General features: G+C 41.5%; 14 protein-coding genes across 18 annotated transcripts in view; 5 read left to right on the top strand and 9 right to left on the bottom strand.

Moving 5' to 3' along the window:
* Positions 1 to 1,089: 1,089 nt before the first annotated feature.
* On the bottom strand, positions 1,090 to 2,121 carry gpr12 (G protein-coupled receptor 12). The gene has a single exon (XM_053342524.1). The coding sequence runs from the start codon at positions 2,116 to 2,118 to the stop codon at positions 1,090 to 1,092; it is 1,029 nt and encodes a 342-aa protein (XP_053198499.1). The 5' UTR covers positions 2,119 to 2,121.
* Positions 2,122 to 4,556: 2,435 nt separating this feature from the next.
* usp12a (ubiquitin specific peptidase 12a) lies at positions 4,557 to 10,266 on the bottom strand. Of its 2 annotated transcripts, XM_053342581.1 has the most exons (9): positions 10,147 to 10,266; positions 9,138 to 9,218; positions 8,826 to 9,039; positions 8,351 to 8,586; positions 7,919 to 7,995; positions 7,180 to 7,263; positions 6,877 to 7,074; positions 5,010 to 5,088; positions 4,557 to 4,905 (listed from the first exon to the last, which is right to left on the bottom strand). In XM_053342581.1, the coding sequence occupies exons 1-9, from the start codon at positions 10,192 to 10,194 to the stop codon at positions 4,804 to 4,806; spliced, it is 1,119 nt and encodes a 372-aa protein (XP_053198556.1). In that variant the 5' UTR covers positions 10,195 to 10,266; the 3' UTR covers positions 4,557 to 4,803. The 2 variants fall into 2 exon arrangements, with proteins under 2 accessions (XP_053198556.1, XP_053198557.1); XM_053342582.1 differs by lacking the exons at positions 4,557 to 4,905; positions 5,010 to 5,088 and adding an exon at positions 6,079 to 6,817 and having other exon boundaries at positions 6,869 to 7,074.
* Positions 10,267 to 11,224: 958 nt separating this feature from the next.
* Positions 11,225 to 13,994, top strand: rpl21 (ribosomal protein L21). Its single transcript, XM_053342246.1, has 6 exons — positions 11,225 to 11,278; positions 12,174 to 12,252; positions 12,375 to 12,436; positions 12,897 to 13,009; positions 13,299 to 13,449; positions 13,872 to 13,994. The coding sequence occupies exons 2-6, from the start codon at positions 12,186 to 12,188 to the stop codon at positions 13,959 to 13,961; spliced, it is 483 nt and encodes a 160-aa protein (XP_053198221.1). The 5' UTR covers positions 11,225 to 11,278; positions 12,174 to 12,185; the 3' UTR covers positions 13,962 to 13,994.
* A 6,061-nt stretch (positions 13,995 to 20,055) lies between these two features.
* On the top strand, positions 20,056 to 22,150 carry gtf3ab (general transcription factor IIIA, b). The gene is made up of 9 exons (XM_053342871.1): positions 20,056 to 20,169; positions 20,280 to 20,374; positions 20,460 to 20,556; positions 20,642 to 20,730; positions 20,817 to 20,890; positions 20,975 to 21,055; positions 21,138 to 21,370; positions 21,832 to 21,885; positions 21,995 to 22,150. Exons 1-9 carry the CDS (start codon positions 20,056 to 20,058, stop codon positions 22,148 to 22,150), a joined length of 993 nt encoding a protein of 330 aa, XP_053198846.1.
* A 250-nt stretch (positions 22,151 to 22,400) lies between these two features.
* Positions 22,401 to 35,435, bottom strand: lnx2a (ligand of numb-protein X 2a). 2 transcript variants are annotated; one of them, XM_053342291.1, is made up of 11 exons: positions 35,296 to 35,435; positions 31,613 to 32,171; positions 27,656 to 27,891; positions 27,387 to 27,524; positions 26,978 to 27,177; positions 25,817 to 26,230; positions 25,521 to 25,694; positions 24,298 to 24,475; positions 23,968 to 24,199; positions 23,648 to 23,806; positions 22,401 to 23,164 (listed from the first exon to the last, which is right to left on the bottom strand). In XM_053342291.1, the coding sequence occupies exons 2-11, from the start codon at positions 32,014 to 32,016 to the stop codon at positions 23,029 to 23,031; spliced, it is 2,271 nt and encodes a 756-aa protein (XP_053198266.1). In that variant the 5' UTR covers positions 32,017 to 32,171; positions 35,296 to 35,435; the 3' UTR covers positions 22,401 to 23,028. The 2 variants fall into 2 exon arrangements, with proteins under 2 accessions (XP_053198266.1, XP_053198267.1); XM_053342292.1 differs by lacking the exon at positions 35,296 to 35,435 and having other exon boundaries at positions 27,656 to 27,928; positions 31,613 to 31,749.
* A 1,470-nt stretch (positions 35,436 to 36,905) lies between these two features.
* si:ch211-140b10.6 (protein POLR1D-like) lies at positions 36,906 to 40,255 on the top strand. The gene is made up of 3 exons (XM_053342527.1): positions 36,906 to 37,040; positions 38,140 to 38,214; positions 39,017 to 40,255. Exons 1-3 carry the CDS (start codon positions 37,015 to 37,017, stop codon positions 39,342 to 39,344), a joined length of 429 nt encoding a protein of 142 aa, XP_053198502.1. The 5' UTR covers positions 36,906 to 37,014; the 3' UTR covers positions 39,345 to 40,255.
* Positions 40,256 to 41,485: 1,230 nt separating this feature from the next.
* pdx1 (pancreatic and duodenal homeobox 1) lies at positions 41,486 to 44,798 on the top strand. Its single transcript, XM_053342433.1, has 2 exons — positions 41,486 to 42,050; positions 44,170 to 44,798. Exons 1-2 carry the CDS (start codon positions 41,672 to 41,674, stop codon positions 44,538 to 44,540), a joined length of 750 nt encoding a protein of 249 aa, XP_053198408.1. The 5' UTR covers positions 41,486 to 41,671; the 3' UTR covers positions 44,541 to 44,798.
* Positions 44,799 to 44,932: 134 nt separating this feature from the next.
* urad (ureidoimidazoline (2-oxo-4-hydroxy-4-carboxy-5-) decarboxylase) lies at positions 44,933 to 45,933 on the bottom strand. Its single transcript, XM_053342432.1, has 2 exons — positions 45,712 to 45,933; positions 44,933 to 45,618 (listed from the first exon to the last, which is right to left on the bottom strand). Exons 1-2 carry the CDS (start codon positions 45,890 to 45,892, stop codon positions 45,269 to 45,271), a joined length of 531 nt encoding a protein of 176 aa, XP_053198407.1. The 5' UTR covers positions 45,893 to 45,933; the 3' UTR covers positions 44,933 to 45,268.
* Positions 45,934 to 46,674: 741 nt separating this feature from the next.
* On the bottom strand, positions 46,675 to 55,033 carry flt3 (fms related receptor tyrosine kinase 3). The gene is made up of 24 exons (XM_053342872.1): positions 55,006 to 55,033; positions 54,199 to 54,257; positions 52,752 to 52,903; positions 52,537 to 52,661; positions 52,249 to 52,360; positions 51,968 to 52,101; positions 51,618 to 51,799; positions 51,322 to 51,460; positions 51,072 to 51,240; positions 50,867 to 50,967; positions 50,669 to 50,774; positions 50,366 to 50,571; positions 50,148 to 50,260; positions 49,833 to 49,965; positions 49,586 to 49,690; positions 49,387 to 49,497; positions 49,049 to 49,205; positions 48,854 to 48,963; positions 48,606 to 48,727; positions 48,361 to 48,483; positions 48,148 to 48,259; positions 47,948 to 48,047; positions 47,539 to 47,644; positions 46,675 to 47,423 (listed from the first exon to the last, which is right to left on the bottom strand). The coding sequence occupies exons 1-24, from the start codon at positions 55,031 to 55,033 to the stop codon at positions 47,208 to 47,210; spliced, it is 3,021 nt and encodes a 1,006-aa protein (XP_053198847.1). The 3' UTR covers positions 46,675 to 47,207.
* Positions 55,034 to 55,739: 706 nt separating this feature from the next.
* On the top strand, positions 55,740 to 73,633 carry pan3 (poly(A) specific ribonuclease subunit PAN3). Its single transcript, XM_053342450.1, has 18 exons — positions 55,740 to 56,394; positions 57,283 to 57,404; positions 58,613 to 58,685; positions 58,787 to 58,857; positions 59,054 to 59,198; positions 59,487 to 59,704; positions 59,959 to 60,063; positions 60,151 to 60,208; positions 60,781 to 60,942; positions 62,097 to 62,213; positions 62,437 to 62,538; positions 63,458 to 63,623; positions 63,937 to 64,024; positions 64,167 to 64,306; positions 66,583 to 66,712; positions 69,520 to 69,584; positions 69,689 to 69,827; positions 71,072 to 73,633. Exons 1-18 carry the CDS (start codon positions 56,064 to 56,066, stop codon positions 71,210 to 71,212), a joined length of 2,373 nt encoding a protein of 790 aa, XP_053198425.1. The 5' UTR covers positions 55,740 to 56,063; the 3' UTR covers positions 71,213 to 73,633.
* A 1,838-nt stretch (positions 73,634 to 75,471) lies between these two features.
* flt1 (fms related receptor tyrosine kinase 1) lies at positions 75,472 to 106,239 on the bottom strand. The gene is made up of 30 exons (XM_053342457.1): positions 105,939 to 106,239; positions 103,180 to 103,276; positions 102,310 to 102,515; positions 99,665 to 99,789; positions 95,999 to 96,164; positions 95,757 to 95,893; positions 94,719 to 94,890; positions 94,447 to 94,564; positions 93,953 to 94,122; positions 93,689 to 93,836; positions 88,455 to 88,578; positions 87,921 to 88,029; positions 85,599 to 85,904; positions 82,798 to 82,944; positions 82,591 to 82,722; positions 81,485 to 81,591; positions 80,324 to 80,459; positions 79,760 to 79,864; positions 79,554 to 79,667; positions 79,337 to 79,425; positions 78,545 to 78,629; positions 78,353 to 78,450; positions 78,136 to 78,258; positions 77,410 to 77,521; positions 77,122 to 77,221; positions 76,766 to 76,871; positions 76,544 to 76,641; positions 76,218 to 76,287; positions 75,986 to 76,077; positions 75,472 to 75,644 (listed from the first exon to the last, which is right to left on the bottom strand). Exons 1-30 carry the CDS (start codon positions 105,988 to 105,990, stop codon positions 75,476 to 75,478), a joined length of 3,813 nt encoding a protein of 1,270 aa, XP_053198432.1. The 5' UTR covers positions 105,991 to 106,239; the 3' UTR covers positions 75,472 to 75,475.
* A 2,584-nt stretch (positions 106,240 to 108,823) lies between these two features.
* LOC128382413 (suppressor of tumorigenicity 14 protein) lies at positions 108,824 to 116,773 on the bottom strand. The gene is made up of 19 exons (XM_053342401.1): positions 116,654 to 116,773; positions 115,890 to 116,076; positions 115,629 to 115,753; positions 114,546 to 114,613; positions 113,691 to 113,884; positions 113,452 to 113,547; positions 112,627 to 112,846; positions 112,353 to 112,495; positions 112,073 to 112,170; positions 111,810 to 111,919; positions 111,595 to 111,728; positions 111,322 to 111,426; positions 110,704 to 110,814; positions 110,507 to 110,620; positions 110,303 to 110,422; positions 110,047 to 110,230; positions 109,687 to 109,958; positions 109,393 to 109,529; positions 108,824 to 108,991 (listed from the first exon to the last, which is right to left on the bottom strand). The coding sequence occupies exons 1-19, from the start codon at positions 116,732 to 116,734 to the stop codon at positions 108,824 to 108,826; spliced, it is 2,667 nt and encodes an 888-aa protein (XP_053198376.1). The 5' UTR covers positions 116,735 to 116,773.
* Positions 116,774 to 117,253: 480 nt separating this feature from the next.
* tmprss7 (transmembrane serine protease 7) lies at positions 117,254 to 123,125 on the bottom strand. The gene is made up of 16 exons (XM_053342400.1): positions 123,018 to 123,125; positions 122,865 to 122,932; positions 122,578 to 122,771; positions 122,457 to 122,492; positions 122,140 to 122,368; positions 121,916 to 122,040; positions 121,574 to 121,686; positions 121,346 to 121,452; positions 121,001 to 121,137; positions 120,714 to 120,821; positions 120,484 to 120,591; positions 120,275 to 120,391; positions 119,041 to 119,236; positions 118,148 to 118,416; positions 117,717 to 117,853; positions 117,254 to 117,577 (listed from the first exon to the last, which is right to left on the bottom strand). The coding sequence occupies exons 1-16, from the start codon at positions 123,108 to 123,110 to the stop codon at positions 117,416 to 117,418; spliced, it is 2,199 nt and encodes a 732-aa protein (XP_053198375.1). The 5' UTR covers positions 123,111 to 123,125; the 3' UTR covers positions 117,254 to 117,415.
* A 1,755-nt stretch (positions 123,126 to 124,880) lies between these two features.
* Positions 124,881 to 138,674, bottom strand: part of spata13 (spermatogenesis associated 13) — a 14,680-nt gene continuing 886 nt past the window's right edge. The window contains exons 2-13 of one of the 3 annotated variants that reach the window (XM_053342463.1): positions 132,291 to 133,886; positions 129,741 to 130,214; positions 129,444 to 129,588; positions 129,094 to 129,221; positions 128,614 to 128,793; positions 127,876 to 128,055; positions 127,427 to 127,606; positions 127,105 to 127,337; positions 126,405 to 126,534; positions 125,882 to 126,257; positions 125,666 to 125,740; positions 124,881 to 125,560 (exon numbers count right to left, since the gene is read on the bottom strand). In XM_053342463.1, coding sequence (XP_053198438.1) covers positions 125,382 to 125,560; positions 125,666 to 125,740; positions 125,882 to 126,257; positions 126,405 to 126,534; positions 127,105 to 127,337; positions 127,427 to 127,606; positions 127,876 to 128,055; positions 128,614 to 128,793; positions 129,094 to 129,221; positions 129,444 to 129,588; positions 129,741 to 130,214; positions 132,291 to 133,886 — 3,876 coding nt within the window. In that variant the 3' untranslated portion in view covers positions 124,881 to 125,381. Of the gene's footprint in view, positions 125,561 to 125,665; positions 125,741 to 125,881; positions 126,258 to 126,404; positions 126,535 to 127,104; positions 127,338 to 127,426; positions 127,607 to 127,875; positions 128,056 to 128,613; positions 128,794 to 129,093; positions 129,222 to 129,443; positions 129,589 to 129,740; positions 130,215 to 130,671; positions 131,178 to 132,290; positions 133,887 to 138,674 lie in introns of those variants that run through there. The other 2 variants (XM_053342464.1, XM_053342465.1) reach the window with 2 other exon arrangements.

A 138,674-nucleotide genomic window follows, 5' to 3' on the forward strand; every position in this document is an offset into this window, starting at 1 on the left:
ATTCATTCATATTTAGTAGATTCCAAGACAAAAAAGCACCCATACAATTCTGCTTTTTCTGTGGATTTAATCATAATCTTTTAGAGATAACACTAGAGTGTTAAAATAATATCCAATTCTCAAAGAAACATTAATAAAATTATGTATCATTCAAAAAGTCTGAAGCATTTTTTTTGAGAAAGTGAAAAAAGGAGGGATATAAGGTGGTTACATAATCAGATGGACTTATATTGGTTTGGTGTTTATTAAAAAAGAAATGGAGGAGGAGGTTAATGGTGGGGGTCTCCTGGGTTTTGTCTTGGACTGAACTAAACCGCATTCACGCACAATCCACAGAGAACAGAAAGACAGGGAGAAATGGGAGAGGCGAGGAGAAGAAGCGGCTTGATTTCTCTCTCTTGGCGTCTGTGGAGGACGCAGGGCGCGGATCAGAGAGCGCCGGGTCTATTTTTAGCTTTCCGCGGCTGTTTAGCTTTCGACTCACGTTCAGAGTGCAGTAGCAGAGCGACGGGATGCTGCTCCAGACGGGCTTTCACTGTGGAAAATAAATGCCTGCGTGTTCAGCCGCGGCCGCTCTCTCCCTCTCCTCCCCTCAACGCACCGCACACACTGCTTTGTTAAATCTGCCGCGCGCACTTACGCACGCTCGAGCGGGGGCGCACACTAATAATCCCTCCCTATGTGAAGAAAAACAAGCACGTGTCAACCAAAGCTCCCCGTGCTGTTAACTATATGCACAGTCTATATACAGCTGCTGCCTGTAACATGTGATGCGTTCAGGGCGCTCTGCAGAACAGAGGAAGGGCGTGGCACGCATTGAACGCAGGGGGCCTTTTAGTGGGGAAGACAGTGAGACATCTTGCCCTATGGGGAGTGTAACAAAGAAAAAAGAAAGCCATCCATCCATGTGGGCTGTGGATAAGCAAACAAACTGCCTCTGCCAGCAACACCTTCAGTGAGAACTGAAGCCACAGCCCTCTGCCACTTGCCCTGATCTCCCCTGCTGCTGCTCTCTGTGACACCGGACACATCCAGTGAGGAGCAGAGCTGACCCAGGGCGCCTCTCTCTTCCCACCTGGGTCTGCTTGGTCAGACATCGCTAGGGGTCCGCGCCCGCTGGGCCACACTGGCAGGCACGCAGCCACAGCACACCAGCCACAAGGCCTTCTGGATCTCCTGGTTCCTGAAGGCATATATGACCGGGTTGATGACGGAGTTGTAGGTGGCAGGCACCAGCGTTGCGTAGGTGTAGAGTGGAGGGTAGGTGTAGTCAGCGATGAGAGAGTAGACAGTGAATGGCATCCAGCAGGCAGCAAAGGTGCCTAGGATGATGGCCAACGTGGACACGCCCTTCCGTGTTGTGACGTAGTGGGGTGTGGCAGCCAGGAAGTGGTGCTGGAGGGCGATCTGGTGAGCGTGGCGCATCACAATCTTGCAGATCTGGACGTAGAGTTGCAGCATGAGGCCGAAGAGCAGCAGGAAGGAGACGGACAGCACGGCGATGTTGTTCTTGGTCAGAGGCCGCACCACGCTGCATGTGGCCTCCTCCGCCAAGCAGTTGACCCCTGTGACCGGCAGCAGGCCCAGACACAAAGACAGACCCCATAGCAGCACGAGCATGGTGTAAGTGAAGGCCGCTGTCCGCTCAGAGTTGTAGGTGAGGGCATAGTACAGCGACAGGTAGCGGTCAATAGTGATGGCCAGCAGGCTGAAGACAGAGGCGGAGAAAGAGGCTACCACCAGGCCCACAGTCAACAACTGGGCCGAGTCGGAGTGAAGCAAGTAGGCACAGGTGAAGTGAAGCACCAGGCCCAGGCCGGCCAGCAGGTCAGCCAGTGCCAGGCTTCCAATCAGCAGGAACATGGGGGCTCTGAGCGCCGGGTTCTGCCAGATCACCAGCACCACCAGGGCGTTCTCGCAAGCTATCAGAGTCCCAGATGAACAAAGCACAATGTCCCAGGGGTTGACCAGCAGCGGCAGCTGGCTGGGCGGGAGGGTGTCCTCCGATGGAAACATCCCCAGGCCGGTGCTGTTGTCCATTGGACCCCCGCCTCCACTGGCCCATGCTGTGGGGTCAGGGGTCAGCCAGCTGGGGGTGACCGCTGGCTCTTCACTCATTGTGCCCCCCGTCTGAAACACAAATGAAAACACACACAAACACTATAAAAATAGTTGAATTCATCCTTTTATTAAAGCCCTCATCCCAACCAAACAATGACAAGGAGGACAAGATTCAATTCTGTTACACCGTTTCTCTATTTTGTGTCTGAAAACATAGGGGGCCATTTCCCTCCAGCCACCACTCCACCTCTTTACACGCCACTGGATTTGTGTCACTTTAAAGACACCTGTGTTACACATTAAACATCATAAACATGAGCACAGTCAAGGTTATATTCTCAGTATAAATGCACATTATTCAGGAGCACACATTTATGGTACCATTGTACAGATAGGAACAGAAAGCCTCCGCTGCATTAGATAACTACAGTCTGACAGTCTCTGAATCTGAACATGTAAAAAGGAGACAGTTCACAGGTTATGTATATTCTCTTGGGCATTAAACCCAGCAGTTATTGTTAAAGCTTTTAAAGCCTGCGGGTTAAGCCACACACGTGAAGAGCTCTATTTACTAATGCATGGTCAGAGGAAACACGAGAGGATCATAGAAGAAAAAAAAAAGGCACACCAGGCTTTGCAGCAAATTTCAGGCCACATCTCTTATCGATAACCCTCCACCGGTGCCGGCAATAATTCACGCTGCTGACAGAGACCTAGTGCCGCTCCAGTCATGGAAATAAAGCCTCTATACCACCATCCATCTCTCATTAGTGGACATATGGTTCTGCTTTACCCCTCTGCACCTCGCATTACAGAGAAACACACTGGCTGCTCCACGTCAGCAAAAGGATGCAGGCTGCATTTTTTTTCTCCATGCATGTAAAAGGATGCTCAATAACCCCGCTGCAGCCTACCTTGACTCTGTGAGGTGAGGCTTCCCGTCTAGATGGAAGAAGCGCAGCCTCGTATATCCATGTTAATGATAAGGATGGTGCAGCAGCGGCGGCGGACAGACACGCAGCCCGTGAATGGGGATGCTCTTCTACTCTGCCTGGAAGCTGGAAACGATGGAAGAAGAGAAAAGAGCGCGGAGCGGCTCTGCCCTTAACGGCACATCGCCGTGGACTGCGGCTGTGCAGGAGGCAGCGAGCGGAGCAACGGCGGAAGAGAGGAGGAGGGGGAGGTGGTGGTGAGTGTTTGTTTGTGTGTGGAGGGGAGGAGGAGGAGGAGGTGGGGGACGATGATGAAGAAGGAGTCCCAAATGGACCAGACTCCCGAAGCTCCGGTAAAGAGCTCAATGTCTGGTCGGCGCTGTCTCAAGGGCGCAGACAGGTGCACGTGTGTGAAGTGGTCAGGTGGCTCTATTTTCACGCAGAAATGAACATATGTTTTAACGTGAATAACACATCGATACGCTCACATGCAGTACAAGACACTTTAGTGTTAGTTTCAATGCCTCTGGGACCCTGACTGGAGTCTCAGATGTGAGGATGCTGGATGGAGAGACTCGCTCTCCTCCTGCGACGCCTTGCTATTCTGGTCCTGTCTGTGCTATTAACAGCAACCCTGATGTGTGTCACCAACCTCCTCCTAGCCCTCCATTTTCTCTGTTTCATCACTCCATCCTTGCAGCACAGCCTCCAGGACACCTCCCGCATAGGTGAGGAGCTGATGTCTATAGGTTAATATGCCTCTATCTGACCACAGTGAGCTGAGCGAGCATCATGTCGGCAGTTTGTGTGGGATCTCTTTTTCCTCCACAGCACCTGCCTTTTGGGTCTGAATGAATTAAAAATAACTCCTGTTGCAGTGGAAAAGAGTTACCAGGTATCACCGCTAAGGGGCGATGTTGAGCTCTTATGAGTCATCAGTACGCACCTGTGGGACACAGAAAAGAGAGCACAGCACACCCTGCTTCAATCTTACTGGCTTTATTTCTTTTTCTTTAAAACAGAAAATGATCGCTTCACAACAGGCCTTTTCAAGCAAACCCTCACATTAAACTTGCCAACACCTACAAAACGGTATCAAAAGTGCACCATAGTGTTAATACATCTTTCTCAAGGTCTAACATGTTCCAATGATAATATTATCTTCTTGTAATATTTATACAAATACCATTCTGTACACTGTAGAAATACACAACCCGGTGCGCCCCCTAAGTGGGACGCTCACCCCCCACCCATCGGCGTTTACAGCCGCGATCAAAAACATGATCCACTCTACAAAAATCCCCAGTGAAGAATTAACAGTGTGGGGGGCGAGGACACCAGGCCAATATCACATCATATGAATTATTAAATACCCATTCACCCCACACCCAAGGCAAAACCTAGAACGCCACTCGTACGCCGGCCGACATCTGTACAACCCTCATTCAACGTCTTTAAAAACAATCTTGACACAGTTTTCATTCATTATCGTCTCATTGTCCCTGCAGCGGCAGCGTCCAACCAGAGTGAAGGGGATGAAAGAAGAGGAGGAGGAAGGGAGGGGAGGGGAGGGGGTGGGGTGGGGGGGCAGCAGGGACATGGAGCCCAGCTGGTACATGGTAGGTGGGGTAGGTGGGGTGGGGTAGGGGACTTCCATGGCTGAGCTGCAGCGCTGAGTGCGTAAAAAGCACAGGTATGAATAACAACTGTGCGGACAGGTGTAACACCAAGCAGGCTGCTGTGGTGTCTGGTCCACTGCTCCCCACACAGAGAAGGAACTGGTCTCTGTGCCGAAACGCCCGCTCTACATTTAGTCTCTGGACTGGTAAAAGAGGATGTAGCCCGACTCAGAGTTCTTGGAGATTTCAGAAGTGAGACCGTAGAATTCTTCTATGGCCTGGGCGTCTATTTTCTACAAGAACAGAGAAAAACAACAACACGACAGGGTTACAAAAAACGGGAACTCTGTAAAAACAAACGTACGTCCAATAAAAGATGCATCATAAACTCACTCACCTCCACAATATCATCATCGAACAGCAACCAGAAGTCGTGACTTTTCACAATGGCAATGTAGTGACCCCTGTTCGGACCACTGAGGAGAAATAAAACATGATATTAGCTCTATAGAGTCAACTTTAGTGTATGTAAACTAATAACACTCAGCTCTAACCCTCACATGTGTTTCCACTTATTTCATCTGATTAGACTTGTTGCCAGGATCGTGTATTTGCAACATGAACGTTTACTTGGAACACGAGAAAGCCTGTTATTCACATCAGTATCCAGATTTCCGAACATCTCAGCCTCTTATTTCATTATTTATAGTTTCTTTAACAGCTGAGATTGAACTCTGGCTCTCTACACTCAGCTGCCACATTTAGTGACATCCAATCACTGCTAATGGAAACAAGACATGACCTGTACTTCAGTATGATCAGTAACTTAACTATGTTTTCTGTTTAACTTAAGTTGGTGACACACCTGCAAGCATGGCAGATAATGATCATTGGATCAGGTGTTTACATGCTACAATATCCAGGATTTCAAATCAGAGGACTCCAGCTAGCATATCCCAGTTTCTGAAGCTAGGATCTGGTGTTTAAAAGCAAAATACCTAAATTCATAACCAGAATGCTCACAGTCTAAACACAGTCTTATTTTATTCTGACATCTCCTAATCCTCCTGTTAGTTTTGCTGCACCTTTATTATTTTGTATTTGTGAGGTTTAGAGACTTCCATGTAATTTCAGCACAGCTCCACTCAACATCTAATCATCAAACAAGTGCAAACACCTGTGTGGGTGTACAAAGACTGATTTTCAAACAGCGTTTTTGCTGGTTTCAACGTGTCAGAACGTAAAACAAATAAGATAAAAAAGGCATCACTTACTTTCACTGGAAGGCTCTCCCACTTCAATACACACCTACAAACCTTCAGCTAACTCTTTCACATGTGTCAAACCAATCAGCCAACACAAAAAGTGTCTTTAACTTCAGATTAAACACCATCATACTAAGTAACCTGTTGTGATTGTATCTTAACTATTCCTAAAAAAAAGCTACACTTGGCCAGACACTGAAAAATCTGGGTTTTAAATGTGCTAATAACACAGTGGTTCTAATTTTAAAATTAGCAAACACATTTTTAAAAAGTTGACAAGTTCTAATTTTGCATGAGTATTGTAAAAGTAGAATATTCCAAATCCTGCTTCTGGATACATATGGTCATGTGGTCTGAGTATATGTTGAATGTCAAAATGAGTCATCATTTTTTAAATTTTAGCAAGTTTAAGCCCATAAATACGACATAATGTGTAATTTAAGTAATATCATGACATTATGAGAACATCATTTATAGCCTTGTAACATATAGATGTAGAGTGGAGGGTAGGTGTGGTCAGCCCTGGAAATGTGGAGTTTAGGTGGGAGTTAAGCTTAAAAGGGAGGAAAGGAGACTGGGACTGATTAGCTCCAGATAAATTTGGCCTTTTGATTTATTTTCTTTACTAGATTATTTGTAATCCCCAGACATGGAGAGCTAAAATCTGTTCCAGCATTATCCAGCAGTTATGTTAAAGGCAGGGAAACACCCTGAACAAACACTGACAGACTCACTCCCACTCATCCCAGTACAGCCCAGCTGAATGATAGACGAGGTCTCTGCATTCTGTCCTGTGAGATGTGATTTACATTCTAACGCACCTTTATTCTTGTGCCAATATGCTCAAATCCATTTTATTATTAGCACCACGATCTGTCTGCGTGTCTCCGGTTGCTGTGGAGACGGTTAAAAAGGTGTTGTGTTCTGGCTGTGTGTTCACCTTGCTATATATGTGTGTCCAATATAATGCTAAAGTGATGATAAGCACAACCTACACACCTCCCACAATGCACCACCACGGCGACCAGGTCATAGAGCCTCTCAGGATTGGTGGCGTCCCCAGAGGTGTTGAAGAGGCGGAGCTCCAGAGGGAAGACGACGCGATAGGACAACTTGGTGTAGCGCTGCAGCTGCTCCATGTACTTAAAGCGCTTCAGGTGCAGAGCCAGGATCATTGGCAGCTTCTTTACACGCATCCTACATCACAAATATCAGTGTCAGACAACCAACACACAGCACAGAAATGCATTTTTTTTTAAAAAGCTAAGAATCATACCATAAGATAAGAAACTGTATACTGACCTCTTGTGTGCCTCCTGCTTGCTTCTACATTCTTCACAGTAGTATTTGTACTCACTGCACAGTGTCTCTGTGTTACTGAAACCTCTGAGGTGAGCCAAAAAGAGAAGATTAGTCAATACACAATCTGAAGCTCACATCTTTGATTTCAAGCTGCATTCTCCTTGTGTAGGACGGTGAAGGACACAGCACAATGGGTCTGGCTCACATAGATCCTTTTAAAACAGTTGCCTCAACCAAACCGCCCCTGATATGAACACTTTAGGCCATTTTATTTAAATCTAAATAAACTTTACATTCTGGTTGATTGCAATGTCTTAAAATGTTACTACTTTGTGTGATACATGCTCAAAATAAGTAAAACCCTCAGTGACCAGTACTGCAATGCTAGTTAATATTTTGTATTATGTTAAGAAGCAGGCTTTAACATTTTGGGAGTAAATTCTTAACTGAGGCTGCAATAACTTTTTATTTTCAGAATTCATCATTTGATCGTTAAAACATCTGAGAATAGTTTTAAAAAAATGGGTATTTAAGATATTCAGTTCATTATGAGGCAGGACAGAAAAAGGCAGGAAATCCTCACATTTGAGGAGCTGAAACCATCAAATGTGTATAATTTTTGCTTTAAAAAGGAATGACTAAAGATTTAACAACCTATCAAAATATTTGCCAATTCATTATCTGTCAATCAACTTCTATTCCTGCTTTCTCGTTGCCTGATGCAGCCCTGTTGCTTCACCTGAGGCAGTGTGTGATGGAGGTATTCTGTTCTACATCCACAGAAAGGTCAAGAAAGTCCTCATCTTTGCTGCTTATCTGCAAAATAAAAATAAACACACATCAAAATGAGATAAAAACAATCCCAAATACTAGACAGGTTTGACGTCTCAATACTCCACAATGAGAGTTGTTGACATTTGGTGATAAAAATCCTACTGTATGCGATTTTATTCTGTTTACTGACAACACTGTTTGCTCACATACTGACAGAACTTGCCACAAACAGCCTAAGCTGCGCTCTAACTGTTCATTAAGACACTTCATCATGCAGTAATCCCTGAAATCTGCAGCAGGACCATCTGGCTTGAGTGAAAATTAGTTTAAAGAGGAAGCGCTTGCCGTAAGCCACTTAAACGCCTCCGTGTACGCAGACAGCAGCAGGGCGTCTTACCGTTTCACAGGTGAGGCAGCGTGTCTCATTGGTCAGAGTGCCTTGGAAGATCTCATGGACCCAGGTCGGAGCGGGCGTGGCATTGCTGTTGTTGTTCTGGGAGTCCAACGTGCCGTTGGCAAGGCGGCCGTTAGTCTTGTCCTGCTTCCTCTCCTCCTGAAGCAGGTCTGCAATGGTGTTCAGCAGGTAGTTCAGGAACTCATGGGCATCCTGCTGCATGTAGTTATCAAACAGTTCTGAGGAGAAAAAGCAAAGAAAGAGAGAGTTTATTGTCACAAATTACCTATTCTTCAGGTTTCACAGGTACTTCAGTGTCTTCTGGCTGTTCTGCTGTTTACATGCTCTGCAGGAGTCACACATCCCACAAAGAAAACTAGAGGATGAAACTATTTTTAGCAGCTGTTAAAGTGATAACTTGACACCTTACAAAAAATACTAAACTCCCTAAAATATCACTCTGCCTTTCTCATCTCACCATTCTCCTTGCGAAGCCGCGTGATGAACTTCTTGGGCGGTATGACGCCCACTTTCCTCTTTTGGTTGGCAATACTGTGGAACAGGTCAGCCAGGCAGGTGAGCAGGTTCTCCTTCCGTCGAGGCTGACTGCGGTACGCCAAGATCTTCTCCCGGAACGGCCGGCAGAAGTAGAGAGCCTGCAGCACCGAGTTGCAGTAACAGGTGTTCCCAAACTAAAAATGAGCACCAAATATGAGCTTACAATAGAATCCAAGAGCACATAGGGGTCAGATGGAAACGTAAAGCAAACACAGAATAACATTTTGCTTACATTGACCAGGCCAAAGTAGTGCTCATTGACCGGAAACTGCTCAGATCCAATCTCTTTCTCCAGAGCAGAGGCATTGGCGCCCTGTGCAAACATTTTAATATTATCATGACACAACAGATAGATTAAGGCATTGATAAAGAAAGTGTAATGACTAAAAAACCTAATAACACCTATCCCTAAATCAGACAGTAGTTTGGCATTTTCAAGGTCATTTGTTGTTGGGATAAAACCGACAACTAATTTTAAACCCCTACCACCCTCTCCCAACCATTTGTCAAAGAGAGATGTCAAAAATATGTCAGAACAGAAAGTAATCAAGCGCAGAGGAGTTTTTTTATTGTTAGGTTAACACTCTGGGTTTGTTCGAGGCGTGCACATCCTGTTAAGCGTGATTTAGTGAGACGGGTTAATGTGAAACTGCTCGATTATGCAGACAGCAACAAACTGTATAGACACGGAGCCGGAGTGAAGCTAATGTTAAACCATGTCGTCATCGCCTGCGTTCAATAATATCTGATAGCTTGTCAAAGGCCAACACGGCATTTGTCTAATGCGCACGGTTTCTCCACAAATACCGCAGATGAGTCTTCTATCGGTGTAAAGTAATCCATTATCCAGCTGTGTGCCAGTTGTTATGAAAGATCTGACACTGGTTTAGCTTCAGTTACCTTGACGTTAGCCAGCTAGCCGTGAATCCCGAGCTGCAGCAGGTGCGCCGACACTGCGCTCAAATAAGCCGTATTAGATATATTATATAACACATTAGCCGAATAAGTCGTCAAGGTGCGAGTTTAAAGAAGCAGTGGGCACACAGGAGTGTCTGTTTGGAAAGCAAAGCCGAGAAGACGTTTGGGTGGCTGATCGGAAAACTGCTTGGCTAGCAGACACGGGATTGTTAGTGCCTTTTATTTATGATTCAGCGGGTTTAAGAGCAGATAACAGCGCGGCCGCGGTTCCCCTCTCAGCCCGCAGCCCGTATGACGCCAGTATGAGCCGCCGTGCCACTCACCATGGTACAAAAAGAGGCTAATTTGGAGACTGTCATTAGGATTTCCATCCGGCTCGCGCCATCTTCCACCAGGCAGCCGCGCGCTGACAGGACTGCTGCTCTCCCCGCGTGAGCACTCTGCTGAGCTCGCAACGGAAGGTCCAACCGCCGAAGAACCCGAGAGCGCAAGAGTGTTCACTGCACGTTACTTCCGGCTTCGCTTCAGATTGTTCAGAGTTTACTACCAAGCCCATTTCCTCTAATGTGATGAAAAATAATCACATCATCAAATAATGAGACACTTTCTCAAAATAATGACTTAGTATCTCAAAATAATGAGAAACTTTCTCAAAATGACTTAGTATCTCAAAATAATGAGAAACTTTCTCAAAATGACTTAGTATCTCAAAATAATGAGAAACTTTCCAAATAATGAGAAACTATCTCAAAATAATGATTTAGTATCTCAAGATAATGAGTTAGTAACTCAAAATAATGAGATACTAATAAGTCATAGGATACGTCATTATTTTTGAGATACTGAATCAATATTTTGAGTGTTTTTCATTATTTTGAGCTAGTATCTCACTATAATGACTTACTGTTTTTTCATCACATTGACGGAAATGGGCTTCCATGCTTTTCTTATTCCTCTGAGATATGCCCATTGGTGCAAGTCACACCAATACAGGGTTATCTGGTTGTCATCAACGAAATCAAAGGTTTCGCGCATGCGTGTCATCGCTTTGGCTGTGAGTTACGTATTGCACCAATGTACAAATAACAAAAAAAACTCGTCGCAATATTAAAACTGTGAAAAAATGTTACAAGAATTTTTATACCTGATATTAAAACAGCCGCTTATTTAATATATTGTTCACTTCTTTGTCCCGTATGCTCATAAACAGTCAACAAAAATCACAGAAACGTTATCGGTCAGATCTGATCTTAAATCAGTTAGTGTGCAAGGGCGTTCATTTCGGTTTCCTCGACAACGAGGTAAAAGAGCTGACTCTGGATCTGCCCTTATCGCCACCGTGTTCTTTTCTATTCAGGCAGTATCGCAGCCAGCCTCTGTTGTATTTCACTAGGCGGAGTTTGGGGACTCTCGTTCTCTCTTTCCGCCGTACCCGCCATCTTGTAGAGACCGGGGGTAAGATGTTCTCCGTCAAAATCACATTTTTCTTCTTTATTCTGCGTTCTTTCGTATTTAATTTGACCCACATATACACCGAAGCTCTTCCCTTACACCTATCAGTGGGTTGCTGTCGTATGAAGTCACGTTTCTCAGTGATATTTTCGGTGTAATGTGAGCAGGAGCAGCAGCGTGGCTCTCCATGCGGGCCTGACTGGCAACAAGACTGCCTTTCCTCTTAAACACGTTGTAATATAAGTTAGCACTGTATGTATTTAATAATAGTTAGTTTTCTCAACAAGTCTGCTTTAAATAACTTGACTCTTAGCCGGTTTTGGTTGGTATTTTTTTGTTAACGTGCTATGTTTCCGCACAGGTTTAATGAGTCGTGTTGCATTAAATCTCCAATGCATGACTTACCCCGCGGAGAGACAAGTCTGACAGTTTTTTGTCTCCATGCACTTCATAAACTGTTTAAAATAAAGTGACCTACTCTTTATCGGTGTGTAAGGAGTTGTTTGCAATTTTATCGCGTTTCTGTTCAAAGAATATTGATTAAAGTATTAGTAAAATGTCAATCTAGAGCTATATCATTCGTGCTGAAATATTACAAACCATACAGAAGCTTATTTGTGATTTTAACCTCTAATGACCTGAAAACGAGATCCCCAAGTAGCACCGTCCTGTAGCGACTCCTTTTTATGCTTTAAAACTAACAATTTGAATTAGAATAAACTTGATAGGCACCCCATTTTTGTGCACAGCCCTGAAAATGCACTCAAAGTATGGTCAACTAGATAACAATCATAACACCTTCTATAACCAAGCCAGAAATACTATAAGTGATTGTTAAAAATGATGCCACTAATAGGGATAAGCTCTGTCATCACTAACTTTATGTGTTTTCTCTCAGTAATCAGGCATCATGACGAACACCAGAGGCAAGAGGAGGGGGACGAGGTATATGTTCAGCAGGCCCTTCCGCAAGCATGGTGAGTGCAATTTTATAAGTGTATCTTTTAGTATCAGTCCACAGTTTAAGCTTTTTTTTTTTTATTAATGTTGAAGGGTAATCAAATCTGTATGGAGCTAATTGGCTGCATTTACTTCACAGGCCCAATTCCCCTGTCCACTTACATGCGTATCTACAAGAAGGGAGATATTGTTGACATCAAGGTAAGACATTTACATTTTATCATTTGGCAAATGTTTTTGTCCTAATTGATTTGCAAGTAAGACAATCAAGTGTTAGTGGAAGTGCAAATCATCTGTGGTACAAACTGTTAAGTAGCCAATGAAGTAGCACAATGAGAAAGTGCCAGGTAGGTTTTTAATTAAAGATATAAATTAAGAAAACTGAAAGTAGACAAGTGTGTAAGAAAGACCTTAAGGAAAGTGCAACAATCAAAGTACTAAAGGTTAAGGGTCTCTAGTGTTGGAAGTGTTCAAGAAGAGCTGAGTTTTGAGGTGATAAAGATGCATCAGATATATTGACAAATGTTTGTTTAGGTGATCAAGTTAAAGTTTAGTTGGAATTTGAATTAAAATATTGTTTCTGTGCTGTGGTGACAAGGGTATAATGTTTTATTTTGTTGTTGCTCATCATTCTTACAATACTGTATGTGATCTCTTTCAGGGCACAGGTACCGTTCAGAAAGGTATGCCTCATAAGTGCTACCATGGCAAGACAGGACGTGTCTACAATGTAACCCAACATGCTGTCGGCATCATTGTCAACAAGCAGGTCAAGTAAGTAGGAAATTATATTTATTTTTGTGTACACTTAATCCAAGATGATGGATGGTAACCCCATCATCACTTTGCCACAAGGATCATTTATGTCCTCTGTGGTCATTCACGTGGGGAAAAGTATTGCATCCTTAAGCATCCCAGCCAAGCTACTGTTTGAACTGGGTTGTATTGAGGAGACAGCCAAGAGCTGCAGATATTTCAGCAGCGTTGAACGTTGAATTAAAGTATTCCTCAAATGATTTGACTCATGCGTTGGATGTAAATGTATTCATGATTTCTCTCACAGGGGTAAGATCCTGGCCAAGAGGATCAACGTGCGTATTGAGCATGTTAAGCACTCAAAGAGCAGGGACAGCTTCCTGCAGCGCGTCAAAGAGAACGAGGCCAGGAAGATGGAGGCCAAGCAGAAGGGCAGCTGGGTGGAACTGAAGCGTCAGGTATGAACACAACTATCTCTACTCACTTTTTAGCAACTTTTAGTGATTTTGCTGTGAAAAAATAAAAGGAATACCTTCCAGATATCTGTGTTAAGAAATACAATTTACTATAAATAAAACTTTCACTTACACTGAAAACTTGGTGATATTACCTAGATACCATTTTATTATAAATAAAAACAAAACCAATCAAATTATTAAATTAGAAAAATGTGTGTCTGCAATTTTTAAGACATGGAAAACATGGAAATCCTGATAACATTGTTTGGAGAACATTGTGAATGAATTGGTCTTCATGGTGTGTAAATTTTAAGCCAACAGAAACAATTGTAACTATTTGTTCGGTTTACTTTATTTGTAAACATAGTTATGTTTTTTTTTCACTTGTAAATTGACCTAAAATTGCGTCTTTTTCTCCACAGCCCGCTCCACCTAGAGATGCTCACTTTGTCAGCACCAAGAAGAACCAGCCACAGCTGCTGGAGCCCATCCCCTATGAGTTCATGGCATAAAGTGCTCAACAAAATAAAGATATTTGTACACACGCTCCTTGTCATGTTGTCTGTTGAAATGTCTGAATGGTAAAGTGCTGTGATGTGCCGTGTTGTCGCTCAGTGATGATTGTCCTCCATTGAGTGATCAATGAAATAAAACGCTATTTTTTATTTCACCGGCGATCTGAGAGCGACTGGCACATGTCACAAGCACTCCACATCTGCACCAACACCTGTCAGGTGTTACAGGTTCATCCCATTTTCACCATCAGTAATCTAACAAATAGGGACCTCAGTCAATAGGCTCAGTGACTGAAAACAATTAAAAGCTCACTTGTGTACATTTTAATGGTCTTAATTAAACCTTGTGGATGCAAACAAGTGAGCCCTGTTGCATATGCTAAATTGGACATCTTTCATCTTAAATATTAGTGATTGTACATTTTAATGCCATGACAAAGTTTCTCAAGTTAATATATTGCTGTTTAGCAGCACTTTATACCTTTCTGGTTTGAGTTCAGTGTGGCCATGTTAAAAATTGAGCATTTGCATCATGATTATTTTCATTCTCAGTGGTGTATTGAAATTGACCATTTCCAAATAACTGCCCAATTTATGGGTGATCAACTGTCACTCAGAATACATGGGTTTGCCGTAAACATGAAATTTCCCAGTTTAAACTACTTCGGACAGCAGAGATGGTAGTAGTTTGAGGTCAACTCTGTCATTACAACGTCATGTGCTGCAAAGACTGACTCAAACTTCACCATCTATGGCATGCAGAGGTTTAGAGAATTATGTGTAATGTGACACTGGATGTCTAGAATAGGTTCGTTTATAAAATGCTGCAGCCATAAAACACAAGAAGCCATTGTTAATCTAGCATCAATGAACAAGCAAATATAGAAAATGTTCATGGTGCAATTAGACCGGTCAGAGTAAGATCATTTTCTAATTTAAAGGGGGGCAAAAGCAACAAAACTGGATGTTTGGGGTTGACCAACATTTGGATGGGAGGCGGTCAGTTGTATTTTGGATTAGTAGATATCCTTGCTCCACAAACCCACTCAGGCATGTTAGTGAAGGGAGACATAAGTGGGACATTTTCAGTCTCATTCTGCAGTAGTAGGTCTGGTGGATGCCACAGATATAGTTCCAACCAGTGCAGTAGGTGGCAGTGTGCACCAGGACATTGTGCTGAGCTCCAAATCAGTGTAAGGTCTCAGTTGTAGAACACAATTTTCACTATGACCGTTAATAAATAGTGTTGATCTATATTATAATTCTATTTATTTAACACTGTACTTCAACTGGGCACTACTATATCCACAGATATGGTTCACCTTTTGTCAAAAGTGTGGTTGATATACACTCATTGGCCTCTTACACCTGCCGTCTAATGCAATCCAATACAACAGCTCTGCCATAAATTCTACTTTTACAACGCTTATATATTTTCAGTTTTTGTTGACGTTGTCAGATAGGTGATAATTCTGCTTTATGTCCGTTATTGAGGTCGTAGTGAGTGGTGGTGTACTAGGGAGCATTATATTGAACAGTGTTCCTAATATTTGGCCACTGCATTAACAGTCATTATAGTCAAATTATGTAAAAATAATAATACGTTGTCGAGCAGGATTGAATCTCACTGAGATTTCAATATAAAATGTATCAGTGACGGAGTAGCTATACTGAAGTATGGGGTTCTTAAATACATCATTATTTTTTGTGCAACACTTTTTAAACAAGGAGCATGACGTGCTTTCCAGTGCAAGCTAAAATTAAATGAAAAAAAAGTATTGGATACTGTAAAAATGGGTATAAAAAGCATAAATCAAATTTAAAACAAGCAATAAGGTGATCAGTCAACACATTTCTCTATATCCACAATTCACATTTCGTTATTCAAAGTGATCAATTGTATTTTTCAGTAATTCTCTGAAATAGTCAAAGTGCACATGAAAATACATACTCCACCTTTTACCAGTTAAAATACAACTGACATGCCATATATATTTATATTATAATAATACATGTATATATGACCGGTATCAATAGCTGCAATTAAACATTTAAAGCTGCCAGTAAACTTCCCGTGACAACACTTTCTCATTTCTGTTCATCATTCAGCAGGAATTCATTTATTTTTGAAGTAAATATTCTTTTTGTATTTTGCTCTAGATAAAATAAAAGAATGCATTTGTCATACCTCTGTTTGTGTGTGTGTGTGCGCGTGTATGTGAGTTGATTGTCCTGCACTGTGTGTGTGTGTGTGTAATACTTGTCCTGCACTGTGTGTGTGTGTGTGTGTGGACCACTTGATGTGTGCTGTTTAATCAGTGGAGGCTGAATGGCTGGCCGGTTATGTGACAAATAGGTTATCTCATCCCACCTCAGTACTTTATCCAATATTTACACGAATTAGGACCAGTTTACAGAGATAGGGCCAGCAGCTGACAGGATGAAGTGTGTGTGTGTGGGAGAGAGAGAGAGAGAGAGAGAGAGAGACCAAGCCAACGGTGAACACTTGAATTTCCTTGAATGACAAGAGATGTCGAAAGAAGATTCATAAATACAGAAGATTAATTATTCCATAGTGAATTAAGTCCCTTTTTATTAATTTAAAGAGGCATAGAACAACTGTTGTAATCTTAGAGTGGACAATGGTGCGCACCTTTCAGAGATAAACCAGCTCAGGTTGTCTTCACCCTCATAACCTTTCAGGCCTGAGGTCAGGGAATTCAGACACAGGTCTTATCAGGATAGAGTAATAAGTATCCAACAACCCGAAGAGATAAAACCAGGAAAAACAGATGGAAAAATAAAATGCAATCAATCAATGAGCGAGTTGACAGCCAAAGCCCTTGGTATTGATCGGCAATGTCTGGATTTAGCTTGTACTGTTTAGATAAGGGAAAAGTTGCCTAGATATAATTTTATATTCCCACAGCTTTGAGAAACACATGAAACATAACTGAATAGAGTTTACCTACATTTCTGTTATTTTTTAATTAACCAAAGATGAAATACTCAATACACAATATCTCATCTGAAACACCACACACAACAGTATTGGAGGCGTGTGCCATATAGCATAATATGATATTCACCCTGCCTATATATATCTACAGTAGGTCCTTTGTATGTGTGTGTGTGTTCTCACAAATACACCCGAGCGTCATGTGTGACACTGACTCATGGAAGTTACTGATTGAAGGAACAAAAAGTAAACAGAAGAGGAGAGAGAAAGCAAGTGAGAGGGAGGAGGGCAGAAAAAAGGGGGTGGAGGGGCAGTTGTGAGGTTTGTGGATAAAAGCTGTGGAGCACTATGAACTCCTTAATCACACACGTTTGACACACACAGATTGAGTCTGTCAGCTCGGCCAGCAGCTCAGAGCAGCTGTATCGACCTGGAGGGTTATATATTAACCACACACACACATACACACACATGGTAGGTCTCTTTAGGGGACATTACATAGACTTACATTCATTTCCTGGAGACTTACCCCAACCACTGACCCCAAAATCAGCTTTTTCCCCAATTAGGGACACAGCTTTTGTCCCCAATTGGACAAGCTGTCCCCAATTAACTGGTCTTTAGTCTGAAATTCCCAAAAGTAGGCTATGACACAGACACACACACAAACAGTAGATAATTGGATATGGACACAGATAGGCTTCCACCACTGATGCAAGTTGTGTGTGTGTGTGTGTGTGTGGTAAATCTGCATAGCATGGTACACAGATACGAAATTTCACAATTACCTTCCTTCATATCTTGTCTGATCGCATTTCATTTATTTGCAGGCGATTTCATTCAAATGACAGAAGAACAGCATGTTTCTAATTTACAACACCTCTGATACAGTGAGATGTTTGGTTTTACATGTCGAGGTTGTGAGAAATCTGTCTCTGAGATCTCTGCCTCCGTCTGAGCACTGTGGACACGATGATTAGGATTCAAACTGTTTTCAACTAGAAACAAAAATCTTCCAGTGGCTCTGGATAATTCACAGTCTGTTAACTTTCTTTGAAGCTACTGAAGAAATGGTCCCTGTGAAAAATGTTAAGAGAATTTTGAATCCTTTAATGATGTGACAGTTGTTTTTTGTTGAAGTATTCCTGAATAAAAGTATATATACCACAGTATAAAAATACACCATCTATTTTAAACTATTAAAAATAAAAGTACACATTATGAAGGACAGACTTTGTATATGCCATATTATTGGTTGCAGCAGTATTTTAAATTAATATAATTTTGGGTAGGCCTACTTTAATCTGTAACAGTCATCACCTATATTTGGTAGGTTGATTTCTATATGAAATCCTAAACTAACTATATTGTCAGATAAATATAGTGAAATAAGAGTACAACATTCAAAATGAAAAATTACAAATACTTAATATGTAAAGAAGTAAATGTACTGAATGGAATATAATACAATCTGTGGTGGAAAAACACAGAAACCAAACTACCAAATTACCCTCAAATAGCTAAAAACCATTTAAGTTAAGTGAGAAAATATTCTTTATTTGTAATGTGGGTAAACTTGTGATTTGAGTTTTGTCCTTTTCCCCTCCGAGGCCTCACGATCCCTCACACACCTTTGCTTCTTGACTATGAGGCAAGTGAGGGTGTGACAGCGTATGTCCACATGACCTGTATGTGTGTGTGTGTGTGTGTGTGTGTGTGTGTGTGTGTGTGTGTGTGTGTTTGGGATCGGTCTTAAGATTTGACAAAAGCACAAGGAAATCCCACTACAGGCCAAACAGAGTGCAGGCTGTATCTCTGTGTGTGATAGGTGGGGTGACAGAGTCTGTGTCGCTCGGCCGGTGGTTATCAGACGGAGGAGGGGGGGGATGGAGGGGAGGGCATGGTCATATATGTGAATATTGGGCCAGCTGTATTGATCCTGACCCTGACAGCAGCAGTGGGTGAGGGAGGGGGGGACCGGATGAGACTGATAACCATGTCAACTGACCCAGGCATGCTCACCTGAAGCGTGGGAGGGCACTGAGGTAACGCCCAACAGGCTCTCAATAGGCCTCATTCACAGGAGTCAGTCAAAGGTTTCACATGAGAGCATGGCATGGGCGCAGAGGGTGATCTCTAATGTTTAGACAAGCAGATAGTGTTATTGAATTGTCTCTGACTTTGTGTTTAAAGCCTTAAAATACATCTTTGTTTGGTAATACCTTTAATATTTGAATTCCTGCTTGAAATGAATGGTCATTTTAGCACTTACATTGACTTTAAGTGACAATATGTAACTTTTAAAAGATTTCACCAGCAATAAAACGCACCTTTGCTCAATTCAATATAGGACTCAGGACTTTTGCCGCTACGGCCCTATTTGGTCTGGTTTGACCAGTAGCTTATGGTGGCTAATGAGAGCAAACTTTTAATAGATATTAGCTGTGTTATTGAGTCAGTTTGCTTTTTTTATGACTCTTCTCTGTGCTACTTTAAACATTTACTATTATCTTACAATTGTCACTTCTTACCTCTCAGCTAAAACTACAAACAGATTCAGTTTCAGGTTTGTGGGTTACAAAGGAACTCACTGAAGACTAATTTCTGACAACAATAAATCATAGCTATCAGAAAACAATATTGGAGGGTTGATAAGATTAGGATTACAGCAGTAAATTCGGTGTGTGTGTGTGTGATTAATGGAGACAGACAGTCGCCTCTCTCCCACTTGCACTCAACACACACAAGCGCATGGACACACACACACAAAAACACACACAGCAGATCAGCCGATAGGGACGCGTACTGTAAGGAGCCTGGCTGACATTTTTAAAGCCTGAATCAATCAACGTGGAGGAAGGAGTCACGGACATTTATAATGTTTGAGTATCAATGAGATCACTATCAAATTTAGGGGCCTAAATCATTGCATCTTGCATGTTGAATCACTTTTAGTGCAATCCTGTACAGCTGAATGTAGGTTGTGTACCCCCCTTTCTTCCTCCAGTTGGTACGATCCAATAAGATAAATCAAGCACAGGTGAGCTGCTGGTTGTAGGTCAGTAAGTATCCTGCCCCCTTTTACAACTAGTTGACTGTGACCAAAACACCACATCTGACATCTCATTAAAGATGGGGGAGAGGTTGCAAAGCCAAAAAAGCTACGTTTGCTCTTTTTTTGATTGTAAAGCTAAGTTCAGTAAGTCATGGAAGCTAGAGGCTCATCTTTGCAAACACACAGGATTGGTAAGTGGCTGTGAAGTTGTAGAGGCCAAAGCTGAATGGTTGACATGGCAAACATCAAGTGACTAACTATTTAATGTCTGATAAGTGTTGAACATTTCTTCCCCCATCAGAAACCATTCTCCTGTGAAAAATGTGACAAGAGCTTTGCCACTCGCTATCAGCTCACCAGACATGAGCTCAGTCACAGTGGGGAAAAACCTCACAAGTAAGCCACTGTGTCCTTTTTTTCTTTTCTAAACCAGGAAATTTAAAATCTATTTGATGTTACTAAAGCTACATTTGATCTCCAGATGTCGGACTGAAGGATGCTCCGAAGCCTTTGTTACCAAGGCCAGCATGAAGAACCACATGGCTCGAGTTCACCAGCACCAGGAGAATCAATATCGAGTACAGTAATCCTTAAACTTTCTTTTAATCTTCCTTCTTATGAGTTTGCATTGCTTGATTCAGCTGTTGCTGCTTTATTTTGCAGTGTGATCATAAAGGTTGCAAAAAGGACTTCAATAAGCGGTACCAACTGATTGCCCATAAGGGTGAGCACCAACGGATTCTGCCATTTCAGTAAGTGACTACTTGAGTGGTGCAAGAATAACTGGAATTTTTGTATCATTGACCATCTCAAATCTAAACTCTCTATTTTAATCTAGTTGTGCTTTCGAAGGCTGTTCAAGAGAATTTCCCTCTCGTGGAAAACTGAAACACCATGAGAGAGTACATGCAGGTTTGGTGATTTTTTTTTTTCTTCACTCAATCCCAACATGTGAATTTGTCTTTAACCAGAAGCCCCTCTGTCTCTCTGCTGCAGGTTACCCTTGTGACGATGAAGCATGCCCTTTCCTGGGGAAGACGTGGACGGAATATCAAAAGCACAGAAAGGAGCATAGAGGTAGGAATGGATGTTTCATTGTTACTGATAAACCTGTAGTGTAGCACGCCACTGAATAAAAACACAACTTCTGTTTTCTCAGTCAAGCTGCCATGTGGAGAGTGCAAAAAGCAGTTTAACAATGCGTGGTTCTTACGCCAGCATTCGCTGCATGTCCACTCTGGGGAGAGGAAGATGTTGCTGTGCCCCAGACAAGGGTGTGGCAAAAAGTTCACTCGTCGCTTCAACTTGGAGAATCACGTACTGGGAGAACATGAGGGCAAGAAACCCTTCAGCTGTGCATATGCTGGCTGTGGAAAGAGCTTTGCCATGAAGGTAAACCTGCAATCTGAGCTTCACTTCATCTAAATTGAAACATTTCCTCAAACATGTTTGGGGTTTGAGAGATCCACTTTGACATTGTGCTGCTACACCACTACAATGGAGGCAAATTGACATTTGTTTACATTGTAACAATAAAATATTACATGGTGTCTTGGTTACTAAGAATAATGCATCTTTCTAATGTAACGTGTTAAAAGTTAAGGACTGTCTACAGTGGGATCTTTATTATCCTGATTGACAAATTTAGTTTTCTGTACTTAATAATGTAATGTACTTTCAGTGTCTTGAGCAGCACAAACAATTGAATTAGGTCACTGTACTTTTCTGGAAAGTCCGGGTATTGCACAAAGCACGTTGAACTGAAACTATGAAGATCTGGGTTAATTCACCCTTAGCTTGCTAAAACTATGTGGTTGGTATGACAGTTGGTAACTGGTTTTATTGTATGATAGGAAAGTCTGTGGCGACATGGAGTGGCGCATGACCCAGGAAAGAAAAAGCTCAAGGTAATGTTTGGGTTTTTTTTGGCTTCCCTTTTTTTTTTTTTTTTTGTTTTAAGGAGCTTTTACCCCCCATCTTGTCCTTGTTCATATGTGGTTTTGTTTCCTTTTCCAGAAGCTGCATCCTAAAAAGAATCTGCCCTGGCGTCTTGCACTGCAGGTCAAACTGGCAGCTGCAGCCAATCAAGCGGAGACCCACAAGCTTGCTGCAGAGACCCACAAGCTTGCTGCAAAGCTGCGCAACACGCGTTTAGACGATACCAAATCTTGAGGCTGCATTATATCTCTGCTGGAATATGTATGTTAATGGTGAAACAAATCACTTAATGTTTCTGTTTATTTAATTTGGGAAATAAAGCCTCATTATTACAGCACTATGCTAGCAGTCTCAAAGCCTGTTTTCTAAGTAACCCTGTGTGTAGTTGCTAATAAACTGCTTCCAACTGTAAATCCTCCACGTGCAAAGTGGAAAAGCATGCTGTGGAGCCACGAATCCTTTGAAGGAAATGTTTATTAAACAAACAGTACACACATTCACACACATGTATAAAACTCCAGCTGATGGGACAGCTGGTTGTCATGGTGATGAGGCCTAAGGGCAGTTGAGCCCCCAGGGGTGCGGCAGGTTTCTAATAAGGCCTCAGGCTTATTCAGCTGGATACAGCGCTGGTGTTGCAGAAAATCTTGATTAAAGGTCATTATCCTAGATGACAGAGGATCACAGGCTACTTTTTATTTTTATTTTTTTAATATTCTATCTCTACCTGCAACGATGCATCCACCTGAATATAGCCCTGGATTCTACAACTGCCTAGTGAGGTGAATACAGCACAGATCGCCTGTTAACAGTTGCAGTATCATTCTCCCAGTGGGAGTGAAGACAACATGACCATATGAACACAGCAGTGTGTTTGTGAGTGCAGTCTGTCGAGTGACATGGCACGATCTGGATCAGTTCCCACCTGGTCAGGACAGGCTTGGTCCTGCTGGGTTCTACTACAGCTCTGAATGCTTTTGGTCCTGGATTAAGCCTGGTATGGAGCGATGTACAGTAGCGTGTACCAGTTCACTTTGGCCAAGGTTGTTCCCAATATAGAACATTCTGGGTGGACTCGGTGTGGCGCGCAACCTGCTTATGATCTGGCCCGGCTATACCAGGCTGCCAGGCCAGGAGACTACAGTAAGCGCCACCCGGCTGCGCTGCTCCTTCAGCATAGGCACCAGAGCTGAGTGGCTCATTCCTGCTGTTGACAGGCCGTTGACTGCCACGATCATGTCACCACACCTAGAATGACAAAGACTCAAGTCAGTACAGATTGTAAACAGGACCTGACAGGATGGTGTAATGTGCCTTCAAATAGCACTACAATATGGAGACAAGTATTAGATTTGACATTTGAATGGGAGTGGCTTACATAGCGAGAGACAAGATACAGTTAAAGAATAGGGCTGGAGATATTATACATTTTTATATTTGTCAATAACATAAGCTTTTGGCCATCTGTCGGTATTTTCCCTGTCTGGCACTCAAACACAAGCCTATTCATTCCTATTGAAGATGTGAATTTTCAAAAATGGGTCATGAAGAAATATACTTTATTTATTTTTTTTAAACGGATAAAATAATTCCAACAGCTAGAAATAGTTCCACAATATTTACCAACACATCTAAGTTAACAGCCGGAGGTCACAGTTTATCTACAACTATTACTCACTGCTGTGGCGCTGCTAACATAAGCCACAGATAGTCATGTGAAGAGCAACTCACTTGAGGCGTCCATCGTAGTACGCAGGTGTGCCGAGGACGATGGTCTTGATGAAGAACGCCTGGTTGCCGTGGGTTTCTTCGTAGCCTCCAACGATGCTGAAGCCCCAACTGCCAGGGTGGCTCCTACGCAGTACAATCTCATGACTACTGTGTAGGTAGCTGCAAGAAAAGACCAGAGTGCAAGGTGAAGGAGGGCTGAACAGACAGATAGATTAAATAATAATAATAATTATGATATTCACTAATCACAAAAACACTAATATTTAATATAGTACACGTGTTTGTGCCTCTGCCACCTTTCCTCTCCTCGGTTTGCTCACCTGGGCAGACCCAGCCACATGACCCACGAAGGGGACCAGTTGGCGTCAAAGTCACTGTCATGAGTGTGAGACAGCAGCTGGTCGTGGTCATGGTCGTGCTCCTCCACCATGCTGACCTCCAGCACCCGCAGCTGCACTGAGGGTGAGGCAGCACTGGCCTTCAGGGTGCCCACAGCCTCACCGTGGCTCAGGTACGTCAAGTCCTGCCCGTTGATACTCAACAGGACGTCACCTGAAAGAGGGAGGGAGGGAGTCAGCAAGAACATGATGTCATGTTTTTGATCTGGCTGAATCCATCTATGTTATCATCATTTCTGAGCAAGCGTTCACCTCTTTTGATTCGTCCGTCCCTCGACAAGCAGCCGTGAGGTTGGACGCTGGTCACAAAGATGGGCAGCTCCCCGCTCTTGCTGCCCCGCCCTCCTGCCACAGTCATGCCAAGTGACTCCAGAGGTTCCTTCTTCACTGTGATGTGTTTCTCCTTACAGGTCACACACTGGGACAGATCCTGAACAATCAAAGGAAACACAGGCTCAATCTCAACAACAGGTCGATGTTCTTGAGTCTGCTCACTCTTTGCACATCATTTTCAGTTTTTTTCCCGATATTCACCAGAAATATACACAGATTATTAAACTGTCTGAAAGAGAACCAGATAAAGGTCCTGGTCAGAGATAATTTTGTGACTCAAAAATTAAAATTTACATAAAGGTTTCTCAGGGTCAAAATGAATACTGGGGAAAAAAATCATTATCGTTGGACTTTCATTTTTCATATTGTCAAGAGATTAATAATTACATAATGAAAGTAATTGGAATAGAAGTTGATTGCTCTTTTGTTACATTATATCTGGGAAAAATCCCAGATAAACTTGTGGCAAAGGATGAATATCTCTTCAAAACACTTTTTACTGGGGATCACCATGGTAACCAGTGCTGCTAGGCTAACCTGCTGTGGAGCAGGTTAACTTTGGAGGATCAGAGCAATAGATATTTTTATAGTTGAAGGATATGACTTTTTCATTTCATTTTGTTTCATTTCTATTTCCACTCTGATTTTAAAGCAGAATTTCTAACCAATGAGTGAATATTATATTTTTTACCAAACTCATACTGATGATTATAGCTGCATTTTAAATGTGTTTCTTTCATTTCCGTCAGGATATTCTTACACTCTCATCCCATCACTGCAGCTCAGAATAACATAAGTCGACTTTGTGATGATAATTGGAAATAAAAACTAAACCCACTAGAAAAATAATCCACACTGTTAATTAGCTGCCGTGATAAATGATAATCCCCATCAGGCATTAACTACTTTTCTTCTCTTGCTTTGGCAGAAAAAAACTTCTATTCTTTAAGATGTACTGTAATAATACTTCCCACATTTATTTATAGTCTCAGTCTTACTTTTGATATTTGGAAACTGTCTCTACAGCACCTTATTCTATTCTAATTATTATACTGTATCACACTCACACATACACACACACACACACACACACACACACACACACACACACACATATATGCATATATAAGAAGTATCCTCACTCTATGGGTGCTGGTGCGGGAGAGGTGTATGGGCACAGGACTTGGGGTAGAGCTATGGTTAGGCAGGAAGTGATCAAGGCAGTAAAGGTCTCTGGTGGAGCTTGATTTTGGCGGCGGTGGTGGAGTTGGCTTAGTGGGCCGTCCAATCAGCAGGTGGACTCGCTCTCCGCTGGCCTAGAAAGACAGAGTCATTGCTTTTAGGGGCAACTCCAATTATTTGCTTATTTCCTCACAAAAGTTCTGATATTTACAAAATAAAACATGAATGACTCATGTGCACCTAAATGCATCCTCACCTGTATAATCTGTGCAGCTTGCTCCGGGGTGCCGTGGCGAAGGTCCTGGTCGTTGACGGCCAGAACGCGGTCATTACTGCGTAGCCTGCCATCCTTCGCTGCCAGGCCTCCCTCCAATAGGTCCAAAACAAACACTCCTGACTCATCCGTTCGCCGCACCAGCTTGATGCCGAGCTGCTCCGTTGAGTCCCGCTTATTCAGGGTGATTCTCAGTGTGGCAGGGCTAGACGGGGTGCCCTCAGGGGTGGAGCAGGGTGCATGTGGCACGGCCGGGGTGGAGGAGGAGGATGAGGGAGGTGCCCGGGAGGCACAGCGACGCTCCCTGAGCACAGTCAGCTGCAGAGTGGTGCAGGGTCGTGCAAGGGTAGAGCGGGCAAAACTGTGGGGCACATTACTGATGTCCACATTGTTCACCTTGGGAGAGAGACAGGTCAAATGAAATTAAGAGAAATTAATTTTTAAATCTGTATTCATACATTTTTTACTACTACTTGGGGGCATCACAACAAGCTATAAACACAACACTAACATATTATCAGCTTATTAAATTGCCTCTTTGCACATCCAGAAACATTTGCATTCATTTGTAGTGACGTTTCTGGCCAGTTGATGAAAATAAGTTTAATATTTACTCTTATTATAGCTCTGTTTTGGCCTCCATTAATTCTCGAGAAAAACATTAGTCTCTTAAGCAGCTAAATGTTACACTATGTAAGTAACTAATGTAACTTTTTGTTGTGTGCCAGTTTCTCACTGAAAACACTGCCTGCTGGAAAGTGCTCCATACCCTCCATTCCCTGTGGATTTGTCATTATGAAGAACACTTTTTACATTACAAGTAGTATTGTAATCAATTGTTAATATAAAAATATTGATTAAAGCAGCTTTAAATAGATACAACAACAGAAAGTAGACAAGATGTTTTTCAAGGCTTTGGAAAGAATAATTAAAAATATCAAGAAAGGATTCAGATGAGGTAAGATGACTATACTCAAAACATCTGTAACATCTATGTCAACATTAATCTTGAGCAGAACAAATGTGGCAAAAATGATTGTTTGAAAGCTCAATTTTTGTATGAAAATGGGGCAGAATATGAGATAAACTCAAACACTTGTTTTTTTTTTAACAAAATTATAATAGGTCTCTGAAATCTCTCACCTGTAGTATCTGATCCCCAGCCAGCAGCCTCCCATCTCGTGCAATGACACCATCTCGGTACACTTCCTGAATCACAATGTTAATGAGAGGTGTCTCGTTTCCCCCGACGATGCTGATGCCCAGCTCCACATACGGGTTAGCCCGGTGGACCTCTATGGCGGTAATCTCTCCTTCAGGAAGGGAGGGCAACTTCACACAGCCTAATGGACACACAAATCAGTTTACACAGCAGCATTTCACAATTCAATGTCCAGATCTTCCTACATTTTTAGCATAATGTTGCCTGAATGTGATTATCCAGCCGTCTAAGATTACAGCTCTTACAATTGCAAGGAAGACAAGATCACATATTTTATATCTCATATCACTTCTATTCAGGGAAGACAGGATGGAAGAGGAGATGTTGTACCTTCTTCAGCAGAGAGAGGTGGGGACTCGGGGCAGTCCCAGCCAGAGGAGGTGGAGCTGACAGACCGGAGGAGGTGGATGCAGGGATTACTGAGGGGTCGCTTCACCCTGGGGACAACACACTCCAACCCGACCACACCTAAGGCAAAGGAAGAAGAAGGAGACAAATAGAGTCTGAGAGGACGAGAAGATTAACTCCCTTAATACGGTGAGTCAATCTAAACTTTATTGACTTCACTGGCAATCTAAATTTGCAGTGGATCGACTCACTGTCTTCCTCAGTGCTTTCCTCAAAGGCGGGGTTGTCAAGGCCAGCATCTTCTGTCCACGTGGACCCGTTGCTGCAGGCGTTGTTAGGTCCAGAGGGCGGCGACGGGGTGGCATCCCTCAGGTCTGTCTGCGGGGAGCGGGGTGATCTGGGAGGACTGGTCACCATCGCTCGCTCATCCCCACTCTCACATCGTGGGCCGTCCACACTCGTCTGCTGAGACTGCGTCCCGGGACACCTTTCACCAAGCAACAGGCGTCAGTTTGTTAGTCCATCTGACGTGTAAAGAAAATCAAGTTCTGCATCAGTTAACTTCACATCAGGGACTTTCTCGTTATGCTCGCCCCCTCCACAGGATAGGTCAGAGTGTAGGTTTCACACGTAGCTGGGAGGGATTCAGTGGATACAGAGTTATTTTTGTAGGAAGGATCCCAGCTGAATTAAGATACAGCCACATCAAGCTGTCACTGACCACAGAGAAAAAGACCTCACATGTCTCATATTTATATCTCATTTAGACTGACATGGGCTCCTTTTGGTTATTTTTTTAATATCATAAAATAGTGAAAAATGTCCATCCCATTTCGCAGAGCCCAAAATGACAGTTTTGTCTGACCAGCAGCAAAAAAAACCTTACAATTATATTTAATTAATGATGATATACAACATAGAAAAGCAGAAAAATCAGATCTGAGGAGCGGGAACCAGCTGTAGGGACAGTGTTGCTGGCCTGTGAGTCAGTTTCAACCCAGACTGAAACATCTCGGCAACTATTTAATAGATTACCATAACATTTTCTCCAGATATTCATGGTCTCCAGATGATGCATCCTAATAACTTTCATGATCCCCTGCTGTCTTGTCTTGTGCCACCATGAGATTCCCATTTATGAACTGTAATTGTTTGATGGATTGCCATGATACACACATTCATGCCACATTCATTCAGTGTAATCACCACTTTCCAATTAGAACCAATATCAGATTAATACTTTGATTTATGACCAAATAACTGCAAAACTAATATTGCATCTGCCTCAACTGCACTTTGTGTTGGATGTTAGCAAATGTAAGTATGCTATAACCATGTCAAACTAAGATGGTAAACGTGATAGATATGTCTTCTCAAAAGCCCTGCACATGCCCACAGGTATGTTGGGTTATTATGGCAGATTAAACCTCTACCAGAACCAGTGAATCACCTGTGTGTGTTAATCATATGTGTGCAGGAACTCTACCATCAGCATGTTGGCACTCTCACTGTGAGCACGTTAGATAAGAGCAGCCTCACTGAGCTGCTAGTATGGCTGTAGACTCTTAATCTTGTTGACTGATAAATGCTGATTAATCGATTATCGAATGTCTTTATTGCACAACTCAACTAATCCTGTTAGTGTGGTTTTAATGCAAGAAACAACACCTTGATTCTATTTCCATCGAAACCAGAAAAGGATGCTTAAGTCCTGCCCCGCAAATTGATACTCTTTGGAAAATAATTAAAAATAGATGGACAGACTCAAGGGATCAATGTGGTCTCACTATTAATGGACTGAAGTATTTACTATAAGTGGCAGCTATAAGCTGGTTGAATAATTTAAGTGCTTCTGTTCTTCCTTTCCTACTCCCTAAGAAAACCTGGACCATCTCTGACAGCGGGAAAGCAAATATTGCTCTCCAACAATTTTCTTGCTTATGCAATATTTAAAATATGAAACACTCAATAACTGGTAGCGTTATGTAATGGATTTCTGTCTTTGACACGACATTTCCATCAAGACCGAAGGGAAATGGTTTAGAGGGGAAACATGTTCACTATTTGGATCTAGTAAATGTCTTGATCAGACAAGAACAGTGAATACATCAGTCTCACTATCATTTAGTTTTCCTGCTCACACAGAGGAGACACACCAGCATTTAACCTGCTAACACATACACACCACCAGTAATAAGATCAGCTGCCGCACCTTTACCACCAAAGAACACTGTGGCCTGACACTTTCATCTTTTAATCTAATGTCCAGGGTCTGATCCTTGACCTTCGACATAAACAGTGTTGACTGACAGTCACACAGCAACAGCAGACTCTTGGCTCCTGTTACTATCTTAGACCTAAGTCTGCTGGACAGAGGAGCGGCGAGCCCACGTGGGCCAGAGGTTTAATCTTTAGTAAAGAATGTCACGTTAGTCCTCACAGTGAACTTGTGTGATATGTCTTAAGCCATCTTTCCTTGTCTACTCGTCACAACATGAAGTGTGCAACCTTTGCTGAGATGTTCTCGTCTGCTGATGTGACTGATTTAGGAGTTAGACTTTAAAATACTGAGTTTTAGTTCTGGATAAGTACAACCAAATAATTCAATTATTGTCTATCTTTGCTTGTTGTTCTGCTATTTTCAATCTTGGACACACCTAAAACCAGAGTGTCCAGATTTGTCCTCTCACAAATGAAAGGTTGATTTTATAAGCATTAAAACACACCTTTATGATTTGGCTGCTATATCCTTATTTGTACTGTTATGGACTGTTATGGTTATCTTATCTAGATATCTCTGTGTACCTGACATTGTTGAGTCAGCTTGCTAACTTTATAACTCTTCTCTACTCGTGCCTCTGTTATGTAACATTTTACCATCCTGTAATTGTCACTCATGGGCACTGCTTTACAGTAATTCAGCAGCAGAATGTACACAGTCTTGCTTTGAAGATATGAAGTTGAGACACTGTGGCGGTGGTTACCTGTAAAAACAGCTGACTCAGAAAAGCTTTTAACAGCTCATTAGTGATAATTTGTTAGTGTGAGCTTGTTAAGGAAAATCTCCTCAATTTAACGAAGGTGTTTGGTGGTCAGCGGATAACCAGTCAATAAGTAAGCATTGAAAACACCAATGGATGGTTTCTTAGCAACAGACAGTCTTAAGAAATGTACTCCTTGATCAATAAAGCAGCTTATTATCTTGTTCTCATCAGCTGTATCTTAGTTTTTACACATTTACAACCAAAACACTTGAGCCAAGCACAGTAAAGTCTCTATATTATGCAGTATAAATGTTCCAAATGGACATGTATTGTGGTATACTGTCACATGCAGATTTAACACTACTTAAGTCCATAACAACCACAGCAACCTCTACCAATTCCTCCAATGGTAACCTGCAATGCATAGACTTACATACTATCCTATGTTTGTGTGCCAGACAGCCAGATGGGATAGACAAAAGGAAATGAAAGAAACAGCCACATAGAAAGTGAATGCAGAAGCAGCTAGAGGAATAGAAACAATGATGAAGATGCCCAAGTTGCGCTGACCACACGTAACGCTGTGTTCGACTCACCACAGGCCAGGGTTACCCTTAGCTGTCTCGCAGAAGAAATGGTTGAAAAGATCTCTGGTGTTGAAGTTGCTCAGCATGATTGTAGAATGAGAACATGGAGCTTCTCAGCCAACCCATGACTGTGGTAGGGAACCACTAATCCCCCGTCACATGACCTACAGCCCAGTAATCCCCTCAGGGTCTCACAGCACCTGGTCCAAATGGGCCAAAAGCCAAACGTGTGGATGGACAGAGACCTTTAAGGTTGAAGGTTGTGGGTAAGACTAATCATTATGGACTATGACCTAGATCGCCAAATGTTCCTAACCAGAAACCTTCTAGTCGTGACTACTGACAAGTTTTGAATACATGTCACTGAAATGTATAGTTTTTAAAACCTTTTTTGAGAAAAATACTATATAAAAGGTACATCAAACTAAAGAACGGACATCTTTGCTTATGATCTGATTGACTCCAATACAACTGCAATTAAGATGCATTACCTGTGTGAGGCATATCAGTCAGAAACGTGTGTGAATTAATCAAACCAAAAAACCCACCTGTTATGCATGCATATTCTTTAATATGTCATTATGTTTGTTCACAGCTTGCACACTTTTATAGTATGTCTGTATGCAAGTGTGGTTACCTGTGTTTGAGGTGTGCCTCCAAGTCACATCGTGGCATGTTTAGGGAGCAGACTGGGGTCAAAGGGCAGGACACGGACAGCTTGTCTAGCAGCTTGTGAACCAGTATGCTGGATCTGCGGCATGCTTGCAGCTGCAGCCGCGTCCTATCCAGTGGGCAGAAGTCCCTCTCCTGGAGGAAGCTACGCAGGCAACGGGCACAGAAGGTGTGGCCGCAAGGTGTGTCGAGCGGCTGAACCAGCGGCTGCAGGCAGATGTGGCACACAAGGTCATCGTCTACTTCCAGGCGGTAGTTGTAGAGGTGGTTCTCCCAGCTGCGGTGGATCTGGCCACACTCAGAACATAGAGCCTCCAGTGTTGGCTCCACTGGCCCAGTAAGACCCACTTCGCAGCCTGGGCTGCCCATCTCTGCTCCTTTAACAAAACTCGGCTTTGGCACAAATGACTCCAGTGGGACTGCAGTGTTGGGAAGGGGCACGCACACTCCTATCCCATAAGCTTCACAGGATGAACTGGTTGCAGAGAGGACAGATGCCCCCCAGCGGCTGATGGCACATCACCCTGTGGGTCAGAGGGCAAAGCAAGAGGGTTAAACAGCTGTTTCAGAAAAACAACAAGTGTCTGATTATGTGCTCGTGCATTTATTCATGTGGCAAATACTTTGTGCACGTGTCTACATGGGTGTGTGAGTCTGCATTGGATCGGGAAAGGCACAGTGTCTATGTGTGTGTGTATGTGTGTGTGTGTGTGTGTGTGTGTGTGTGTGTGTGTGAGTGAGTGTGCTGAGATTATGTATTGCTGCTCCTGTCCACTAATCTGACAGTATAATCTCTCTTTTGCTCTCGCCTGCTGCAATCTTCCAATTCCACAGAGAGGGAATTATCTGGGATTGAGGCAGAGAGAGGACACAGATCAGAGGAAGTGGGATTGGGAAAGCAATGGAAAGGGAAAATAGTGCCTGCGAGAGGTAGAAAGGGGCATAGAGAGAGAGAAAAAGTGCAGAGAAGAGGATAGAAAGATGAGCAGGGGGGCATGAAAGAGATTAGTGGGATGTAAAGATCTGAAAGAGATAGTAAAAGAACATAAGAAAACGAGAAAGAAGAGAGAAGGGATAGGAGGAAGCAGCAGCTCTGAAAGGGCACCAGAGATAAGAACATAAAAGACAAAAATAGCAGGAATTCTTTAAACATCCCCCAAAGCAGAATTGATATTTTCTCTTTTGGCTCAGGCAGATGCACTCAGTCTCCTCTGCAACAGAAAGAGAACATGCCTGAAGCAAAGTCTTGAAATATAGCACTCCACCGAGCAGAGTGTGTCCCCAGAGCTGATGCACTGTACACGCTGATCACTTCCACAGTGGTTCACATCCACAGCCACTCAGACCTGCAGCCGGTCTATTAGCCGAGCCCCTCTGGGCCATGATGCTATCAGTGGACAGCAGAGGGCGTGCCTCAGCACACAGCAGGCTAGCCAAGCCACAGTGACTACCTGCCTCTGTTCCAATGAGGGTCTGCTCCTGTCTCCATGACGACCTGGAGCCTGTTCTGTTCAGTGGGGCTTGACATTCAGAGTGTAGCCGGAGAAGGATGCAGAGGAGTCACACAACAGATGCACTTCTCTCAGCAGGATGCTCTGCTCCTCCCTGGTACAGCCTGAAAGCTTGTCAGACAGTGCAGATGATGATGAGAGCCCCCTTGGTTCATTTTTTACTGCTTTTTTCATCTTGTCTCCATGGCTACCCATTTCTGTGACAACCTGTCTCTCCTGTCTCCTTGGCTACCGGTCCGGTAGTTACTTATTTCAGCCTCCTTTAAGTACGTGCTCCTGTCTGTGTGTGACTGGCTGCTTCTGTCTCTATCCCGCAGCTGGACATGAATTAATCATGAGGACACAAGGCTTCTCTGTTCCTATAACAAAGCTGTGACATCACCACATCACACACACACGCACACACACAAATTCACACACACGCACAAAGTAGTAGACATACAAGTATAAGTCCACACAAGCAGAGGCAAACGCACACACAGGACGCACAGCATGCGCAAGAGCTTTTTGGGTGCCAGATCCTGCAAATAGTCTATCAATAAGTAAAGTCTTCAGCTTTTCACTGTGGCAGCAGTTTAGAGCCCTCGCTATGAAAAGCACTTAAATCTATTTTAAAACATCGCTGGACTCTGTAGCAACAGATTCCTATACACAAGTCATATGAAGACTGGCAAATGCTTGTGAAATATCTCTCTTTTAATCCCTGTGTGTGTGTGTGTGTGTGTGTGTGTGTGTGTGTGTGTATGTATGTATGTATGTGTGTCTGTGTGAGAGTCCAAGGCCATGCTGTTATTGTCATTGCACTGCTTTCTATATTAATAAATAACAGTCTTGGCCCTGCACCTGTCTCATGCTCATTTTTCATTATTTTCAAAGATGACAAATCTAATCTTACAATCCAGGACAAACCGTGAGCTGTACCTCGCATGCAAGGATGACATTTGCAAATAAGATGAGATGATGTTTTGGCCACAGATTTAAAATCTCACGTCTTGTAGGCTTAACCTACATTTTTATAAACCCCTCTTGTCATTTTTCATATTGTATGACAGTATGGACCATCTACAATCAGACACCTAACATCCTTATAGAATCAGACACTGAAAGTAATGGACGTAAAGCCTGTCTGGTGGCGTCACTGTGACACACTGAAATGATACAGTCTGCTTAGCTTTGAGAGCATTAGTCATTTTTGTTAAATTAGTTTTTAAATGTATGAGTCTAGCCCCAGAGCCTCTTTCTTTCCAGATATATCCAAAGACAAGACAGTGACGGAGTAACTAGGAGCATGGTGAATGACAACTGTAAAATACCACATCGTAAATCTAAATTTGGACCATCAGCTTCCTCCATAAAGAGTTGAGAACTTTGTTACACATTACCGACTGAAACTAAATTCCTGATATATAATCAATTACAACAAAGGTTAAGTGCTGGCTAAAAGCAAACCAGAGCTGAACCCATTTTCATCTGATAGTACTCTAAATGACTGCAGTCTTCTTCTTTTAAATGTGTATGTGTATGTTATTATACCTCCATATCTGTGGTGTATTGTGATTATATGATAATCAAAGCTGTGTATGTGAAGCACAAAGTACGGACAAGAGTTCAACATTTGCAGCTATAGCTATAAACTCTGTGCAGCACATCAGTGTTTCATGCTCTCATGCTAAATTATCAATACAATTTAAATAAAATAATCTCTTATCTTTAAAAAAAAAAAAAAGAATTCAGAGAGGCTTTTGGCCACCTGCAAGAACAGGCCTGCTGCTGCTATTTTGCAATGTCTGTAGCAAAAAGGGCTGCTTTTATCACAACAATCAGACAGACAATGATAACAACAAAACACTGATTTAATTGGAAATTCATTTTTTCCTCACTGTCATAGTCCTAACTAACCATGGCAACGCAACAACTGCAGTGTCATGATCTGCTACCCGTTGAACACATTTGATCAGACAAGAGCTTTTTTAAAAAAAATCATTGCCCCCATCTGTCTGACTCCATCCCACCCTCTACAAGCGGAGGGGGAAAAGAGCTAGGACAGATGAAGCGACAATGGCAATATCAATGCAAACCAGCCACACAGTGACACCGTGGACGTTCAGGCAGGATAGATATGCAGATGTCTTGTTACCTGATCCGGCTGCTCCTCCGCGCCGCGCACTCCGGCCCCGAAAAGGGGACGATTATTAGCTGCCGGACCTCAATCACGCATTCACCGCAACGGACCGTTCCGCAAACCCGCACGAAAACGCCCCCGTGCCTCTGGCGGCGCTGGCCCCGCCCATCGCTGTCCGTCACTGGGGTGGGCGGGGCCAGTGGCTGTCAATCCAGAGCAGAGCCGCCTGCACAAAAAACAAAACAAAAAAAAACACCCCAAATAATTTTTATTTTATTCTTTTTTGATTCATCATGAGTTTATAGTTTTGTCATTTAATTTTCATCCTCCAAACATGTTCGTAAAAATGTAACCCATTCAAATTACGGCATCCTCTCCTTTATTTCGAGAAACTTCCCCTCACTTCTTGTCACCTTTTTTGTGGCACCTTTTATAGAAGTCTTTCAAGTGATAATAACTGTATGTCTTTACATTAATTGGAAGTTATTCATAAAGAGCAGCAGTTTGGGAAAATATATTCTTTTGGTAAGTTATTCATAATAATATGAATGATAATAAACTGCTATCCTCCATGTCAATAACAACAAGTGCCTGATAATGTGCTTTATTATTGTTACTAGTTACTCTGTAGATGAAGATTTAACTACTCAAATAGTACAACATAGTTAAATTTAACACCAATTCCAACAACTGCAACATTAAAATACTGCTAACACATTCATGTATCTTAATAATGATGGGTCGATGAGTAGTGCATTACAAGTACTTGAATACTGAGTGTTTGTGTTTTGTGGTATTGCTACTGCTATTTGTTAAATGTTAAATGATCTGACTACTCATACAATGAAGCCTCAAAGTGTTCATTAGGACACAAGTGGCATGAAACAAAAGTATCATTGGTAAAATGCCATCATGATACAATAAAAGTAGACTTTTGAAAAAGTAATACTGTCTGAAACTTTGTTATTATGAAAATAAAAATAAAATAAAGTTGTTGTTTTTTAGTGATTTCGTAACTCATGTCTTTTTACTTATTCAGAGTTAGGGTTAGGGTTAGGGTTACTTATAGCCTATACTCAGGGTTGGGGAGGTTACTTTAGAAACGTAATAGATTATAGATTACTAGTTACCCTATTTAAAATGTAATAAGTCATGTAACTATTTCAATTATTTCAAGTCGTGTAAATTATTACATTTGATTACTTTTTGAGTACTTTTCTAATTAATGTTTTAACTGTTAGGGTAAGTGCATACCCATTAAGCCCACCAAAATCTAAGTTCAGGTGTTTTTCATGGATACTGACATGATGTATGAGGGAAATCATTTCTTATAAAGTAAGATGTATCTCTCATTTGAAAATGTCTTCATTAGTTCATGTAGATTTTGGAATATAAAATAAAGATAAAGGCCTATATGTATTCAACAATAATAATATATATATTCTTTTAAATGAGCAAAATCTTATTTCAAGAATGTATCTTATTTGAGATCTATAAAAAAGATAAAATTATATGTATATAAATGCAAGGATGGTGTGACAGGTTGAAAAAATGAAAGAAAAAGACTTTTGTGATCAGGCATAATCGCGGACAAAAACCTCAGGGTCCTCACAGTTGAAGGACCTCTCAGAGTAGTAAACAAAAAAGACGCTACTTAAAAAAAATTTAATTAAAAAACAGCCATTGACTTTAATTAAAACAGCTTTATTATAAGTTGTCGTTGATCACAACGCGATGGCAGACGACAGTGAACTGGAGAGGTGAGTTTCTGCTTTTCTGCTCATTGTCCATTAAAGGCTGCCTGAGCACACACTTGTAGCTGCTTTCCCTCTTTAATCTTAACACCGCTCTCTCCATGTGAGGGAGGATATTTGCGGTATACAGCTGTTGTGGTCGTTGTGTTGTGGGAGTTCAGTGGCTCAGGCTGTGCTGTGCGGTTAAAGGTCTCCTCCACTGTGCTGATTCAGCAGCTCGGGTTCAAACCGGGACACTAAAACTAATAATGCTAATGATTCACTTTCTCCTCCATAGCATGCATCACTCTGTCTGTTTTCTCTCACTTAATTAAATGACTCATTCTAACACTTTTTTTGTCCTTGAGTCATTTCCTAAATATTACTCCTTTCAAACTTTGCATTGCCAATTTCCAATGGCAACGTAAGTACATTTTCATTCAATTAAAGTCAGAAAAAAAACAGCATATGAATCAAAATGAACATGTATTTTATTTCAAAGTTATATACAAGTGCCTGCAAAACATTTAAAAATCAGTAGTTTTTTAGATTAACGCAAACCAGTGGTCACCAACCCTGCTCCTGGAGATCTACTGCCCTGCATGTTTATTAAGTATCTCCCTACTCTAACAAGCCTGATTCTAATTATTAGCTCGTTATAAAACATGTGAAGCTTGTTAAGGGCTAGATAACTAATTAATTATAAGGATCAGCTGTGTTAGAGTGGGAAGGTACCTAAAATATGCAGGGCTGTAGCTCTCCAGGAGCAGGGTTGGTGACCATGGATGTTAACCATTTTCACGAATCAGCCCCTAAATATAATCACCCATCATCATATCTGGTGACTCATATGTTGTTTATTCTGACTGTAGGCCTACGTGAATGAAAATGTTCAAATTAGCCTGTTTCCAATTAGAAATGGGTAATTATCCAGATATCACTGTCCTGGTGACAAAAGCAAAGTTTGAAGTGTATACCCAGGAATAGAAAACAACTAAAAATGTCTCCCCTTGGCTTGGCTCCCCCATGAAGTTTTGTATCATATTTGTCTTCAACCCATTTTCTCCCCTTCACTTGATTTATTTTTTTAGGCCAAATTATTAATTTTCTTTATGTATCCGTCCAGGCGTGCAGTGGAGGAGCTCCTCAAGGAAACGGACAGGGCTCGGGTGAGAGCTGAAACCATGGGCCCTGCAGGATGGTAAACACTCTTATGTGTCTTTTGAGTGTGTAGTTGACTTATGGCATGTTTAGGTTCATGCTACTAAGGCATATTCTCAACTAATTAAACTAATGTCAGCACTGCGTGAGCTCTTGTGCTGCCTTCTGTGTATGATTAATACTCATTTTTACTAAATGACAGAGTTTTTAAGCTTCTAGAAGACCTGAAACAACTAATTGATGGATCATCTGCAGTTCTGTGCAAATGTGTTAGGCTCTAAAGGTAAAGTGAGGATGCCATGAATAGTTTGAATTTGTCAACTGATGTCATGCAAAGTGTAGTTGACAGAAAAATTCAAATGCTACAACCTTTTAAAATGGCAGAAGTTCTCCTCGTACAGCTGCATAGTTTTTCCAAGCATCTTGGAGAAGTGACATGGATAAGGCAGAAGAACAGCTTAACTATGAGTCATGAGGATTTAATGCACGTCATGAATTCCTGTTGCTCATCATCGAACAGTGAAGTTAATGTGACTGTATGTGATTAGACAACACTTCATAGACCATCACAGTTACTTCATGCATTATCTCATATACCACCAAATAGTAAAGGAAGGCAGAACAGTACTCATGGGATATAGAAATTATGTAGAAGTCCAATTATTTGATCTCTATACATTGTCTTTAGTTGAATAAAAGTCGGACAGTCAGTAATTTATTCCACATACGGAATCTGTCTACTAAAATACACATCTGCTTTATTAAATTTCAGTTTCCTCATCATGTGTTGGTGTGTTCATTTGAATCCAATGTATTTAATGTTCTTATTGCTCTTCTGTCAGGTTGAAATGCCCACTGCGGAGCACCAACAAGCGCTTCCTCCTCAACACCCTGCGCTCTACCGGCATGCAACAGCGCACCGGTGAACCCGCAGCAAGAAGAGGTCGGCCGAGGAGCGAGTCCCCGAACAGAAGCCGCAGCCGCAGCAGAACGCCTCCCAGAGATCACAGGAATAATGGAGGCCACGCACACCATAAACATCACAGGAGCAGCCGCAGTCACAAAGATAAGAAGCAGGATAGAGACATAGAAAGGAGCCACAAGCAAAAAGACAACAGAGACCGGAGACACGGGAAGGACGGTCCGAGCACAGACAAAGACAGACGCTGACTTCGTGCATGAAAGGACGTCTGTGCAGGTCAGGAACACTGCTTTTCCAGAAGCCACTCCCTGTCCAGGAAACACAAGAGGTGGACTCTCCTCTGACCGGCCAGCATGCTCTACAGACCTGCCAGTGGGCTGATAGGACATGGCTGGCATGTTGCAAATGGAGGGAAGAGACAGAAAAGACAATAATTTGACTCCCTGCAGATGAAGGACTATTTTTTTTTTTTAAATTACTGTTTCACTTTTGAGGGTGTTTAGGTTTATTTCAGATTTCTCATACAGCCTGAAGCCGAGTTCAAATCTTTATGTAATATTTCCACAGAAAAAAAATATGAAGTGGCCGTTCTAGTCCAGATAACTTTCAACAAAGGTGTTTGACATTTGAATCTGGAGCTTTTTGTTTGTTGTTTATTGAATTTCTTTCCTCACACGGACTCGTGGTTTGGTGTCATTCTGTTTCACCTCCAGTCCAGCGGGTTGGATTTCAATTATAATATGATTACCATTCTTCTGCCATTATTCACTGCTCATAATGTTTACATAAGCCATGCTGCTGTCGCCACTGGGTAAACTTTTTTAACATACATATAACAGCTATCAGAAACGGTTTTGTTTGTCAAAGGAGAAAAAAATCTTGTTTTCCTGACACTCCTACAGGTGCCCAAGCCCTCTTGAATAAGTGATCTCAAGCACTCGGTAATTTATTAACTATACTATCAACTATAATAATAACAATAATAATAATAATAATAATATGATAGAGTATTTAAATACAGTATTTCCATGTGTTTTAGTGGGTTCAGAGGAGTTTCAGGATAACAGATGGACATTTACTGAAGCGTTGAAAGGTTGTAATGCTGTTTATATCCGTCTTGTCCATTTGGCCTGTCTCCATGTGTTTAAGCATAGTCTTTTTTTTTTATTGTTCTACCTACAGAGAGCTTTATAAAACGCAGCAGTCTCTTTGGTTTGGAACTCCACGTGATTACCCATATAGCAAAGTGGAGCTACATCACTCCTCGCTTAAGCCATTATGTAAAATGACGTGTCCGGAAAACTCAGTGAAATTGCGTTTTTACGCTCCTCACGCTTCATAAATCACGTTGTCCGTCTCCACTGTAGTGGAGAATAGCGTCGCTTAACTGTTTCCTTCCTGTTTGAAACAATGATCAAATATAAACACCATTAAGCCATAGTGAGGTTGGTGATTTGTATAGAATTGGTTTACTTGAACTTTATTGCATCGCTGAGTGCCCCATTAAGATACCGTGGAAAGTGCCATAATCGCTTTTGAAGAACTCAGTGCAAATAGCCTATAGATACACACACACTGTTATGGTGAAAGCACATTGTTCCTCTAAGGTTTACCTGGAAAAATAGAAAATCACTCCCGACTGTGGCTCAAAATGTGGGTACAAATGTGGCACAAACCGCACAGGCTAGCTCGCTGCTTGTGTGGGGGACACGCATCACGCACAAGCCTGTTAATTGAGTTCTGTTGCTCACTCCAACCTAATTGGTTTACCACGAGAGCGGTTGTTTAATGGGGCGAACACGCACATACACTCAGCCGCTGAAGGCTAATGGCCAGCAAACACGGTGAGAGTGGAGCGACGAGCAGCTTCTCCGTGTTTGTTATCGCCGAGGCCCCCGTAGTGCGGGGACTGTAAGCCCGGGCCCGCTAAATGGTGTTAAATGATGCATTTACAGACATGTAATGGGAACATTTTAAAAGTCACCAAGTCAGGAAGGTGCAAGACAGATGAAAAAAGGTCTGAGGAAATAGGCTATTGTGTTTGAGCTTTTCATTCAAGTTTCCAAGACAACCGTGCTTCTATCAAAGGCTCTTATCTTATGGGTCAACCAATGTCTGAGCGCATACCTATCGATTGATCAGTCCAGAAATATATCCATATAAATATATCGATGGCTTTAGGCTGAATCAGATTAATACAGATCTGTGTGGAGGCAGGGTCCCACGGATTCACCTGGACAAACACAGGTGGATGCAGGTAAACGCTGCGGTATTTACAGAGTGGCATTGATTTACACGCTGACAGACGCTCTGTTCAATTTGCTGAAAAATCCCACAAGCTGCAGAATATCCTGGTAACTGAGGGCTATAGCAAGGCCTGACGTTTTGAGCAAACAGTGAAACCAATGGTGTGGTCGCTGCAGAGTCACATGGTGACCGAGTGACACACCTGTGTGGAGCAGTGAGGGCCTCGCAGTTGTGCCAGGAGCAGGTGGAGCAAAAGGTGCACGCCGAGGCTGCAGGGCACAGGTACGGTACATGTGCGCGCAAACACAGCCTCGGGTCCTCGGCAGCCATGAATCGGGAAGATCATTACTACCCTTCGCAGGTTTTTAAAGACTCCTGTGCCTACCAGAGATCACAGGGCGAGGACTACAGCCACAGCCCGCCGCCCTGCCTCTACATGAGCAGGCAGGTCCATTCCGTCTACACACCGCCGTCCATGGGAGCCTTGGAGCCGGCCAGCCTTCCTGACATTGCCCCTGCGTACAGTCTACCTATGCGGGAGGATCCAGGTGTTCCTCAGCTCCACCACCCGCAGGGGCTCCAGCAGCAGCCTCTCCAGCCTACAGCAGGTTATGGAGACACGGGGGAACAGAACAGATATCATCTCCCTTTCCCCTGGATGAAAACCACAAAATCCCACTCACACACCTGGAAGGGACAGTGGGCAGGTAATTCTCCACACCCCTGTAAATCAGTATTTGGTTGTAAGACAATCACTGAGTGGGCCTCACCAAACTTCAAATTGAAATACATGGAAGGTTGTGTTTACAACATTTCTCTGTAGTCATGGCACTAACAACTGAGATGACTATTTCTGAGGCCCAAATGACATCATACTCAAAACAATATTATCCTGGGTGTTTCAGTTTACCCTGTCAGTCAAATTTGTAAAAGGCCCGGAAGTTCTCTGCTTGCTTTTATCAGGTCTTATCGTCACAAAAATGTGGCTTTCGTATATTAACGTAACGTAAACCATATTTGGTCTGTAAAGCACCCAAATTTATTATATATGGTTTTATCACATAATAGAAATTGTACATCAACAATGATTGTTAGTCTGTACACTTTGCGTCTAACCAAACCCTCCACATTAAGTTTAATTATTAAATAAATGTATTTATTATTTTTCTGTCAGTGAAGGACATTTTGATTTAATGAAGCTTCAGTTATAGGCCTACAAATGGAAGTATAGTTTTCTAATGAGCGGGTTCGCTCAAGGACGCACCAGACCAAACACTTCCCTCACCTTAAATAGGCCAGTCTAACGAAGTTTTCTGACATTTTTTCAAGTCAGACTAAATTTAAGAAACCTTTTTTCCCCTCTTCACTTATATGATGTAATACATATTGTATCGATTATTGACCAAAAGTCGATAAAGGCTTACAGATTGCTCTTCTGTGACATCGTAGCCTGTATATTTGCGCACCCCTTTTTTTGAAATGTAAATTATTGTTGGAAAGGATAATTACAGCACATTATGGATATTTTAACCAATTTATTGGTGTATTTTTTTCAGTAGGTTTAGAAATGAGATATTCCATTACATCATTAAAATGATTTTTTTTCTCATTTCAAAGAGACAGTCAGGGGGAAGTTTCTGGAAAAAAGAAAGGACGTCAAGAGTCAAATCTGCCATTATCATTACGTTATTACTACTTTATCAGTACTTACAGATTGTCTCATTTTATTAAATTGCCTCATTTTGTTCACCAAATAGCGCAAATATGTCCTATTTGGGCTTAAAACTGTGTCTCAATTTGTATCCTCACAAAAACAGCAAAAATGTTTTCACGTCACGTAGTGTCCTAACAGAATTTGAATGAATAAAATAGGCCTAGACGAGGGATTTATTTGTTTAGTTGAAGTTTGTGCAGGTTACAAATGTAGACCAAATTTACATTGATATGTGCTAGCCTATCACTAGCTATGTAAAAAAAATGTAAATAATATTTATACATTTATTCTTGTTGCGATTGAAATATTTTGAGTGTTTATTGTTATTTTTGTTTTTTAGGAAAGAGAAACGGTCCCACTCGGGTTATAGATTCACTGGATTCTGAATAGACGATCAATATAATAAATAGTTTGGTGTTAATAGTATATAAAAGTCGATTGTTCCGCTTTTAAATACATAGCAATACAGCATTTCAGAGGTTAAAAAAACATTTGCGTACAAATCTGACAAAACCACATCACAGGGACTGTGTTTGTGCTCTCAGATATCATAAACCGCAATATTTTATCAATTATAAACTGCGCTTTTGTGGCTATTTCGCTTTTGATTGTAATAATTGGTAAGTGGGATTCATTTTAGATGTGGATGCACAGGTGGTGCGACAAAGGCATATTATTTTGTTTTAACTTTTTTTTTTTTATAATCTTCACTTCAGAGATCTGTATACAAAAACTAAATTTGAGGTTTAGCTTTTACATCATATTTCCGCGTAGTAATGCTGCAGCTGGCTGTGTCACCTGTTTCCAAATTTAATCTGGGAGAAAGCCTCTTTGCGCTGAAACATTACACCTGTAGGCTAATTTATTACTGTTGGTTAATCCTCAAGTACCCGACTTTATTGTTAATACCGCAACATAAGGGGATTATATTTATCCTGGCTGTCATGAAACACACTGTGACTCCTAATGGTCATAATAATAATTTTCACTCAAAATAAATGAGTAACTTTCTGATAATTAATCAAATACATATACTAATTTCATTGCTTTTTAAAATATAAGCTTTATCTTATATTTCTTGTAGTTTCTTACCCCTCTGGTTGTCTCTATAGGACCTTATGTGATGGCGGAGACTGAGGAAAACAAACGCACGAGGACAGCTTACACGCGCGCCCAGCTGCTGGAGCTCGAGAAGGAGTTCCTGTTCAACCGCTACATCTCGAGGCCGCGCCGCGTGGAGCTGGCACTGACCCTGAGCCTCACCGAGCGCCACATCAAGATCTGGTTTCAGAACCGGCGCATGAAATGGAAGAAGGAAGAGGACCGGAGGAGGGCGAGGGGCGTCGATCCGGACCAGGACTCCTCCATCACCTCTGGAGACCAAGCGGAGGCTGCGGGCGGGGTCCCTCACATCACTACGCCCCCTGTTTCCCCGCTACACGGCCACACTCTGTCCGCCACTGGCTCCAGAGAGCCCGCGTAGACCCACAGCAGGCGCTTATTCTCAAGACTGGCAACTAAACTCATATTGCACGACGGAAAACCAACAGAAATAGACCAGCACAAGACCTACATTTGATAGACCCCCATCTGAGTGGATATTTTAGGAAGCTTTAGGGTGGAAAAAGTGAAACCGCTTTATCCCAGAATTAGGATGTGAAATGGCATTTAACTAAAATTCTCATTTTTCCAGGGACCCCTTTAACCTCCCTTAAGGATCATCGCAGCCACTTTTTATTGGATACCATTAACTGTCATTTACTGGACAGAGGGGACACTTCTTCATCTCCCTTACATGCTTTGAGACTCTTTGGACACCAGATGGCATGCTGAGACAATCTTTTAGAGGCAGCAGAAAGATGGACTCGCACGAACTGTGGTTGCAAGAGTTTTTAAGTGCCTTCTTTTTCATCTGAGACATGTCAGTAGTGTACAATGAGCTTTATGAATGTACATATGCGTACATTACTGCTAAAAATTGTTATATTAGGTTATTGATGTTCACTTGTGTATATATAAGCCTATAGGTTATATAATGTCTTATTGTTAAATTAGAATAACTGATCCACATGTTTGAATAATTCATTGTACAGTATGATGAATGAATAATGCATAATACATTTGGAATAAACCAAATATCACAGCCTATAAAGACATGTCAGCAGCATCAGTCTTTACATCGAAGTGGTAAATCTGGCACAACGTCCAATATCATAATTTATTCTGTGCGTCAATGAGCACGAGACCTTGGAGACGCAGACGGCATATCTTCTTCACCTCCTCTATGCCACGCGCCCTCTCCATCGCGCGCTCGTTCCTGAGCCGCTCGGACAGCTGCTGTAAGATGGTCGCCTTGTCATTCATCCTGGCGCAGATGACAAATGGGAATCCAAAGCGCACCTTGTACTCCTCGTTGAGCCGAGCCATGCGTAAAAGCTCCGTGGAGTCCAGCCCATCCATTCCGGCTCCTGCCTGCTCCTCGCGTGACTCCGGTGTCAAGGTGCCACTCTGGAGGTCCCTGCCAGCGAGGTCCGGGTGACACCTGAGGATCCCCTCTTTACCTACACACATACGGGGACTGATTAGAGCCATTACGCGCAGAATTAACCTATAGGCCTATTCTAAAACGCTAAATATGACAAAGTGTAGCTCACCTGATTCTGGCAGAGCATCAATGAACTCACTGATAGCAGCCTCTAAAGAACTCATGTTCACAAAGGGACGCCTTGACCACACAGCGGCTGTTATAATGGGGCATTTCTCCACCACATTGCCGAAAATATTCACAAAATCCTCATAAGGAAGACCGTTTACTGTGGCGATTTCCATGTTCATGCGCGGACACTGTTTAGTATCTAGACGCACGGGCAGTGTGTGGCGACCTTTGGACATGACCGTGCAAACCCCTCGCTACAAGGTTAACGCACTGTTGGACACACAGAACAAGCCCCCTTCGCCTGGCTGGGGTTAATATTTTATTTGTCAGATCAACATCCAAAAATCTAACGTTGAAAAAAAAAGATTTATTTATTAAAGAGTTTAAATTACCTATATTTTAGGCCCCATCTGCATCTGGTATTAAGTTGTGATCTGTAGACTTGGATAGGCAACATCATCTGGATAATGCCATCCAATCAATTGGTCTTTGCATTTACACCTGATATTAAGAAGTGTCATCGTTTTCTCAGCTGTGCTTAAATTGTGATCAGATCTCAACATGCAAATTGGATAGGTGGAGCTGGAAGAATTATAAACAACTATGAAGTGTGTTGAGTGCATTTACACCTGCATTAAGGTGTTTTATCTAGACCCACTCCCTATGTTAATGTCAGGTGTAAATGGTGTGGTACATTGAGATTGGCTCCTCCATCATGGGCTATCGGTCTCTTAGTGCATTGATAAAGTAACTGGCAGTTCCCAGCTGAACCCTGAGGGAGAGCCAAAACACATCTTTTGATTCAACATTTCTTCAATCTTGCTCTTTTTGTAAAACAGTGAATTGTTACTCCTCTAAATCAATAGCCTATTTGAAACTAAAATCCAATAACGATAACCTTTGTAGAGTGATGCATAGTGGACATGACAGAGGTACACCATTGGAAACCATTGTGATAACCAGTTTTTCGTTTAATATAGTACATTTTATTGCAGGTATAATGCTTAAACATGATACGGTACTGTAAAAAGATCCATGAAAATATTTCAAATCATACATTTCCCAGCCTAAAAATATATTAAAGCAAAAAGTTCCCATATGTGAATTAACAATGTGATATATAATACATATTTGTTTTAAAAAAAAGTTCATCAGTTGCTACAGTGTAAAGGCCTAAAAAGTCCTGAGAATATTTATAATTTCATGAAACCTGATTTTAATTTTTAGCTGCACAAAATAACCCCCTAAAAATACAAAAATATGGTATTTACAACATATTTTCCTAGTGAGAATATAACATAAGTAAAAATCTATGGTCTGCAGTTTGTGAAAAAACAATTGTAAAATATATGCTACATATGTTTTATGCATTCAGATAATAGCTTACAAAGGAATTGCATTGTATTGTAACTGTATTTCAATGAGAAATATGTACCCTGCTTTAAAATATTTACAAAATTGTTTGAATGTCAGATGACAAAGATTGATAAGTGATCACTCCGTACCAGATGTCTTCAGAAATTCTTCTTCAGCTTCCACAGTGTCTGAGTCGCAAACTTCTACTTTGCTTTCTTCAGTCGCGTGAGCCTTACAGTAGACATTAACTGACTGCGTCTTGTTCTCGTTCTGTTTTGTCAAGGCGGAAATGTCCAAAGTGAATGATGCGTTCTGGTAGTCGCAGGAGTAGTCGTTGAGCATGTTATGGTAGAGCTGAAAGACAAAGGAGCTTTTTATTAGGCAAGGAGATGAGAATGAAGCTGCTAATGTTCAGTCTGAGTCAGATTTAAACTGTCTCCAGTAATGGCTCTGTGCTCTACAGGCCTACCTTTTCCTCTCTGTCTGTCAGCATGCCAGACATGAAAGACACAATTTTGGAGAAGGAAGGGCGTTGGCAGGCATCCAGGGCCCAACACTTACACATAATCTCATACCTGGAGAGGAGAGACATACACAAACATGATGAAGCTTTCACAGGTATATGCAAAGTTCATGTATCTAGAAAGACTTCTTTAAGCATTCTCAGTTATCAAGTATATATTGAGGTTGAGGAAAATAGTTGGTGACACTGCCCACCATGATTTAAATCATTCATACAGTCTCATACTGTTTTTTTGCTGTTGTCATTATTGTACAAGTGATTAAAATATCAACTTTGTCAAGACTGAAACTGGTCAGTGTCATAAATTAATTTACAAGAGACCCATGTGGGTTGCATACAGACTGAAGACACTTACACAGACTGGTTGGCATAATATGGACACTCCATTTTAAATCCTTTCTCGATCATTGAGTAGAACACGTGATCCACCTTCATGTCTGGGTAAGGAGTGACACCTAAACAACAGTTTACAGAGACAGAGTTTGTGTTAATCGTGGTGTAGGATTGATTGTGTGCTTCTATTTCAAATGTACTGCTCATTAAAATAGGGTATACCTAGTGAGAAGATTTCCCAGAGCAGGATGCCATAAGCCCACACATCACTCTTCATGGTGTACATCCCCTGAAAGATGCTCTCCGGTGCCATCCATTTCACTGGCAAACGCACCTGCACAGCAAAGCCACATTAGTTCACATTGAAAACAAAAAACACAGACAGGGCAACAAAAGAATGATGTAAAACAAGTGTGGCGGGATCATTTGACGTACATTTCCTCTCACAACATAATTGGAGTCGTTGTCGATGTCCCGGGCCAGTCCAAAGTCACCAATTTTCACCATCCTGCCCTTTGTCACTAACACGTTTCGAGCTGCCAGGTCCCGATGGATACACTGCAGACAGACAGGACCAGTGAAGTAGGTATTTACTTGATGTGTATGTATGTGTATGTATGTGTGTGTGGAGTTGACATATGTTATGGGGAGTTTCCACAGTGTGGCTCTTTGTCCCATACATTTTTCCCACAGAGGAAATCCATGCCTTTTGCCACTTGGTAGGCAAAGCTCAGCAGGTCATCAAAGGTCAGGGCCTCCAGATCTTCTGTCTGATCATCTAGGTTTTCAAAGATCGCTGGGTCTGCAGATAAACTGGGATCAGTTAGGATCAACACAACTCTGCTCAAACAGATTCCATGTGAACTTTAATTAGCTCTACATGTTTATAATCTAGTTTGTCGGAGTAGAAATGTTCATGTTCTCTGACCTTCAAAGCTGTCCATGTTACTGTTGATGGTGAGGAGGGCGATGTCCTCCTGCCCTCTAGTGGTAGAACTATACATGGGCACGTAGTTGTCCACAGTTGTTTGTTTCTCACTGAGAAAATACACATGATTATAAATGTAATGTAATTGCTAAACAATATTGTTCCTCCTTCCCCGATATTTGGTTTTATTCCTACCTGGAGATTTTTCTTGGCTGCAGGTTGTGGTAAAGGCTCCTGAAACGGTCCTTGTTGAAAGCGTCAGTCACAGACTTGTGGTAGCGCTTACTGTTGTTCTTCAGGTAGTTCAGCAAATCACCATGACAGCAGTACTGGAAGATCAGATATATGGGTCCTGTATGGGGAACACAGTAAAAATAACAGTAATACTCAGGATCAAATAAAATAAAGTTACTAACTTTGATTTAAGACTGTACATTGTAATTTAATTGTTAGCTCTGAAATCTCATATGTGATTAGCTGGTGGTATTGGTTGAACAAAGGTGCGATTAGCTGATAGGCAGTGTTAAATGTACCTGTGTCTGTGCATGCCCCAAGCAGGTTAACAATGTTGGCATGGTGACCAATGTGAGTCAGCATCTTGAGCTCTGACATCAGAGCCTCTTTCTCCACAGTCTGGTGTTTATCTGCAAGGTAAAATACCAGATCAGATGTCAAAATGACTTCCATAACATTTTACATTTCCATCACAGATCAAATATGTGAAATACTGACCTTTAAGCATCTTGACAGCCACCTGCTGAGAGACTCCTGGCTTGTTAATGCCATAAGCTGTAGCCTGGACCACCATTCCAAAAGCCCCAGAGCCCAGTGCTTTACCTGAGGAGGACACCAGTACTGTCTCAGATATATATAGACCTTGCAGGCACCATGTGTAACTCCATTTGCACATTGTTAGGAACAATAACAAGAAAACAAGAAAAAAAGTCTGGTGTATGCCAGGTATTAATAGCATTCATACCTAATTCCAGGTTCTCCCTTGGAAACTCCCATTTTGAGTCATACTCAAAGTCCTTGAAGTTGATGTAAATGTAATCATTGTCATTGGGCCCAACCATCTGGAGCATCTGAAGCTGGGGCTGATACTGGGGTTTCTGTTGGCAGCAAAAAAAGGTTTGCGTCATGTCTTCATCTGTGTCTGTGTTTGTACGTGTGAACATATGCACTATATATATACATTTATACGCTTCCACCTATGTACTATAAATGCATATGTACGTGTGGACACATGTACTACTTATACATATGTACGTGTGCAGATATCTACTATATATACCTTCTTTTTGACAAAGTACGTGAGCACCATGCTGACACCAATCAAAGCCGACAGCAGGCCAAAACAGACTGTTCTCAGCACCGTCGAGTTGTCGTTCACAGGAGGAGAAGAACCTAAAAAACAGCAATGTTTCAACAACAGTCTATAAAGACATAAAAAAATAAAATAACTAGACCATTTAATTTAATAATTTTGACAGATGAAATAAATCTCATTACCAATGGACTGTTGAGGTGAAGGCCATTTATATACTGGGAATATTTTGCACTCAGAGCCAACCAAGGTAGTAATGCAAAACTTTATCTGGTCTTCTCCATCCACCTTCTGTCTGCTGACTGAGCTCTTGATTGTCTTGTTACAGGAGACTTCTGAGTCTGTTTGAGCAGTGCCGTTGACCTCCTTCCAGTCAAAGTCGGTTTCACAGCTGCAATAAAAAACAAAGAGCAGGGACTTGAATCTGAGTGTCTGTCCATCGCGGATACAGTGTCCTCTAACCTGTGCAGCTCTGACAGTAATCATACCTGACATTGGTGGAACAAGACATCCAAGAATAATTTGCTGGCACATGGCTCCAGGTCTCAATGGTAAAGTTATTATCAACCGTTTTAAAATTGAACTTTGGTTTGTCTGAAACAAAGTCAGTGGGAAATCAAGCTTTGTGCTAACTAAAATATACTGAAAAAGATGCTGTAATAATGATAAAATGGAGTCTTTCTTACCTATAACACACACAGATACAGTCTTTGTTTCTTTTTGTCCTCCAGCCTCTAAGTGCAACTTATATTCTCCAGATTTGAGATGATTACATAGCGTCACATTCCTAAGAAGACAGGGTCATACATCATATTTTTGATATGATATCTAGCCTTTTTTGAGTTCCTGCTACTGTTGAGCTCAGAGGTTTGATTGATTGCATGCAGCTACCTGTGCATTGTTACCCATTCTTCCCTGGTGCATTTAGTCCTAATTTTATCAGGATCCTCCCAGGTACAGCGCTGCAGTATCGGTTGGTAGGATACATTAGCTTGCAAGCAGGAGTTGGATGCTTGTACAATTCTTCTGTCATCCAGCTTAACAGAGAGGAAATCTTTGGCTGAGGCAAGAAAAGAAAGTCACTGATTATTGACAGTTGAAATTAGAGAAAGAATAATGTCATGAGGTAAATTCTACCAACCTTGGACAGAAATATTAACAGACTTTGTTTTGTTGACTTGATTCCTGCAGGTATATATGCCAGTGTGGTTCACACTGACTGATTCGATTAACAGGTAGGCCATCTGACTGGTTGAATGTCCATCCTTTTCAATGCAAATCTGGGGAAAAAAGACATGCTTGTTAAAATTTCAATGGGAATTTGTGATTTGTGTTTTAGGCTAAGTTAAAACAAGCATCAACAGAAATACTTCACTTTTTTTTTACAAGAAAAAACAATTTGTAGTAGGGATGGTGAATCTTTAAGAATTGCAATACCTCCTCTTTGTTTTTAGAAAGGCATCCTGATGTCTTGGGATCTATGCTTGTGGTGCCTTTCTCCCACATTAACGAAGAATACGTAAATGGCTTACGATGTTGTCGGCAGCGAAGTAGTAAAGACTGACCAGGAGTCAGGGTCACGTTAGAAACCTTATTTCCCATGGTGTTAATATCTAGGTCTGAAACATACAGCAAGGCCTCAGGTCAGAAAAACAAGCTTTATCATCAGGTAATAGTTTGTGACATGTGTTGTGCATTTGTGTAGATGCAACTTTACGCAATTATTTACTGGATTTGGACTAATCTTTTGCAGGATTGATATAATTAACTTGTTATTATTTAATTACCATACAGTTGGGAGCATTCTTGTCCTTCAGGGTTAGTAGCACAACACATCACTCCTCTATTAATATAGTCAACAGACGTTATTGTGCTCTCTGCAGTTTCAATGTTTCCACCAAAATTTGTCCCATCAACGTTTCTGCTCAAAAGGAAGAGACCCATAATTATTCACACAATTATACAATGACAAGATGTTATTTTAATAAAGCTGGAGTCAGTGGACTACATTATTATGAATTACACATACTCTTCAGTGTACATCCAGATGTAATATATAAAATCTTACTTAAACCATTTGAGGGTGGGCTTTGGGGAGCCTGTAGATTTGCACTTAAATAAAGGGGATTTCTTATCGTTCTCTGTATCGGTTAGTATCAGCTGTGGTTTTGTGGGACGTGCTAGAAAAAATATAAAATAAATTGTTAACATCATTGCATAACTATTGGGTAACAAGGCTAGTTTTGCATAACCGAAACATTAATCAACATCATTCAAGTGTTTGTTGGCTGTGTTGGGTGGTGTCTGGATATGATGTGCTATTGTAGTAGAGGTGTCAAAGAGAGCTGCTACTCACTCATCACTACATGCAGAGCAACAGACAGTGAGAATCTGGTCCCATTGCCGGCCTCACAGCTCAGCGTGTATTCCCCAGAATCTGTCCCAGACAGAGGTGGTAGGATGATGGAGTCACTGAAACTCCTGTTGAGGTTTGAAGAAAAGTGTCACTTTAAACCTTTACATATTAAAAAAAGTGAACAGACCTAAACATAAAAACAGACATTAACTCACATTGCTTTTACTGCGTCAGTTCCTCGGATCCATTGGCAGTCAGAGTATTCATAGAGGCCCTTCAGAGAGATACTGAGTTTCTTACCAGCACGCACCTCTACGCTGACAAGACGAGATGCATTCAAATACTCAGCTGGTAGAAAACATGCCACCTGAAAGATGAAACTCAGTATTTAAGTACTTTGTATGTAATGTAGCAGAATGATGGGTCAATCCTGTTTTCACTGGACCACAATTGTTATATCAGACAGACATATTAATGATTCAATAAATGCTGTCATGTTTGTAAAATTTGTATTTTGACTTATCGTCATATGAAGGGCACAGTTGTTACTACTAACAGTAACGACAGCTCTGTTCTAGTCAGATAGCCAGCACGAATAATGTGCGGAGCCTGAAGCAGCTAAATAGAATTCAGCCATCATCTATTTTTAGTTTTTCAACCTTCCAAGCAGCAGGTTGTTTGTGTTAATTTCACTAAAATATTAACAACTAACTCATGTCTATCAAAATAAACGTGTGTTCTGTGACTTTTTTTTTTCTTTTTTTTTTACAAAGTTACATTATGATTGTGTGACGGTGACTTTAAAACTGAATAACATCTTGTCTCAAGCCTGTGTGCTTTTTAAATAGCTGGCTGTTAAAAACTAAAATGACCTATAAAGGGTTTCTCATGTTTTAAAGCCTCTAACATGCAATTTTGTTTTAATCTTTCTAAGTGAGTCCATATTATGTACAACGGTGACCTAAAATTACTTAAGTACATAGATTTCTTTTTCACATTTTTGTCTGTGCTTCCCCACAATTACTTCCTAGTAATATAACTAATTAATTAATGGGACTGGAACAACCAAGTGGCAGAAAACTGATGAAAGGGTTAAACAACTACAAAATAATTCATCAATTTAAGTTTTTGCTTAAAATGTACAATATTTTTTGTGGAGTGTCCATCCTCTCTGTCAGACTCATGAGTCGCTGAGCCTCCCAGTTACTTTAACTACATTACTGACAGTGTTTTCTATAGGTCAGACAGAGAGTACTGAAACTCAGATATAAAAAAAAGGATTGAACAGCTTCCTGCCTGCAAATTACACCGTCACACCAATCTCACTTGTACTTCATTGTTGTTTATCCAAAAAATATTTATTTAAAAAAAAGTAATATCTTTGTAAATTCAATTTAAGACTTTTATACCTTTTAAGGCTTAGGAAATTTAATTAAGAACTTGTAAATATATGTCCATCCCTGTCTCCTCTATATGGCTTAGATTGTATTTGTCCATAGTTTGTTCATAAATTCATGAACATTTCATGTCTGAGTCACACATCGGGATTACTGGACTAATTAACTTTGTGTGAATTTTGAAATACTAAGCTATAGCCTACCTGATGTATTTAAACTTGCTAGGCACAGTTAAGAAGACATAATGAAATGTTTCAATTCTCACCTCAACAGTCGGTACACAGTCCTGACTCTGCGCAGCCCTGCCATCAGAATACACTCCGGCTACACACAGCAGGAGCACAGCTTTAAAGACAGAAAATTGTAACTTTATTATAAATTCTAACTTTCTTTGCAAGCTTTTGTATGTATTTACTTTAGGCCATTCAAAAATGAAATTTCAATGAAATTAAAATTTTAAAGAAAAATACATGAGAAAAGCAAACATGGAAACCTGTTTGATGCAAAACAAGGACTAGATAATAACAATATTGATGTAAATATAAATCCATAGCTTACTTTATGTCTTCATGTTGTTTTAAATAATTTAAATTGTTTGATTTTATTGTATGTATGCCCTTAGAAGTTGGTTCTCCTTTTTTCCACAAGTTTTTTAAGGTCTGAAAAATTCTAACTCCCACTGTTTTGGTTATGAAGGGACATACACAAATATAGTTAAACATATTTTTAAACAGTTCTTCTTTCTAGTAGGGCATCATTGTTAATACACAGATAAGTGTAAGCCTCTCAAGTTTCCCACTGAATGTCTGAGCTATGAGCTTCCTCATACCGGCTGTCAAACAGCAGCTGAATGCAGGGATGATTGAATAATTGATTTAAACATCAATTACCTTTATTATAGATTATAATAATCTCCAAATACCGGCTACAAAATCTGGTATTATCCCACTATCATTTAAAAAATGTTAGGCTACAAACCAACACCAAAAGTCTAAAGCACTAAATTCACTCTGAGTCTGACAGTGCCAATAACTCATACAACAGAGCAGGGACTGGTTAGGGTCTGACTCACCCGCAATCATATTCCTCTGCCTCCGCATTGATGCTGCCTGTCTTTCTGTCAGTGTCACATACTCATTACTATCACAGGCAGTGAAACTAAAGGAGATGAGTGCCACCTATCTTTTTAAACAGGGGGGAGTAGCTATTGCTGGTGTTGATGACGTTTCCAGCCGCTGGCTTAAATATTCATAGGCTACTTTCAATATTTTCAATTCCCGAAAATGTGTGCATATTTTAAAACGTTATGAGACAAAAAGTATTCAATATTTTACATTAAAGATGCAATCAAGTCACATGTCATGACTCCAGAGAAGAATAATATGGCAATATTTATAATATGAACAGTAATTTTAACACATTTGTCCTCAAATATAGGCTTATAGTCGTCACTTTGCATATCCTCTTCTATTTCATTTGGTCTCTCAATTATTTTAAATGAGAATTGAGTTCATATATTTTGTTACATTTGCTTACGCCCATGTCTATGTTTTGCCACATTTGTTTTCGTGTATATACATAATGTACATTGGATGCTATAAACATATATTAATTTGACAATAAAATAAATGTGTTTTCAACCCAGCAGAGAGCTGATGGCACAGACTGAGGAGTATTGATCCTGCACACTTGGCTCAACAGACCTCTAACCCTCCAGCTTCTTACTCGTCTGCACGATCTGTGCTGCAATGTTCAATGTGCAGCCCGTGCATTTGCAGCAGGTAACACTGTACCCACAATGCACGGCTATGCTAGCTGGTCCCTAGCACGGCACTGTGAGCAAAAACAACAACAGGCTACTTGGAGAAGAAGGCAGCTGCATGGAGAGCGACAACAACGACGACCAGGATCCGTCGCATGCAAATTGATATTTTCTCAAACCAAAATGCATCTTAGCCTTATAATGTGAGTACTGTAGCGTCTTAAGTGTTCTTCACCAGCAGAAGTTGCATTAATCCGCTCCTTGAAGGGGGAAACTGTTTGCAGGCTAGCTGGCTAGCAGGCTAGCTATCTGCGTCTCTCTATGTGTGAGTGTCTTCCGGCAGCAGCGGCGGCGGCAGCAGCGGTGCCATGAACAGTGGACTCCCAGCTTCAGCTGCTCCGCTCGGGGGTGCCGGGATACCCAATGTCAAGGTGAAGTTTTGCCGATACTATGCGAAAGACAAAACCTGCTTTTATGGAGACGAGTGTCAGTTCCTGCACGAGGATCCGTCCATGGCGAGCATGCCGCTGCACGGCGGCGGCAGCCCCGTCCCGCTGGCCGGAGGTGGCGGGACTCCTGCGGGCTACTCACTCAGCGGCCCCGCGGCGGCCTGCCCAGGCGGGGCGGGCACCGGGGTGAACAAGAAGAGCGAAACCTTGGGGCCTGCAGGGACATCGCTGGAGGGGCAGCTTTTAACCAGTGAGTTACACTTACAGTCAGACGAGGCCTCACACGGGGCGAACCACTCTGACTTTACTTTTTGGGGCCTTGCTGGGCTTTGTTAAACTTTAGCCCGAGGATCCAGTGAGGCCTCTTCTCCCCCGGAAACAACGTGGGTCACATCGATCTGCCATACATGATTCAAGCACGTTTACTTGATGCTGTAGCACGTGTTATTCTCCATAACTGTCCTGTGTCAAGCCTTTTCTTCAGGTTAGAGTGAGTTGAGCCTAAAATCAACACGAGTGCAGCCATGCTGTTGGGGAGGCCTGCTGCTGACAGCTGAGAGTGGAGCTAAGCTAGTTCAACTAGCTAACTAACTTTATGCTCTGGCTTTGCCTTCAGAAAGTTGATTTCAGAAAGTGTCTGTCGTGTTACCTTTAGCGTCTCTGTAGTTAGATGTAGTTTCTGTGAAGTGTAGCGCTGTTGTTACATGATAGTACAACATGTGCTAGCTGAGCTAACAGCTACACGGGGCTTTGTTTTTGCTTCATGTTGTCTTGTTTTCACAACGTAAACAAACAGAAACAGTGGCTTAACATGCACCTACAGCACACATGTTAATTGCTACCTACTTATACAGCAAATTGTAAATCTTACACACTAGTGATTGTCGCTAAATAAGAGTAGTTAATTATTAAATGATGCTGGCAGTGGAGATTGCCCTGCAGCATGTCACTCTGCAGTTGTGGATGTGTTTACATCCTGTCTAATTGGCTCTGTGGTCGCCTAAGAAAACACTGTAGTGCAAACAATTATACGCCTGCTTTACTTTTATGCTTTAGGACAACGTTAAAAATATATAAAAATATAAATAAATATTTCTGTAGTTAGTCATTTTACAACTTTGTTTTCTGTCATCCACAGTTCCAGGGATGGAGGCCGCAACCCTGAGCGATGCCAATCTCACCAACTCTTACTTCAGCAGCAGCTTTATTGGGGTCAACGGGTTTGGAAGCCCAGCAGAGACAAAGTACTCAATGATGCAGGTACAAGAGGGCACATTTATAGTCTGTCCAAACATGTGGCCACTGCTCTGTTAGTTGAGGATTTTCTCACGTTTTCTGTTTGTAGTTGTTGGTTCCCATGGAAACTTAAGTTCTACATTAACGATGTTGGGGAGTAATTAGTTACATGTAACAGAATTACGTAACTTAATTACAAAATAAATGTAACTGTAATCTTTTACAGTTGCTGAAAAAAACTTACATCTGCAGTCACACTTTTAAGATTTTGTTCAGGAGGAGGGGTTTTTCCTCATTTACATTTTTTTACATTACTGAATCCATATATTGCTGTTTTTAATTACTTGAACTCAATATTGTTTTATTTTTGTAAATAAAAAATGACGTGGACCTTATTTGGAGCACACATGGACTTAAATGGTGTCACAGTGCCAACTAAGCACATGTCAGACTTTTGACTTTTCTCATAAAATATCTTTATTTTATATTCCAAAATCTACATGAACTAATGCATACATTTTCAAATGAGAGATAAATCTTGCTTTATAAGAAATGATCTCCCTTGTAAATCATGTCAGTATTCATGAAAAACACATGAACTTAGATTTTGGTGGGCTTAATGAGTACACTTACCCTAATAGTTGAAAACATTCATTAGAAAAGTAATGAAATGTAATAAGTTACATTACTTTAAGTAAGTGAAATAGTTACATTACTTATTGCATTTTAAATAGGGTAACTAGTAATCTGTAACCCATTACATTTCTACAGTAATCTTCCCAACCCTGTGCATTAAGTACTTACATGTTTAGTTAGTCAATTGATTTTTGGGGCTGATTTCAATATTAGGGATTTAAAAAAAAGTCTGATATGGATATATCTGCAGATAATTTTGTATATACAAACACACATTTGCATCAAATGTGGTTATCAAACACTATATATAAATAAATAAAACTTGAAGACAAAGGATCAAATATACGTAAAATGCTGCCTATATAACTTTAAAAAGTATTAAAAATATTGGCACATATCGAACAACCAACTGATTTTGTGCTTGACCTATACCAGTTGGGCTTTAGTTAGTTTAAAACCCATAATTCGCTTTTGTATGTTATGTTAATTTGTGTATAGATGATTATATGTAATACTGGATAAAAATGTATTGATGCATGTAAAAGCATATTAAGAGTCTCCTACAATACATATGTTCTTGATGCCCCCCTCTTTAGCGAATGACTACCAGCAGCAGCTCACCCAGTCTCCTCAACGATGGTGCCAAGAACTTCAGCCACAGCACTCATGGTAAGACTCCTACACTGCTCCATGGAGAAGTGGTCAGCACTCATCCAATGGATTCAAAACACACCGCTGCTCAGCTCCTCACACTTTATGGTCCTTCACAGATCCAGTGAACTCCCCAACATCTTCACTGTTCAGTGATTTTGGTGCTCTCAGCATTTCCCAAAGGAGAAAGGTGAGCACACCAAACATCATGTTAAAGACATTTGACGTATGTTAAAAGTGCTTTTAAAGTTTAGTTCTGTTCTTTTATATGAGCCTGTCCTTGCAGCCTAACTAGGATTAAATGAATCTTCATCTTCATCTCTATTGCCTCTTACAGGAGTGGTCGATTTCATGTTAGTCTTGCATGTTTCTCTTTGTGTTACCAGGCTCCTAATCCGGCAGCAAGTGAATTCATCCCTAAAGGAGCTCCACGAATGGCCACCATGGCTCAGTCCACTGTCCAGGCCTTCCCCTCACCTATCTTCCCACATCCGGCCCTCAGCAGCTCCACAGCTGCAGCGCTGGCTCCAGGTGAGTGTTTTTTCAGAGCACTACTTAAAGAGAAAAATCACCTGGTTATATTTTCTTTGCTCTTCTTTCTACACAACTCAGTTTTGTTTTCCATCTTAAGATCCTGAAATTATAAAGTTCAGCAAGTTTGGGAAGTCCCTTTTGTTTATAGCACCACATGTGCAACTGTTGAAACAAAACCAAGAACTCTTTTGCTGCTGTGCTCCTTTCGAGCATCTTATGTTTTTGCAACTAGTGATTGCGTCATGCCCTTTTTGAAGCAATATGTCTTCTTGTCACCAATTTCAGGCATGTCTTTGTCTGCTGGATCTTCTCCTCTCCACTCCCCAAAAATTACACCCCACACCTCACCTGCTCCTCGCCGACGCAGCCACACCCCAAACCCTGCCAATTACATGGTGCCGACCACCACATCTGACCCGGGCACTCACATTATCCAGAAAGAAACTGTGGGAGGGACCACCTACTTCTACACAGACAACACCCCGGCACCAATGGCTGGGATGGTACGTTCAGGAAATATCTGTAGATTTAATTTGGAGACACACTTTAAGACTTAAGGACTGCAACTAACAATTATTTTGCCAATGACATCCTCAAATGTCTAGTTCTGTCCAAACTAACAGTCACACAACTCATATAGTGGTAAAGTTTCGTTTCATTGCATAAATGATAGTTGAAAGAATAATACGTGTACTTCATCACGCTAGTTTTCATTTCTTGATAAATAGGAAGCTGTGTTTTTCTGGTTTCATCGCAGGTGTTTCCTACCTACCATATCTATCCCCCAACTGCCCCACATGTGGCTTACATGCAGCCAAAAGCCAATGCCCCGTCCTTCTTCATGGCTGATGAACTCCGACAGGTATTTTTTTCACTCTGTGTCCCCTTTATCAGAGTCTTGTTCTCTGGTGGTCATGTCTGATGTGATGCCTTCTTGTTTCTTCCCCAGGAGTTGATAAACAGACATCTGATAACCATGGCCCAGATTGACCACTCAGAGAACCCAGGTAAAGGGTCTCCACTGTTGTAATCGAAGCCAAGTCGCAACAAACAGTTGATAATGATTTGAGTATTCACCTGTGTGTGTGTGTGTGTGTGTGTGTGTGTGTGTGTGTGTGTGTGTGTGTGTGTGTGTGTGTGTGCGCGCAACAGAATGAGAAAATCTGCTTTGTGTCGAACAGAAAAATTTCAATGGTCTATTATTTTGTGTTGTATAGTAAACAAACCTACACCACTTGCTTAAACAAATGTGCAAGGAGTTTATTTCCTCATGTTAGTGTGGAAGGCTTTTGAAATGTATTGTTTGTGGTGTCTGTGGGTCTTGCTTCCAGTTACCATGTGTTTTTTTTTGTCTGTCAGTCATGCAAACAGTGGACTGAAATTGTGAACAGACAGTGTATATTATTGTGCATGTTCAAAAACGGATCCAATATGAAAACTTGGATTTAGACTTTTCTTTTCTGTCAAAATTCATTGTTCATAACAAACTTAAAGTTGTTGGATTTTTTTATTTGTTTGTGCAGTAGCGTGACACATTTGATTTATTTTTTGCCTCTGAAACCGCTTCTCTGTTTGGCAGATGTACCATCTGAGGTGGACAGCTACCACAGCCTGTTCCCCCTCGAGCCGCTTCCCCCACCAAACCGCATGCAGAAGACCAGCAACTTCAGCTACATCACCTCCTGCTACAAGGCGGTCAACAGCAAGGATGATCTGCCTTACTGCCTGAGGAGGATACACGGTAAGAAACATGTGAATGAGAAGAACTCGTGTTTCACAGAAGAATATGTCACACGACTGAAATATCCACGGTTACAAATAATTATGTCATGTATTGACATCATCGAGTTAGTGTTAAAGCAACCAGTTAGATGAGATGATTACTTGCATCTAAAGCAACACATATGGTTTCTAAAATGTCCTTTTAGTGATCCTAGTGGAGTGAGTTTAGTTGAATTGCCAACATATTGATGCATGTTTCCAAAATTCATAGTTGGTGCAAGTGAAACTGCATTGGAAATAAATACATTTATGTGAACCATTTTGGCATAATTGTACATTTAACATAAATCAGGTAAGCCCTCACCTTCCCTACTGTCAGGAAATCAACATTGGACTTATTTTTAAAAGGAAACTAATGTGTTCCTCTTGTGCAGCAACCATAAACAAACCATATTACACTTATTTTTTGTTATTTTGGCTCAGCAGTGTGATGTCTCCATGTTTTTGTTTTTTTTTAGAATTAAAAATGAATGATCCTTTTTTTTTTTACAAGGCATTTTTTGCCCTCATGAAATATGTTTTGGTAGTATTTTGGATAATTTCCAACACAATCTTTTTTCAGATAATTGGAAATACCATTGATCTGCGTAGCATGACATACTCAGTTATCAGTATGTAGTATGAGTATTTTTACACATTTAATGCATATTTTATTTACAAAAAAATTAAAACAATGAACATGTTACATTACAACACCACAATTCAACATATCAACAATATTGCTGATTGTCCTGATTGTTCAGTGATATATTTTTTCAGTGTACTTGTGCTGCTGCTGAAGCTATAAACTGTAAACATCCCACAATCATGGCAGCTTTGGTAGCTGTGTTTGCATGCAGATCCCACCATACCAGGACCCATATTTGAGCATGTCAGCAGTAGAAAAACTATAAACTACCATAGAATTTTTTTTCAGATATTCAGAGGTGTGTGTGTGTGTGTTAATTTCCTGAATTTGCTCCACGCTCACACAATTTCCGACTGACATGCACACTATGGTTATGATCTGATGTGGTGAGCAGGATGTCATTATAGATAGTGTAAGATATCTTAATTAATTTCTTATCTTTATTCATCCTATATTTGTGTTGTGTTTCTTCAAAATGTGTCCAGGTTTCCGCCTTGTTAACACCAAGTGCATGATGCTGGTGGACATGTGGAAGAAGATTCAGCATTCAAACTCTGTAACGCTGAGGGAGGTCTTCACCACAAAGGCCTTTGGAGACCACTGTGAGTGTATACAAGCATGTGTGAAATCCTTTTTTGTGCTCTTTGGTTATGGTCCTTGTGTCTTTTTAGTAGTGGTTATTGAAACAAGAAGCTTTTTGGTTACTTGTTGCATTCAAGCTCCATTTAAAGTTCTCCATTAAAGAAAGAAATGTGTAGAAGTAGGCTGTTACTAGTTGTGTAGTGTTCTGTCTTTGACTCTTGTCCTCTCCTCTTTTTCCTCCAGCATTGGTGTTCTCCTATGACTTCCATGCGGGTGCAGAAACCATGTTCAGCAGACACTTTAATGACCCAGCAGCAGATTCATATTTTACCAAGAGGAAGTGGGGTGAGTTGGTTTTTACCTCCCTTCATTCTGCACACAGAAATAGACCCAGCATCACCTCAGCTACCTGTACGCATCACTCTGGTTCACACATAACACATTTGTTTATGTGTTTGCTAGTGAGGTCATATGCCTACATCTATTTGGGCGTGCATTTTTACGTTTGCATTGTGTGCGGTTGTGCTCAAGCCCACTTGGGTTGCATATATACAAACCACTTGCTTGATATAAACATCTCCAAAGTTTAAAAGCCTGAAACTGCCTTTGTGGAAGCTTTGAGGGTTCAAGAAGGAGTCATGGGTTTGGAGTCTATAATGTATCCTAGGTTGACAGTTGCTGTGCGTGTTTGTATGCAAGAGACAAAGAGACCTAGAGGAAACTGTGGCTGAAAGTGATCCTGAGGCAGGTGCTGTAGGGCATACATACAGGAATGCAGACAGAGGAAGCAAAACCATTCAGACCCTATGCTTTGTCTAGTCTGTTTAAATCAAGCACTGATGTTTAAACAGTTCTATGAGTTCTAAAATAAATAAATAAATAAATTCCGTGATGCCATTGCACAGGGGAACATACTTTAAAATACTCCTAAATCATTAGATGATAAAGTAAAACAGTATTTCTTCCTGCAGTTACATGTGTAGAAGCTAACATATCAACCAGCACTTGCATTCTAGGTGTGAAATTGTGGCTTGTGCTTGACGTACCCTAATGCTACGTTAGTAGTAAGAGTTTCATATAATTATGAGTAAGAAAAAGTTGTCTCCTCATGCTGAGTAAAGTGAAAATTATGTGTCTCACTTACAAGATAAGATTGGCAAGGAAGTGGATGACAGTTTAAAGTTCAGTTCATTAGTAATATCTAGCCCTTCAGGCTGCGTTTGTATGATAAAGCATCTGTGTGTCTGTGTGTGTGTGTGTGCAGGACAACATGAACCTCCCCCACCACGGCAGCATGCAGGTCTGCTCCCAGAGTCTCTGATCTGGGCCTACATTGTCCAGCTCAGCTCTGCCCTGCGCACCATCCACACGGCCGGCCTGGCCTGCCGTGTCTTGGACCCCAGCAAGATTCTCATTACTTGCAAGACCAGGTATACACACACACACCAACAAATAGCTGAGCAGATAATTCATTATTCTGCATTGGATAAACAGATTTTTGTTTTGTTTTGTTTTTTGAGTCTGTCACACACAATGTAGTGTAAGGAACAGAATACATTTCAATTTCCAGTTCTGAAAGTGTACCTATGACTGTTAACTTAGTGTAGATATGACTGTTAAATATATTAAAAGAGGAAGAGTATTTTCAGTCAAGGCTTCCTTTTTTCATAACCACGCGGCTGTGTACACTCCACACTGACATCAGTACAAACTAATGACGATAATGGTCTCTTATCTCTGCAGGTTACGGGTGAACTGTGTTGGCGTGTTCGATGTCTTAACATTTGACAACAGTCAGACCAATCATCTTGCCCTAATGCCACAGTACCAGGTACTTTATATGATGTAGTCTAGCGTTGAATGGACATCACAGATTAGTTAAACAGTATGTGCTAAGGAAGAGCGTCATATCTTCTCTACTTATAAGAAAGAGCGACTTTATGTTTAATATGAATGTTTGTTTTGTCATGTAGCAAGCAGACCTAGTGTCGCTGGGCAAGGTGGTGCTAGCGTTGGCATGTAACTCCCTGGCTGGCATTCAAAGGGAGAACCTGCAGAAGGCCATGGAACTGGTGTCTATCAACTACTCTTCAGACCTCAAGAACCTCATTCTGTAAGAAAGGGAGGGGGCGCAGCATGTGTAGCATGTGTTGCACCACCTTTGGGACCTGTTGTATTTAATCACAATTTTGCATATTGAGACTATTGATTAAAAAGCACCTAAGACCTGGCTGAGGTCAGTTTGAGTTACGGACAATGACCTCATAACTATAGCATATAGAAGTTTTCTGTTTAGCTCCCCATGTTATCTCACTGATCGTCAGCTCCATCCAGCTATTTTCTTACAGCGTTATCAAGCTTTAGCCTGTTGGCAACCAGAAACTTCCTTTATTCTAACCTCTGACGATTAGACTCTTGCACGTCGTCATGCTGTGGCAAGGACTGTCTGTCACTTGGCCACAAATCATCCTGTCAGCCCAAGTTGACATCAATGTGAATGAAAATGAAGGAACATTTAGAGTAGGAAAGAGTCCAAATCCTCAGTTTTACATCAGATTTTTACCATAAATCAAACGCGGGAGTCCTCACTGTAGGGCTCGGTTTGGATTATTTTTAGGGAACACATGATATTTAGTATATTTTCAGTTTTTTAGCCTATTTCCCAGAATGCAAATTCACATAAACTTTATACAGTACTTTTATTAACAATGTTATAAAGTGCTTTACAAACAGAAACAATACCAGGCAAGGGAGATGAAGTGAGAAAAAGGCCAAAGCAAATGAGCTCAGAGAAAGTAAAAAAAAAAAAAAGAACAAGATCAAATGAATAAAAACATTTACAAAAGAGAAAACTTTTAAGAAGATGGCTAAAGCAAACAAGTGACTTCGTGTGTCTGAGCTCAGTAAAGGCCTGATCACCCTCAGTCAAAAACCTTGACCTGGGAGTAACCGGCAGGGCTTCATCCATGGATCTTAATGGCCTAGTGGGCTTATACCACATCAATTAATGAGATGTATTTAGAAACAAGGATGTTTTTAAGGCCTTAAAAGTGAGCAGTATGATTTTAAAATCAATGTGAAATCTAACAGAGAGCCAAGCACTGTGGTAATGCTGTTATGCCCCATTGTCCCTTATTTGAACAAGGAGGGAGCCCTGGCTGATACCGGAGTAAAGTGCATATGGTCATACACTCCACTTATGCTGATCATGATGGTAGTTGTGTCAGCAATTGATTTACATACAGTGATTATTATATCAGCTGCTAATATCTTTTTTGTTTGTGGAAGGAAATGTTGACAACGCAATGAATACAATATCTATATGATCTTATTCTGTTTAAGAGAAGCTGCAAACCTGATAAGATTCTCAGTTAGACATTATCTAAGAGCTGTGTCAGAGGAAGCTTGTGGTACTTGCCAGTAAGTCTATGACTGACTTTGCCTTGGCACATTTAATTTAATTTTTAATTTAATGCGAATGCTCTTACACTTAAACATATTTGTGCGTGCGTGCTCGTACCACCTCCACTTGTGGTTTGATCAAGCCACTATTTTTAGTACATGTGGAGCATGTTGGGTTTAGTTTCCTGTGTGCTTCAATATGATCTGACACTCACTTTGTCATCCAAAATGTCAATGGCAGGTGTAACATACAAACTGAAGTCTGATTGGCATACATGCTATCTTAAGAGCACTCCATTGATTTAACATTGTAGTTCTGTATGATTGTTGGACTCACAGCAGATAGTTTCAACACAGTGATCATAGTCAATGCAGCAGAATCAGAGATATTGTCTTTTTTTCCTTATTTCGCACATTTTTCTTACTTGTCAAAACCTGGTACTTAAATTAACCACAATGCAACAGCTTGGTCGAGATACAGGTGTTTTTATGCAAGTAGCAGCTAATGTTGCCTCAAGCAGAGATGAGGAGTGGGCTACACAGGTGTGGTAACCTCACTTCTCTGTAATGCTGCACCCCAGTATTTCATTCACTCTCAAACTCGTAGTTGTCGGCCCCAACCAGCACTGACCCGATTAATCAGACTTCATGTAGCCCCTCTACAGCCACAACAGGCTTTATATATATTTTTGTAGTAACTCCCCAACACCTGTAAATAGTAGTTTAAGGCTTGACACTTAAACACTGACAACCTTTGTTTGACAGGTTTTTAGCTGTCAACCAAATTCTATAATTTGAACTGTCAAAATAAGTCTGAAACAGCTCAAACTGTCACATTTTAGCAGTGTTTAAATGATGTATGTGTTTCAGCATCAAAGTAAATGTCACATTGACCAAGAGAGTGGAAGTGCTTCAATGACATTGCATAGGAGTGTCCAACTTTTTGACTCACCTGAAGGCAAACTTGATTTTTTTGTGTACTTTAAGGTATCTGCTGACTGATCAGTCTCGCCTGCGCAGCGTCAATGACATTATGCCAATGATTGGAGCCCGATTTTACACGCAACTGGATGCATCGCAGATGAGGAATGATGTCATTGAGGAGGATCTGGCCAAGGTATACACATTTTTTGTTCAGGCATTTACAAAAACACACAGAGGCAGTTCACGTTTCTCAGAAAGCACACGTGAGAACGCATGATTCATTTGTGGTCTCAGACTGATGTTGGGCGGTGGGCAGATGTAGGCCAGTGGTTTAGGTTGCTAAAAGGGAAGTTGTGTACACACAGGATGTTGTATGGTATACTGTAGGCTTAGCAGTCGTCTAAAATTTTCTTTCCCCACCTTTTGAGTGTGAATGTGTGAAACAACCAAGCCTAACCTCATCTCATCTTCTCGTTTGTGCCTCAACTTCCCCTTTACTCCCTACTCTGCACATGCACATACCAAAGCAGTTAGCGTAAATGTTGTCATCTTTCAACTGCAAATGGTGATTTCACTTTTTGCTTCATGGTGACTTGTCTTTGTAAATGCAGCTTAAATGAGAGGATGTTTGCAAAGGGTTAGGGTTAGGAGAGAAGAAAGAGAGAAGACCTGAATATTACAGCAATGAAATACCAGTCTGAAGTAAAAAATGGGTTAGGGTTAGGGTTGTTAAAAAATAGACGTCTCCGCTGTTATCTATGCTGGTTAGAGGAGTGGTAACGTTTCCTGTTTATCAGTCCATCTCTGCTTTATGTGTTACACGAATGTATATGTGTATGTGCATACAGGGAGTAGTGACAGTGCTGTGCATTTAGCTGGCTGGCCTTCCATGTCAACACAAATTGTTTTTGGAGAAAACCTCTTGTGCAACCCAGAGGAACCAAAACCAAAGTTGAACCTGAGCCCTGTAGCATGGGTAGGATTTCATGTGCCATGGTGTCTGTGTAATGCAACACCAGTGTTGTGTCAAGCTGCTGGTTGGTTGGTGCTGCTTTGTTGTTTGCAGTGGTGCTTCACAATCGCCACGGTCTCCGAGCATATGAGACAAACTGCCCATGGAAGTATTTGCTCCGTTTTACGTATGTAACTACAGTCTACACACTAGTCCAGGGGTGTCCAAACTATTCCACTAAGGGCCATGTGGCTGCAGGTTTTCATTCCAACCAAGCAGGAGCACACCAGACTTGACCCATTTAATTAACTGATCGCAGTCTTCAGATAGTTGATTGGTCGATTGTGGAATAGTTTGGACATGCTTGCACACACGAAGTCCAATACACCAGTAGCGCTTCCAAAGTGCAGGTGACGTATTCTCAACAATGTACCTGAAGGCTTCCTCCGTCATCACTGCTGCTACTGATATGCTAAACGCACTGCTAACATTACACCTGCCGTTTAGACATTAGGACAGTATGTCCATTTTTGATTAAAAGCTCTATTTCTGCGGTTTACTTTTCTGTCTTTACATCACTTTTCTATAACTTGTGTCATGCGTCCTCTCTGGTCTCTCTACAGCATGCCCTATTCAGTCAATGTATTATTTTTATTCAAACTTTATTAATTAAAAACACATCACATGTCCAAATAGCGCCAAATTCGACACTGCTCTCCCCTTGGTGCCCGGCAATGCACCAGCCAGTGTGTGGAGTTGAACAGAGGAAGGGTTCAAGAGATATGGGAAAGACATGCATACAGAGAGAGAGTCCCTCCTTTTCATTTTCAAGTTAGATTATTATTTTTTGAATAGAAAAATGTATAAATTTTGAAGATGATATCAAAGCTTGAGGGAGCTTTCACCTTTTCCATCCATGAGGGGAAACTCAACAGACTGAACAACAGGTGTGGTTTATATATTTTGTTAAAACATGATTTGTTTTTTATTTAACATGCTTTGTCTAGTGATGGAGACAGGTCTCTATATACCATAAACCAGGTTTTTGAGGAAGAGAGAGACAGAATCTTCAGGACTTTCTGTAAAGGCTTATTTTTACAGTTTGGTGGGGTTTTTTTCTTAGAGCAAATGGGGACCACTGTGGCAGAAAAGTTTGAAGGGTCTGTTGCTGGAGGAAGCCAACATGATCAGTTGATTGGTGTTTAATCATTTTCACTTTGTCCAACAGTGCAGAAAATGATTGACAGGGTGAGACAGACAGGCAGACAGGAGGAAGAGAAAGGAGAGGCAGGAGTAAATTTACAGAGAAGAAAGGTGAGCTATAATAAATTGACAAAAAATCTGACGTGGAGTCAAAAATATCACGTCACCAGAAACCTGTGGGTGTTCATATTTACCTCACAGATTAGTCTGGTCGGTTTTACTGTTTAGCAGTGTCGAAGTTGTTCACTGTCGCCCTGGGTTTCTGTTCATTAATAATCAGAGATAGGAGTGTATAAAAATGGTTGGTCAAAGTAGTTCTGAAAAAAAATCGTCTTCTTCCGTCTGACTTATAGCAAGGAGGAAGTGTCCTCAACCTGCGAGAGAACCTGATCCAGTACCATGTTTGGACAGAAAGTCAAATGACGCAGGTTTCACTTTCTGACAGTGTTCCTCACAGGCTTGTGTAATCATGTTATATTTTAAATTTTTAAGGCGGAATGAATTCATTGTACGTACCTGAGAAATATTTGTTCATTGTTTATTCACTTTCTTTCTTTTTCTTCATGTTGAGCACTAAACCTGCTGTATCAAGCATTTTCCCACCAGAGGAAGATTTATGTTCTCACTTGTGCCAATTTCAAAGTTTATGATATCGAGTATGTCGCATTATAAATGTGTTTAGAAAATGATTAGTTTCTCTGTTAAGTCCTACCATTCAACCACAGCTGGTCTTAATCCCTCCCTTTTGAAAAATTTAAATTCTACTTTAGGGATACTTGCACCCCATTTTCCCCCCAAACTGAAAATGTATGGAGCTCAAGACTAAAGCCACTGTTTATTTGCAGGAGGTGCAAAATGGCCGTCTCTTCCGCCTGTTGGCCAAACTGGGCACCATCAATGAGAGGCCAGAGTAAGTAGCACTTGTATGAAGAAGCCTTGCTGTGTGTGTGTGTGTGTGTGTGTGGTGTGATCAAGTCTGTTATTATTCTCTAACACTTGTTTTGTGTGAATCAGGTTTCAGAAGGACCCCACGTGGTCGGAAACGGGCGACCGTTACCTGTTGAAGCTTTTCCGGGATCACCTGTTTCATCAGGTGACAGAAGCTGGGACGCCCTGGATCGACCTCAGCCACATCGTCTCCTGCCTCAACAAAGTCAGTGTACTAATGATATAGTAATATAGTAACTAATGATATCTTAAATTATGTTCAGAAAATTGATAAATGATCAAATTGAAGACATTTTAATTCCAGCAAATTAGTCCAACATGCAGAGTGGTCTGTTTTCACAACATCTATTAAAGCATCATAAGGTTTGCACTGACTAAAACAATCAGGACAAGGGTTAACTGTGAGAGAGAGTAAAAATGAGACAGATTCCATTAGAGACATTTGGATTTTTCTTATAGTCAGGATCAGTGAGAATGAAATTTTCTCAGCACTTCTGAACTAGTTTGTTTCTCACAGAAAGCAAAACTGAAAAAAAACAAAACCTTAACGTTCTTGTAAATATGTTTTTTTCACACCTCTGTTGTTCCTCTTTTCAGTCAACGCTGATCTTTTTGCACAACCTTTTGGGTGATATGTTTTATTAATATATGTGCTTATCTCCGATTCATTAGGTCATCTGGGTGCACACAATAGTTTAGAGATATGAAACTTTTCCACCTACATACTTGCTCAATGTTAGAGCAAGTAGCTACAACAAAAGATATTTTTATCATCCAATAATCTGCTAGGGATGTTTCTAGATAAATTGGAAATTCACAATTCACTAAAGCCCAACATAACGCTGTCCAAAGGTCACAAGATACATAAGACAAATAAGATGATCTCATTTGTCAAGCTGTAACTAGAAATGCATTTTTATTTAGAAATGACTCAAATGATTAATAATCAAAATAGCTGCAGATGACGGAGTAGTCAGCGATTAAGAAAAAACTAAAATAGGTCACAAAACTCAGATTACTAACCCTAACTAGGACGCACTGATCAAATATGGCTAAAGATTGTGTTGGTGCATTGCCTGTTTCTTGTCTCAAATGTTTTCAGAATCATATTTTGTCAATTGAGATTGGCTCAAGCTCCCCCGTGGCCCTTTAGAGGATAAGCAGTAAAGAAAATGAATGAATAAATTAGCTGTATTTGAGAAAGTTTGTGAAGCAGCTACCATCTTGGAAATGGATACGGGGGGGACATGGATAGACTCACGTATATTCACATACACACGAGGTCGGACCAGCTACCAAAACAAACAAAGAACAGCGAGCCTCAGATAACAGCACATACAGAGGGAGTGTGACCTCACCCTGTGCTCTGGTTGACATTATTTTACTATATATAGCAACTTCAAGAATATTAAACCTAAATGTTCATGGACTGTACATTTGCACACACAGCTGGATGCGGGTGTTCCTGAGAAGATAAGCCTGGTGTCTCGGGATGAGAAGAGTGTCCTGGTTGTGACCTACTCGGACCTGAAGCGCTGCTTCGACAGTACCTTCCAAGAGCTGCAGGCTGCTGCCTCTGGCTCTCTGTAGCGCCCTCTCCGGGTCCGGGATGGGACTGCCCGGACCTGGAGCACACTATTGCACTACAGAGGAGAACCAGGCTCATGGAGATGACATCAGCATGGCGAAGGCAGTGGGGCAGGGCTTCGTGAACCTCAGTCACATACACTGACCCTGTCCACCAGGAAGGCTTTTTCTAAAGTGTATTTTTTTTAGTTTTCCTAAACCCCGCAGCTGAAAATCGAAAAAAAACAAAAGGAAAAAAACGGACGGATATGGAAGCTGTGACGAACGAGTATGATGACATTTTTTTAGATTTGGGGAACAAAACGAGAAACAAACCATGAGTTTTTGAACTTTTTTCCTGCTTTTATTGTTTATTTCTACAGTTGGGGTTTATTTTTCTGAGGAGGATGCACTAAGATTTTAATTTTTTTGTTAATTTTTGTTATTTTTATGAATATGTGTGAGTGGCCTACAGGGTGTATAGAGAGAGCTAAAGTCACACACACAAGGACATAAATACCAGAGCAGACTCAGAATTAAAACAAAGCAACAACAACAAAAATAAATCCAGCTTTGTATTGACTGCATCTCTCTCCAGCTGGAGAATGCACCCCTTCATTCTGACGCACTAGGAGACGGGACACACCACTCGAGGCTTTTTATTTGGGGCGGGATGGCACCTGTTTTATAAAATGGGCCAGCTCACCTTTTTGCCTTGGCTGTTGGTTCCCCCTCAGGAAGGACAAACCACTTGGGCGGGTGGGACGGGTTCTTTACAACTGGAAAAAAAAAATCTGTGGATTTCTGACATTTCAGTTCAAGAGATCGTGGAACATCAGGCTCATATGTGTGGGAGGGTGGGATAGCATGGACTGGGATTTGGGATTCAAGGGGTGAAACATGGTTTCTGTTGGCACTGAGGAAGGGGTGTCTTCTCCTGATGCTGTCTACCAAGTGTTTGTTACATATGCAGCAACCGCCTTTGGTTAATGGACACTTTTGTGACAGGAACTGCTCAAGGATGGGTCATTTTGGTTTTGCTGTCCAGCACTTGGGTGTAGCCCACGGGTGGGGCTTCTGTTGAGGTGGAGCCACAGCTGCCTCTTTGTGGAATGTCCTTATTTTGTCCCCCGCCCGTCCCCAATGTCCCCTTCCTCTGTCTCTCTCTTGCTCTCCCTCCTCCTTTTACCCCAAACCTCACGTCCCCCTCAGGGGGTCTGGGCCCCTCTACATTTGAGTAAAAGTGATGCTTTTTGTGATTTTTCTAGCTGGTTTTCCTCTTTGCTCAGTTGTTGTGCAGGAATGCATGATGGGATACGGGAGTGCAATTCATTTTTGCCTCAATTTAACTCTTTATTCTGTGGACCAATTCCAGCAGGGGTGAGGGGTTTAGGGAAAGGGGGAAGGGATGGAGGGCAAAGGAGAATAGGAACCAGGGCATCAAGTTTTTTTTGTTTTGTTTTATTTGACTTTTTAAGATCATGAAAAACAAACGTGCTGGAGACAAAGCAGCGGGGCTTGCTGTTGCACTCACTCGAATGGCTTGGATTTCTCTCAGGATGACGAACAGCTGGAGGGGCCCAATGATTGAATGTGTTTGGCTGTCATTGGCCGCCCCCTGTCCAGTCAGATAGATGAGCTACAGTGGAGTGGGCGGGACGTCTTCAGATGGAGGTTTTAGGAAGTTAACGGCATTGTCGAGATCACGTCGTGAGGGATTTCATGTTGCCCTTAAGCACAGATTCATTTTCAGATAATCGTTTGAATCTCATGACAGAATTTATCTTCCAGTTTGTAAATCAAATGAATTTGGTGCAAATCTGCTTCACCCAAATATGAAAAAAACAATCCAAACAGTGCCAAACCACCATTTTTGATTCCTTCACCTTGTTCTCAGAAAAGGTGTGAACAAACAAGTGATTGTAGAAAGACAAGATCACATGTATTTGACCACACTGTTAAATAAGAGACAAGTAGAGGTGAAAGTAATCAGTGGCCGTGTCCAGGCTTTAGTCGTGGACGTCAGCGGTCTGTATTTGAGGGCAACAAACCTACAGGGAGCCAGTTGTATTAGATCATGTACTACTTTCTCTGTTTTAGTAAAAGAAACAGACAAAAACATATTTGGTGAATGTGGTGCTTTAGAAAACCCTCGAGACACACACAGAGAGACACATACACACACACACATACACACACACACACACACACACACACGTGCCCCCAACTCGGCCTACACACAATGTCAGTTCTCATATCACTATCTTCCACATCATAACACACACACTCCAGTAATATTAGTGATGAACCTCCTCTCCTCCCCACCACATCAATACACCTACAATCACCATCTTAGTATGTTTTATGCCCCTCTTGTGTTCATTGTCTCAAATTTTGCAATATTTGTGTGTACAGCAGTATTTTAATAAAGAATACCAAAACTGATACATGAGGTTCTTCTTCTTTTGCAGTTGTGGTTGTTACAGCTTTGAAATAATTAAAACATGTTTATATGAGCATGAGAATAAGAACAAATGTGTTGATAATTACATTCATCTGTGATTAATCTTTAAACCGGGAAACACAGAAAATAGCACTCTACCAAGGATGCACAATCACTGAAGTTTGCTCTAATAATATAAAGTGTGGACATTTTTATTGGCATTGTTCTTGTTCACTTGGCCTTAGTCCTCAGTCTTAAATGTCTGTTTTTGTTTACTAATGACTGACATTTGGACCCCATATAAGCAGATTGTTCAATGGACAACAAGAAATTGGGAAAATAAAAAACACACAGGCACATAATCAAATGTTATTAAGATAAACTGAGTCTACCTTAGGCTGCAGATGTTTAAAGACTGGATGAATGCTATTATTTTTAGCTCATGTATTTATGTTAAAATAATTTTTGGTTTGATCTTTTGAGCAATAATTTGGTCTATAAAATGTCAGAAAGAAATAGAGATGCACCGATACTGTTACTGCTACCTACTCAGATAACTGGATCGGGATTGGTGACAATGGGCCGATCTGGTATCAGATAACACTATTTTAATGAATAGCAATAGTACATTTATTTATATGTATTTAATTGTTACTAAGAGTTAGGAAATTAATGTTTAATTCAAGCTTAATGTGCCCTACATATAAAAGAATAATCCTAGTCAATTCCACATAATGAAGCGTACAGCTTATTAATTAAACACTAGTATTGGATTGGTATTCCGTATTGGCCAATACCCAAACTTAAGTGTCAGTATCGAACTGAAAAAGTTGGATTACTGCATCACAAGAAAGTTTTGAAATATGCTAGAATTTCACGGGGAAGTTGATATTTTCAAGTGGTTTGTTTTGTAAGTCAAAAATTACAACATTTCTGTCACATGAAAGGCAGCAGACTGGAAAGTTTTCTTCTTGAATGAAAAAAAAATTGCTTCAAAACAATGAATCAAGCATCAAAACTGTCAATTGATTAATATTTTGGGGGGAAGGAACACACTTAAGGACAAAAACTTTACACTTAATTGCACTGACCTTCATGCATTCAATAGTATTTGCTAATGAAAAACATAAAATTGAGTTTAAATGACATATCTCTGAGTCTGAGGATGCATGACATAAAATCAAATCAAATATACTTTCTATATATATATATATATATAGATCAGATCCAGACATCAGATTCAAGAAATGATTAGTCAATTATTCGTGAAATGATTACAGCATTGAAATAAATATCGACAGGTAAATTCTGTCTAACACATGATATAAGTCAATGAATAATAACTTCTTCCAGCATATAGCGGCTGTGTCATAGGAACAATAATTTCATACAGCAGAGTTCCTCTTCACAAAGTTCAGCGCATGAGGTACCAATACAATAAGCTCTATTAATAATTGTAGTTCAGCAAATACATTCCACATAACCTCTACAGAATAAGTACTGTCAGGTAATACCTAGCTGCTCTTGGAAAGGGTTGTGTGTGGGAAGAAAATACTCGATAATACTGAGGAGGCTTTGTTGTCCAACAGTATATGATTTCTGGAAACAGAAGACTGGCAAAAAATGACATTTTCTGTCTATGCAAGAGAAATGACAAGTTTGGTTAAAGGAGGAAAATGGGAAAGGGATTTGGGAGGTATAGACTGAAGTGAAGGAAGAGTAGGAGGAAAGAGGCATACTATACTGAGGTAGAGGATGCAGAAAGCAAAGTGGAAAAGCTGAATAAGGTACGAGCAAATTAAACTACAAAACGGGATAATACAAATCTTTAGTCTTGCTAGATGCTAGAGGGATGGGTAGAGAAAGGCAGAGTTGTAGTCAGGAGGAGGGGAACTCCCTTCGTCAGACTCCCAATCACACGGCACGATGGACGGCTCTTCGTCATGGAGACCTGTGCTGTCATTGCGCAGGAAGGGCACCTGGTTGTCCCCACCTTTACTGAAGGAGAAGATCCTGAACACAAAAAACATAACAAAAGTCTTTATCTTGTTTATAATTCATTATGCACATTGATTTATCTTTTAATGAATCAGTGTAATTTCCCTTAAATCATTAACTGATCTTTTTACAATACATCTGTATGACATCAGCAATGGGGAGCTGTATTTTGCCTTTGCATCATTTCCTTGTTTCTAGACATACTATAATGCAACCAGGCAGTGATATTATAATCATTGCATTCAATTGAGAAAAAGTTCATATGTGCACCATCACCTCCAGTCCTGCTATGCACAGACAGGATTTAGAGTCTGGATTAGATGGAGTTTAAGAGGTCAAATATTAAAGGTCACAACCTGCCAAGTTTTCTGCTCACGGTGCCATTATTCCATGAAAGACGCTCCAGCTCCTCCGATGGTAGGACCATGCCGCTGTCACTCTGCTCATCCTGAAGCAAAGAGGGTACAAACGGGCACCTTATCAGGGGGTTATTGGGTTTATTCTTCTTCTCTGTAATAAACCAATTCTGGTTCGTGTATTATTTCTGCGCATCTTTGCACGCAAGCAGAAGTGAAGGTGTTTTCTTACGTCCGGGCTGTCTGGCTCCTTGCACGGCAGTTCCTCAAAAGTCTGGAGTGTGGCCATACCTCTCATGTAGCTAGAGAGGTTAGATTAAGATTCATAACATAAATTGTAGGTTTCTCAACTTTCCCAACCTGTTTCCTGTTGTGTCTAAAGCCAGTTTCAGTTACTTCACACTGATCTCCTATCACTTTCACATCGACACCTGCCATTTTCTTTACTTTTTTTTTATGCCTTCTATCCCACTGCAGCATTTCTATAACACACATTAAGAGCTGTAACATCTTGAAGTTTTATCTTTGTTCTTTTCACTAATAGGTAAACTTTCTCACCTCAGGTTTGTGACAGCAAGTGGGTTTTCTTTAAATGTTTTGCTGTGATTTGTGTCTCCGGTCAAGAAAGATCCCAGAGGAATATAGTCCTTCCCGTCCTGTTGAAGAGAAGTTAAAGTGTACTAAAGTGAGGGAATTGTAAGACCTCATTTTTTGGGATGTTTGTGTCTTTAATGTAGATCATCTGAGAGACATAAATCATAAATCTGAGCAAAACCTGACCTGCTGCACCCTCGCCTGTAGCAGGTCTCCCAGTGTCTCCACCAGGTTAGTGAAGGTGGGTCGGTCTGTGGGACTGGCCTCCCAGCAGGCAAGCATTGTGCTGTAACTGCACACACACAAACACACACACACACACACACACACACACACACACACACACACACATACACACACACACACACACACACACACACACACACACACACACACAGTTTGTTAATTTACAAATTTACAACCAAAACAACATGATCTGTGTCTTGCTGCAAAACATTTCTTCCAGATAATAAAATCAATGGGTTCATTGTCATCACTACACCCCCCCTTCCTCCCCATAGGTTACAAAACTTTAAACCCACATCTCAGGTGTGCTGTACTCTGGCCCTCGCATCCTCGTTCCCCCCTTCAGCCTGTGGCAGAACTCCTCATCTATTTGAAGACCAGGATATGGGGAAGCTCCTGTTTGACAAACACACATACGGTAATTAATGATCATGTTACGACATATCCAGAGTTGAATCCACTCTCACCTCTGACACCATCTTAAACATTTAGGATTAGGAGGAAAGGTTGGAGTATTTTAGGATTGGGTGTTGCTTTCTGTTATTTTGTCCACCCTCTGTGTACTTGAACAAATGTGTTCTTACCCAAAGAGAAGATCTCCCACAGCAGAATGCCAAAGGACCACACGTCACTCTGGGTGGTGAACACCTTGTCAAAGATGGACTCTGGAGACATCCACTTCAGAGGGAGGCGAGCCTGCACAGCCAATCAGAGAACAGGGCCACAGTTACAAAACACCAGTCATGTAAGGCAAAATAAAGTTTGTCTGGCTGAAAAGTCGTTAGGCCACAGAAGTTCATTGCTCAATATTTCCAAAACATAGACAAGAAGTTATTGTGATAGATAGATAAGATGCATAATAGCTTTTATGAAAGATGACATTGTATTGGGATTTACTGAAGCAGCTATGATGCTTTTTATGTTTGCATAATACCACATAAATATTTTGTAAGTAAATACTTATAACTATACTAACACTGTAGTTGTTTTTGCTGGATGTTCTGAATGGTTTATGAAACTTTTATCCTAAAATACTAAATTTTATTTCCTATTTAAATATGAAATATTCCAAAATGCATAAATCAAGCCCAAATTACCTTTTTTTCCTCCCTTGTTGATTTACTCAGTTTTACAATTAGGACTATAATCTTTGTCAATGTTAGAACATGATGCTAAAAAGGCATCACAAATTTTGTAAGTCGCATTCATTGGTGTGCTTTATCATAATTGATATCTGTGATTTTGTAAAAAAAAAAAAAAAAAAGTGTAACACTTTTCATTGTGGGACCATATTGCTGATGCATACTCACATCTCCCTTGCGGACATAGTCGGGGTCTTTGTAAATGTCTCTGGCCAGGCCGAAGTCACAGATCTTCACCACTTTATTATCTGACAGCAAAACATTTCTGGCTGCCAGGTCTCTATGAATACACTGATTTGGACACACAGAGTACACATGTAATGAAATACAAGAAAAAAACATGCTTAAATGCATTGCATGCATATAGAACAGAAAAATGTGAGACCTTGCGAGAGGCCAGAAACTCCATTCCTCGCGCCACCTGGAAGCTGAAGGAGATGAGATCCTTCAGATATAAAGGCGAGTTGGAGGCAGATTTGTGCTCTACAGACAGAAAGAGAGGCAACACGGGGATGTTACTGAGCAGTTTGCATGTGCACAAAGGAAGGAGAATTTTTAGCTAATCTCCTGTCCTTACCTAGATCACTGTCTTTGCTGTCTCTCTCATCAAACTCAATAACACTGCCAACACACCCTGGCTCTTCATCCTTTTCTTCAGCCACCTGAGATGGAATAATATCAATGAACTGTGATTAAATACTGTACAGCAGAGAGACAAAGATGATGACAGGATAGCATACAGTCACATGTAAAGACAGACTGAGAGGCTGATGTATTTCTGAGATTATTTGCTAGGTTAAAAATTATGTCTGGGGCGCCAGTTTTTAGTCACTTCTGAGAAGAAATTAAGGAAGTTAACCTGCTCCTCCTCGACACCAGATAATATCTTCAAACCTTAAACAGATTGCAGAAGTGAGTTTTTAGTGTATGATCTTGTAATTGTGTACAGCACCAAAGGGAGATTTTGTTTTTTTCTCAGCTGCAAAGAGAAGCTGAAGTGTGGGCCACATGTGAAGTTTGCACAAAGGTCTTGTTTTATGTAAAGTGCAGCTATCATGACACCATCTCTCAACCCCAACTGGTCGAGGCAGATGGCCGCCCACTCTGAGTCTGGTCCTACCTGATGTTTCTTCCTGTTAAAAGGGAGTTTTTTCTTGCCACTGTTGCTCATGTGAGAATGTTGGGTCTATTTAAAGTTAAAACCTGAAGAGTTTGGTTTAGAACCTGCTCTATGTGTAAAGTGCCTTGAGATAACTTTGTTGTGATTTGGCGCTATACAAATAAAGATTGATTGATTGATTGATTGATTGATTGATTGACTATCTAATGTGCCTGGGGACAACAGCAATGTTGAAGCTGCTGAACTCACCATGTTGTGCACAAACACCTCCCTCTTGCTCTTCAGGAAGGTAGAAAGATTCCCATAGCAACAGTACTCAACAATGACCATGAGTGGTCCTGCACACAAAGAAAAAAAACACATATTACAATTATGAGGTCAGAAATACAGCTTTGAAACTCACATGACACCAATATATGCATTTAAATTAATATGTCAACATATGAAGGGATTCACACACACACACCTCCTGGCTTGGTGCAGGCTCCCAGGAGGTTGACTACATTCAGATGGTGGCCTATGTGGTTGAGAATCTTCAGCTCAGTCATCAGAGCTTTGTGTTCGCTGACTGTTGCTCCCTCTGGTGGACAAAGGCAAAAATAAGTCACAAATATCCTCCCACAGAACTGTAATTGTATGTCCTATGATAACACCAGAGAGCTGATCCTGTACCTTTGAGCATCTTAACTGCAACAGTCCTGCAGCTTGTGGAGTTTTCTAAACCAAATGCTGATGCCTGCATCACCTTACCAAAGGCTCCACGGCCCAGAGGTTTCCCTGAGAGAGACAAACAAAGTGTGTGAGTGAAAAAAGTAAGGTGTGCCTTTGTGTGTAATTGAGCAACTTTATTAATTACTATTATCATCTTTCCCGGACTTTAGTCGCTGATAAGAGAGGACTTCATACCCCATTAACAATCCATCTAACTGAATCCCACCCTAATGATAATGAGAGCTGATTAGTTCCAGTAAACACAGTTACACATCCCCTGTTGGAGTTAATTAGCTTGCCACAGACAACACAGACACAAAGTCTGATTAATGGAATGAGAGTCACTCCCAATAATAATCTGATAAGACCTATGAGAAAGTTCTTGTATCTGTTATGTGATCTTAAATACATGCCCTCACTCCCATTGTTAGCATTACTTTCCCAAAATCCACCTTGTCTCCTTCCACAGCTAAGAACAGCAGGCAAAAAACATTCATTTCTGTATTTTTTTCTAAAGAAGTGTACCTAATTTGAGCCGCTCTCTGGGGAACTCCCATTGGTTGGGGTCATATTGCAGTCTCTCACACTGCTCCTCTATTGGACCCTCTCCTGTGTCCAGTATGATTGACAGGTACTCTGGTTTGGTGTTTGAGCTGTTGGGCTTTGGAAAGGGAAGAAAGCATTTTGTAAAGCAAATTAATAAGCAGTAATTTAAAATGGTTCCTGGATGTTTTTCTATAATATGAAATCAATGCATTGACCCACACTGTTGCTACACCAATATATATGTATATTTGTAGTTCTTGGTGTTTTATATGAAGTTGTGAGCAAGGAACTGTTTCATAAACTGCATTCAAGTGCTTTTGGGAAACTCATCATCTGACATTTGAAACCATGGTGCCAAAAAACATTGTATTTCATGACTCATATTCATTTAAAAATAAATTCAAGTTCAACAGAATTTTGCAGCTTCTTTCACAAAAAATTAGCAGGATGCAGAAGTGACTGTGTATGACATTGAATTTAAATACACAGCAGCTATCTGTATGTTATGTTTTGTTGTTACAAGCAAGACAGCTTTATTTATATAGCACATTTCTTATTTATATAGTGAATTATTTATTTATTTTAAATAGTTATGGTTTTATTATTAATGTGTGCTATATATGCATTCTCATTGGTGTGTTACGTTTTATAATTTTGACAATAGGCTAATTTTATAGTAATCTGACAACAGAGTCTGATCTAACCTTTTCAGCATCCAACTAAATGTTAAGTCTCCTATTGATGAGCTGGTACTGACATTAATAAAATGGAAAGGGCAAAGGAGGCCCGTACTAAGAAGTACATTTCAGAGAATTTCTGTTTTGTACTTCACTGGCTAAAACATTCAAAAGCACTGGTTATTTAAACATTTAGTATACACTGATCTTGTATCTGCCAAGAAAAGAAATACAGCCATGGTTAAAACATGTAGACATGCAACAAATTGGTGATGTAATGATGATTCAAGAGGGGAGATGGAGAAAAAGAGAAGTGATTTAATGTCAAAAGAAAGTTGCAAAATACTGTTGTGTAAGTTTAGGGGTCACTTAAAATCTCAATTCAGCTGAAAGAAAGAAAAAGCATACAAATACTGAATATGTGTATTTATCACGTCATCATCATGCCACAGTTTCTCCTCACCTGTCTCAGTTTACGTATGAAGAGGGTGAGCAAAAGCCAGAGCAGAGTGGCCACCACACAGGTACAGGTGAGAGTGGGGATTTCTAAAAATGAGGCTTCTGAGGCACCTGCATAAACACACCAGAATTACACATTAGTGATTAATAAGCTGATTTGATTGCACACAAGTAGGCCTGGACTGAACTATACGGGTCTTCTAGCTACATCAAGAAAGACTTCTTTTATTTAATCTGTGTATTAGTTACTAACATTGATTTAAAATAGGTTAATTCATTTATTTCCTTATGTTTTTGTTGATATTTAGTTTTTTTTTCTTTTCTTGGTTTTGATGAGTTGCTTTTTAAAAAAAAAAGATTAATGAAGGTACAAATACAGTTTTAAATGTACAAAACTTATAAATCATCAAAGAAAGAGGAAACCAAAGATATTTTTTCTCCTCCTTGCCAAATGGGGGCACTGCGTTTTCACTTCATCCTCTTCATTAGATCCCAAGTTTCTTTTTAAAACATTTTTTTGGAAGATGTAGAAATGCCCTGCTCACTCCAGCAGCGGAGCCTCTCTGAGATGAAGGCCGGGCCCTTCCGGAGGAAATAAAAACGGGAGACAATTTCCTTCCTGACTGATCAGAACACAACAACACATCACACCCACAGCCACTCCTCTCAGACCCGGGCTGGAAGTGTGTCCGCCACTGCTGCCAGGGGACCGGTGCTCAAACTGGGGGGTACCAGAGCCACATGAGTCCTGCCTCCACTGTCTGCTACCGGACGTATAAGTTACAATGTGTGGGTGTGTGAATAAGGAAAACTGAACAAAAGGCTAAGTGTGTCCCATATTAGGATTATGTTAAAACATACTTTGATCAATGTTTACTCAGACACTAATAAACAGACATTAAGAATTCTGTTTATATCTTTATCATCTTCCTCTTATACAATTAACAGACCATGTGATGTGCTGCATGTCTGTACATCCAGAACATACATCTATTTAGAGAACTGGGAACAATGGATTTAGACATAGCCATATATGGAAGAGCCTCATCTTTGACAAGCCAATCAAAGGCAGAGATGTTTGAAAAATACCACCTTTCAACAGACACTTACTGTTGACCCATATATAGGCAGAGCTTTCTGCAGATCCCCTCTCATTGGTGGCCTGGCATGTGTATAGACCCTGGTCCTCCACTGTGATCCGGTCAATATGGAGAGTCCCATCTTCTGGTGATATGACGATGCCTGAAGATGGTTATACAAACTTTTAGACACCAAATAAAAGCTTCTGTTTGCATATGTATGGTAATGAGTTTTTACCTGATCCCTGCGACAGAGCACGTTCATTCTTATACCATGTGATGGTCGGGGGTGGGATGCCCTTAGAGGGACAGCTGAGGGTCACGGAGCTGCTCACATTGACAGTACAATCTGTCAAATTGTCAAGCAGCACTGGAGGCTCCAGAGCTGAAAGGAGAAGCACACACCATAGTATGAGTGTCAAAGTGGGAGAGCGTACTTGAGTTATCAGTGCAAGTACATTTACTCAAAAACTATACTACTACTATACTTTTACTTCAATTCCACAACTTTTCAGAAAGGAAAAATGTACTTTTACTCCACTACATTTACTTATATTAAGATTTCACATACAAATATATGACCTGCTTAAAAAATACAGTGCATGTCTAATGATTAATTACAGTACACAATTAAAACACTACATAACATAGTAAAAAATAAGTCCTCTCTGACCAGCTACTACATTAAAATGTTGTTTACACCAGCAGCAGTGTTAGACACAGTGTGGGCAAACAAATGCTAATCACTCACCTATTTTCTAGACAAAAAATCAAACATTTTGGGACAGGTTGTTTTGCATAATTAGTTATTTTACTTTTGATACATTGAAGCTGCTAAAGCTGCTAAATGCTCCACCAGCTAGTTGCTAACTTTGTTTGTCTTCTGTTTGGTTTGTTGCTGGGCAGGTAGTGTTTGGTGGATTAATATAGCTTTTTCCTGTTGTGTCTAAAAACTGTGCTGTGCTAGTGGTGAGGCTGAACATAAACAATAAAGCTGAAGGTCAGAAAACTGAAAGAATGAGCTGAAAGATGACAGATGTGGGCGCTAATTCTCTTTGGGTTTGTCATAACCAGTGATACCTTTCACATTACACAGTTATTCGATCCATTGTTCTAATAAAGATATCAATCACAGGCACTTTAAGGACATTGTTCTTCTAATATGTTACTAGATAAAACTTTGAATAGATGACTTTTACTTGTACAGACTATATTTTAAATTGTGGTATATCTACTTTTACTTCTTCCACCACAAAAACATCCTAAAAAATGATCTGTGTTGACATTGTCTCAGTACATTTGTAGTTATTTTTAGACCGAAACAAATTTGTGATGAAACGAAACCAGTGCTATTTTTTCTGGATCAGTGCCACTCTCGGACAATAATCGGGACTTGCAGTGACACATTTCTGCAAAAGAGTGGCCTTGGCTTCAACCTGTGAGTCAGCTGATGTTTGGGCTCTCCTGGGCCCCTTACTCGCCCTGAAATACCCTGCATACAAACCCATTTCTAAAAAGCAACAACAATGTAGTATTTCATCATCCAGACACTTATTGGCCTGTTAGTACACACAATGAGTTGAACACAGTTTTTCAGTTTCCTTCTCATGCACTATAATTACACTATAATACACACGCACTAAAATTAGACAATTGACTCATTGCTCCTGGGATCTTTTCAACCCCATGTTTTATTTTTTCCCCCCTCTATTCTCCCCATTTTTCTCCATTTCTAGCTCCCCCTATTTCATTCTGGTCACCCTGTCTCTCTAGTAATTCCCTTATGGGGGTCCCAGGGGAGGAAGTTGACGTGTTGAGCCCTGATTGTATGAAGAACAGCAGTAAAAGACATGAAGAAAAGTCACTTAACCAAGGCGACTGATTGTTGTTTCCCCTATCTTCCTCCTGGACAACAATTGATGATTGTCCACGGGGGCTGAGGCCTGACAGTGTCTGATTGGCTGATTGTTCCTCCGGCCCTGTGTAGGGGCCTGTAAATGTGGCATTGTGGGAAGTGCCATTGTGTGCTCTTCCTCCAGACAAGAGCTCATTCCCACGTGAAAGAGGTGCTGAGCTGGAGCGCAAGAGCAAAGGCAGGGTGGGGCCCCAGGAAGCCAAGGGGACCCAATTCCCAAGCAGCAGACCTCTGTGAGAGTGTTTGTTTGTTTGCATATATATGCAACATATGGACATGCATCCACAGAAAAAATGGGGAGTTTGGGAGTTTAATTTTTCAGAGCTCAACTTAAATTTGTCTTTGAAATGTAGTTATTAAATGTTGTTATTCAGAAAGCCGTTTTGGCTCACGACAACTGCTCACTCAAGAACCTGAAACAATAAATCTGTCTAATTTCTGGCATGTCCGAGGGCCCCATTCAGCCCCTGAATCTTTCAACTCATGATAACTGTTTCAGTTCCTCTGCGTTATAATTGGAAGCAATAAAAAGTGGTCTTATAAGCAACAAATGATGTATTGTGAAATGACATCACTACTGAATGCTAAATACTATTAAAAACCTCACTGAGATCATCTATAGCATTTATATATTGTACTTTAAAAACCATACTTCTGTATTTATGTGGTTTGAATTTTCCTCTTGGTTTTAGGCATATATATTTTTAGATTTCACAAATGCAGATGTATTGTTGATGTCCCAGTTGCTTCTGGTTCCACCAGCTTATGTTTTTTGTCATATATCCGCATGTATATATATATATATATTTATGATATGTGAGAAATAAAAGTTGAGCTGAGCAACTGGAGACCTCTGGACAATTAAACTCAGTTCACAAATATATACTGAAATGATTATGGCTTTTCTTTGTTTCCATGGATTTATTTTTTTGTTTTTTATGGTTAAATTATCTAAAAAAAGCTAAAAAAAAAAGAAAAAGAAAAAGGAAACATACTAAAACATGAACTTATAATGCTCGATATAGATGGACCTCATTTGATTGATCTGTTGCTGCTGTACTGTACATTATGGATTTTAAGATTATAGATGCTGAGGAGGAGGACAGAGAGGAGATACTACTCACTTGTGACCACCACCTGTGTGTCCAGGTGCATCACCTGTCCTGTGACGAAGTGGTGGGCGGAGCATCTGTAGATCCCAGAGTCTCTGGCTGTCAGGTTGTTAAGCAACAGGAGTAGAGAGTGGGAGAACTCCCCTGATGTAACCACCCTACTCAGGCCAGGGCTCAGGGATTGGGCATCCTCTGTGTCGTTCACTCGTTGCCATGACAATGCTGTGAACAGGTACTTATTGGCTATACAGGTGAGATGGAGGTCTCCACCCTCTCTAGGTTCCTCCCTTTTGCTTACACTGAAGCCTCCTGGGACATCTAAGGGAAGCACAGGGAGACAAAAAGATAGATTGATGAGAAAGGAGAGGTGAGGAGGGAGATGAACAAACTATAAACCATTGATCTCCTGTTTGATAAATGAGGCCTCTCAGTTTCTCGACTTGTCCATATGGGTCCTGAAACGTATGCTTTTGCATAGCTGATTCTACCTATCCTTCATTTTTTGTGGGCTAACCTTTGATGACAATGCTGAATGCTATTGTGGGTAAAAGCAGCTAGTGGAATACAGTGAAAAGGCTTTTTATTTACTTTAGCCATTTGAAACTTCCCGTGGAAACGGCTCGAGAGTTTCCTGATGGCAGATAGTGTTTATCTTTCCCGAACACCCCAAGGCCTCCCGAAATAAAGCGGACCTGCCAGTCCAAGGAAGTGCGCTGCACGGGGAAGTGGAACGATAAGAGCCCCAGGTTCCTGTTTCGCTCTTGCTCACACACTAAGAGCTCAGCACAGTCTTGTGCACAGACATACACACATTAAAAAACACATGGCACAAAATCTTACCATGTATCCAAGTAACAAATCAAACCTCTTGTCACACACAAAATTACAATATGAGCACAATGCACGTACGCTTCTTTGTTTTGCCAAGTATATTGACCTATGTATGTAATGTGTTTTACTTTGTCTGAGACACATACACACAGTGACAAACAATGTTTTTCAATAAATGGTCAGGATTCGCCTTATAAAGCATGTAAAGATAAAAGTTTGACCTCTTGCATCTGATACAGTACATTATTATTATGTCTTTCAACAAACAAATATTCAAATTTGTAACCAGACACCAAAAATAAGAAAATGGCAGATTGTTTAATGGGAAATGCTGCATTTCTATGATGTAAAACTAACTGAGCACCAATGCATTGTGACATATTAGGGGATGCTGTTGCAGACGGTTGTGTTGTTTGAGCTCTGCATCACATCCTGTCTCAGCAGTGCTCTGACCGCGCTGCATGATCTCTCTGCATGCCTCTGAAACTGTGCCTCCTGTCTTTCTGACTGAGAAATGGTCGTAATACAGCAGTAAAATCTTCATGTATTCTTCTGCAAGCCAAAAAAACAATTTCCCCATCATCTCTGATCTCGAATTCTTGAATTGGTTTACTCCACATTTTACTTATCTGTACCTTTCACTAAAGGTCAGTCAAAGACATTTTTTCTTCTAATGCATGAATACAGTGTTTTTTTCATAGAGAATGAAAATATATTTTTTAAATAGCCTTTCATCAGTGTTAGCACACTATTTTATCTGCAAAATGTCTTATCTATTTTACTATTATTATTTTTTTTGATCTTATTGTTGGACATTTGATTCCATTTGATGTTGTAAAATCAGATTTTATTTCCCTCCTGGAATATTTTAATTCTGGTTTGACTTTGTAAACATGCTGCATAAATAGAGTTTATTTAAACTACTATTATATGTATTATTTCTTTTGGCAACATTAAGTACAAGGTAGGAAAAAACATGATGTGTTCAATCTATTAGATACTGTCTGTGTGTTCAAGCAAAGAAGAGATGAATGATGAATGGTGTAATAAGTGACGTCATATCAGACATTCAATTTGAAGTACTGCCATTTTGGGGTGTAGTGAGTGTTTGAGACCATTCTTCACAGAAAACATGAATGTGTCATTTTTAACAGTTACTCTGACTCAAACAGACCATTGCAAAGTATTTGACATTCATTCTTGACCCTAGACCTAAAATATGGAAAAATAATTATGCAAGCCAACAAATCAAGTGGATCAGCTGATATACAGCACTGGATGTGAAGTAAGCCTACTCTCCATTTAGGAGGAGGAAGTCAAGTGAGAAAAGTAACTGGATGACAAAACAGACAGAAATTGGTTATTGAAGGCTTTTGAGTGACATTGAAATAGATTTTTTTCCTGTAATTGGTTGTGTAAGCCTTGAAAAGAAAAATCCCCTGATGTGCACAAGAAACCAACACCCATGTACAACAAGAAGTGATTCATTGGGTCTGGCATTACCTGTAATATAGAAGTGGATGTCTAGTTGGTCTGCGCCTGCAGAGTTAGAGGCAATGCAACGATACATTCCAGACACAAAGGCCTCTGCCACAGTCAGGACCCCCACCGTCTGTGGAAAGCACAAACATCCGCATGAACAAACCGGCACTTAACACACTATGAAACACACACACACACACACACAGATTCATTAGGTTCAGGCTCGTTACCTCTACCATTGATGGCAGGGATAATATTTTCCATGGGCTCACTAAGCAGACAATAGGGGTCTCTGAGCCAGACCTCCTGCCCACTTCCAACCCAGTGGGCAGCTCAACATGCAAGCTGTCGATAAGTGTCGGTAGTTAATGTGGTGTCGTTGATTTTTTGTTAATGTGTGTGAGTAAGAGCATGAGAAATGCATTTCATGATGCTGTGATCCAAATGGATGTTTTCTTTGTGTTTTTTTCAGCTGCAGTCTTACCAATGCACGCCAAAATTCTGTTACCAACCAATCATCTCTTCTGTCAATGTGAATTTCAGTGTTTTACCTACCCTTTTCTTCCCCTGAAGGACTTCCTGTCTGTGCGTAACACTCAGAATGTGGTTGTATGTGGACGTGGCGGGGATACTCTCTGTTACAGGGCTCCATAGCGAGGACGACGTTGGACACACACACCTTGTAGAAGGAGGAGGAGGAGGAAGAGGAGGAGGAGGAGGAGGAGGAGGAGGAGGAGGAGAGGGACTCAGCTGTGTTAACACAACACAAGTCATATTATTGCTGCTTCCAGGTGTGTGTGTGTGTGTGTGTTTTTCTCAGCTGCGCTCAGCATGGAAACGCCTTGATCATCACTGCATGATGTTAACATTCACATAATCATCATCATCACCAATCCATTTTTATCAATAGCATCACGTCCTCTCACCCTGTCCTGCAAGCTGACAATAGTGAATCTTTGGAGTGCTATGTAATGCTGGATTGTTCATCCATGGAGGATGCAGAGGTGGTTTTGTCATCCTGTGGATCTGCTTCCTTCCATTCTTAACAAATCATCCCACATTTCCAGGACAAGAGTTCCTGTCCCTCTCTATGATTCTCACAAGTTTAAATCCATAGATTACACACTGGTGGAGCTATGGGAACTGGAGCTTATGCAAGTGGCTTTGTGGTTATTTTTGCTCATCAACTTATGATGAAGAAAATTGAAATCATACAGGAGCTGGTGGCGGGCCTTACACCACACTGAAATGTGGAGGAGATGAAGTGATGAAATATGTGATGAACTATAATATTAATCATCTACTTCTTCATGTGTCATAACAGCTGCAGTGGTGAAAATTTCAACTGCAGTCATTACTTCTATCTATCTATCTGGAGAGATCTCATACACCAAAGAATGTAGCTTCATTATTTAGACATTAACCACCACCCTCACTGTAAACTATCATTTCCACAGTGTTCATTGATCCTGTGCTTGTTTATAGATACATCACTGCCCCTCTTTGCTCCCTGTCTCTGTCTGTATCCTTGTCGTCATCCTCCTCTGTCTGTCTTGAGCTCCTCCCTGACGTTGGTTCCTCTCTTTGCCCTGATTGCTCTTCCTCTTGGCATCTAGATAGGACCCACCCTGTGCATGACATTGCGAGCCTCACACACACACGCACACACACACATGCATACACACACATACACACACGCGCACACACACAGACAAAGGCACATACTAACACCTGATGCATGCCCTCACACACGCACCCTCACATAGACACAGATTACATCAGCTAATGCTCCCACGCTTCCCAGGAAAGGCTCTTTCACTAGAAGTTGCACTCACACACAAATACGATTAGTTAGATGGACGTGCGGATGTAAACGTGGTTAGAAACACAAAAAGTGAACATGCACAATCACACCACAGCCACATTCATGCATACGTGTGTGCCTGCCAACAGGGTGAGCAGCTGCCTGAAAATATGAATGAACTGTTCCAGGTTGTGTATCAGTGGGGGTCATCTCCTGTCTATACTTCCTGTCCTGTTAAAATACACCTTGACCACTGTCCCTGTCCTGCATGTTCCCGAAATAACCACAGAGCCGTACCATACACCATACACAAGTATAAGCAAAGTTTAATGCAAAAAACACAAACAACTGATATAAACACTTCAAAAACAATACACCTTAACAGCTTCATACAAAGTTGGCAAATATTGTCATTTCATCATATGTAAGTTAGTTGTATAAAATTATTAAATATTAGATTCATATATTAATCATATCTGTATACATTGAAAGGATCACATTGGGAGACACCCGTAGAATGGGACACACACACACACACACACACACACACACACACGCACAAAGACGTTCTGCACACACTGGCTTTACACACACACACACACACACACACACACACACACACACACACACACACACACACACACACACACACACACACAGATGGACTGTACTATAACACTTATGGCACTCACTCTCTAAAAATGGCTTGTAGTATCACACAAACACTTGGCTGATTTTTTAAAATTTCAATACAGAGACAACAGGGCTGTTATACTGACATCATTTGACAAACAAACATTAGACATTTTGACATGGGATGATACTGGATGACGCGGGATGACACAATATGACAGAGGGCAGTCATAGTCTCTTGGTCTGTGGAAACTTCCTACATGGTAGGCGTCTGCTGCTGACCGTTAGTCTTTTAATAGAGAACTGTTGGCATCCCATAGTGAACAACACAAAGCTTGTCCTCTCTCCTGTTTCACTAATCCATTGCCAGGTGAGCACATTTGACCTTCTACCGGTGGCTAAAAATCGGAACAGAAACTCACAGCTTTCGTGGATGTCAGAATCAGATCAGGGCTTGGGACAGGCACGGTTCATGCACCCATTATAGTACCACTCTAGGACACAATAAAAAAGCAAAGCAGCTCCAGAAATGTGGCTGGTGGATGGATGGAATTGCACTTCTTCTGGCTCAAAATGTCTGTGAAATGTAAAAAGCATAAAACAACTACAGGATGGCTGGGTGCGAGGTGAGGACTGTAACTTGGGCAATGGAGAAAATAAATAAATAATCAGTAAAGCAGATGTCCTTAAATCCTTAGTGATGTGGCTTATTTTCCTTTGTGTTTCCTGTGTCTCCTGGTCTTCACTGCTCAGCAGTGTTCCAAGTCACTTTCCTCACTTTCCACACCAGTTTAGCAAGCACAGGATCATCACATGGGATCACTGGTAATGTCACTGAGGGTTCTGGCTGTGATGGAGAAGCGTTGATGAGTGTGTGGAGGTGGTGGAGGTTTAGGGGAGGGAGGGCTTCAGGGTGGAGAGTTGTTCTTCTGTTGAGGTGGAGGATGCTGGGGTGGAGTGGAGGGCAGAGCTGGTGAGGGAAGGGGTTGCAGAGGTATGTGTGGGGGGCAGTGGAGTTGGGGTGGTGGTGGTGGTGGAGGAGGGGGGGGCTCTCAAGAATAGATCAAGCTCTTGAGGAAGCGAACTGTGCCACGTTTGAAGACGAAGGGACAATCACGCTGCTGGGAAGCGTCTCGCGTCGGAGAGGAAGCCAAACAACAAGAGGAAAAGCGCTCTGATTTTCGCACAGGAAGCCCAGTGCGCCTCCTGCCCAGGCCAGATAAGAGCGCTGCGGTTCCCAGGGCCAGACCCAGGAGTGGACCCAGGACCCAGGCGCAAGGCCCTGTCAGCCTGGCCCAGCCTGGTCCACTGTCCCTGGGCCTCCTCCAGCGCGGCGTCAGGCTCGTGGTGCAGCCGGGCTGCAAAGAACAAGGGGCCTAGTGAGGATCCAGCCAAAAACTAGTCTAAAGAAACACACTCAACACAGTCACTGAAGCAGAACCAGAACAGAGCTTTACACAGGGCCATTAATCAGACAGTAAAGAGGCCAAATGTAATCTGCTGGGACATTGCTGTGCATTTGTACCTTCTAAGATGTGTTAATGTTTCAAATTTTCTGTTATGTTAGGTGTCTTATGTTTTTATTTCTTTTTCTTTTATGCCAGATTTTTGGTGTAATTACTTATAGATTGAAATTAATTTGTTTTTTGCATATTAACCCAATCACACTGTATTTACATCTAAATATCAAGCAAACATTTTTTTACCACTCTTACTCTTATGACAGATAAAATACACTCTCAAATGTACTGTTTGTCTGCTAAATAATACCATTATGAAGTACAACTGCAGCAAAATTTCAAAAATAATTAATACCTTAAGATCTAAATGTAAGAATGCACCAGATCTTCTAGATAAAGAACAACATTTCAGGATGAAAGATTCATATCTCGCTACCCAGATTCAGATATTCTAGCATCTGGTCTAAAATATCTTCATGTGCATTATGTAGATTACATTTGGCATTTGGCAGAGATGGACGGATGAAACCACACTGCCGGCACTTCGGCATGGCGCCATGTGAGAGTGTCAGGGTTAAGGGTCAAGTATGCTGATGATGTCAGTGTGTCTCAGAGGGGGAATAGAGTATGGGCGGCTGCTGCGGTGCTCTCAGGTAATACTTAACCTCTCTGACTTGGTCATGAGCAACACAATAAGTGTCTGACCTCCAAAAACAACTCAATCAATGTTTTTGGCAAGTGCCTGCTTGAGTACACATGTATGTGTGTTCGTACTGTCAGTATGCAAGTTGACTAAAAGACAGTCCCACTGCATCACTGGGTTGGGCCATTTCTCATGAGAAATTTATATATAGTGTCTGTGTCAGATATAAGAAAAAGCATCACAGGATGCGGTGTGCAATCACAATAATAAACAGGCCTCTCACCCTGCGTCCTGGACAGGAAATTCATTAAATCATAGCGTTTGATTTGGAAACCAACAAATCGTGACTGAGAGCACGGAACTGGCTTCGATTGAAGTGTGTTTTTTTTCTCTATCCTTTCAAGTCTGAGATACACTGTGTACTGTGTCTGTGAATGTACCAGGCACACACACACACACACACACACACACACACTTACACACACACACACACACATTTGTATGCACTTAAACAAACATATGGAAAAAGACAAATGGACAGTTAGGGAACAAACACATCAGGAAAGACTTGCTCAAGCAAACAAACATATAAACACAGACATGATGAAACACACACACACACGTGAGTACAGTACATACACACACACACACACACACATTTTCACACATTCCCGCACATGAAAGGCCCCAAAAGGCATCTGTTCTGGTTACAAGGAGGAAACTCTGTCTGAACACATGCTGAAATAGACAAAACATGTCTCGTTTTCAAAATCACATACACACACACACACACATACACTACACACCATTGAATAAACACACAACAAATAAAACATTTTGAAAAAAATTTCTGTGTTGGAAATAATAATATCTGTAAAACACACACAGAGTGTGTAAAGATTAATTTAATATGAACTAATATGAAATGATTACTAAAATTAAAACAGAAAAATAGTATATATTATTAGTTCTTTTGCATTGTGCTAACCCTAACCCTTAAAACGTTACTGAATTTATTACAAAGGAACAAAGGATACAAAGAGATCCCTATTGCTGCAAATTCATATATTCTGTCTTATATTTTGCTTTCTTTATTGTGTGTATTTTGGGAAATAAGACAGCTTTTTATTATTCTGTTTGTAAAAAATAAATCTGCAACTTTGTAAAGAAATCTGAGGATTCTTATAGTTGTCAAAAACTAATGTTCATGCAGATTGAAACTATTAAGTGGGCTAGAAAAGCTACTTACAGGCCTTTGGATGGGCAGGCATGAAAGAGCCACTGGATGTGCGGAGGAGGGACACCATGGGATGTGCAGTGCAGAGCTTGTCTGCTCCCCCGTGGCACAGAGCCGGGATCCTGCAATGACACCGCTTTCTCCCCTATCTGAGGACTCACTGTGAATCAAGAAGACCACACACACAGATACAAGAGCAAAGTTTAACCACTGAGAGGAGCAACAGACAGAGCTTCAAGTGATGGGCGGGTGAGGGATTCAATCAGCATTTCTCACCATTGACCACAAGTGTGAGTGTGAGATTCTGGTAGAGTCCGTGTTCCTGGATTCGTACCAGGACGGTGTACTTTCCAGCATCCTCCTCTGCCACATCCCGGATCACCAGAGAATTCATGTCCATGTGGTATCTGGAGCATTGCTCTGCTGCCACCTTGCCATCTTTCAACCTGTCAGATAAATAGCAATGTTTTTGACGAGTTTCAAGAACAGCATCTTTACATTTGTTGAAACAATTAGAGCCAAAATAAAGGAAGAAAACTCTTTTCAAATATAGCATTACTTAGGAAATTTTGATGACTAAATAAGATGAGTCATTACTGGTTTCTTAAGCAGTTGCATTTTGATGTCTTTCCATTGGAATAAATATGGCAGAAATTATATATATAAACAAAAAAGGGAGTAAAACACTAAGAAGGAAACACTATCTGGATTCAAACACTATCTGGTGCGATTTCTGATCTGAAAGGAAAAGCGTCAAAGTGGTCTCTTACCAGATGACTTCAGGGACAGGGAACGCTTTTAGTTTGGGAGAGATTCGGTAAGATTTCTGTCCCGCTTGAACTTCCATCACAGCCCCTTGTCTGGGCTTCAAACGGATAAATGGACGGTCTAAAATTTAGGAAACATAAGATTAAGAAAGTGAATGAAGATGACTGTTGTGAAATACATTCTCCACCCTCACTAGTAATTCAGAGCCTGAAAAAAGACATCAGAGTAAAACTCATGACTAATTGATCAGGTGATTTCCAAAGAAAAAACTCACCATAGACTGTAACAGGGACTTCCTGTTGTTTTGTTTTTTCACCACTGGTAACACGGCATGTGTACAGGCCTCGGTCTGAACGCTGGAGCTTTGGGATGGTCAGAATACTGTAGAACAACATGTGCGTTCTGTGTTTCATGATCCTTTTGGAGGTGACAGCAGTGTTGTTATTCTGGAGGTGGAGAGAGAGCCAGAACATGAACACAAATATGTCACGCTGTGAATCCAACAGCTGGAGAATTCCTTAAACATCAAAACACTTCTTGCATGAAAGTTAAAATAACTGGAGTGATGTATTTATATATACTTTATCTGCATGGTAGAGTGGATGAATATAACTTATGATACATACTGCAATTACATTACAAAAAAATGAATAATGGTTGTAAGCATTTGATTCTCTGTAGCACTTCCTCACTTCCAAATCCTCCAGTCTCGAGAGATTTCTTACGATGTGGCAACACAGAAGTTGCTGTTACAAATGGCCTCTTACTAATCTATAAAACATGAATAAATCTATTAACTATATTTATATCTACTACATCTAATTGATAATAAAGTCATTACAATTTATACATCCCTAGTGGAATAAGCTTTATAGAAAGTGTACGGGTACATCACTGCAGCTGAGATCAATTATATTCACATTTGTTATAAGTAAAGATATATGTTCTGTTCTGAAATGGTAAAACTTCAAAAGTAAATTTTTTTTTAATACAATAAATACATAATAGCCTATGATTTTTGCTCAAATTCACATTTTAAAGAAGCACTTTTATCTATACTCAGGTTATATTTTTAACCTCACTCAGTAAAGTGACGAGTATGTGTACTAGCTGAAACTGCAGATTTGTTTTTTAAACTTTAATCTGCAAGCTTGTTGTCATATTTCAGATCACACTCAGTGAACTGATTTATTGTTCCCATGAAGAATATTTGAGGGTAACAGTCTATTAAACCTCTATCGAAGGTCATCTAAACTTGTTCTTCTCTGGTTTGTACAAAGTACATTCATGCAGACATGAAAGCATGTCTGACCTTTCCAGGGTAGTCCCAGGTGATGTTGACTCTGGTGTTCAGCTCCCCGGTGGCAGTGCAGTTCAAGGTCAGTCTCTCTCCCTTCAGGGCCTGCACTGGACCACTGCTGTTCAGATACACCTCCATGATATTACTCACTGGCACAAAAGAGAGAAAAATATAGGAAATGATATAGACAGAAGCCAGAGTGGACTGGGGGAGACACATAGGTCTTTATTTTTGCATGTGATTTTTTTGCTGACCTGGTCTGTGGACAAAGTATATACGTGACTTGTGTGTGACGCCATCAGTGGTGGTCTGGCAGAAGAAGAGGCCGATGTAATAGAAGGTGGGAGTTCGAATGGTGAAGCCTTGCTTGCTGTTCCAAACAATGCTCCTCTGGTCTGGACTTAGGCTGTGGCTGGGGAACTGTGGGAGGAGGGAGGATTAGGCAAAACACATCAAATGTTTGACTACCATGAGATCACACATTGAGCACAGCTGAAACCTCACGTACAAGTGGAGAAATACACGCCTAAGAAGACCATTACAATGAGGAATGTTGATATAATAACCATAAAATTGCAAATAAGGTCGGAAGACATCACTGGTGAGCAAAGAACAAGAAACAAAAATACACAAGAGGAAACATTCGCATATGTCATTTGTATCAATGCCAGAGGACAAAAATACATTTTGCAATCTTGACAAAAACATTACTCAGCTTCTCAGTGTCAGTACAAACATGTATTGAGGCCAGAGTGATTTTTAAGTCTTTGGTACCAAGTCCATGGTGACTCTTCAGTCCTTAGGGGCAATTCCAAGTCAAGAGAAAAGTATTTATAAAGAAGACTAAGAGTATACAACCATGATAGAGGCTCTATGAAGCTGTAAGGTATTAGATAGATACACAAATTTTGGGCAAATAGACATATTTTGACCTGATGATGGTGGTAGAATGAAAGACACTAAAACTTTATAGAGACCAATGATGCCTGTTCCTAATTTCATGCCAATCCATCAACCCTTTGTTGAGATATTTCACTAAAATCAGTAAATATAAACCTCATGGTGGCACTAGAAAAATCAGAGGACCACCCACATCTGTAGGATTCATCCTCTGGATATCTTGACCTTCATGACGATCCTGGCAGTCAATCCATCAGTATACCAAAGTCAGTGACTAATGGACAGGCTGACAGACTGCCATTGCGTTTCTGAATCTTAAGAAGGCCTAATATAATGATAATAATAATTTGATTTTTTCTTTTACCTGAGGTTAAGTCCTTCTAATGTAGGCTACAGGTCTAGTTATTTTCATAGACCTGCATGCTGCGTCTATCACTGCCTTAATTTTTCAGAGATTCAACCAGATTGAAACTGGAGACTTCAAAGTTTTTGCTTTTAAATCTTAAGTCTTAAGACCATATTGTTGTGGCTGAAGTCTGACTCACGCACTGGACTACAGCTCTGTTTTAGAATTTCCTAGTCACTGCTGCTGTAATGCAGAAGGGAATTTGGGAACATTCTTCAAATGATGAATGATGAACCAACAGTTTTTCAAGCTGAGTATTGGAGCCAAATATTGAGAAGGCATCTGATGCACAATCTACTAGTGACTGTCAAATTGGAGGCAGAGTATCATCAAAGGTGTTCAGTGTTTGACAAAACTGTGCCCATGTAACTGTGTCATTTGTAGAATTGGATTTGAACTAAAATAAAGCTTCTTTTGGTCGTCATTTTTGTTTGCTTTTAACAAAAGGGTTCAAATGCATTTTTTTGGTCAGACAAAAAACCTCCGGCTGATGCCAACAATAGAGAGCAAGATGAGTAAATTGGTTTTGTAATCTGGTTTCTTGGCTACCTTGACATGGACTCTTGTGTAACTGTGTAACCTTGTTGTTTTCTTCGAGGCAGACTCAAGGAAATGTTTACTAGAGTTTTTGTGACACAGTGGAAGCCTCCCACCCTCTCTCAAGGGAACAGGTGGACCCCCCCCCCCCATCACCACCACCACCACCACCACACACACAAACGCACATCCCCCTTATCCTGCACCCCCAGTGTGAATTGGCTGATATCCCCCATCCCAGAGTGAGGTGACCCTTACAGACGCCAATAAGTTCCTCCTCTGTCCCTCTTGTTCCTGTTAAGCAGCTCCTCACTCTTCCCACCTTCAAAACTCACTGAGGCCACATCCGAGTGCCCTCAGTGCCCTCAGTGCCCTTTCTGCCCATCTTACCCCCATCTACCAACCAAAGATGAGGAGGCAAGGCGAGAGTAGGGGGCGGTGGTGGAGATGGAGGCAGGAGGAGAAATGAAAGGATCCAGAGGAGTCAGGATATGAGAAACGTGACTCCAGTCCATCTCCTTGCATCCTGTTACTACAGGATATAGACATTTGTACAAGAACCCCAGGTCAACACCGTCGTCCCAGACCTCCGGGACCTCCGGGACCTCCAGGTCACTTTCACAGCTAGAAGCGAGAGAGCTGGGCCACCTGGGTATTGTTCCCGCTGAGAAGAGTCGCATCAAAGTTCCAGGCAAAGTGCAAAATCCTTCCAGGAAAAAAACACTCCAGAGGCCTGTGACCGCAAGAAGATTCCTGAATCAAACTAGCCAACGGAGGGCAAGAGGGGTGAGAGGAGTGAGCAGGAGATGAAGGAAGAGGAGGAGAGCTATTTTTAGGCTAATTACCTTAGTGGTTCCAGGCATTTTGTGAGGAGGACAAAAGCATGTGTGTGCTTGTGTGTGTGGTCCATTCATGTCTGTTTTAGGATCTGATTCAATGTTTGGAGAAATACGATGACATACAAGGCGTGGTTTGTCCAAGTGCTGTTTTTGCTCTTCCTGGATCCACATTTTTTGTTCCCTCTTAAATTTTTAGGTCAATTATTAGTGATGGTAAATTATGTCATGTCATAAACTCTGGAATAGCTTTTAAGTTAAAGTTGAAGAAAATCACTCATGTTAGTTAACTAGAGTTATGTAAGCTTTTCATTTGTAAGATTTTCATCTATATTATGGATTCATGCATTATTCACCAGAGCCTACTGTATACTTGACAAATACTCTACTGTAGTTAGATCACAAAAAGCATCCTACAATGACGCACAAGCCACCATATTAATGATCAGCACTCCTGATTAAAGAGATCGGACTGTACTTTGATCTGTTGAGGCCAACAGTAGCTGCTTCTGCTTCCTCCTCCAGGCAAGCCAGCTGTTTAAAGCATCAGGGGGAAGTTGGCAGCCAAGATTGCTACTACAAGAGGTGGAGGGTGAGATGTGGGAAGTGGTGCTGGCAGGGAGCCAACAGGGCACTCCAGACCCCATGTCCTGTCTCCAGGGGTAAAAAACAAACAAAAAAGAATCCAACAGGACGGAGTGGGCGCCGTTTGATCGGAAAAAACCCGTAAAAAGAGAGGCATCATTGACTGGTCTTCTTGAAGGCGTGAGCAGACGGGCATAGTTTAGTTTCATTTGCGGACCAGCGCACTGATACATCAACATGAACACACACAGACAGCAAGCACTCCAAATGCTCGTCTTTGCACTTAGTAAGGCTGTTCGCTCTCCCCCTCACTCAACACTCAAGCACCGACACTCACAAACACATCCGCACACACTTTCACACATATCCGCAGACGGACACAAACAAACGGACACACTCGCCACAGAGTAATGGCTGCCAAGATAAGAACAATGTGGCGAATGATCCAGAGAAGGAGAAATAACGGGACGGTGCATTGTGTGCATATGTGAGCATATGTGAGCCACTGATGGAAAAAACTGAGTGGGACAAGTGATGAGGTGCAGAGAATGTGAGTGGTGTGATTGGGTGGAAAATGTCAGTGTGATGTACAGTAAGTGTGTAGATACATTCACTACATGCATGCTTGACTGATCATTTCTACTTTCTGCACTGACCTTGACAAGCGTGGTGGTGACATTAGGGTGGGTGACCCTGCAGGGGATGACCAGCGGCTGCCTTTCCTTCATGTACAACACATCTGGGCTCATAGTCGGATGTTCCACAAATGGCTGCTGGCTGTCTGAAACCCAAACACTGCGGTCAGGGAAACATATGGTACAGATAATAAGCATGTCTTTCTTTCACATCAATATCACATGAAAATGGGAATATGAAACCATGTGTCAAGTTCAAGGGCTTGGTTCAATCAGATAACAAAAAACATAGTTTCTCACAATGAGTTTTATCCAGCCAAACACATAGTTTCAGTTTTACTTTAAAATATTTGTCTCTATGCCAACTAGTGAAAGTGAAACTATTTTATCAACATAGTGACATCTTTAAATATCCTGTTCTGTCCAACTAACTAACCTTAAAAATGCAAATATTAATATTAAATAAATAAAAATCTAAAAATATTCTTTGTAAAGAGTAAGCCCGGTTACATTTTTCACAGGGACAATTTTGGAAAAGAGGTGCAGCTGTTAAGCAGTTGAACTTTTGGCAACACCTGTAAATTGCTTGATGTATTCCCAGATCTATATTCGATATGTTTGTAATCTGGAGCCAAAATGTTGTCTCCATAGTGGATTTTGGTTAGTCTGTGCATCCTCCACTGTTGCTCTTCTTGAGGTTTCTTCTTTTTTTACATGTCAAAGGGATTTTTGGGAGATATTTGACAACAGAGGGTGCATGACTTGTAAAGCCCTTTAAGGCAAATTTGTGATGTGTGAATTGACTTGACTCCATGTAGTGAATCTACAAATCTATGGTCAAATAAGCCCCCCAAAACTATTTGCATGGCTAGATACTACAAGAATTAAAGGACAGGTTCACAATTATTCAAGTAAGAACAGTCAAATGCCGATATGAACATTGGAACAGGTTTTGCTTGCTGTAATCATTCCCTCCTGTTCATACTGACCATTAGAAGATCCCCTCCAAAAATGCTTAAAATGTAAGTAATGCGACACAAAAAAGGTATTTAAAAGTTTTTCCAATGATAATATGAGGCTTCTGCCATCTGTGTAAGTCAAATAAAGTGGATAATTTCCGGCGTGTTCCTGTTCAGCTGCAGTAGACGCATAGAAACAAAAAGAGGGAATTTTTGCACTCAGGGAGAGCTGTGGATTTTGTCCCCAATCACTTACACTGAAAGTGCATTATGAAGGGATCTTCTGATGGCGAGTATGAACAGGAGAAATGATTACACCAAGAAAAAAATATGTCAGTGTTAATTGGGGGCATCTAACTCTTGTGAATCAACCCTTAAAGTAAGAAAATAATCCCTTATTTAGGTCATTTTGAGCGGACTGAACCTTTAGATTCATGCACACATAGGAAACCAAGAAAACAATCAACTGCTGCTCTGCAAACACACAAACAAACACGCTTGCAAGTATCAATCTCAGCAACAAACAAAAACAAACATACACACACTCCTAAACATACACACACCCATTTATTGAATAGCCATTGAGCAAATGACTGTAAGTCAACAATAAACATACAGATTGTTTAGAGGCAATCAAACGGCCTCTCTGAGCTTTCTCCTCCCTGCTTGACTACTGTAATATTTCTGTGCCATTGAAAGGTGTGGGTGTTGCTCAGTGTATTGTTTGTTACTGTAGGGTGTTATTCAAGGAAAGCAAATCTCTGAACATTCGAACAAAAGTACCCCAAGGACTAGTGGACTGAGGGCTTCCTTCTCTTGCTTTGATTTCATATTGAGGGCTCAGGGAGGAGGCAACGTCTGAGCAGAGCCGCAGGCCAAGTCTGATGCTTAATGGACATGGCGACCTGAGCGATTGATGGCCCCCGAGGGTCCTGTTGGCCAAACAGTAGCATGCCCTGTGACCCTGGCCTCCAGCCCAGCTCCGTTCTTGGACAGCGACACCCCCCTCTGCACACACTGCCCCCCTCCAGGACAGGGAGGAGCTGCCTGGGCAGACATTGTGCCTCCTCTGCCCCTGGATACTACTGAGCTACTGGCCTTCTTCTTATCCTTCACAGCTACACCTACACACACACACAGACACACACATATACCTCCCCGCCGCTACCTTGTAGAGACACAGCAACATCCCCTCCCAGCACACCCCCTTCAAGCCCTTCCCCTCCTCCCCCAAGCACAGGATGCTTCAAGCAAGGCTGAGCAAAGCAGATAAGGCTGATGCCCTGGGAAACTCTGCCCAGGCCTGAGCCTTTCAGCAGCTGGGCTATTCCTGGCCTCGAGGTAGCACGTAAATGAAAGTAAAAAAAAAAAGGATTTAAATATAGACGACAGGGAGGTAGACCCGGGCTGGGAAAAGAGAGGCAGGGGAGGTGAGGGGGGGGGGGGGGTGAATCTGTGCCAGAGTCATCAAGAAGGATGTGTCGCTGGGACAAACTGTGTTTAGATATAATTGGCTCTCTGGCATTGGTCTGTATTTAGCACCCACTACATCCTGTTTAACCTGGGGATATAAACAATAAGCATGCAGGGGTTGAGGGAGTGAGGGGTTCCTCCAGGAGTGGGAGTGAGTGTGCAGGACAACTAGAGAGAGAAACAAAGCAGGAATAAAGAAATTATCTAAGTGATGCTCTTCGACCAGTGTCTTACCTGTGACATATACATAAACAGAGGTCTGTTTTCGGGTACGGTGTCGGTACCGGCAGCGGAACTGGCCGGTGTGCAGGGCCTGTGCGCGATTGATGGTCACACGGCTGCAGTATTGCTGTTTTGTCCTCCCACAGCGTGACTCCTCCACTTGCACCTGATCTCTGGCCAAGCCTGCTGGGAACCCCCAAGTCAGCTCCCAGCGACCCCTGGTCATCAGGTACAGGAGGGTTGAAAGATTACACTTGAACATCAAAACACCTTTTAGCTAATGATTGTTTTAACATATGAAGGTGTAACACCTAAAACCTCATCAAAATATGTTTCCAGATATTTAAATTTCTTTCTTTTAAACTCACATTCTTTATGTTTCGGTTTCTCCTTTTTGATTTTGTGATGTTTTTGTGTTGTAAATGGAAAATGAGAAAGAAAACTCAAATTCTAAGACACCGCTGACCTGGTTTTGATGAACCTTTGCTGCACTGTTCTGTCATTAAAAAAAGAACAATACAATAATTGGCCTTTTGAAGACATCTTAGGTCCAGTTTCCCAGACAGAGATTAAGACTACTCTGAGACTAAAGACAAGATTCTGTGAAAATATCAGTTGAAAAACTAGGACAAGACTTAATCCCTGTCCATATAATTGATGCTTAATGTCGCTTTAAGATGAAGTTCTTCTCCCCATAAACCTTCAGCTGTACTGAGTTCAACCTGAAAATAGAAACATTCTCTGCTGAAAAAATGCTTCTTGTTTCTATAAGAATTTGGTGTCCCAGTGGATGATTTAATTTCATGTAACGGTGTGAACCATGGTCCCATCTCAGTTCCAAATTAGGGTTTTCTGCCTCAGACCTATCTACCTGAAACTCACCTGCAGTTGAGCAGCAGTGTCTGGTTGGCATCCAGAACCAGTTGCTGGGTTTTCACATCCAGTATTGGAACACTGTACTTCCCCTTTGGCTCTTTATCTGCAGAGGTAGGAGAAAAGATGAGTGGAGGCAACATCTCATCACTTGATTAACAGCTTTATCATGCTGTGGGAGAAGTTGTCTAATGTCTTATTTTTTAACCACATGTGGACTCTTTTATTAATTAGTGCTCTCCAGTGAGGTTAGAGGTCAAGGTCAGCTTGTCATAAGTCTTGTGGAGGGTGTACACTTGCTGAAATGGGACCATTTTTAAAAGGAAATCCTGGAAGACAAAACACTTTACAACCAATAAATAGTTTGGACAGTTCCTGTAAGCTCTGCCACCCCAGACTAAACTCTTAACTGACTACAGAACTGGTCTTGGTCCCGGTTTCCAGTTGCAGAGCACGTCCACCATCCAGGACAAAGTATCTGTGATCCTTCTCGCATCTCCTTGCTCAGGCCACTTGACAACTTGTGTGGAAATGCGTAAGCAGTGTCCCTCTTGTTTATCAAATAAAGACATTTCTCCACTCCACCGCTGAGGTTTATTAATGAGAGATAAAGACTGTCCACCCTTCCTTCCTCCAAACAACAGCGGAAACATCATTCAGGGAAGTCCGTCCTTCAATGTGATTGCTCCTTATAGAGTGAACAACACACTCTCCATAACACAGTGAGGTTACTGCTGTGTGACTAGTTAAATCACTTGTTCGGGAGCAAGTAAGTTTATCACTAAAGTCCATTATTACCATTCATTGCCAGCATCATTGTTCCCAGTGGATGCCCCATTGAACAGTTCTAGCATTACTCACACGGCTAGCACTTCCTATACTATTTCCTTGGATTTCACAGTGTGTGTGAGTAAGCAAGAAACACACACATACACACAAATATACACAAACACACACACACACATGGCAGAGTGAAAGAAGAAAGAGGGGAAGTTAGTAATCTCCTCAAAGGTATTTTGGGACTTTTTAACAAGCTGCAGAGTGTCTAAAACCTCAATTTCCAAATAATTAAGTGCAGCTCTCGTCCACAACAATGTCAAAGATAATGTTTTTTGGTTCTACACATGGGAATGTGAAACATCCATCTTTAGTGGCAGATTCTCTCTCTCTCTCTCTCACACACACTCACACACACACACACACACACACACACACACACACACACACACACAATTACCTGTATACACTGGGAAAATCCCCCTCACTGACTTAACAGGAATTTAGGAAGAAACACTTAAAGCACATATGGGATAAACATGCTCCTCAAGACCTTTTGGTACTGATTTGTACTGCATCCTGTAGATGATTGCAACAATCAACTTTCTGCAGCCTGTTGTGATCAGGCAACACAACAACCACAAAATATAGTGATTAATATGTCACTGAATTATGTCATATATGTTTTAGGTCATATTTAGGTGATTTTCAATTAAATATGTTTTTTGATCAAAATTCCAAGATTTTCTTTTATTATCATCTTAATCAAACCTGAAGCAAAGTCCACTCTAATTATGATAATTGAAAATGGATGTGTTTCTGAAATATATATGAATGAGGGATGACATAGAAAATGTACATAGAAATTTAAAATGCCTTCAGATCTTGCCTAACAAGTGTAGTTTCCAGTCATGTCTTAGTTGTCGATTTAGCAAAGCAGGATCTAGTTAATGATCATTTGTATAGTTTAAAACATAAATAACATAACATAATATATATATTTTTTTAAATATTAATTTAAAACATTTTATACAAGTATTAAATACCAAATGCTTTAAATCTCATTGAAAAAAAATTCAAAACGGGTACCAAGTGCACATTAGAAATATTAGAATTATTAGAAACTGAGTTGAATAAAAGTTGATTAAAGGATAGACTGTATAAATTAATATAATGATAGAATTTTTAAGAGCTCGTCTGTATTAAGACACTGTACGTTCAGTATATGAAGTTCTTCACTTCTGCAAAAATGGAGGGAGATCTGAGGGGCGCATGAAAGCAACCTGCTGACTGTTTTAGCAATAAGCACAAATTAACCTCGGTTCCTGCTCACTGGATATTTTCCCTCAGCTGGTCATGACCTTTCGTTCATTTATATCAGAACTTCCATTTGACAAACTCATCAGTCTCAGGAAACAACGCCCTGCGTGTGTCCATTCAACCGGGGCCAAGCGCACAAGGAGCCGGGCCACAGAGGTCCGCATAATCCAAACAAGTGTCCAGCAGGATAGCGCTTATCTCCCTCAGTGCACTCGGTGTTAATAGAGGTTTACAAGCTGAACAGCCTCACACACACGATCACACCACTGACTTAATTGGCCGTTAAAAGAGCAGCGGCACCACAGTGAAAGACAGATTTGTGCATCTTTTGTTTTCTTGCAAAGAAAAGACTCAAAGTCCTGCCTCAGTGATGGAGTTTGCTCTCTTTTAGAAAATCCTTAGGGCGCCTTATGACCCTAAGGACCATTTAGTGTGTGGAAAATAATAGTTATAATAAAAGTGAGTTTTCTAGATCACAACTGGTACAGTCTCGTTTCTTCATTCGTTTACATCGAACATGCTGCGCTCTGTACTCGCGTCAATGACTCAATAAGAACTTTGAATAACTAACTAAGATATTTAATATACGATCTTGAGTCCAACTCTTTACATCAGGTGTTTTCTGCACCCTGCAGCGGTGCGACATCAACAAAAGTGAACCTGTTACTCACCTTTCGCAGATACGCCATACAATCCACAAAGCAGACAGATGAGAATATTCATGATGTTGCAGACTCCGGTGCAATGCGCGCGTTTCAAATATAAAATATGGGACAAGTTTTATTCCTGCTGTTGTTTTCTCCCCTCCAGGGGTAGACTACATACACAGACACACACACACTCACACACACACACAAGCACACACAGCACAGCTCACTTGGCTGCTGTGGCGCTCAGCGCTGACTGCCAGTGAACGGAGATGTTTCCTGAGGATAGCTGCGGGAGATCACGCAACAGAACACCACGCTTGAACTCCAGTGCAAGTTTTTCCCATCGTGTTTCATAGTGGCGCGGATTTATAGTGTTCCCACAGTGCAGCCACCGGATAGAGGGCTTCCGTGACGTCCATTGACACACCCAGGGCGCGTAACAGTAATCCCCTGTAGTTTTCCCCAGTGGTCAAGCCATCGACCAGTGAGGTGTTAATTAAGTGTTGTCGAGTTGTTTTCTTGACTAACTTTTAATAACATATTTATGAATGAAATTGCCTTTAACTGACCAATAACAATCAACTGAGGCTATCACATTTTTAGAGATGGCTAAAATTACGCCTCACTGAGTTTCTGAGACTTTGGGCGCAGGGCCACTCTGCACTTAAATCTTATGTCCTCTGGGTCGCTATACGGGATGGATAGCACGTAGGCACCGGGGTAAACGACCGGGTGGTGTCCTCAACAATTTGACAGTCATGTTCTTACCAGACAGTCCACAGCTAGAAAAATAATGATCTTACTATAGTATGAAGATTGCTGCGTATATATGTGAATAATTTCTTAGGAAACCCTGCTTTATAACCACAAATTGTTAAAAGATTACATAACATAAATTACTGAATTACTACACTGTACATATGTCTTAAACTCATTTAGACAAAAGCATAAAAAACGTTTGTAAGCTCCAAGCCCAAACTTTGGTTTATAAAAAACAATAAAAGAAAAGGGAAAAAAGGGAAAAAAAGGGAAAAAGACAAATGTCACAGTTGTACATAATAATAAGAGATAATATAATCATTATCTATATATTATATATCATAATAAACATCATTGAGTACAACAATTTTGTTGAGTGTGAAACAAAGCCAGGATTTGCTGCGTTGGTAATTGTGTCTTTAATATAAAGGCAAATAACTTTATATCATTTAACAATGAGGAAACAGTAGTGTTGTTAAGTTCTTTGGGTGTAAGGTGCATCATTCCCTCTAGAAATAAATGAGACAATGGTGCAGAATTGCAGATGGGCCACTGGGTGGTGGTGTGAGCTGAACAAGAGAAGGAGGGGAAGCAAGAGATAAAAGTATTCTCTCTGAGCTCAGAAGTAGCTCTGTATTTTATGCTTCATCACCACCACCCACCTCCCAACAGTAGTATTAGGACAGATAAGATGATGATTGTATTCATTTCAGTATCAACCTGTGTCATAGTTTTAAAGAGGAATGTGATACTTCTTCATGGATCAGCACATATAAAGAGCAAAGGATGCACCATAAAGATAAATTAAACTATTACAGTAAATCTGAAATGCAAAATATATTACCCATCTCTTATTGAGTGATTCTTCACCCCGCTACATTTAAAATAATATATTTAACACAGGACTATGACTCATGATATACAAACTCACAAACATACAGTACAATAACAACTGTTAAAACACATTAACTGAGTCATGAACACACATGTACAGTACATGGACGAATGTAGACGAGAGCAAAAACAAATGCTTGTGGGGAGAGAACTGTTTCCATATTCAATACATGGTTATTTAACTGATCTTTGCTTGACTGCACATCTGATATGTGTGGTGAACAATGTAGCTGGGTTAAAGGGAGAAAATGAATTTAGATTGATATCAGCTAATTTAATATATATTGATGTTGTTGTACATGTCGGCTGATATGTCACAAGAAATTGCAGTATAGAGATGCCAAAGAAATGATTGATGTAATTTGGAAACAGTGTCTCCAAGTTTACTTTTCAACCATCGATGTCCTGCTCAGTTTATATTGTGGTGAAAAATCTTTAATAACCAATTTTAAGGGATTATTGTCAAATTTATGGAATAAAAAATCTGCCTTTAGTTTTTTAAACTCTCAAATGCCAACATTGGCATCCACCTCAAAAAAACAGTTTCAGTCTGACTACAGAAAAAAGAGAGTGAGAAGATGCAGAGGAAATAGGAAGTAATAGTCCACATTTACACACAAATTCATTATAAGTATTGGCATTAACTGGTTTAAGTGGTTAATTTACTGACCTGTCTGACCGTCTGGCTGATCTTTAGCGTCGCTTGATGTCAACATAAGTTGTTCTCTATGATATTAACAAAGCAATAATTAGACATTTTTGGGGAAACAGGCTTATTTGTTCTCTTGCACAGAGTTAGATTAGAAGATGGATACCACTTTCATATCTGAAAAGTAAAGTTACTGCCCGCAGCCGGTTAGCTTAACCAAAGTGAATGTTTTTATTTCCAAGACTAAAGCAAATCTTGTATTATATTGGGGTTTGTTGTAATACATTTGAGGTGTTCCAACTAAATCATATAATTCATGCACAGCGACCAAAAAGTTAATTTAATAATCAGGTCAAGTTCTAAATTTTCTGTGTATGTCAACAAAACCAGTGTCAGTGTTTTGTGACTGATGGGATGCTGGTTGGTACGGAGATGGGATGATGCCCTTGTCGTTGCGTTCAAATGGGTCCACTGCCAAAAACTGAATGTGTTGCCATGTTATCATCCTCTACTCTGAACAAGGACTTCAGGTCTGAATCCTTCATCCTTTTTGTTAGATCTGCATTCACTTTTGTTCATGTCTGTCTGGTGTTCAGGTGTTCAGTCACACCTGTCCTTTAGTCTGCTGATGGATCCAGTCAGTGAACTTGACCACCTGTGTGTAGACGCCAGGGCGATTCTGCCTCGCGCAGCCCTCACCCCAGCTCACAATTCCTGCCAGAAACCACCGTCTGCCACGCTCCAGACACACTAGCGGACCTCCTGAGTCCCCCTGTGGTCAAAGACATGCACGGCAATACATGTTGACAAGGAGAGGGTAAACATAGATAATATGATGCCATGCCAAAATATTTACAGAGCAGCTAAAGTTTAATTGCAGACATACAGACAGAAATGAATTGAGACATTGAATGTGAGCAACTCAGCATGATAAGTGCGACTCAATTTTTTTATGCAGACATGATCTGTTGAGGTTTAGCAAAGAATAAAGGTAAATGTAGAAAGTGTAACTTAAAGTGAACTTCATTAGGAAAGCTGTAACCACACCATCTTCTGTGGTAATGACTAAAAGCTTATTTTTTGTTTTTTTTATTATCTTGCAGCAACCCTGAGAGTACATGTTAACGGTGAATTTACACACACACACACACACACACACACACACACACACACCTGGCAGGCATCCACACCACCCTGCAGGTTCCCGGCACACAGCATTCGGGGAGTAACAGCGTCATCATACAGCTTGTTGCAGGTGTTCCTGTTAATTATCTTCACTGAGGCCTCCTGTAAGCGAGAGGCCAGCTCACCTGTAATAAGACATAAAGAAACTGAAACATATTGGGGTGTTGGTTTGATGCATGTCTTTATTTCACCAACATCCCTGTTACTTTCAAAATGTGTGAAAAATGCTGTGTTGCAATAAAGCTTTTTGTAATCTAGCTCTTCAGTTTCATTAGCTCTTACCGTCCTCCATGAGAACACCCCAACCTGTGACATAGCAGCTGGTCCCGGTGGTGAAGGTGTGTGAGGAGGCGGGGACGCACACGGGCTGCACCAAGTCGCTGAAGAAAACGGGAGCACTGAGCTCGAGGAGGGCGATGTCATAGTCCGAGGTGAACTGGTCGTACTGCGGATGGAGAAGGATCCGGCGGATCGGTCTGGTAGCTGCTCCATTGTTCCCTGTGGTCATCATGCGCATTCCCATGTGGGCCCGCCATGCACGAGTATCAGAATATCTGCAGACACAACATGCATGAACGCAGTAGAAACACATGAGCAGGTTTCTGTCTATTATCAAAAGTGTTTTTCAGGAATAATTCTCACTTAATAGCATCTGAGTCCTGGAAGCAGTGTGCTGCAGAAATGAGCCAACGGTTGGAGACCAGCGTGGCACCGCAGACGTGGCCGTAACGATCCATCTGGAGGCTGACCTGCCATGGCCATGATCCTGCTGCAGCATCAGAGCCGCCCACTATCTTAGTACGCTTCCTGGGCCTGGTGCCACAGCCTGAGAGGAGAAAAACTACATTTAGGTCAATGCAGGAGTGGAAGGTTGAGCTTGGTGAATGTGTGTGCTTACCACAGCGCAGTTCATCAGAGCCATCAAAGCAGTCTTTGACCCCATCACACTCTGGGTTGACCTTGCTCACACACTTTCCATTAGCACATTTGTAGGTGGATGAGGAGCAGCCTTTAAGGTCTAAAGAGAATGAATGCTTATATAAAAATAGTTATAAATACAACAAATTCAGTTAGTGACATCGATAATGTCTCAAACACTCACACGATCTGGTGCAGTTTAGTTCATCACTGCGGTCTTTGCAGTCGATGACACCATCACACACTGAAGACTTTGGCAAACACACTTTGTTGGGGCACACATGGTAACATTTACCTCCTGAAAAACACACATGTATGCTTCAATAACTAAAACACACACATACAAATATAAATGTGTTACCATGGTGACAGTCTACTCACCACAAGTGCCCTCTTCACTGCTCTCTGCACAGGAGCTCTGGCTCACACACTGGCTGCTTTGAGGCTTACATTGTCCATTCCCACACAGCACTTCCCCCGGCCTGCAGGATGCTACATGTTGTACACATACGTGCAAACACGCACAAACAAACATAAACATGTACACAAATCTGAGTCTAGTTCAAAGTCCATGTTTTATCTATTACACAGCCAGCTAAAAGAAAAATAAATATCTAAAAAGCACAAAGGAATGAAATTATAGTTTTGCTTTCAGTTTTAATCGATCTGTTGAGTATTACTTTTTCATGTCATTTCAAATTTCCCATTTTTCAAGATTAAATTGCTGGTTTTGTCAACGAGCAGTCCAAAATTCAAATATATCAAATTTACAAAGCTATAAAAAAGAAAACCAGCATGTTCATTTTAGAAGCTGAAACTAGTTAAATTTTGTAGTTTAATAAATTATTTAAATTATGAAAAAATCTCTCAAAATTGATCCTGATTAATATTCAGTCAATTTAATGAATAAAGCGGTAACGCTTTACATATAAAAAATGTGTCTAGGTAGCTAAAGTCAAATGCACAGTGCCTTACAGTGTCTTCAGACAACAGACTTACAGCATTTAGCCTCATCCCGTCCATCTGAGCAGTCTTTGACTCCATCACACACTTTCCTCAGAGGGATACAGCGTCCATCTCCACAGCGAAACTGACGAGGACAGGCTGGAGATAACCAGAAAGTGTATTTATTTGATACTTTGATACTTGATATTACTTTGAATATTTGTTTTAAGAGGCAAAAAGGGCTTCTCTGTCCAGTCAGATTACAGTATGAGTTGAGTGCTTTTGAAAGTCAGTACTGTGGAATGAAAACATGAGATTTTAACTTACTGCCCTCAGGAGAGAAGACTCGGTAGAGTAAGTAGAAGCCCTTGTGAGTGAGAGATTCATCGGAGTGGAAGTGGAGGGAGAGAGGAGAGGAGTAGACCCGCTTTTTGCTGCTGTCTGACACCGGGTTACAGAGTCTGCATACAGAGGAGCACATACGGATTTTTACCTTTAATTCACACACAGCTGTCTGGTCACAGTCCAGCTTCATTACTCACTTGACCCCTCCAATGTCCAGCCAGTCTTTCTCGCAGTCGTCCGATGACGATGACTCTTGAATATCCATCGTCACGATCGTCATGGAGATCAGGTATCCAGGCAACGGTGCCTGATAAAATAAAAGAAGATGACTAAAGAGAGTTCACATGCTGGAATGTAGACTGGCCGGATAGCAAAAAGGTTGATTCACCCTTTAATTTTCAGACCCCCGCCCTCTTTTTCTTAGTTCTCTGTTTCTCACACACAGACACACATGACTCACCCGTAGGGTCCAGGTGCAGTCTACATTAGGAGGGTAGTAAGAGGGGTAGTAGGGTGAGGAAATAGAGCCATTCCAGGAAGAAATTGACCCTCCACATCCTGCAGGGGGAGATAGCGGCATAGATAATGTTTCAATGTCCAAAATACACAGTTTTACACGTGTTAATCAGAGTAAAAGAGTCACTCTCCAACAGTGGCATGAATACAAGCATATGACATGACCTTTGCAAAAACTGGACAGTACAGTAAGTGGTTCAGTGTGCTTGTGAGAGCATTCAAACCTGCTTTTGGAATGGCCTGAAAGTATGCTTTGAAGATTGCGCCGTCCCTCTGTCTGCTGAAGGAGAAGGTGACTAACATGACATTCCCAGAGGATGTCAGCTTCATGACGGGGGATGAGCCCGAAATGGGCAGCCCACACCACCTGAGACAGGTACAAATATCCAGGATTAGCATTCATTTAAGACAGTTACCCCTTTTCTAACACGCACATAGACAATAGAGCAGGAGTTGACACCTTGTGCAAAATTACTTTGGACCATAAAATGTCTTTACCTGGCAATGATCTTATTCTGTAAAGGAAGCAGGAAGTCGTAGGCTGAGAGCTTGTGAGCGGTGCAGCTTCCTGGTGTGGCGCCATGAAGGGTGAGAATGACCAGCCGAACCACATGACCTGATGGCACGCGTAGACGCCACTGGTAATAAGGCTTTTTGGGACTCACAAGGCTCAGGGTGCGGTTGTTTCCATATTTGGCGTAGAGGTCAAAGGACATTGCTAGAGAGAGGAAATGAGGGAAATATGTATTGATGTTAAACTGACAGTGAATCACATAAGGAAGCCCATTCAGATGTGAGACAAAGAAAACGCAATTCTTCCAAAAGACATTACCTCATTACGAGTGATAAAATGGACTGAGCTCTGGTGAGACTGGAAGCAAAGCCAAAATAAACTGAGACTGCAACAAGACCTCTGTTAACAAACCAGACAGTGACCTGTATGGAAGACTGTGTATTTGTTTTTTTTCTCTTTAATTTGTCTTCAATCATCATGGATGAAGTTCAGCAGACTTTTTTTCAAGGCAGACAAGGCCCTGGAAAGAGCACTAGGGCTGCAGCTAACAATTATTTCTATTATTGATATAATAATTTGCAGATAATTTTTACTATTGGTTGATTAATCATTTTGTTTGAATAAACTTTCCCAGAGTCAAAGGTCTTAACAACAGTACAAAACCCAAACATTTTCAGTTTATCTATGTATGACAAAGAAACACATTTAAGCATTACATATTAGAAGCTGAAACCAACATTTTATTTGGAAATGTATCTTAAAACATGACTGAAGATGTTATAGTGCAGTCAGAAAAGCACTCTCCTTACCTTGGAAACCGAGCTGCCACTTCCCGCTCTGGATGCTATTTGGATTCTTAATCTTGCCTGATTTTTCATCTGATTCAAAGTCATCAGGGTCCAAACCTACACGCACATGCACACAAGCGCGCACACACACACTTTTCAGCTTTTTCAACTCTTATTTATTTGTATTTCCACATTTCCAGTACAGGATACATATGTGTGTGTTCATTCATTTGTATGTGTGCAACAGTGAGAGCCTTTACCCAGCAGGTGGAGCATGTCATCATCTTGCTCCATGTAGTAGCGCTGCTCGTTGCGGCTGCCCCGCAACACCTTGGTGCTGCCAGGAAGTCTGCGCTGCAGTCTCTCTGGGCTGGACCTCCGGATTGCCATGGCAACATCGTCCGGGGCAGAGAATTTACTCCAGTAGAAAACATTGAGACCCTCTGCTCCTTCACTGTCACACGAAGTGTTTACAATGTGGCTTTGACATCAGAGTGTGTTTAAAGCTGAGCATATAGTCATGGGTGGGTTACAGAAAGGGCCTACTGAGCCAAGGGCCAGGACCCCAAGGACTAAGGGCGCCTAGGCCAGAGCCTGTATTTGAAGTCGCTGTTATTAACTTTGCATTTCCTGTCGTTTAGTCAAAAGATTTCATCACTCATGTTAATAACAGAGCCTACCGAAAAACTGAAGAAATAACTTAAACATGCACTTTGAAGATGTCACACAAAATAAACCATCATGATACTTTTATAGTGTGCTGTAAACTCTGTTAAGGTACAGGTGGGGGAAGCGTCCATGCCCAGGAGTCCATTGTCTTATAATCCACCCATTCATATTTGTAATGCATTTTCTTTATATGTGTAAATAATAATAAAATAGATAATTAAATAAAATTAAATAAATGAAATATAATAATATGTATGTATAAGTAATATAAATAATCAAGTTAGTATTGGTACAATGTCACTGTGACAAACTAATAAATATACCGATACTAAAATAAACTGATGTTAGTAAGGATAATGCAAGATATTAATTTTTCAATGGATAACGAAAGAAAATCTACTGATAATAAAATAAAATAAAGAGATATTAATGTCAGTGCAGCTTACCTGAAGGCAGTAACTCCTGAGCGCAGGTAGTAAGACCTCCACGGGGACGACTCGTAGAGTTCAGAGAACTGTTTTAAAAAGATGAAAAGGAAAAACAAAAAAGAGGGTTGACCAGATATTGTACTCACAACAGTAGGTGTGACACCACAGCGTTGCAAGTGAGGTCACTTTTCCAGTATAAGTGACACATGTGAACACACCTGCTTGATTTCAACAAAAGCGTTGATCCTGTGTGTGTGTGTATCAGACTCTGCATGTGTGTACAGTATGTTGACTTTGAGCAGTACAAAGCTCCATTGTGTCTTTACCTGCAGGCCTTGTAGAGGTGGGACCCTGAGTGGTATGGGCTCCCGGCCTCTGGTTCACCTGTTCTTTAATGAACAGATGGCAGCGCAGGTAGTATGACCACTTAACAAGCCTGCTAACTCATCCTCACAGCTTACTACAGGAACATTTTGGGAATTTCCAAATCCAAATCCCCCCTCTCATATCTCTATCCATCCCCCAGTCCTCCTGTCATCCCAGCTTGCCCTACTGCCCTGTCTCTCCCCCTCAACCCCAGCATCAATCTGAGGTTCTCCTCCTCTACAGCGCACAGAGCGGCTGATTGTGTGAAAGCTACACAGACAATGTTTTTATTGAAGGCCTGCTCTTCCTCTCACTCTTGCTGCCTGGGCCTTGCTGGGCTCACAAATGCCGGGTTTGTCCTCAGCCCCAGAAAGGGCCCTGTCCCTGGGGGTCTTGGGAACTCGCACACACACCCAGTGCCCAGCTCCTGTTTCAGCTTTACATTTAACACCACAAGAGAGACAGAAAGAGAGACAGAAGAGAGGAAAGTGGTGTGCAGAAAAAAAACAGAGAGAGAGAGAGGAAGGACAAAGCTGATAAGAAAACAAAGTAAATGAATAAGACAACAGGAAAGGAGAGTTTAAAGGAGAAAAAGGCCAGCAGTGTTTTGAAAACGCAGCATTAAAGACTAGTGGCCTGCTTAGTGCAACAAGATCGGCTTGGTCCTTAAGCAGGGAAGGTGACTTGGCACTCAAGTGTCAGTGAAGCAGTGGACAAGTCAACTGTCCCACTTACATAATGGTTCAAAGCCTGAGCCTGCAGGCGGAACTGAGGGGAGGTGGAGTCAGTCAGCTCTGAAGAGAAGTTCAGGTTTGAGAACTCCACGCTGCCACCGAGGAAGAACACTGAGGAGGGCAGAGCTGGGGAGGAGGAGGAGGAAGAGATCTGAGACAGGTGCACTGTGTGACTTAAGGTTTAAGTTAAAAAATATAAACATTTTAAGGGACAGGAGAAGACAAAGAAAAGGCTACAAGACCAAAGCAGATCTGCACTCACATGTTAAGTAGTGGACTGTCAGTGCAACGGCTGCAGTGAAGGGAAAGAAAGGCAGGAGACCTAACATCCATCTCCTCCAGTACCCACAGGCTGGACCTCGACCGCTCTCCTCCCTCTGCTCTGCAGGATCCTCAGGCTTCGTGGGGGGGCTCAGACATTGGGTGGGCTCCTTGAGCTCCCCCTCTCCCTTCCAGAGACAGGGACATGACTCAAATATCATATTGCCCTTTATGTCTGTGCTCAAGTTGCTTCTTATTGTTATTATGGCCACAGCAGAGGAGTTCAAAAGAAAAGACAGCCTATGTGCCAAAAAGATCAATGAGAATTAGATTTTATGCCTGAGCAGACGCTGATTTACTAAGAACATCTTTGGGCTGAAAGGATCCTCTACTAAAACATTTAAGGGGTTGGCAGGATTCCCCGGAGGGGGAGACAAAGCTGAGGGTGGGGGGGGGTGGTCTACTTTCCCACGGCCCAGCTCTGCGGTGTCAGCACTCAATCAAATGTCTTACCCTGACATTCATGAAAAAGAGACCCACATAACCATAGAGACGGATTTTATCATCAAGATGAAGCATTGATGTCTGGATTTAAACGGTTAATATGCACGCTTCTGGTATCATAAAAAAGTTTGCAAATTTTAGATAAACAATATTTTCGCAGTAAAGCTAGAATAAAGTGATAACATCGTTTCTGGGATGAGCGAAGTCCTATTTGCCACAGACTTTTACGCGTGATGAAAAGCACCTGCAGTGATGGCTTACCTGTGCAGCGGAGCAGCCTGGGTGTCCATGCCCGGATACGCAGTACACTTCGCAAGTTTTACTTTTGGAGAGAGTCCTCATAGCACTGTCCCGTTTAGCTCCGGAGAGGCGATATGCAACAATACCTCAGGCATAGAAACGATGGAGAGAGGAAACCCCCGCTGTCGCTTCCTTTGGAAAAAAAAGCAAAAAAAAAAAAAAAAGCGCAGAAATCCGACCTGAGCGTCTCGGATGCTGCGGGGTATTCACCGCCTCCCGTTTTACCTAGGCTGCAGGTGTCACACGGAGCCCCAGAATGCAGTGCGGGCACAATGAGACCACTATGAAAGCGTACAATCCGCACAACCATCCGTGCGACAGATATTGTGGGCAAACTTCCTCGCTGTGTATGCGGGAGTTCAACTCTGGGGGACAAAAGGGGTGTTTGAGGGGAAACGTGTGCGAGGTATTACAATCAGAGCTTGGCTGCTGCGCCCCTGGATGCTCCACAGGGGCTCCAAAGCAAGACATAACCCGCAATTACAAATCTGGCATCAAACTTGTCTATTATTATGCAACAGATAGCACAGATACCTGAAGAGGTTTACAATATTTATCTTTATTGAGGCCATCTCTTTGAGTCAAACATTATTAGCACCTTGTAATATCAGTGAAAGGCTTTACAGAGGACACCAGTATCTGATAATGCTTTTTATTATTTGGTGTGAGCAACAGAATATGTAAACATAAGCTAGCAGAGGATGAATGAGACTTTTTATCATGTCAGTTGATATGGCTGTAAATCCAGGAGGTGAACTTGTTGACCTTGGTGTAGACCCCAGGTAGGTTTGGTCTGCCGCAGCCCGCCCCCCAGCTGACAATGCCAACCAGGAACCAGCGACCCCCGCCTGGCGCCTGACAGGACAGAGGACCCCCTGAGTCCCCCTGAGATGTAATTCATCCACATAAAAGACAAAAAAAAGAGAATACAGAGGCTGATGAATGAGCTCATGTTCACAAGTATACATTACATATAAATTAAAATGTAGGCAGTTTTGAGAGATTCAGTCAGGTGGGAGCTCACCCTGCAGGCGTCCCGCTCTCCAGAGGCGACCCCAGCACACAGCATGCGTGGTGAGACAGGTCCGTAGCTCTTCTTACACTCAGTCTGGCTCAGTATGGACACCTCTGCTTTCTGCAGCACTGAGGGCAGCACTTTATCTGCAGGGGCCAATATGTAGCAGATTCACAGCGGAGTTAAACAAATACAGCAGCATCATGACCAACAGAAAAGTGAAAATTGGTGTTTTATGTTTATAGTTAATAGTAAAGTGTTAGAAAGTATAATTGTGTATCATTGGTTTGGTTGCATTCTCTGCGATCCCCTCATTGGCCCGTCTGAATATGTAACATTAGGTTTGTGATGTTTTGAGGGTTCGGGCAATTGTCTTTTTAGGTTTGTTATAAGTATCTTAGATCATAAAAGTCAGTGACTTTATCTGAGGAACAGCTCACCCTCCTCAGAGCGGTATCCCCACCCAGTGACCAAGCAGCGGTGGCTGTCTGTGACTGTGTGGGAAGGGGCTGGCAGGCACACAGGCTGGACCAGCGGGCTGAGGGAGGGAGGCCAGGGCTTCTTTAGCTGCAGCAGGGCGATGTCGTAGTCAAACATGTGCGCGTTATAATACTCGTGCACCACTATCCGTTGGATCTCTGCCACGTGTTTGGCACTGCCCTGTGTCAGCATGCCGAGATGGGCGCTCCAGTAGCGGGGGTCAGACAGCCTGTGGGGTCATAGGTCAGAGAAACTGAAGGAGATTTTGCAGAGTCAAACTTTGTAGAGTTGATTTGTGATATATTTTTTCTATTTTATATTCCTTTTACTTCTTTATATGATTCAAATATATCATAACTACGTGCTGATTATTATGGTAGTAACTATTCAAAAAGTAATTAATTACCAGTAATAATTGTACTGTCCTTATTTGTCCTTATAAAACCACTCACTATACTTTTATTATATATCAAGTACAAATCTGCTACTTATTTAGTAATAATTACCAGACAAGATAATCTTGATGGTCTTCTGGCAATAAATTATGTCTTTACTTCATTTTCAATTTGACATTTATTATTTTTTACATCTAATAAAATTATCAGTTAATTTGATCCTTAATTTTTGCTTTTTCTTGTGAAAATTTGCACTTCTACATCTATAGACCTCTAAAAATCCTTCATGTGAAAATGCTCCCAGCAACTGTGGTGAGGGCAGCACTCAATGATTTGTTTCAGGCAGTTATACTGCCTGATCATTTAATGTACGCCCGCTCAGTGTTTTGACTCTGAGGTTGTCACATACAGAATATACAGCATGAAACAACATTCAATTAATTATCAGGGTGACTGACCTTTCCTTGCTGAAGCAGTGAGCAGCTGAGATAAGCCAATTAGAGGTAAGGACAGAGGCGCCACAGTACAGGTTACCAGCAAAGTGGAGGCTGACCTGCCAAGGCCACTCTCCGTCCACAGAGTTGACTCCACCCACAATGCGCTGGGGTCCTGTAGATGACCCCACTCTCTTCACTGGGGACGGACGACCACAGGCTGCAGAGAACAGAGTGATGAATTCTGTGCTGGTATGATTTTGCTGGATTAGCTCTACATAGAGGAGCATGGTTTTTGTGCGTGGATGTGCAAAATGTCTGTTTATTTGGCCTTGATTGGTGTATATATAAACACATATACAGTATGTTACATCATCACATCGCAGTTAACTGCGAAGGAGTGTCCCTTAGTGAGAGAAACAAAACAATACATGTTATTTCTATAATTTTTATTATGTGCCGTTAGGAAATCTGCATGCATCAGCATGAGTATACAGTGGGTACACCTATGCTGAGTCATCACCATGACAGACAAGTCTGCTGCTGCCTTATTAAAAAGTAAGAGCTTTGGTGCACACACACACACGTGCATGTGTGCCCGGTATCAGTGAGTGATCAAAGACAGGCCTGCTCCAATCACCTAGAGACCTCATTGTGATACAATAAGTGAAAACAGAGAGATCTATTACAGCAGGGTCACCTCAGTGCTGCAGGTCAGCAGGTTTGGAGCACCCGGCCCAGTGGATTATAAAATAACAACAACTTTCTCATGAAACTACACAAAGGCAGAGAATTAGCAGCGTGGTGGCTGTGTACCAGCAACTTCATTAATAGGTCAGTCAGCTGGGACGTGATGTTAATGAGACAGACAAATAATGTGATTATAATTAAGTTGAAGTTCGAAGGTAACAACATTTCTATGTCTTGAATCAACAATTAAACTTATTTCAGTCTGAAACTGGTTCTTTACTTGCTGTGCATAAGTTTCAAAGTTGTTCTGTGTATAATTTTGAGATGAATCTGAATTCTTTAAAATAAAAACATACTATCCTCTTTAGAATTACCAGTAGTGCCTTAAACCATGGCCCCTAAACATGTTGGCATTGAAGGTAGTTTAAAGATGTGACTGATTTATATGAAGAGAAGAGTAGAATTAGGATTGTTCAAAAATCTGTGGGAATATTTTTGGAGAAATAACTGTTTTCTTGTCACAGTGTCTTGAAGTTGTGAGCATGGGGCCAGTAATGTGAGCGCTCACCACAGTCTTCCTCATCACTATGGTCCTGACAGTCAGGAACACCATCACACTTTGCATTCTTTTTTAGGATGCAGGAGCCACTGCTGCACTGATAGTTGATTGCTGAGCAGGTCGTTTCTGGCCCAAAAAAAGAGAACACATTCATTACTGGTTCTCAGATGAGAGGGTATCGGCACACGTTTGTTTTAAAGAAAATGCTAATTTCATACCCTGAGTGCAGTTGATCTCATCTATTCCGTTGGTGCAATCTGTCTCTCCATTGCACACAAACAAAGGATGCATTGGACTGTTGCCACCACAGTGCTTAGTGGGCCTCGCTGTGAAAATAAGCAACATGTTTCCAATGCGTGACTGACTTCTTGAGCCAATTAAACATTCAATTAAAAGAGTAATATTTCCTGATAATAAGAACAAAGCTGTAACTTGTAGCACAACTTACAGCAGAAGACCTCATCACTTTCATCATGGCAGTCGTCCAGACCGTCGCAGCGTCGACTCTTCTCCACACACAGTCCTGTAGAGCACAGGAAGTGACTGTCTGGACAGGCTGGTGGACACAAGGGTGGGGAGAGAGGTTAGGACTGACATATGGTCTGCAAAAAGTAAGATGAAGGGAAAAATAAGGTGTGTCAGAATGCATGCAAACAAACAGATCCAAATAGGCACTTATAATCCATTGTTTCCCACACTGCATCCTGACTCATGCTCTGGCCCTGTAGTGCTTACATTGGCTGATATTGTAGCTGCTGTAAGACGCTTGAAAAGGGTGATCAGAGCTGCGCGAGCTGCAACGAAACTCCACCTCTGGGTTGTTGTCAGCGATCCGAAACACTGTGCGGTGTCCCACATAGGTGCCACAGAAACTGTGAGGGTAGAGGAACCTTCATCAGAGCGTCTTATGCACACACAAATTAAGACCGTTTTAAATCATACATCCACTACGTAATAAAGATGATTTCTTCTATATTAGGGAGACATTATGAAAGGTTGTAGATACTTTTATAGGTAAAGCATGCTTTAAGTTTTATATTGGATTTGATTTTTCAATGAAGCCTATATACATATACATACATGATCTCATTAACCTTCCACCAGCCGTGGTCACAGCCCTTCATATCCTTTGGTTTCAGTACATAGTTCTCAAACTGCAGAGCAACTCCTAAAGCAGAGTTAGGGGTCTATAATAAAAAATAAAAACAGAAGACACAGATACTGCAAACTATTTCAATTCACTAATGAGTGCAAGTCATGTATGTGTGCTTGTTGGTGTGTGTGTGTGTGTGTGTGAGTGTACCCTACCTGAAACCTCCAGGTGCACGAGCACTGAGGAGGCAGCAGGCTCGGGTGGAAGGGGCTGAAGATCTGACCAGTGATGTCAGGGTCTAATGCAGTTTCAATGTCAGACACGCACACTAGCAGAGAGATAACACCAGAGAGACAGCACCAGAGCCTATAGGTTAGCACTACAAATATGATCATTCTGCTTTAGGACTTTTAGATACATCTGAGGAAGCCTGAAATGATTAAAAGCATAGAAAAAAAGCAAAAACACATTTCTTTCTACACAAATGAGTTTACTTTTTTAAATCTGTAAGTCATCTCTAAATAATAATGAAACTGTTGTAAATAAATGTGTCATACTTTCTTCAGTGATGGCCTCAAAGTATCCTCTGAAGTTCTTGTTGCCATTAGTCATTTTGAAGGACAGTAGCATGACATTGGAGGTAGACACCAGGGAGAAGGAGCTGGACACTGGATCACACAGCCTGCAGCAAAAAAAACCCATTATATTTTCTTGGAGGAAACAACCTTCTCTATTAACATAAAGAGGGAAATCTCTAGTCCAATGAAAGTTGCAGACTCACCTGTGCAGAATGCGCCCTCTCATGGGCAGCAGAGCATCATACACAGTCAGGGCGTCATTCACACAGTCGCTGGGCTCAATGAGGAACGAGGTCACAGTCAGACGGATGAGGGAGCCAGGAACAGCAGTGAGCTTTACATGGCAACTTACACCACCCCATGATGAAAAGACGTTTAAAGAGACCCTCACCCCAGGAATGTTGGCATACATCTTATCTACACACTGTGAGCCTAGGAGAAGAGCAAAATATACTCAAGACTATCTCAAACACAGTGAAACATGTGATTTGCCACGCCTTACTGAGGTGTTTTAGCCTACCTGCTGCATTTGATGTATAATCTGAGCGCAGGACAGCTGCAAGAGGACATAAAAGTCAATCTCTCCAAGAGTACACACTGATAAAGAAACATGGGATCCACAGACAGACACACAGACCCACCATTGATGAGGATGGAGTCTATATCGACTGGGAGACCCAGCAGGTAGCCTACAGAGGACCTGTTCTTTAGGCTGGTGAGTATGGAGTCTCTGAGAATGACTCCTACACACTCCTCACACACCGCTGGGCTCTTCAGACGAGGGACCACAAACACCATCCAGAAATGCACCAACACACCGCCCTTATTGTTGTTACTGAATGAGGGAACAGCTTGAATTAACCAGGGGGGTTAATGCAGCACTTCAGTAAGATATGTTGTGATTTTGTTACATGATGATGAATTGTACCTGAGGTCTGAAATGACAGCCTGCTTATACAGCCTGGAGACCGGGGACATCTTGTACACACTGCTCACCTGTAACACACCAGCAATCAGTACGAAACACTCCTGATGTTCAGTTCCTAAACCTGATGTTCAGCAGAGTGACACCAAGACGTACCACATGCTGTATTTTGCTCGCCATGGACACAAACTCATGGGACTCAGCCTGACGGTACTCTGGGATAAACTCCACGTTGGCGACACGGAACATCCCAGCAAAATATGCTCCACTGTTGCTTTCTCTGCGAACTACAGAAAATCGGTTGGTAGTACTACATATGACAAAAAGATATATGGTGTAATGAGAATGTACAGATTAAGCCTAATAACTAAAGGAAAGTGTAAAGATTCTTACATTAAGTTGCATCATGTATACTTACAAATAAAGACCCACAGCAGTGACCACACGATCACCACCACCACAAACACCACCGCTGCGATGATGAGAGCGATGTGCTGGACATTCAAAAGACGGGTCCACAGGTTCTTGAGGGCCCCGGGCTTCCGTCTTCGCCTCCTGTACTTCCTGCGGAGCTTCTGCAGAGAGTGGTCCACTGTAGCCACCTCCACAGACACATCTGTAATCTACAACCAGAAAAGAGGAGGAGCACAATCTCAGAAGCATTAAATTGTATGCGCCCTTTCAAGTTGTCACTTCGATCTGTCCTGATTCTAATAGGGACAGGTTCAATGATGTTGAAATGATTCGAAGAAAATAACTAAGTGTCTAAATAAGTGTCTCTTGATACTATTTGTTCCCTTCACAAGAATATTAAAGGCCTCAGGATTCAGTGTTGGAACAAAATAGCACCCAGCATGTTTGTGGCTCTGAGGACAATAAGCAGGTTGAATTACTGGAAAATCATCAAGGCGGTATAACCCTGCTGGTGCCATGCTTCTCTTATCACTGCCTTTTATCCAGGTCAGCTAGTTGACATTACAGCAGGCTGAACAAAATGTTAAATCAATACAATGTGTTTCAACGGTTTTCATATATCCCAGAATTCAAAAGAGGAAAAAAAATTGTGATAAAGCTAAATGAAAGTGTCACAATTTGCTGTTAATCTTCCAACAATGATGTACAATATGTCTGCTGGTAATAATGTTGGTCACTTCATCCTGTTGCCTAAGAGCTACAGTGACTCCATCAGATGCAGAGCTTGGCACTTATTGAGTTACCTAATGCACATATATTATTCATTCATTGTTATCCCATACTGTACACAAGTGGTACTCAATCCATCACAAGCAAGCAGCGTAAAGACTCCCAAAAGAAAAGAAATGTTTGATCCATTTTACATGTATTTTATCAAGCAGCATGACAACTGATGCTACTTTAAATTTTAGATGTGTAAATAGATGACTCCTGACATTTAATCTGGAGAAACAGTAACAAATCTGATTAAAATGCAACTTAATACATAAAAAAAATTAACTATATGTCACTGCTAGAAGAAAATTAACTCAAGGAAACACTGTACGTTACTTACGCTAGCAACTCCCTGTTGAGATGCATCGTCTCTGTGCGTCTGCTCGTTCTCCTCACGCTCTGCTCCCATGACACAGGCATCCCTTCAGGCCTCTATCATCTAATTCTTGATTTCAGATTTTTAAGATCCATTCTCTTTCCCTTCAGAACAAAAACAGACGTTTAAAAAGGCAGCAACAGACACAGACACACATAAAGTCACTCAGCACAATGTTGCTTTACATGCACAGCTAGCAGGTGTGTGAAACCAGATCCTTCAGCACAGGCGAGTGGTGGAGAAACAGGGAGCTCACTGATGGCAACGAACCTCCTTCAGTCCTATGGATAATGTTTCATTCATTAACTTCTCTTGCTAGCTTTTACCTAATTCACGATTCAGCATGCCTCGGTTACAATGAAGTCTATTTGTTCCGCAGTAAAAAGGAACAAACAAAAGGCTAATTGCAAAAGAAAATAATAAAATAGTTTTAAAGAGACAACATTTGGTACGTTTGTACAAGAGTTTTATTTACAGTGTTAACAGGGAAGTCAAAGTGTTTATCCTCTGGCTGTTGTGCTCAGAGGTGACAGACTTGAAAGAAGAGTAAGGGTCCAGCCTTTGTGAAATTGACTAAAACTAGGTTTGTCAACATAAAAGCAGAATATACATCATTGTCAAAATTAACAAAAAAAACAAAAAATCTTTCAGCTGGAATTAATAAGACAAGGGGCAGGGTCTCTTGAACTTGAGTGAGCAGCATCTTAAACACAACATAACACATAACAAAACAGACGAGAGTCAGTATTTTAACACTTTTGTCTTGCCCTTTTAAAATTGTAGGCACTGAACTTCAACATGCAACAAAGACAGACACATTAGGGGACACACATGAGACACTAAAAAAAACTGACAGTACATTCACAGGCAGGAAGATACAAGAAAAAAAGTCTTCAGGACGGTTTGGGTGTGCTCTGAACATGCACAGACAAAAAAAAGGATGAGCGAGCAAAGGCTCATTTCTTGAAAAAGGCGCTGCGGGTGATGTTGTACAACAGGTGATAAGGCTTTCGTTTTGGGGGCTCTGCCAGTGAAAAGACCTGCTGTTGAGGCACACTGGTTGGAATGGTGATGTGACGCTGGTGAAGTGGGTGAAGGTTTTGGTGTGGTGGGATGGGACCGCCGTAACCTATGGCTAAAAAGTGACAGGCAAAAGGAAAATCAAAGTTATGAATGAGAAATAAAAATAAATGAAACAAAGAGTGGCTCAACAGCATGAAGAAAAAAGTGTTTTCTTTACATTTGATCTTCCCGTGTTTGGCTCTTCTGGCATTGACAATGGCCTGTTTTCTTTGCTCTTCACTGATCTCCATTCCTGTGAAGAGACATACACATAAACCTTCAGGTCAAAATATTTCCTACCAACCCCCTCTTTGAACACTGCTAACCTTTTATTTGGTATCTGAGCACAGTAACTGTTTTGTATCATGAGTGAAAGGAATTCAGCAACACTCACCCATCTCTTGGTCCTCCTTGATTCTGTGTCTCTCCTTGGCAAAGGCCTGTAACCACCTCTGCTTGTCCTCAGCCTTCCTGCAGCACAGCACACACATTAACTCCAGAGTGGAGGCGTGGCGCAGGCGCAGCGCATTCTTTAGGGTCAGACCCAGGTCTGAGTCCCGCCCGTCAGGCATGTCCAGCACCTCGGTCTGGTCCATATCCAGTCGTCCACGATAGTGGAGCAGGTCTCTACGCAGGACATCTTTTTTGCAGAAGACCAGCTGGTGGTCAAAAAGGAAGAAGCTGCGCTGCTGCATTTTACCTTGCCGGACTACTCGAGTAAGCTCACCAGAGTGGATCAGCTCTGAGCTGCGCTCTAGCACATCAGGTCCCTACAACAACACATTTACAAAAGCATTCACAAAGAGTCAAAACATTTATAATTAACAAAAGAATCAACACAATTTTCTTAAAGCTAACTATATATAAATCAATTGTCAGTATTAAGATTGGAGGGACATTTTAATAGTCATCATTACCTCCCAGTGTAGAATGGCAACCTGCCAGTGAGCGATGGTGTCAATAGTCTCCAGCCTTCTCTTCCTCTCATTGATCAGACTGGCCACATTCTTCATTGCTTCATATGCTTTGCTCACTCCACAGTAGTCACTGCAATAAATAAGACAGGGAACAGTGAGCATAGGGCCCACCATAGAAAAACAAAGAATACAAAGCACATTCCCATTCACAGTGACACTATGGTTCCATCTGAAGTTTGAAGAAGAGAATAATTAAACCACTGGCACCAGGATGAGCTCTTTATTTAGGATGAAATAGTTTGAGACATAATACAGATCCCTGTGATGAATGAATAAATCATTGATGTTACTGATTGATTAATGGTACCTGATACTAGGCTATTTAAACAAGAATTAGTAGTTGCTTGCTTATAGCTTTCGAGGGAAGTGCTCAGTGTTATTGTAGTGTTAAGTGTATCCATAGCAACAAGCACAATTGGGTCCTGCAGCAAGCAACAGTGTCAATATTGAATTGGATGGCTTAGGGCCTATGTACTATATACACTGTCATATATGTTAGTGTAGGGTGGTAGAAGATAATGGTGTACGCTGGAGTGAAGTGAAGGTGCTGTCTTTGTATGCTTGTGTAAACAGTGATATAATGTTTACTCAATATGTGCAAGAAGTGAAGTAGTAAAGTGATGAATTTGCCTCAGTGTACCTGTGGTCTTTGGGGGTGTACTTGAGCAGTTCTCCCAGCTGCAGGGGGTATTTACAAATCTTCTGGACGGGTGTGAGCAAGAAACCAGCTATGGAAATGTCAATCATCTGCTGAAGGAGTCGACAGGCCTCAAAGAAATGCTTATATCGCCCCGACTTCATGAGGCGCTGCAGCTCTGCACAGGCAGCTGGGTGAGTGTTACAGTAGTCTGAGTAGATAGAAAAGCCCTCCCCCTTTGAAAAAAAAGACATTAACAGAAAAATTTCAACTTCTGAATCAGGTAAATAAATTGGTCTGTTATTAGACTGAGTGTGGCCATTACCTGCAGGAGAAAGCAAGATCCTATTTCACTGAGATGAGGTTGCTCTTTGTTGTACTTCTTCTCCAGGTCTCGAAGGAACTGCCTCTGAAACTTGTAGATGTCCTCTATGTTGCTGAATATGGTCTTCAACTGCAGCTCATTGAACATGTCCGGGTGTTTATTGCACTGACGGATGTAACCCTGAGAAGATACAAATAACCAGTATTATTTACACTGTGACGAGTCATGAAACCATTTCATATACTGGCCAACAGGAGGTGCTGAATGGTGGAATTAAATGTTTTAGTATAAAATGCATTTAGACTTTTTTCAAGTCATTTCTAAAATATAAATGTGGTTTATTTTGAATAAATAATATGGTGAAGAGTGTTGACATTTATTAGAACAGACAAAAATGTCAACTGGATACAAAACTTGAGAAAATGCTGTGATCCTGCTGAGGCTCATACCTCACAGATGTCCCGCAGGTGCTTGATGTAGATACGTTCAGTGCTCATGATTTCCTGAACCACATTGGTCCTCATCTGCTCCTTGTGCTGGGCACTGTGTGTGTCCCTGGGAGTTGGATCTTCCTGGTCTGCTACACTCTCCACACTTTCTGCACTCGAGTCCTCCTGGTTCACGCGCACCTGAAACACAGTGGCACATAAATATGTCAGTTTGCTAACTTCAAGTCAGAATCAGTTTTCCAGAACATATTTAGCCCAATTAATTCTTCCAGTTTAAAATTACTTAAACTGTAAAACAAATATGTTGCTTAACACTCAAATCATTCATTTTAAGATTTCATGAAATTAAGTGTAATTTCCAGCAATTACAAAAGGAAGTACAATAACTATTTAATCTACAAAAAACTCTACTCTGCATCACTTCAGCAACAACATGTGCAGGTTTAACCAGCTCCTGTTCAGTAACATTGATTCAACTACAAGCAATTACACAGCAGATGCCCATCTGCCAATCAAATAACCTCACCATGGTTACCACTGACTGCCTAATTAAGACTCAACTGTCAATCAGCACCGGTCACCACAGAAACCAGCTGAACCTCTGATGTCTGAACTCTTTCACACACTGTGTTAAGAGGGCTGGTGAGGTTTGTTTGGAGCTAAGCCAGTTTGCAAATCTTTTCTGTGCTGCTGGAGAGCAAACATGTGTCAAACACACAGGTCAGGAAGTCCACTTACCCGCACAAAACTGGAGGGGAACCAGCCCTCCTTGTCAGCCCCCCTGCCCCACCACCAATCCTTGTCTGGGGCTTCCACTACACGGATAACATCTCCAGCCTTGAAGGCCAGCTCCTGCTCCTCCATGGTCACATGGTCCCAGAGAGCCTCAGCATACACCGTCTGGCCAGAGCTTATGCACTGAGTAGAGCACACACACACACATACACACACAAACAGATAAGATAAAGACGCAATTACATGAAGGCAAAGCCCATGTCTACCATGTAAGATTATGTCTACACTTGTGGACACTGTAATAGATGTCTGTTGCACTGAACTGGGGCAAAATCTTGCAAACACCCAACATGAGAACATTTTCACATGGCTGTTCCCAGGCACGCATAAAACAAGATACATGCTGCATCATAAATTTAATTCACATTCTTGGAGACGATGTTAGCGAGTGTTGCAATGTGACAAGTGAGTTTCCCTCCTCACCTCATTGAGCACAGCGAGCTCCACCCCTGGCTGGAGGTGGGGTGTGACATCAGTCAGCTCATCAAAGCTGCCCTCCTCCTCCTCACTCACGCTGTCATCAAGTGTTGCTGAGCACTGAGACACACCATCTGCAACACATACACAGTCGTTATCAAAACTGTGTGTGGATCCGAAAATGTTGTGTCAAAATTTAGATAATCCACAAAAACAAGGCACAGATGCAGGCACACCCACACCTGGCTCTGTATCAACATTTGCCTCCAACACCCTTATTAACATTCCCAGACTCAACTTTCCTACAGACAAAAACTTGTGATCTTTTGTCACATATCAACACCCCAGGTTCTCACCGCTGAGCACTCTGTGAAGTTTGCGCCGTCCAACGCGGTCCAGTCCGATGGGGGTGCTCTGGGAGAGGGTGGAGGGCCGGAACCTGGCAGACACTCCTCGATAGGGGGGCACCTGGTGGGAGGGGATGGGTGGCCGTGACAGGGACTGCAGAAGGGACAAAAAGAAAGATCCTGGGATTTAGGAAGAGCTCACTTCGGATTCAAGTGATTCAAGTCTAAACAAAGCCAATAGGAATAATCAATTAATCTATTAACATTTATGAATAGTTCATTCTTCTTTTAACTGTGAAAACCTACAGAAGGAAGGCTGTCCTTCTCCTCCACATCAGCAGAAAACATATCCTCAACTCCCATCACTGAGATGGGCCGCTGCCTCCTGCCCTGAATGTTGCCGTTCATGGTACAGCTCTCAGGACTTTCCCCATTCCCGCACTTGTCATTACTACTGCTGTCTTTATGCGGTGATGCATTTTCTGTCCTTTCCCCGGCATGCCGTTCTGCCACTTCCTCTGGAATGGAGTGCTTCCTGGAAATGAGCTGTGCATAATCCGAGATTGGCCGAGGTCTTGGGCGCCCACTTCTTCGTCTGGGCTTGACGGAGGATGTTTCTGTGGAAGCCGCAGCTGCATCTGTGGGCGATGTGGGCGATGTGGGTGATGTGGGTGAGTCGGAGAGACATGTTGGGGAGATGGGAGGGGTGCTGCTGCTGGTTGTTGGTGAGACTTCCTCTGTTTGGAGAAGTGTTTCTTGTCCTTGGTGATCTGATGTCGCCTAGGGATCAAAGGTAAAAAATTGCAAACTCCATCAGGGCAGTTATATTGACCTTCTCCTGTTCAATGACCTGCAATATACAGAGACTTGGAACATAATGTCTACAGAGAAGAACATCTGTTATAAAAGCACCAAATAGAAACAGCTAGAGGCAGAGCCACAAGAATCAGGGCAAAACTATTTAATGAACTTTATCAGGATTCTCGTGAGAAACTTGATAATCAAGTGAAAGTATTCAGGTTCACACAGTGATTGACTCCACACACTGAACACAACCAACCCCCATGCTTATCAAATACAAACAAGAGCAGCAGCAGCAATAGCACAAATATTCCACAATTAAATGTTATCATACTGCATGTATTGTATGCTCGACAGTCAAATATTGGTTAACAGTTACTCATTTGGAAATTGTTGTCATAAGTCTGTTAGTCAGCTAGTGACAATCAAACCTCACCTCTTGGTTTTCTCCATCTGGGTCCATTCCTCGGCATATACACTGAAAAGGCATACAGGGGACGAGCACCATTGTGAAATATAAACAGGCCTGCGTCCCCAGTGCTTAGTCCCTAATTATTTTAAGGTCAGTAAAAGCCACCTGACTTCTATAGTAAACAAATCAGATGTTTTCAGTTCATCTTTAAAAAGGCAAAATCCTACACTAAGACCAAAACACATCTCATTATAACTGTGTGATTATGGTCTTGTCTATCTGCTGGTGCTACTAGCTGTCCTAGGCCCGGTGTACACGATTTTGGACTTTGATCCATTGGGCTTCAGTAAGAGGGAGGGAAGCAAGAGGGAAGGGGGAGAAGCAAAGCGGGGGTTGAGTTCCCTCGCTACTGCCTACCTTTCCAGACACACACAGGACTATTGAGCTGTTTTGCGCAAGGGCCACTAATCATAAACAAAGCCTAATCATTAACTGTGTCTACTCCTTCAGTGTGCTTGGCAGCACAGAACGGTTGGTTTCAGCATGTGACACTGCTACAGCACAAGTCAGTATATCATACAGAGGGCAAACACAATAGGAAAATGATGGCGAAGCAAAATGGGATTATTTAGTTCACATCTAAGGGGACTTTGGATGATATATAGCTAAGGCTGTAACGTATGTGCACCGTCCTGACAAATATCACATAGATGCGAGAACTTATCTCAATGGGTTAGAATCATGCCATTTTAAAAGATTGCTTCATAAAATCACTGCTTAGAGGAGTGACCTTTAATTTCCTAAGATAAGGGTCAATGCCACTCAATTAGAAGATTGTTAAATGATTGTGCTGCACTAAATGATAAAGAGATTCAATCTTTCCTCTTTCTCCCAGTGCTTACTTCCTCTTTGAAACCTTAACAGAGAGCTAACCTGTGACCTATTGATTTCTAAAGCCCTGCTTTCAAGTGTAATGATAGACGTTTTCAGTATGTGATAGTGTAAAACTTCTTGCTGCTTTGTTGTCTTTAAGTTGAAGTACAGTGTATCTCTCTGCATGCAAACAGACCAGCTGCACAAAGATAACATCTTAGCTTTATGTCATCATTATTGTATTACACACGTCCCGGCTTGTAGTATATCAGATTATTGGCATCTTCTGAGCCAATGAGCAGGGAGGATCAGGTAGAAAAATATTGACTGCTAAAAGAAAAAAATAAATATATACAAGGGGGACCCAAAAATTCCCAGAAGCCATCAATAGCATGGGAGAAGGGTGTAGTTATAGGATTTGCTGCTAGGTAGCGTGAGAATTGATTTGGGCCTTGAAAGGGATGAAAGATTTGCCACCATGGAAGAAATCCAGGAAGAAGTGCGGGAGGTTTTGGAAATGGTGACAACAGATAACTGCAGGAAATGTTTTGAAGAATGGGGGAAGCACTTGGATATGTGCACTGCATCTGAAGTACTGCAAGGAGCGTACTTTACAGGGGATTAGAAAGGTACTACTGACAGATTTATGATGACAGTTTATCCCCCCCCTCTCCCTCCCCCTCCCCCCATACAACTGTATACCAAGAAAACTGGATTATTTCACAACAGATTCCTGCCATCTTTATGTACATGCCAATTTACTCCCTTACCTTAACTGATAGTGAGTTGAACCTCGCCTGTTCTTGGCTTTGTGACAGCTCTTCTTGGCTGAGTGTAGATGAACTGCATTCTGTATTCTCTGTCTGTTTATTACCACTTCTTATTGCAACAGTGAAAGATTCTGAATGAGCTAAGACACCAGTGTTAGGAAAAGTCTCTTCTGTTCTCTCTGGGGGCTCCAAAGAAACTGGGACCAGGACCTGGTGCTGCTGTGAACTGACGTCATGTTCCGGCTCTGGGTGAATCAGTGGGTTGTGTTCAACAGACATAACCCGAGCTCTGACGGGCGAGGGCCGGCGCTGTCGCTCACTGGCTGTTAGACAAGGCACACGGCGGGAATAGTCATCATGGAGACGGGTCAGGGGTGACATGGAAGGTGGAGAAGTAGGGCTGGGGGAGGGACTTCGTCTGTGACGGACAGTTAGATCAGTCATGCTGCCTACTAGCTTCAGCATCTGCCCCTTGGCCTTCACAGGGCTCTTTCTGCGGCTATCAGCGTGGCCTCGGAGGTCCACTGAGGAGGCACTGGCTGTCCTCTGGATGTTTGTCGTCCCATTTGATGTGCTCATCCTCTGGGGGTGTGCCTGTTGTGAAGGAGGGCCTGGAGATGGAGCTTTGCGTCTGAAAGGTGCCTTAAATATATGAAGGTTCTCTGCACTTTTGCTCAGTCTGCTCAGCACCTTCACATTTGTGTTCTCACTCGTGTACTCTGTTTGGGCATTGACCTTAGAGTTTTGATCTGCTTTTTGAGTGTCTGTAGTTTCATTTGTGCTTCTCCCTGCTAGTCTCCCATTCCCCATGTCAAGTAAAGAGATGCGTCCTGCCCCATATGCTCTCCTGATACTCCTTGAGAAGCGCGAATTCCTTTGGAGGCCATCTCCATCATCATTTTCCTCATCGTCGTAGTCCTCAATGTCTGAGCCGCACTGACTCATTCCAGCCATCTTTTGGCCAGTAATATTTCCATTAGACACAGAGACACCTTCTGCAATCTTTAAATGATTCGTTGGATCATCTAGCTGAGGGTCAATGTTGTTGACAACTGTGCCATTAGACATTTCCTGATTGAATGTAGGCCCATGCTCTCCATCATGGTTGGTTGCCCCTTTACTCTGGATGCCCTGGAGCACAGAGGAGCGCAGCTTTTTGAAGGAGTCCATGACGCCCAGTCCTTGGAGTCCAGACCAAGACTGGGGGCCGCTGCTGCTGTCGTTGCTGTGGGTTAAAGTGGGACTATCAGTGCTTGGACTCTGAGCAGGGACAGCTCCCTTTTTTGAGCTAGAAAAAAGACGCATTATTCTTGAGGAGTGGGGCTTTCCTTCAGCTTGAGCTATAACAGGGTTGGACCAGGCAGAGGAGTTGATACCATTCAATCGGTTCTCATCGGCAAGAGAGCCTGGAGTCATTGGTTGTACTTGGGCGCTGCACCCAGACAGCAGATATGGGACTGCACTTCTCTCAGCATGACTCTGGAAAGGGAATAAATCACTGAGAGGCCTACTCCGAATCACTGGGTCAGCTTTAGAGTTGTGGTGGCACGGGAGAGAGTCTTCGCTTGTGGACAAGACTCTGTCCTTTTGTTCTGCCTGCAAAAACCAAAGAGATAAATTCAGTGACCTCTACATGTTGTGATATAGAAGACTTTCTGCCAAGTGGGCTAAGCATTTATACCTTGATGATCCTACTTATAGGTTGGCATGAAAAAATAGATTATATTTGTTCAACAAATAAACTGAGTAAAAGAAAAATATTGTATACTGCAGCATATTTTTTCAAGGAAGGCTGTGACTATAAACTGCTGAGAAAGCATAAACATGAACAGTCCTGTACATACCCTTAAAGGGATGGGAGAATTAATTATAGAGTGTTTACAGTATATTTTTCTCTGGAAAGGGAGGCACACAGATAAACAGAAAGCAGGCTATCTCTCAGTGTACACAGGGTCCTGAGGAGTCAGACATTTTTCACTGAGAACACTACGTGCATTTGTCCTTGGTGCTGTATTTCAATGTCTGAGGAGGGCTGAGGCCCAGGTTGGGGTGAAGTTGTGCTAAGTTCAGTTTTGTATGTGTGTGTATGTATGTGTGTGTATGTGTGCGCGCGCGTGAGTGCACGCGTGTGCGCATGTGTGTGTGTATGTGTATGACTCAGGGCAGTGGCTAATGCAGCTGAGCCTTTGAAGTGAGGCTTTGTGAGCGTGACTAAGCAATGAAAGTTGCTAATCCATTGTGATTAATGCAATAAATTGCCCAGTTTTCTCCAGATTACGTAGATGATGAGGTGGCTGTAATGGGGAGGACTGTGTGGTCTTCAAATCAACAACACTTTTCAGTTCCTTCATAATGGTCCACTGATACACAATTTCTCATTGTCTGTGAATATAGAACTCCTTCACAATGCCTATTTCAAAGTCTCTGTTATGACTGGATTAAGCTGTGTTTGCTGGTGTTATGGTCACTGTATAACTAAAAAGTGACTCAAATAAATATCAAACCAGCAAACCAACACCAGTAACCATTTGATTACAAATGACTGGGCTGAAACTGCATGCCAATAGAGTAACATAAGTGTATATGAACACTTGGTTGATATTTGTTAAATTACTTGTTTCTTCTGAAAAAAACAAACAACATTTTCTACACTTCACCTGACCATTCCTTCATTAAAAAGGTATTCCTGCATGGTCGGCAGGATGAGTAAGCATCAATAGTTTAGCCACTTGACCTTTTTCACAACAGAATGGTCCAAAGTATAGGAGACTTTCTTTGTCATAAAAACAAAATTTGAATAATAGGTTTATCACTGCATTAGACTAGACATTGTCTATAGTTTTAGGTACAGCAGTAATATGATATAGCTAAAGTATTTACAAGTCATATTATTCAAGGCCAAAGTTGCTTACATGTTTCATCATAACAATTCACATCACTACGGTTTAACAACATTTCTAGCAGAAAACTATTATGTAATCCTCCTAATAATGCTTAAAAATGTTGTAAATATTGCTCAGCCCCCAATCTGTTTTTAAAGGTTTGAAAGCAGTGTTGCTTCCACTGATTGCTGTGTGGACCGGCTGGGAGTTGAGAGGGATCCTGGAAGGCTCCCATGCCTCCCATCCCCGTGCATGTTCAGCAACAGATGGGCTTTCTCAGTCAAACTCTCTGTGGAATCTGCTGTCACTTCAACCAGCTCCCTCCATCACGCTGAACACTTATGTAAACACAGAGCCACCGCTGCCAAGCACCGCTGTTGACAGACAGTAAACACCCTTCTTGAACAATGTGCTGCTTTCAAATCTATGCTGAATTGTCTTCTTGTACTTTTTTGCTCCTCGGCCACTGATGAATCCCGTTGAGCAGAAACTGGAAATAAATGGGATCAATTAGTCCATCTATTTAGCAAGCAGAAAGATAGGAGATAGGAGAGGAATGTCCTCTCCTATCTCCTATGAGCAGGGGCTCATTTTTGTTTTGAATACCTACGTCCTGCTATCAGCCATTCTACCAACTGCACTATCCTTCAACACCATTATGCCTTCACCCCACACTTGGCGCCAACTGGACTGTGACAGTTGGCACTCGCTAATACTTGGCAGTGCTGTTAGTCAGAACCAAGCTGACACAGGTGGTGACCATTTTCACAAAGAGGCAAGAGTGACTTCAAACATTATATATGCAATATGATGGTTTACAATTTTCCAGTATATTAGTTCCTAAACAATACCCTTTAAGAACTATAATTTTATAAAAGCCATAAAATTCGAGCTTCCTTAAATGCATTAAACTCAACGGCAATGCTAGTTTTGATGTACACAGCAGAATCACCTGTTCGACAAACACTGTATTTTTATTTATTTATTTTTTTAAATGGGAAACAACAGATAAATCTACTCTATCTTGTACTGCTTCTTTCTTAAGGTACTTCATTCCTGTAGTGTCCAGAATACAAATAACAACCAAAGTACAGGACTACATTGTACTAAAAGTAATAAATCTGAGGAAATCTTTCATTTTATTCAAGTAATATCTAAAAAGTTGAGATCAGAGATTAGATTTTAAATTCTGTCATTGTTTTCTTTCTGAGGGGACAGAGAAATAAACTATGCAAATAAAATATCTAACAAAAAAAGAATCTACTACAGCCATTTCTATAGCCATGCTAATTGCAAAATCCAGACAGAATTACTTACGTGTATGTTACGCCCTAAGGTCTGTGAATGCAGGTCACTTTTACTATGTTAAACTTTACTCTATCATCTTTACTCTGCTGTACTGCGTAGTAGGATCACTGCAGCTCTCCGGCTTCTTCCTGCTAAGTAGTGGATGGGAGCGGCACGCTGAGGCCCTGGTCCAGAGTTAATTAAGAGCTCAGGGAGGAGTCCCCCCCCACACACACATGGCAGCCAGCTGGAGCCAGCTGGAGCCTGCCTCAGATTATTCTCCCAGAGACGAGGATGAACACGCACCCAAATACATAAACATGTACACAAAGGTAAAAAGCATGCACTCCAAAAACAGACACGCAATTAGTTTGAGCATCCTTTCTCAAAGTGCACGTCCCATGACCATGTGCATGCCTGGGGAAGGAAGAAAGCATTTCAATCACTGACTCCCTTCCTGTTTGGCTAGAAAACCCAGGCGATTATGTAAGAAGTCATAAACACATAAATGACCCCCTACCCATAGTTCACCTCTGCAGAGGTATGTCTTGCCTGAGGCTAGGATAAAGCTCATTAGACCAGAATGAACTGAGCATTTAATTAAAAGACCGCCAGACAGAGAGTATCAAGGGAAAATATTGTCATTTTCCATTCTCTGGCTTACCCTGAGACAGACACAGCCACACCGGAGCAACACTCATGTCATTCTTTTGTAAATTCACTCTAGTTGTCTATTTGCCTAGACGAATGAAAGCTGCAAGGAAGACATACTTCAAGGATGTGCTTAAACAACAACACATATTATTTTAAAGAGCAGATTAGCTGATTAGCATAGTTGTAGTTTGTGTGTGTAGCACAGCTTCTGTGAAACCTGAGCTGAACATACTGTATGGGGCAACAAGAAAAAGATGAGTTCTTGTTTGAGGTTGCATAAGCAGCTGGCAAGATTAACCAACACTTGACAAAATTCTGAATTAAACATTTGAACTCACGTCAAAATCTTTTTAGCCTGAGTGCTTGTTAACGGTCTGTAACTGACTGTACAATCGCTTTTTCAAGATGAAAAGTGGCAGCTAGTAGAAAAGGGAACAGTGTGTGGGAATGGGAGTGTGTATGTTTGTGTGTATAGCCTATATTCCTCTTCCATCCCAGTAATAATCAGATTAGCAGAGCTTTACCAGTCTGTGTTGAGGACTGGTTTCATCTACACATGATATCCTAATCAGGGAGACAACTACGCTATTCAGCACTGACTGAGAGTGACACTCAAAAGGCTTGTAAACAGCCCACCAGGACTTGACTGTAGGGGGTAACTTGGCCGGTGTTCAGTCAAATGTTTAAGGATGGAAATTAAGAGATGAAGGCTAAAATTCCTTCGACAGCATCTGTAATGAATGTGCTTCTTCTTTTGTGTTCAACTCAAAACCATAAATTACCAGCAATCACTCTTTATGGCAACACTGATTTATTACTGATCAGGTAAGCATACCCACATTACCAGTTAAGTTTCCTGGGTAGAGTTTCATATTTGACCATGACCTAGTTCCTCATTTTGTATCTGGCAGAAAAAAGAAGAAATTATGACACCACTCCCCTTTCCATAGACCGTGAGAAGTACATGTACAAGCCAGACCTGGGAGTGTCATACAGGCAGCCACTTACTCACCTGATCTGTGGCGGACTGTCATGGAGACAGACAACCAGAAATCTAACACCACACAGTGTGCAAGGCTTAGAGAGGACAAAACAGCACTGAGCCTCGTTGTCACCAGTCAAACAGTGTAACCTGACAGAGCTATAACAAAATCCAAAAGGCTGCTCCATCAACTTTAAAAATGAATGGAAACAGAAAGGTTCTCAAGAGCTTAAATCTGTCAAGATATAGGAATCTGAGACTCTTAAAAAAGGTTTCTCATCAGTTTCTGGGCTTGGAAATAGTGCAAATGTCCTTTTATTGATAGCACTGCTTTATAGATTTAATTATACATAATACGGAAACAAATCTCCAGGGTATGTGTGGTATTTTATGTCTTGTGGCTGATATACAGCTGTGAAAGAAAGATAAAGTAGTTAAGTGTAAAATCAGATTGCAGTTGTTTAGTCATAATGTTAAAAAATATATATGATTTAAGCACACTGTAAAAGTAGCGGACTCTGAACTGAGGAGGAGTATTAAACAATGAAATCTAGACACTAGATTTTATCTCTGGTGTAA

Source organism: Scomber japonicus, chromosome 21 (assembly GCF_027409825.1).
Source record: "Scomber japonicus isolate fScoJap1 chromosome 21, fScoJap1.pri, whole genome shotgun sequence".
NCBI lineage: Eukaryota > Metazoa > Chordata > Actinopteri > Scombriformes > Scombridae > Scomber > Scomber japonicus.

What these genes read in the sequence shown, in the direction of transcription:
- gpr12 (XM_053342524.1), bottom strand. Translation starts at nt 2,118, where the DNA reads ATGAGTGAAGAGCCAGCGGTCACCCCCAGCTGGCTGACCCCTGACCCC.
- usp12a (XM_053342581.1), bottom strand. Translation starts at nt 10,194, where the DNA reads ATGGAAATCCTAATGACAGTCTCCAAATTAGCCTCTTTTTGTACCATG. An exon ending in GCTGCCTCACCTGTGAAACG is followed by an intron (nt 7,996 to 8,350) that starts GTAAGACGCCCT and finishes TTTATTTTGCAG; the next exon opens with ATAAGCAGCAAAGATGAGGA. An exon ending in TCCATCACACACTGCCTCAG is followed by an intron (nt 7,264 to 7,918) that starts GTGAAGCAACAG and finishes GGCTCACCTCAG; the next exon opens with AGGTTTCAGTAACACAGAGA.
- rpl21 (XM_053342246.1), top strand. Translation starts at nt 12,186, where the DNA reads ATGACGAACACCAGAGGCAAGAGGAGGGGGACGAGGTATATGTTCAGC. An exon ending in CAGGCCCTTCCGCAAGCATG is followed by an intron (nt 12,253 to 12,374) that starts GTGAGTGCAATT and finishes TTTACTTCACAG; the next exon opens with GCCCAATTCCCCTGTCCACT. An exon ending in ATTGTCAACAAGCAGGTCAA is followed by an intron (nt 13,010 to 13,298) that starts GTAAGTAGGAAA and finishes TTTCTCTCACAG; the next exon opens with GGGTAAGATCCTGGCCAAGA.
- gtf3ab (XM_053342871.1), top strand. Translation starts at nt 20,056, where the DNA reads ATGGGGGAGAGGTTGCAAAGCCAAAAAAGCTACGTTTGCTCTTTTTTT. An exon ending in GCACAGAAAGGAGCATAGAG is followed by an intron (nt 21,056 to 21,137) that starts GTAGGAATGGAT and finishes CTGTTTTCTCAG; the next exon opens with TCAAGCTGCCATGTGGAGAG. An exon ending in CAGGAAAGAAAAAGCTCAAG is followed by an intron (nt 21,886 to 21,994) that starts GTAATGTTTGGG and finishes TTCCTTTTCCAG; the next exon opens with AAGCTGCATCCTAAAAAGAA.
- lnx2a (XM_053342291.1), bottom strand. Translation starts at nt 32,016, where the DNA reads ATGGGCAGCCCAGGCTGCGAAGTGGGTCTTACTGGGCCAGTGGAGCCA. An exon ending in GGAAAGCACTGAGGAAGACA is followed by an intron (nt 27,525 to 27,655) that starts GTGAGTCGATCC and finishes CCTTTGCCTTAG; the next exon opens with GTGTGGTCGGGTTGGAGTGT. An exon ending in CCCGCACCAGCACCCATAGA is followed by an intron (nt 24,476 to 25,520) that starts GTGAGGATACTT and finishes TTGATTGTTCAG; the next exon opens with GATCTGTCCCAGTGTGTGAC.
- si:ch211-140b10.6 (XM_053342527.1), top strand. Translation starts at nt 37,015, where the DNA reads ATGGCAGACGACAGTGAACTGGAGAG. An exon ending in GACGACAGTGAACTGGAGAG is followed by an intron (nt 37,041 to 38,139) that starts GTGAGTTTCTGC and finishes GTATCCGTCCAG; the next exon opens with GCGTGCAGTGGAGGAGCTCC. An exon ending in ACCATGGGCCCTGCAGGATG is followed by an intron (nt 38,215 to 39,016) that starts GTAAACACTCTT and finishes CTCTTCTGTCAG; the next exon opens with GTTGAAATGCCCACTGCGGA.
- pdx1 (XM_053342433.1), top strand. Translation starts at nt 41,672, where the DNA reads ATGAATCGGGAAGATCATTACTACCCTTCGCAGGTTTTTAAAGACTCC. An exon ending in CTGGAAGGGACAGTGGGCAG is followed by an intron (nt 42,051 to 44,169) that starts GTAATTCTCCAC and finishes TTGTCTCTATAG; the next exon opens with GACCTTATGTGATGGCGGAG.
- urad (XM_053342432.1), bottom strand. Translation starts at nt 45,892, where the DNA reads ATGAACATGGAAATCGCCACAGTAAACGGTCTTCCTTATGAGGATTTT. An exon ending in TGATGCTCTGCCAGAATCAG is followed by an intron (nt 45,619 to 45,711) that starts GTGAGCTACACT and finishes GTATGTGTGTAG; the next exon opens with GTAAAGAGGGGATCCTCAGG.
- flt3 (XM_053342872.1), bottom strand. Translation starts at nt 55,033, where the DNA reads ATGCGGAGGCAGAGGAATATGATTGCGG. An exon ending in CGTACTTTGTCAAAAAGAAG is followed by an intron (nt 49,966 to 50,147) that starts GTATATATAGTA and finishes TGCTGCCAACAG; the next exon opens with AAACCCCAGTATCAGCCCCA. An exon ending in CAGCCAAGAAAAATCTCCAG is followed by an intron (nt 48,964 to 49,048) that starts GTAGGAATAAAA and finishes GTATTTTCTCAG; the next exon opens with TGAGAAACAAACAACTGTGG.
- pan3 (XM_053342450.1), top strand. Translation starts at nt 56,064, where the DNA reads ATGAACAGTGGACTCCCAGCTTCAGCTGCTCCGCTCGGGGGTGCCGGG. An exon ending in CTTCAGCCACAGCACTCATG is followed by an intron (nt 58,686 to 58,786) that starts GTAAGACTCCTA and finishes GGTCCTTCACAG; the next exon opens with ATCCAGTGAACTCCCCAACA. An exon ending in CGGCACCAATGGCTGGGATG is followed by an intron (nt 59,705 to 59,958) that starts GTACGTTCAGGA and finishes GTTTCATCGCAG; the next exon opens with GTGTTTCCTACCTACCATAT.
- flt1 (XM_053342457.1), bottom strand. Translation starts at nt 105,990, where the DNA reads ATGAATATTCTCATCTGTCTGCTTTGTGGATTGTATGGCGTATCTGCG. An exon ending in TGCCTATATATGGGTCAACA is followed by an intron (nt 81,592 to 82,590) that starts GTAAGTGTCTGT and finishes GTGTTTATGCAG; the next exon opens with GTGCCTCAGAAGCCTCATTT. An exon ending in TACAGGCGAGGGTGCAGCAG is followed by an intron (nt 76,642 to 76,765) that starts GTCAGGTTTTGC and finishes TCTCTTCAACAG; the next exon opens with GACGGGAAGGACTATATTCC.
- LOC128382413 (XM_053342401.1), bottom strand. Translation starts at nt 116,734, where the DNA reads ATGAGGACTCTCTCCAAAAGTAAAACTTGCGAAGTGTACTGCGTATCC. An exon ending in ACTGCACCTGGACCCTACGG is followed by an intron (nt 111,920 to 112,072) that starts GTGAGTCATGTG and finishes TTATTTTATCAG; the next exon opens with GCACCGTTGCCTGGATACCT. An exon ending in GTGGTGTGGATGCCTGCCAG is followed by an intron (nt 108,992 to 109,392) that starts GTGTGTGTGTGT and finishes CTTTGACCACAG; the next exon opens with GGGGACTCAGGAGGTCCGCT.
- tmprss7 (XM_053342400.1), bottom strand. Translation starts at nt 123,110, where the DNA reads ATGTTCCGTGTCGCCAACGTGGAGTTTATCCCAGAGTACCGTCAGGCT. An exon ending in AGAGGGCGCATTCTGCACAG is followed by an intron (nt 122,041 to 122,139) that starts GTGAGTCTGCAA and finishes TTTTTGCTGCAG; the next exon opens with GCTGTGTGATCCAGTGTCCA. An exon ending in TAGTGATGAGGAAGACTGTG is followed by an intron (nt 119,237 to 120,274) that starts GTGAGCGCTCAC and finishes TGTTCTCTGCAG; the next exon opens with CCTGTGGTCGTCCGTCCCCA.